Here is a 144,179-nt window from a genome sequence, read left to right on the forward strand (position 1 = left end):
TTTTTTCCTTACAGAAAATGTGTCAGATTTTGACTTTCCTATCTATAAAAAGTTTCCAGTGATGCTCTGTCATGCCGGCGCGTCTCTTTACACACTTCTCAGAAGACTAATCATCAACTTCTTGATACCGTCACTTTTTGTCCCGTGGTTATGTGTCATTCTCACAGCATCTTTGGTCGTTGGAGCGTGAGCGCTGCAGGGCTGACAGGGCCTCATTTGTTCCCAGAGAGATGGGGCGTTCCTGGGCCGCTGCAGGTCTGTCACCTTTCTTCAGGCCTTTTCATAAACGTCATTTCCTTCTTCTTCTTCTGGTGTTCTGTTTTTATTCTGGTAACTCTTCACAGAAGCTTTTCTTTTCTTGGGTTAACTGTGTACATATTTGCTTTTTAAAGACAGGGCATGAGGCTCTTTTAGCAACAAGGAGATCATTATCCTCTGAAATACTGAGTCTTTCTAGAAGGAAAAAACCCACTGAAATTCTACGTATGGGATTTGGTTAACATTTCAGCTGTAGTGTAAATTTTATGAACTCTCCCCAAAATATACTCTGTGTTTTAAAGGTTTGATCTCTTGTTTTGATGGTTCAGGGTAATGAGCTCGGGCTTGGCTTTTGGTTTCTATGTTTAAAAAAAGAGAGAGAGAGAGGGAGCAAGAAAAACAAGAAAAAAAGTGAGCAGGTGTTCTGTTTTGTTGAAATCGCCCGTGTGTTTTCCGTGATCCTCTTGTAGCTTGTTTTTGCCGTCCTTCACGTTATGACGTTCGCTTAATTTGCCGTCTTTGACAGCCACGTACCTTCTCTGTTACCTTCGAGTTATGAAGTCTACACTACATGCAGATAACCACTGCATTTTTAGTCAAGCTGAAGAACAACACTGGCTCATGAGTAAGATCGATTGTCAGGTCAGACAGACTGGCACTTGCTGAGTGGATATTGGAGGTCAGTCGTCAGACAGGAAGTTTGGTGGGTGAGATACAAATTCTCACACTGTAAAGAAGATTAAATGTCACGAGACCTCACACTCATCTGAAAGCAAGAACATCACTTAAAAGGGTATTTTATTGTTTTTGATGAATTCTGTACTTTGTTTTTTAGCCAAATACTTTTCCAGTGCTTTATAAACAGCAAGGATTGTAAATCTGAATAACTCATAGCAGGGGAGGCTCATGCAGAGCTCGTTTAACAGCCCAGCTCGTTGGTTCTCTGGAGATCTAACAAGACTCGGACTGTTGCCTTCCCAAATGTAAAAATTACAGGAAGCTGCTCCATTTAAAAACAAGAAGAGAAAAAAATAAAACAGAACGAGCGCTTTGAATCCACGTGCGGGAAAAATAACGCTGTGTTTGTTCTTTCAGTCTTTGATGATGCTCTTTTTTTTCATCTTGGTGTTTTTGGTGAGCAAAAATGTAAAAAAGAAAAAAACTTACAACACAGAATACCTCAGAAAAGAAATCCATGTAACCTTGACGACCTCCTTATATTGTCAGACCCTGTCCATCAACACTCATCTCTGGACACTTTCATCTCCATTTTTGTCATTTTTCTTTGTTCCTCCTGCCAAATGTAGTGCGTCGTAGCCGGTAAAGGTTCCACAAGTTTGCTTTGTCTATTTTTTTTAAACACTAATTTAGCTTCACATTCCCACATGTTCTATTTTCTAATTTGTCGACATTCTTGGTCTTAATCCTTTCACAGCCCACACTGCATTGAGCTGTTGTTTTCAAGACGACTTTAAACACTGCTATTTCCCAGTGGTTCAGAAAGATTCACAGAAGGCATTCTTTGAATCCCCGTAAAAGATGGAATTTTTAAAAAAACAGACTCTCCAGTCTTTTGTTTCTCCAAGTGGGTTTGCTGATAGAATGAAGGCCAATGCTGTATGTGAAACACTTGAAACCACACATTCCCCACCTTGTTCCCTTTGCATACCTCTTTATCAACTTTTTATTGTTGTTAAAAACTGAATGTAAGAAAAAAAAACGCAAACACAACAAACCTCTTAATTTAACTATACATATTTAAGAATAAAAGAATACTCTATATGTGCACATAGATATACCTATACAAGCCCCACACAGACATAAACACAAATGCATATGTATATAAAAATCTCTAATGTCATATACTTTTATCTTGAAAAGGAAGAGGATGAGCCTTTTCCATTGATGATTCAGGGAAACAATACAGAAGTCCAGTGCAGTATGTTAGGTGAAATCGCTCCCACTCTGTCGCTTTTGGTGTTTGTTTTCTTACTCTGTTCTTGCTTGCTATTTTCCCATGATGTAGCATAGGGCAAAGGGGCAGGGCGGCTCGAGGTTGTTTTTGGTTTTTTTGTTAACAGACGATGTAGTGAAACTAGGATCTTGTGTAGTTGTAGTCTTTTTAGGCCTGATTCTGTGAAATGGGGGGGATGGGTGGGTAAGCGGGTGGGTCTCTTTTTTCTTTTTTTCCTGAAGCGGACACTGTAAAGACAGTATATGTATGAAGATGACTTAGATATGAAGTCACACTGGGTGGGTTGAAGGGCTGCAGGGAGGGTGATGGCTTATCTTCAGGATGGTCGTGTATATAGATCGGCTTTACCCATCAGTCCTCGCCTGGTTTTTCACAGGTGGGTTGGAATTGTATACTGAAGGCACTGAGAATGAACGGTTTTGCGTGTTTTTATGTCTAGAAAAGAAAAGACTGTTTTAAATGAAGGAAGTGGAGGGGTGATGAACCCTGTTCAGGTCTCCACAGAAGCCAACAGACAGCGAAGTTGTTAGAAAAAGCGGCTCCCTCGAAACACCGCTTTGCTGGGAGTGACGGATGATTTCGTGGACGTTGACGCTCTTGATATTTTTGCATGCTGGTGTACATACCCCTCAGTCCTTTTGTTTGAAGAGGCTGGTTAATCCAAAAGCTCTCCCTTTCTTTTGGATGTTGTCCGCAGGACAGATTCGGATGTTTTGAATATAAAATATAGCCCCCCGAGGAAAAAAAAAATCCCCTTTCCTAAGAAGGTGCACCTAAGGTGTTTGTTTGTCACTGCAACAGCTTTCGTAGTAGTTTTTGGCTAAAGCTCTTTTGCAATCATTCTGTTTTCCTTGTGTAAAGTAATTTTTTTCAAGTGTATGAGTGTGAATGTGTGTGCCTATGTAAGAAACGATGTGCAAAGCTTGCTTCTTTCGATTTCTTTTTTCCCCCCTCAGTTCAACCATGTTTTTGCCTCAGAGTTGTTTTTAAGGAACATTAATATTTTTGTGCTCTTATGGAAACTCAATGAAACAGTGTGCAAGTTTGAAGAACTGCATCTCTGTCTGTAAAAGATGCTTCCCTCTGGGCACCTTACAGACCTAAATTGCATTACCCAGACACCCTCAGGGACCCTTGACAACACTGCTCTCACTCTTATTCAGGTACTTAATCTATACCAAGGCCTAGCAGTGATCAACTTTAACTATAGTTTATTTCATTAGCCTGTTCCTATGAAAACGAATTACAGCCAAAATTTGATCCGAAACAGTCTGTCTTGCCCTCTACTCATGGAATTACATCTCGTTTTCTATCCTTACATGTCTCTTTTTGTAACCTCTGGATAGATTTAGTATGTTCTGAATGTTAGCTGTCTTCTCAGTTCATAACCACTGAGTCTTTGTAAGCACTCTGTTCTCTCTCTGACTTGCGTTAAGTGCCATGGCTTTTGCTCTGTGCAGTAATCAGGAATCGATTATTGTGTTGCTACAAAGCACCAACCTAACAGTGACTTACACCAAGCTAACCTCTTAAAATAAACACGTCAGACAAGTGCACACAACAGTGGTTTGACTTTAAAATTGTCTTTAAAGCCGTCCACGGTCCTTTGCAAATGCTGGTTTAAAAACCAGAGAAGATACAGTAAGCCATCTTCAGGTATCCCTCTGGTTTAAGTGCTAACTTTGTTTTTTTTCTCCACCACCTGTGAAGCCACACACAACAGAGAAATGTGATGGATCTGCCTTCAGTTCTTCTAAAGCTTCAGGGAAAACCTAGTAACCCTCTCTACAAAGCTAAGCTGACTCTTATGTCACCAAACCTGCGGCTGTGTTCAGGAACGAGGCGAGTCTAACTTGGGTAGAAATATCTGCTGGGCAGTTTTCAGTGATGTTGTGCACATTTGTTCTGTGATTTTGTTTTTTAATTTCTGGGTTTTTTTAAGACAGCCACTCATCTCTGCTGTGATTGGTTGATGCCTCTGCTGGATGTTAAGTGTTTGTGTTGCTTCGCACAGCTTGGCAGATTCCAATGTCTGTTTTATGCTAAGAACTAGTCATGCAAAGCAGTTATTTATTGGCCTGGTCTTGATGACAGGAGTGTAGTATACATATTGCCTAAATTTTGTACCTCTTACAACAATCACATCACTGATGTTTGGTGAGAACTATGTAAAGCTGTATTTCATGTTAGAGCTCTTGCAATTACTTTCTACATTCCTAATGTTGGTTTTGGTAGTAACCTGATTTTGTTGTGATAGAAATAAATCTGATTGGTTTGGAATAAGGCTTGTAATATTTGGTAGATGCAAGAAGTGTTGTCCAGGGGTTTAGACTTTAGTTTGGATAGAACAACAAACCTCTTTTCTTGTTCTTGGTTTTTGTCCTGCTGAGGTTTCTAAGATTTCGCAATCTCACCTCGCCTCTTAACGGGTGGCTGGACGCCCCAAGACGGGGTCTGCTGGGCTTCTTTTTTTGTTTTCCTCTTTTCCACTGAGATTTTGTTTTTGGGTTTGACGATATACCTCATTCCTTCAGTCCAGCGGGCCCTCGGGGGGGGGCGCTGTGCCGATGCTCAGGACGCTCAAGCCCCCTTTCACGGTTTGGTCCCACCTGGACTGTACCTCTCATAAACACACATACACACATGCATGCACACTTACATACAGGTTCTCCAAATACCCCGATGGACCTCATTTTTCAATATCTACTGTTTACAGTTTGACTAAAAAACTAATTTAAAATATTTTCTCATATTGTAGTTTAATTTATGTACAATGTACAATTTGTTTTTCGTTTGTTTTCATTCTATTTTGTACGTTGTGAGTTGGACTTTTATTCTTCTAGACTTCTGTTATTAATGTCCATGTAAATGAGCACTTAACAAGGATCACAATAATCGGTTTTAGTTTGACTGACAATTTTATTTCCCCCCTTTCTTCCTGTTTTGAATTCAAAATCTGATTTTTTGTTTGGGCTAATGAATAAAAAATCATCTCATAATGTCTGTGATTTTTTTTATATAAAAAGATTAAAGATGATGATTTGAGTTCCTTTGTTTTTTGTTTTTTTTACTTTATTTTGCATTGAATATCAGGCGACGCTGATTATATCTGTCTTTGTGCATGTGTAAAATATTTTACTGGTTATGTTATATTCAATTTGGTAAAAAAGGAAGAAAAAAAAGAAAAAAGAAAATTGCCATTTTTGCCACACATTTCAGCTGTAATGTTGTGTAAGGTAGTATTCACTGGATGCTAGAACCTTCTTTTCAAAACCACTATTCTTCTAATAAATTTTGTTGTGAAAATACCTCGAGTCTTGTCTGAGTTTGTGTTTTGTTTCATAGGAACACCATAACCTGCCCGTATGCAATGTACTGATTCGATGCAACAAGTGCCAAGGCTGAGCTTTCATCAATGGACTGTCATTAAAAATTGCATCACTCTTTTTACAGTTTCAGTATCACAAGTCAGCATCTTCCATGCAAATACTGGGAACCACCGTAACCTGCTAGTAACAAAATCCAACACAAGGTTTTCAATGTAACATCTCATTTCTTTGAAATCCAGTTTCACGACTGTCAACAATTTCCAGCGACCACTCACCAACTGGTAGCAGAACGCACACTTTTCCCTAGTGATGAGTGATTGCCAGGGGCCCACTGACCAGTCTCTAGCTCTGCATGAATGGGGCTTTAGCATTCGAGAGCAACCGTTCACCAACCAGTCAGGAAAACAGTTTTCCCTCATGACCGGTGTTTACCACAGGTAACTGAAAGGTTTGTAGGCCAGATACTCGAAATGAGCAACTGGGAACATAAATACATCAGGAAACTCGAATAAAGACAAAACAATTTTCTCATAGGCTTTTGTACAACCTGGATTACTTTTGCAACCCCAGGGAGGAGAGTCTGACCCCTCATCCCTTCCCTGGGTTTCAAAGATATTAAAGGTCAAGCACTGCCCCAATGAGAGGAACATTGAGGCACTTGAACATTGGGGTGTAGATATTACTATACACCATTCATCAGGATGTAATATCAGGATGTATGGCAATAAAATAAATAAGAATAACAAAGTCATGGAGCCATGCAGAATTGTAAGTTTGTCCAATGAAACAAACGTAGGATTTTCAGATGCAAAATTATATAATGGGGACTCATCTGGGGCATAATTTGGTCCCGTAGGCAATTCATTTCAATTTGTATTTATACAGTGCCAAATCACAACAACAGTCGCCTCAAGGCGCTTTATATTGTAAGGTAGACCCTACAATCATATGACCCCCTATGAGCAAACACTTTGGCAGCAGTGGGAAGGAAAAACTCCCTTTTAACAGGAAGAAATCTCCAGCAGAACCAGGCTTGATGTAATGTACACAGGCAATGTGTCTGTAAGTTATCAAATGTCAACTTTAAACACATCTTACCAAACAAACAAAAAAACATAGCCTGCATGATATCAAGTAAAACTCCAGCATACTATTAGACATATTTTCTGATTACTGTCACACTTGGTATATCTACTTGAGGGTTTTACATCAGTGTTATTTTGTTGTATTAGCCAGCAGCCCTGAAGTAGTGAGATGTTAATTCAACCAATAAGATTACTTGTATGAATGGGCTCTCTAGCTGCCTCCAGCAGCTGAACAATTACCTCCTCTCTGCTTCACATCTTAATCTGCTCTCTAATTCTTTGGCCATGCCCACCTCTTTCTCCTTTTCTACTTTCATTTCAAATGTGACTATCTCCGTCTTTATCTCTGGCCTTCTCTGCTGCAGGGCCTAAGAATAGAGGCCTTAGAGGTGGTGGGAGGCAGGAAAAGACAAATAACTTTTCAGGGCACATGAAGTAGGTCACTCTCCTATCAAATATTTATTTCTTACACTATGCCTAAGGCTCCAAAAAGACTCCCTCTTTAAATACTTTATCTGTGTGTGCAAGTGTGTTTTCCTATTTCACTCATGAACACATATATGCCAGCTCTTTATCTGTGGCTCACTGAATCAATATTGTGAAAATTTGGAGGTTCCACTCATTTTAGGAGGTCTGACCGCGTTTTGTTTTGTTCCAGCCTTTATTAAATAGATATTGAAAAATCTTTTCACCACAGCACCATGCATCGATCAATTTTGGTGTATTTTGCAGTGCACAGGAACTAGGTGTTCAAAATAGGAATAATGAAATAGAAAATAGGGGTAAAATTTTAATAAAACCCCTAACCTCAAGACCGAGTTTATAGACCTCTATGGATTATTATCCAGATCTTCCAATGAAAGCATTTTGTGTGACCTTCAATCATGAAAATATATAACACATACTTTCAGCTCAAATTACCGCATGCATTACCATAAGCCTCCATCAATAAGTCAAGCTGAAATTTACACCCATGGTTTTCAAACAGCAGTGACTTTACAGGTGGGTGCCAAAGATTCATGTCACCAAATCATATGTTCACTTCTTTTCATTGAGCAATGCTGCTGTGTAACGGACAGAAATGTGTTTTTGTAGAACATCGTGATGTCACAGTTAGTTTATTTTTGATATACTGGCGATGTGGTACTGTGCAAAAGTCTTGTGCGAGCACCCAGACTTTCTTGTGATTGTAAAAAAGTGAAAATCTTTCAGAAGGTCTTTTTCTGTAAGATTGGATCCCTTTTCACTCATATTCAGTCCAGTCCTTGTAGCTGACCATTTTTGGTTATTACATTACGTAACACCAAACATTCAGGCAAAAAAAGACAATCAAGGAATGAACTAGTTAGGGCTGGACCAGGTGACCCTGAATCCTCCCTTAGTTATGCTGCAATAGACGTAGGCTGCCGGGGGATTCCCATGATGCATTGAGTTTTTCCTTTCCAGTCACCTTTCTCACTCACTATGTATTAATAGACCTCTCTGCATTGAATCATATCTGTTATTAACCTCTGTCTCTCTTCCACAGCATGTCTTTTATCCTGTCTTCCTTCTCTCACCCCAACCGGTCGCAGCAGATGGCCGCCCCTCCCTGAGCCTGGTTCTGCCGGAGGTTTCTTCCTGTTAAAAGGGAGTTTTTCCTTCCCACTGTCGCCAAAGTGCTTGCTCATAGGGGGTCATATGATTGTTGGGTTTTTCTCTGTATCTATGAAGCGCCTTGAGGCGACTTTTGTTGTGATTTGGCGCTATATAAATAAAATTGAATTGAATTGAATTGAATTGAATTGAACTAGTGTGGTGTCTGCACAAACCAGACAACGTAGAAGAGAAGACACTTTTCTATGCATATGTAACAGTGACAGTTGTGTGGTGTCTCTTTAAGAGAACCTAAGTTAATATTTAGTGATGTCACAAGTATGCGCCACTCAGGCCTCATATCTTTACCTCCTTAATTCAAGGTAACGTTATGGGTTGTATGAACACTGCCTGCTTCATGTATAATAAGACAGCAGCCGTTCAAATGAGCCTGGTAAGGTATTCAAGATATTCAAGAAATATTCCATTAATGAAAATGGGACAGACCGACGGCCAACCTGACAACATCTGCTGCAGGGAAATATAAAGATCAGCTTGAAGATGTTTTTCCCCTTATAGTAGGCACTGTCATTTAATATGTGTGTGTGTGTATATATAGTAGAGAGAGAGAGAGAGAGAGAGAGAGAGAGAGGATTTATAGAATGATAGCTTTTTGCTTACAGTTGATTAATTTGTGGGAAAGCAGCCTCAGTTTGAAAACTTGTAGCATGAACTGACTGACTAACTCTATTTTACCTATTTTCCTTCATTCAAACCTCAGCAAATTCCCAGACTAAGCTGTTAGCAAATGAAGAAGATTAATACAAAGATTTCAGACATTAAAAATGTTCTTATTCAGATTAACACAAACGTCTGTCTAGAAGAAAAGGTCAGAAAGTTTTCAACCCAAACTAGTGCCCAATTTGCACAGTTCAGTCTAAAGATATCTATATATCTTAGACACCTCTTAGAATGTGTATGCAAAGGGCAAGGTTTTGGGTACTAGAAACTTCCAGATTTCTGATTAGCATCTACGTTGGCACTACATGGGTTAGGGTACTACTGACTGATCACAATAAAGGAGGTTTTACCATCATTAATTAAAAAACCCAACTACACGCAGCTAAAGAGTCCATGAGAGGGATGAAATTTGATGACGTCATTGAGAAGCTTGAAGCCATCATGATGCTTTTTGAATTTATCTGCAGTTGACAACAATGGCCTGCAAATAGACATGGAAGTCTTGACCAGGTTATCTGCCAGCTACACTATAAGGCTTGAAAATAACTGAACAGTTCACTCATTTTATCCCTACATTGTTAGTATTAAGGTTGTCCAAGAGTCCCAAGTTTACATGTAGTTCACTGCAAAACATTATAAAGTAGGGATTAAAAGAAAAAAATGTTGATAAAAATAAATGTTTCGGTTCCTTTGCACAGCTTGGATGATACTAATGTCTTTTTTGACATGAAGAACTAGTCATGCAAAGCAGTTATTTATTATTATGTACTTCTTACACCAATCTAACCAACCAGATGTTTGGTGAAAACTATGTAAATATATATTTTGTGCCATACAAGTTCTTCAAATTACTTTCTACATTCCGGTTGTTGGTTTTGTTGTGATAAAAATAGATGTGATTGGTTTTCTGCCTCTGGTTAGCATTGTCACATGCTTGGAGTTTACGTGTTCTCCGCGTACCTGCATGATTTCTCGGCCAGTACTACAGTTTCCTTCCACTGTTCAAAGACATGTTTGGTCATTCTAAACTGGCCGTAGCTGTGAGTGTGAGTGGTTGTTCCCCTCTATTGGTTAGTTCACGATAGACTGGTGACCTGGGTGCACCCTTCACCAGTGACAAACTGGGACAGGCTATGGCCAGGCTTGGGAAAAAGTGATGTTTTTGTTTTGTTTTTTTGCTTGTTTTCTTGTTTTTAAATTATTGTGTTCTTATAGACTAAAAATAAATAAATCAAGATTTATTTAACTGATTGGATCCTGATGAAATGACAATGTTCCTTGAATGTATTTAGGAAATTGCAAACATTTAGAAATAAAATCACTGATATATCTGTTGATTTATTTATTTTTAATTTAAGACAGTTAAAAATGTTAAGTTCCCCAGCCAGAGTTCTTTGCTTACATGTCTTGAATTTTTCTGGTTTCTCACTGACTCTAAGTTTGAAATGCCAACTATTTCATTTAGACTGATATGGCAAAGCAAATTCTGCAAATGATTACACTTGAGAAGCAAAAACTAAGAAAGCTTCTTTTCCAGCAACAAATTACTCGATTGTTAAGCTTGTCTGTTGATATACATACATGAAAAGAAGCACATATTTTATTTCGTGCATTTAAACCAGCTGAACTGCCTGCTGTTGCTGGTCTTCCTATTATGAGATGATGGAGCAAAAGTGCAGCAGCAGCAACCTTGTAATAAAAAGCTTTAATGGTTCGTATTGTGAAGGACACAATACGAATACCTCAGAGCATGGCAGAAATGTTCGCTAAAGAAATGTACAAGTAGAAACATTTGATATAAAATATTCTCCTCATTCCGACCTTTACTCCTGAGATATGAACACATTTCCCTCCTCTCGGTCTGTTTTTCATATACACACTGACTGCTGTGAAAATGTCAGAGCCCCCATCAGAAGCCCCTCCTGCTGTGGTGTGTGGTGGCTGTGCCCAGCAAGGCTCCCCATTACTGATTAATGGAACCACATCAGCACCGTTCAATTAAGACTCAGCACCAGCCCCATGCGGTCGTCTCCCCAGGCCTGTCTGAGCCGTGTTTAGCTGTGACACACCAAGGATGGCGGCTCCTAACAAGCTCCATACAGAAACTGATGTGCAGCGGAGGGTGAAGAGCCATAACTTACATTACTGTTAACCTACTTTTTAAAATGTTGTTTTATGCCTGGTGTGCAGTTCCTTGGCTTGCCTTTGTGTATGAAAGATGATATACAAATAAACTTGCCAGGTTTCCCACAAACCATACAGGCATGAATTATCGATATAAATTTCGGCTAGTCGTTACAAAAACATCTGATCATGTGATCAAATAATTCATGTGACGGAAAATGTTTGTTGGCACCAGATGTAAGAAACTCGTCCTTTTCTGAGTCTTTAATGATAATTTGAATATGTTTTGCTTATAGTGATTATTAGATACAATAGATTTAAACAATCATTATGACATCACCACTGGTTCAGGGCGACAGTGAGACAATGGCAATTTTGACTACAGTGACTGAGGGTTGATGCACTTAACTGGGGATAACATTTATTGGATAACCTCAGATCTAATTAATGCAACTGTCACAGCTTTATTCAAAAATTAAAATCTGTGCTGGATTATTTTGTGTTTCACAGACAAAGCTTTTAGGTTTTGTTGATCTGCTGCAGCAATGTTTTCTTTGGCCTGCCACTTATGTTTTTGCTCAGTTCCTCAAACCTTTTAAAGACACAATGCACACCTGAGATATGCCAAGTTTTTGTCTAATAGCTCTTTGGGAATCACATTATTGGTGCAGAAATATAATTTGATATCTGTCAAACTGTGGTCTTTTCCTAGATTCAACTAAAGAAATGGAAACAAATTATGTTTTTTTTTTTTTTAACAAAGTGCTTAAAGGCACAATTTAACATTGTTTTTTTTTGCTAAACTGTCTGTTACGTGCTCCTCAGCTGTCTGTAAAAAAGAGGCCAGCCACCCTTTAGCAAAAGCTCATTTTCGCCTCTTGTATCCACGATCTCGTGTTTTTGGTCACTACCCAAAGCTTGTGGCTATAGGTGAGGGTAGAGAGGGTAGAAGTAGAGCTTGCTTTTATGCTCAGCTCTCTCTTCACTATGATGGACCAGTACAGCATCTGCATGACTGCAGCCACTGCTAACCCTAACCATAGAGATAGTGTGAGGAGTTCAGTTATCTGAGAGAGGTGCAGAGCAGGGCCACTACTAGTTTTAGCATCTGACCAGGATGCCTCCTGGATATCTCCTGGGTGTTCTGGGCATGTCTTACTGGAAAGACCCAGGACCAAGGTCTTTCCTCATCCAGCTCATCTGGAGTTGGCTGGGGAGAGAGAGTCCTGAGCTATTCTGCTCTGGACCCGGAGCATGGATAAGGGCAGAAAATGGATGAATGGATGGTCTGTTATGTGTAGACAAAACACTGGTACATCCCTTGATATAGGCAGATGTTTTATGCTTGAGTGATTCATAGTTGGTTAGCACTGTTGCCTCATAGCAAGAAGGTTCTGGATTTGAATCCTCCATCTGGCCATGGCCTTTCTGTCTGGACTTTGCATGTTCACTCAGTGTCGATGTGGGTTCTCCCCACCTGTTGCCCTATGGCAGCTGGGATAGACTCCAGCCATCCTGAGACTCTAAATTGGATAAGTAGAAGAAAATGATAGGATGTGCGATTGATAAGGCAGTTTTAAACGGTTTAACAAACAAACATAAAAAGCCTAGAGAACCATTTGTTCTCCAAGACCACTTCAAAAAATATAAGAAATTCTGGCTTCCTGGAAGCAGATGGATATAAAGATATGAAGGCTCAGACACTGTCGGATAAAAGCTATTTTAACTTAAGTTATTTTAGACTGAAGCCTGTGCTTGTGGCTTTCTTTATACATATGCGGCTGTAAACAGTCTAATACTACATGAAAAAAGCAAAGCATCATAGATCAACTTTAATTAAGAGAAAAACACCAAACATCTTTCTATAAGTCACACAAAGACCAGACATACAGGGAGTGCAGAATTATTAGGCAAGTTGTATTTTTGAGGAATAATTTTATTATTGAACAACAACCATGTTCTCAATGAACCCAAAAAACTCATTAATATCAAAGCTGAATGTTTTTGGAAGTAGTTTTTAGTTTGTTTTTAGTTTTAGCTATTTTAGGGGGATATCTGTGTGTGCAGGTGACTATTACTGTGCATAATTATTAGGCAACTTAACAAAAAACAAATATATACCCATTTCAATTATTTATTTTTACCAGTGAAACCAATATAACATCTCCACATTCACAAATATACATTTCTGACATTCAAAAACAAAACAAAACAAATCAGCGACCAATATAGCCACCTTTCTTTGCAAGGACACTCAAAAGCCTGCCATCCATGGATTCTGTCAGTGTTTTGATCTGTTCACCATCAACATTGCGTGCAGCAGCAACCACAGCCTCCCAGACACTGTTCAGAGAGGTGTACTGTTTTCCCTCCTTGTAAATCTCACATTTGATGATGGACCACAGGTTCTCAATGGGGTTCAGATCAGGTGAACAAGGTGGCCATGTCATTAGTTTTTCTTCTTTTATACCCTTTCTTGCCAGCCACGCTGTGGAGTACTTGGACGCGTGTGATGGAGCATTGTCCTGCATGAAAATCATGTTTTTCTTGAAGGATGCAGACTTCTTCCTGTACCACTGCTTGAAGAAGGTGTCTTCCAGAAACTGGCAGTAGAACTGGGAGTTGAGCTTGACTCCATTCTCAACCCGAAAAGGCCCCACAAGCTCATCTTTGATGATACCAGCCCAAACCAGTACTCCACCTCCACCTTGCTGGCGTCTGAGTCGGACTGGAGCTCTCTGCCCTTTACCAATCCAGCCACGGGCCCATCCATCTGGCCCATCAAGACTCACTCTCATTTCATCAGTCCATAAAACCTTAGAAAAACCAGTCTTGAGATATTTCTTGGCCCAGTCTTGACGTTTCAGCTTGTGTGTCTTGTTCAGTGGTGGTCGTCTTTCAGCCTTTCTTACCTTGGCCATGTCTCTGAGTATTGCACACCTTGTGCTTTTGGGCACTCCAGTGATGTTGCAGCTCTGAAATATGGCCAAACTGGTGGCAAGTGGCATCTTGGCAACTGCACGCTTGACTTTTCTCAGTTCATGGGCAGTTATTTTGCGCCTTGGTTTTTCCACACGCTTCTTGCGACCCTGTTGACTATTTTGAATGAAACGCTTGATTGTTCGATGATCACGCTTCAGAAGCTTTGCAATTTTGAGACTGCTGCATCCCTCTGCAAGATATCTCACTATTTTTGACTTTTCTGTGCCTGTCAAGTCCTTCTTTTGACCCATTTTGCCAAAGGAAAGGAAGTTGCCTAATAATTATGCACACCTGATATAGGGTGTTGATGTCATTAGACCACACCCCTTCTCATTACAGAGATGCACATCACCTAATATGCTTAATTGGTAGTAGGCTTTCGAGCCTATACAGCTTGGAGTAAGACAACATGCATGAAGAGGATGAAGTGGACAAAATACTCATTTGCCTAATAATTCTGCACTCCCTGTAGAGGTTACTGCTTTCACGTGTGCTAGACACTTATTCATATTCACCCAGAAAGTGCATCATTGTTTGCATGGTGTCTTTCAGCAGATTTCATTGTCTTCCATAATCAACCTTTTTATGCAATTTGCCCATTGCATTTACAGTATAAGAGCACTTCAGCAACATGCAGGATAAGCTCACAAAGCTAACAACAGATAACAAAGCTCCCACAAGTCACACAGGGACTATAATTATAGTTGGTTTGTTTCTTTATTTATTTATTAATCAGCACAGCATAAGGATCATCTCCAACTGCAGTGAACCGAAGTACTACTGCTCTATATTAATAAAAAATATGCTGATAAAAAAAGTCTGCTGTCCACCTCCTCTCAACATCGCGACAGTCTCTGTCAGCATAAAGATACAAAAAGAAGAAGCTCCCCGCCACAACAGAGGAGACCAGCCTTTACTGCTATTACGGTATCATACACTGTATAACCCATCAGACACAACAGCACAACACTTTGGCCTTGTAGATGGTTGCAATGGCTGTTGGCATATAAGTCTCAATACAGGATTTAATCAACCCAGTGAACACAGTGAAGTACAATTTAATGCTTCTTTGTACAGAAGGACAGATTTAAAACACACTGCAAAAGCAGCCCATGTGGTTTTAAAGGTAAAGGTATTCTGCAGTGGTTGAGATTTCAATCTGACATTTAATTGCTGAAAACCACAAAAGAAAAAAAAAATCGTGGGTAAAAAAACCTTCAAATGATTATTGAACAAGTATTTCAAAAGAAATTTCTGCATTTTCTGTATGATTATGTTCTTTCTCCAATCATATTCAAGCCCCTGAAAACAGGAGTTAGCTCTGTGTTAAGAAATGCACTCATTCCTTTAAAAGGGAGCAGGATTTAGTTTTTATGTCACAGTAAAAACGTGTTTATTTTGCTGCTGCTGACCATGTTTTAGTCATGTTTTCACTGTTTTATTCTGTGTTCATTAATGTAAGAATCAGTTCAAAATTATCAGGAAAGAAGAAGAAAATTGATCCTCACCCCCACCCTAAACCCACACCTACATTCACACAGACAGTTTGCATCAAAGTCATGCAAACAATAAAGTCCCCCCCAACTCTAGCTAATTTCACATGCAGTGTTAGACTTTTTTTTTACTCAAAGTGCTTTCTTTCAAATGAACTATAATGTATTTTAGTAAAAGTCTATTAATAGAAACAACATGAAAACACTTTAGGAATGTGAAAGCGATCACTCCACTGATCACTGCTTGGCTTTACACACTTTTCTAATGAATTTCAGCTCATTGTTTAACTGTTTGGCCAAAACTTTTTTTTCACCATTTCTTGACTTTTTATCAATAACAGTTTAAATTTAATTTAGTTAAAAATGATAATTAGATGCTACTTGCTTCTGTCTCCAAATAACCAAATAAAGCAGATATAGCTTTTGTCAGAGTTGCTCTTCTGTGAAATTTTATTCATTTTAGCATGCTAAAAAAAACATTTCCAAATCAGAAGTCATAAAATGTCTCACAGCCAAAGACAAAAAAAATGACCAGACACAGAATGTAGGAAAAGAATGCAGAGTGTGTTTCTTTGAGTTCTTTGAGTTCTTTGAGCGTGAACTTCTTGCTTCAGTATTGGAAGGCCACAGCTGAACCGAAGACAACGTAGCCGTCGTCTGCAGCTTTCGTGGATCTTTATATGTTGACAGAAAGACTGAAACACATGCAGAAACCCTTCACAACCTCCATTTGATTGGATTTACTACAGCTCCTCAACAATTTGGCCATGACACAAAAAAAAAAAAATCTTTTCACTTTCAGAGAAAGAAATGAAAACATCTCAATCACAACTTAATTTGACACAGAAGAAAGAGCAAATGCTCAGCAAGGTCAAACCTAATTGAAAGTGATTGAAACACTTTTCTATAGGGGACTGATAGCAACCTTTGCAGTTATTTCACTTTTCTTTCTCTTTCTGTTACAGGAGCTCCTCCCAGGTCACCTTGATAGTTTAGAAACCTTCTTTTAGCAGCTGCCTGAAATATTGGGATTGCCTCTGGCGCTCTCAACCCCCACTATATCCCTCTTTTATCTTCCCCTCAACCCCCCAACCTGCTTTAATTTCTCGTTTCCTCCCACTTTCTCTTTTTTGCACATTTTTATTTTATTTTATATATATTTTTTGCTTTATCCTCAGTTTCCATTTCCTACTTAGTCATCTTCTCTCTTTCCTCTCTTTACTATGATTCCACTCGCAGCATCTTAAAGATGCCATAGCCACAGGGTGCTTGTGTGTCCGTGTGTGTGTGTGTGTGTGTGTGTGTGTGTGTGTGTGTGTGTGTGTTTTAAGCTACTGGCTTCATGAGGTTATACAGCAGATCCAATGGGCACCTTGAGACCACTAACCATGATCATATCAATAAAAGGGCATCTGCTCTATGGCAAAAAGGCGAGTGAAAGAGAAGAGAAGGAAAAACAGAATGTGTGTGTGTGAGTGTGTGTGTGTGTGTGTGTGTGTGTGGATGGGGGAGGAAAAACACAAGGAGAAGAAGGGAGGAGGGGAGTGAACAAAGAAGAAGAGAGCATATGTAGAGAACAGAGAAAGGAAAGGAGATGATGGGGGAGAAAGATGAACAAAAGGCAGCAGGACACAAGTGAAAAAAGAGTGATCATCAGAGTGTGTGTTGAGAAAAAGACGAGAGAAAGAGAGCACAGATGAAAACATAGAAGGATAAGGAAGAGGACAGAGAAAGTAAGAGGTGGACATACATGGTAGAAGCACTGAAGTGAATAGAACTGAAAACAAAAGTGTGAATAGTAAATAAATAAATACAGGAGGACTCGGGAGAAGACAAATAGAAACTAAAAAACAGAAAACACAACATGTTGTGGTGAAAATAAGAGAAAAATAGAGAAATATAAAAAAATAACTTGAAAATATCTGGAGGAGTAATGATTAAGAAAACAACAAATGGGAGGATATAAATGAAAAAGAACGGACCAAAAATCAAAATGATATAAGTAAAGGGAAGAGTGGAAAGCAAAGAGAAACTAAAAGTGGGAGAAGATGAGACCAAGAAGAGGGATGAAGCGGAGACAAATAAAGAAGTTCATTCAATGGTAGTCAGAATGAGTGAGGAGGGGGAGAGAGAGGATGTAGTGATGTGAAAGATGAGGAGGAGAAATAAGAGAAGAGAGGAGCAAAAGTGCAAGGACATCAGAGAGGAGATAGAAAACAAAAACAAGGAGAAGTGGATGAAGAGTGGAGAGAAAAATGAAATGTACGTGTAAGAAGAGCTGAGAGGATGAATCAATAAGATGAGAGGAAACAAGAGACGGGAGGAGAAGAGAAGAAAAAAGGAGAGGATCCAAGGAGTGATGAAGGGAGGAGGCGAAATGAGGAGAGGAAATGAGAGAACAAGAGGCAAAATGAGATGACACGAGAAGAGAGGAGACAACAGCTGACAGAAAGAGAAAAGGAGATGAGGGCCCACAAGCGAAGAGGAGAGGAGAGGAAACAAGGACACATCAGAGGAAAAGAAAGCAGAAAAGAGCAAAGCCAAACAAGAAAGAAGGAAGGGAGGTGAGAGATGAAGGAAGCGAGAACCAGAGGAGGTAAAACATATGGGCTGAAAACAAGGGGAAAACAGGAAAAACAAGAGGAAAGGAAATCAGGACACACAGGGGCAAAGGAAACACCAGGGCAGAATTAAGGGCAGAAGAGGGGAAGTAAGCAAGGAAGAACAGGAAATGAGAAAAAAATGAGAGGAGGGAAAGGAGGAGGGAAAAGCAGATAAGAGGAGACAAGAGGGTCCATCCGGAGAGTGTGTTACACACAGGTAGTCCTGTGCAGGTGAGAACAACTTACTGCCCCCTGCTGCTGTCGGGCAGCATTAAACAGGTTTCTTTGATTGCTTAAAGAGTCGATATTAACTTTCAAAATAAGTCAATGTACTCATTTAAAAAGCCAGTGAATTTTAAAGCATGAAGGTTAAGATAAGCTAACACATGACAATAAGTACTTTAATGAATACATTAATCCATTTTTGTCTTGTTCTGTTGTGTTTTCCTTTGTTGACTGCTAAAATTTCATAAACTGCTACATTCATAGTATAAAAAAATAAAGATTCATGTATTTTGCATGTATTACAAAAAGGCAAAACACTGAAACAACATGTTAGTAAAATTCCCCAACACCCACTTCAGTTTGATTTCTGATTGAACTTGCACTTTTGCACAAATTTGCATTTCTTTCTAAAATGTCTAAGTATTTGAATAAAAGCAGAAAATGTCTATAAAAAAGTAAATGCAGAGAAAGATGTTTCATGCTTCAATGTCAAAAAGGTTGAAGAGAATACTAGCAGCTCATTCAGTTCTCAGACTTTGTCCTAGAATAATATTAACGATTTAAAAAGAAGCACAGTTACATTTTCAGTTAATTCAGAGTGCTCACAAAACAAAACAGGGATCAAACAAAAGAACGTTTCCTAAAGATGAAAAATGACAAAAGTTATATATGATTAAAAAAAAATACTGCTCTATATTGGCTCTTTTTAAGTCCAATCATAGTTTGGACGTCTGTCAAAAGCTTACAAAAGGACCTTGAGTCTTTTTTTTAAAGTACTGTGAACAGGAAAGAACAGAAATGAACTTTCACACTCAACATAAAAGCAATAATTTTGCGATCACACATTCGCATAATAAAAAATTTGCAGCCAAGAAGCAACAGACAGGATTTAAATAAGTTATGCCAATGCCAAATGTCAGCTATTCTTTGAGAAGTAACCTGATACTGTGTATCTGAGAACACAGCCCTGAATGGCACAAACTGGACCACCGCCTACAGAGCTGATCAATATTTCAATCTATGTGTTCAGTCTTAATTCATTATTGAAACCCTCACACCAGGGCTGTGTTTACTCTCATTTCACAGCCCTTCACTTTTTGACTATATTAATTTGTTTAATTTCTGCATGCATAGAGATGCACTAAAGAAATTTCAGCTTAAAGGTAAAATTGAGGTTTATATTAAGACAGCATGAATCAAATGTTAATAAGGACAATTTAAGGTTTTTAGTAAAACACTTTGGGTACCTTGCTTTTGCTTTCTTGAAAAGCTGGCTATGGAAGAATTTATTCACTCGTTCTTTAAAATATGCAATGTGCAGTGTGCCTGTTTTCCAGAGGACCAGCACTACCGCCTTCTTTGTTTGTGCAAACTGCTTCCTTGATTTAATTTCCTTGAGAGATTTAATTAATTTTCATTTTTCCTTTGTGTTTTACCAACATGAATTCCTCTCTCTGGGAAAAGATGCAGGCGCTGTGCATTACTTTGCACAAAGATCCTCATACACGGTGTAGTTTTGCTAATGCAACACCACCTCAGTTCTTCTTGATGCGATCAGCTGTATCTGACAATCATCCTACCGTCTGTTCGTTGCACCGCACGTGTCATTTTTGGCTCTTTGTGTGCAGCAGATTGGTGGTGTGAGAAGATGTGGAGGCTTTATTGGAATTGGGGGGTTGGGAAGGTGCTGCTGCAGTGACTCAATCCTCCTATAAAGACCCAAAGAGCCAGAGGAGAATAGAGGAGTCAGTGGAGAGAAGAGGAGAGGGGGAAGGGTTAAAAATGGCAGTGACGAAAGGTTGAGAAGAGGGGGGCAGCTGGATGGTTTGCAGAGGTGGAGGTAGGGGCAACGGAGATATGCAGCAGGTTTCAGAGTGTGTGTATTTCTGCATGTGTGCGCTGGGGGAGGAGAGGCTCTGTCAAAGCCGATGGGGGTATATATTATGTTTTATGGCTACGAAGGGATGCATAAATCACAGTTTCATTAAACGGCTTTGGTCTCCGAATGCTAACTCCTCCCCCAACTCCCACCCAAAGGGATATCCCTCTTCTGCGTCTATCCGTCATTCCTCAAAAGCAGCCACCCATCCTCCCTCGTCATTCCAGCTACCTTTCTTCTTCTTTTCCAACCCCTTTCGCTCTCAGTCTTTCCACCACTCTCTCATCCTCTCTTCCCCTGTCTCCATGAGCAGCCATCAACCATCCACTCAGTCTGAATGGAGGATAGCCATGGCACAGTGAGGTCAAAGGTCAAAACAAGAAGAAGAAAAAGAAATGTGATAGCCAGTGTCAAGTTTAACGAGAATGGAAAAGAAGGAAGGAGAAACAACTCTTTATTTAAATAAATAGGAAAGAGACGCATTACTCGTTGTCTCTGTTTAGGCGAGACAACAGAAACCATAACATCAAAATTCCCATGAATCACGTGAGGTTGGTTTTCTTAAATGCAAACATTTTTCTACAGGCTACAAATGATACAGACACAACATCCTCTCCAACATATAAAAATACTATGACAAAAACGAATGCATTATAAGATTATTATAATATATATTACAATCTGTTAGGTTGTTACTGTATGTAGATGTGCTACAGTTATAACAATAATGATAACAATAAAAGCTACATTAGTTCAATTCTGGACCTTTATGAACATTTTGAATCAAAGGCTAAAATTCAAACCATGTTAAAACTAATATAAGTTTTAGTTTCACATCCATATAAATAACATGACATCATATATAAAAGCTACATTGTCTGTGTGGCATTCCTATGGTACGTTCACTGGTTCGGGACAAATTGGAGAGGGAGTGTTTGATTCCAAAAAGCAGGCTGCATCGCTGGATAATGACGTTCATTACAACAGGACGACTTCTTCTTGTTGGAAGCATCTTCCAATGACAAACACACACACACACAGGTTTTTGTACTTCTACACATGTAAGGATCCTCCTTCACAGAATAACACCTTCTGTAAGCCCTTAACCTTAACTCTCCACACGCCAAACGTTTCCAGTCAACATGATATCAGGACAGATTCCACATGTCACGTATTTAACTTTTCGGGTGTCATTTTGCTTCACTAAATGACACGAGGAAGCGCCAGGGTTAAGGTCAGGGTGTGGTTGTCAATCATGGTGTGAACTGATGTGCGAAAAGCAAAAAATGCATAGTGATAACACATTAAATTATCATGGTATTCCATGACACCAGGCTGTTCCAGCTGGCTGGGTATCATTTTAAATTTTTAAATACTTTTGCCAGTATAGGAGTATTCCACCTAAACAAAGACAATTTCTGAAAACAAATGTAATTGCTAATGTTTCTGTCCATGTATTAAAAATTATACACAACCAACCAAGTATTCATTTCCTTTTTTTGTTCAGTACAACATGTTGCTAAAGAATTTGGTTTTAATTGTCCAATTTGTTACAGTGAAGATCAAATCTAAAAATTACGTTATTGCTGCAAGGAAAAGTAGAGGAAATTTCAGCAAAAATTGGAAATATTTTGTTGAGGAATTGATATGTTTCTTTGTCGAGCTATTATGACATTAGAAAGCAACACTTTGGGCTGTGGTGAATTCTGAAAGCCTTACTAAGCTGAGAAATTTAGGCAAATGATAATTCATCATTATTATTATTATTAAAAATAATTATTATAGTAGCAGGTGCAATGCATCTTAGCCTTAGACTGGTCTAACTGCTTTAGCAGAAAAATAATCAACAATTACTTTCAAATTTCACTGTCATGGATTATGTGATGGAAACAAATTATCAAAAATTTCAAAGGATTTTCATGTATTTTGTAAATTAATAGCCTAGGAATAGGAAGTTTGCTCAAATTAAGCATAAATTTAAGAGCAAAGTATTCTTTAATGCAGAGTTTCACAACTCTGAGATTTAATCCCCAGCTCTAACCTCAACCCTGCCTAACCCTAAAAAATGTCCTCACTTTAAAGAGATTTCAAGAGGTCCTCACAAATGAGAAGAACAAGAACACACACACACACGCATACTGCTGGTCTAAACTGTGAAAATGTGAGTCTGGTAAGCAGCAAAGTGAGTACATCACACACTAACTAATGCCTCTGTCACCTTTAACCTCTAGTCTGTATTCATGTCAAGAAATGGAACAAGATGACCTTCGACATCATTGTGGATTTAAGATTGAAGACGACAGTTTCTTACAGGACTGCTTTCAAACAGTAGGTGGGAACTTCGGATTATTTTATTTACCACTTTAAACAACAATGAGTTTGCTGCCATCTTTGCCATCTGCATTACCAACGGGACATGTGTATCAACAGAAATGTTTGTTACTTTTTGGCGTGTTTGTGCGTGTGAACACACTATATAAATATAAATATATATATATATATATATATATATATATATATATATTTATATATATATAGTGTGTTTGTTTTTTGTTCTTGAATTCAACATAGAAATGTGTTGTGATTAATCTTAATTTTTTGTGAAATGTAATTTTGTGAAATGAGAATGTTAGTATTGTGCAGTATTTCAAAAAATTTCCTTGACAAGATAAATCTGAAGACCAATATATGATTGGTTTATTATAACAGAAAGAGAAGCACTATAGAGTTATATATCCAAAGCACAAATAAAAGTCTGTTTTATTAGCATTAGTGTTATTTAGTATTTTTTTAAAAAAGCTTTTACTATAAAGTGTCTAGTGATCCTGTCAATCAATTGTTATAGGTGATATTATTCAGATCATTGAAGTTTGATAGTTTTATAAATTTAGATGCCAGACTGAAGTGGAAATTTGCACAGCTCTTACATATAAATTAAATAACTGCACTTGACCATAAAAAGGTCAAATTTGTGCTTATTTTCCTAAATTGAGACTACTTTGAAAGGAAACAGATTGATATGACAGAAGACTGAGCTTTAGTGAAGAAGTAACTGAGCATTTTTCTGAGTTTATGCTTGATGGCAGGTTGAGAATTTCAGTAGCAGATCATCGTATAAAGTTCTGTAACAACACTGTTGAACGTGATATTGTAAGATAATTAAATCTGGTTTGATAGATGTTTTGCATTGCTGAAAAAATGGAGTAATTCTCTCATCAATTTTGAATGTCAAAGCTTCTTTATTGTAAATGAGTCCTGAAATAATTAGCGCCTTTACTTCCTCCAACAAATCACTGTTTGCTGTTGCGATTTTTGGGGGAACAAAGAGAAGGCATACAGAGGCTTCTCACCACACAAGTATGACTAATGAGCTGGAGTTTGGTAGTTAGAGAAGGTTCTCCTACAGCAGGTGAAGAAAAGGAAGTTGATGATGATGAGGTCGACTCGTTGATTTCATGTCTCGAAAGGGAAGAAGTGTCTTATGTTACAAAACTGCGTCTGAGCACAAAACACCAAAAAATGTCTGTTTTTCAGTGAGACAAATCCTACAGTGTGTGTACCTGTTTAGCTTGGTGTGTGTCTGCTGTGATTGAAACTATGTGTCTGGATGTGTGCGTGTGTGCACCACTGGTACTACACACACTCCTTGCAGCCACATTCCACAGGCTTCTCCACGTCCTGCGTAAACGAGGTGCCGTCGTCGCATTCGAAGGTGAGCCGCCGGCGTCGCACCCTCAGAGGAGCGCAGCAGGAGGCGGCACTGATGTCCGGCTTCGCTGTCGTTTGGCAGCGACCTTGACATTCAACCCAGGAAAAAGGTTTTGACGTCTGGCAGAGGATGGTGCCACGCTGCAGCCGGTGGTAATCCCTGACTGGCTCGCCTCGACATGGGGACTCTGTGGGAGGTAGCACAGGCAGATGGATAAAAGAGGGTCCAACTGTGTTTCCATAAGGTAAAGATGAAAAATATTTGACCTTTTGCGTGATCAAACTTTTAAATTTTAACTTTTTCTTAAAGTGTGAGACACAAATAAAAAATTAAAAATGCAAAAAACTGAAAAGTGGCCAAACTAACTATTAACAGAAATCATTTAAATCATAAAAAAAATCAGCTTTGCTTATAGTATAATATTCTCTGCCATATAAAAATTATTCAGCTTTTTGATACCCTGGATTATTGATAATAAGATGCATTTTGCATTCAGATTTTTTGCGGAATAATAGACTGAATTTCAAAAATGCATAGTAGTGAAGCCAAGCGCTTCAATAAAAATGATGTTTTTAGTGTTTCATAGTGTTTAACTCATCTGTCTTTGATTAAAAAAAGTCTGACTGCACAGAAACTACCATCTGAGACCATAAACACAGTTTATGGTAGTTTGACGTGTGAGCGATTACACTATGTTATTCATTTAGTAAATTATGATTCACAGAATGAGTCAAGAGAAACAGTGGTAGAGAAATAGGTTGTGCTTTGAACTGGGTCCACCCTGCAAAGGACAAGTTGCCACCTGTAAGCGTGCAGCATCCCTCAGTTTTTTCTCACCCAACTCTCTTGTCAGGTCCAGTTTCTAATGACCACAGACTCTGTGGTTCTTTCTTAAAATAAGCTCTATAACAAATGTGTTCTATAAATATCTTGCAGATTTTTGAGACGTTTAATTTTGAAGCTGTGAAATTTTATTTGTGAATCAGTATAATTGTCTTTAATTCTCATTTGAATCCTTTATTACGGTAAGACTTTCTAATTTGTGTTGTGACATCTAAAATCTTTTTAACTATTTATTTGTAACAGAGCAGCTGAGCAGACAGGCGAGCAAAGTGAGAGAGCAGGGGAAACAACATGCAGCAAAAACCTGGGATACTTCAGCATATGGTCGCATGCTCAGCCCGGTGAGCTATTCTGGCCTTTTTATTTTAGAAGCACTTTGAGACTATGGCTGTCACATGAAATATATATAATGATAAGTAAAAACTTAACTTTTAAAATATCAAGTAGAGTATGATTTAATACCCATGAAATCATGATACATGTTCTAAAGGCTGGCATTATTTTCATAAATACATAAACCTCTCAGCACCCTGTAACAATTTCAAATACCGACTGCTCATCCTGACTCACCTATATCGCAGCTCTCTCCAGTGTACCCCTGCTCACAGATGCACCTTTCTCCATCCTCTGTTGTCTGACACTGGCCATGCAGACACTTCAGACCCCGGCATGAGCCCGTGGGCTCCTTCTGGAGGTTACACAGTGCACCGTAATATCCCTCCTCGCAGTCGCAGCGGTATGTTTCTGCATCCAGCACCACGCACACACCCTTCACACACCTGGAATTAAAAGAAGCAGATGAGGCAAAGAATCAGTATTAAAAAAGGATTTTATAAATGTTACAAAAACCATTTTGAGTAATGAGTGAAGACATTTGGAAGCACACGTCCTGTACTAAGCACGTAACATGCCACGATAAGTGCTGCTCACTTGCTGCCTTCACAGGGGTTGGCACCAGCTGCTAGAGTGACAACATCCACTCTAGTAAGACCTCCTGTTACTGGCTGGTCACAGTGTTGTCCTGTCCAACCTTGCTGGCAGTGGCACTGAGGGCCCTGTGAGAAAGAAGACATCTGTGCTTTACTCGTTTTCTACGAAACTCCAGTTCTTTAATATACTATGTTCAGTTCGATACAATTTTATTCATACAGAATCACATCAGAACCACAGTTGCCTCAAGGCCTTTTATATTGTAAGGTAGAGACCTTACAATAACACAGAGAAAACTCCAATGATTAAACAACCTCCTACAAACAAGGACTTGGCAACCGTGGGAAGGAAAACCTCCCTTCACAGTTCAGGGAGGGGCAGCCATCTGCAGCAACTCGTTGGGGATAATGGGAGGAAGACAGGACAAATAAAAAACTGTGTGTATAACCTAATTTATATTAGCTCAGTAATAGCTTGAATACACCCAGAAGCACTGAGCTAGCATTCATTCATTCAGGAAAACAGGAAATTTAAAAGTGATCTGGAAACTAGAGCTAAATTAAATCATAATCACACTGTGACACTTTGACAACATTCTTTATAAATTACATGTTTGTCTCCTAATTTATGTAAAAAATATGCTTTAATTTAACATCTATGCCATTATTATGTTTGCAAGAGGTTTCACTGCTGACAGTGTGTTGCTACCTGTGGACCGTTGGGTTGGCAGATGCCGTGCAGGCAGTAGAGTTTGCGACAGGCTTTGCAGCCCGGCACCACCCCCAGCTTCATGTGGCTGCGAGTGAAGTCCTGCAGCTCATGGTTGATATAAAGGTTCCTGATGCAGCCGTGGAAGCTTGATGTGTTGAGGGTCTGAGAAGAGAGACCCAGAGAGGCTGGCATCACTTCCTCAGGCATACCTGGACAGACAGAAAATCAATTGGTTATGTCAGAATATTCCACAAAACTGTGGAGCATGAATACAAAGGTTCATGTCTGAACTGAGGTGTGAAGCCCTGGTCCTACCTCCCACATACAGACGGGCCTCCCCTGTTGCTGGACGACTTCCTCCCTGACTGTCCAGTGTTGTTGGCTCTCCTCCATCCACTGACAGGTTCACCATCCGATTAAAGGTCACCAGCTCTAGCGTGTGGAAATGCCCATCGTTGACAGTCTCTGTGCTATTATGGAGGAGGCAACAACATTGCATTATGTTTTAGGCACTATGTAAAAATGTAACTGAGCGGAAGGACAGTGGAGCAGCTACGTCTTTTTGTCAGTGACTGTTTCCACTTTGATTTTTGCTGGTATTATTCAAATGAATAACAACTTGTCTTTCTTTCTCTTTTAGATACTAATGATCAGTCTAACCTTTAATGCAGGAAGCTGGTGAACTAATGTACAGTGCCCTAAACTAAACATTTGCCTCGTGGAAGTGGGGCCTGTCCCTGCATTCACTGGGCGAGTAACTTCAAGACTTTTCCATTTGGATGTTCAAAAAGAGGAAAAGAGTTGTGTAATAATTTGTGCATATTAACCAAATCCAAAATCCACCTGGTGACCTGGTGACTGTTAAGAGCTTTAAACTCAGAGATGATTACTAGCGCAACTAAAAAAATGTCAACAACAACTCTGGGCATATTCCCTGTACATTGATGATGACTAACATGCCAGTCAGTTTATAATGGCCATGAAAGGTTGCTATCATGCAGGCAGAGAAGAGGCCTGTCTTATCTCTAAAGGCAGATCATTCCACAGTTTTGGAGCTGCTACAGCAAAAGCACGATCTCCTCTAAGTTTCCACTCAGTCCTGGGTACATTCAGGAACAGCCGATCAGCTGACCTGAGAGAGCGGGTGGGTGTATAAATCTGTAGCAGCTCAGAAAGATAAGATGGGGCTAGGCCATGGAGGGCTTTAAAAGCAAATAAAAGAATTTTAAAATGAATCCTTAAAGAAATGGGCAGCCAGTGAAGTGAAGCTAAAATAGGGGAGATGTGCGCAAACTTTCCAGTGCCAGTTAAAAGACGAGCTGCAGCATTTTGCACCCTCTGTAGATGAGTAATGTATGAAGCACTGATCCCTATATAAAGTGCATTACAGTAATCCAGCCGACTGCTAACAAAGGCGTGGATTAATAAGGTAAACTTAACTCAAACCAGAACACGAATAGAAAACAAAATACAATGAAACTCAAACACTGAGTCACACGACCCAGTGTTAGACACTAACACTATCCCTATATCATTTTCTTTATCTCTAATTTTAGTCACTTGTTACATTTTTTTCCGGTTTTCTCATCGCTCTTTTCTTCTCAAGTCTTTATCTGTTCATTTCTTTTTTTTACATCTTGGTCCCAAAGCCCTCTCGTCTGCAGCTGCACATCACACAGATATCCCCAAAGCACGTGTGTGCGGGAGGCTGCCAGCTGGCCGTGCCTCCTCCTTCTTAACACTGAACCATGCAAACATTTAAGCACTTGATACCTGATCAAGTGGACTCTCAACTATAAAGTGTCCTCTGGCTGAATCTGTGATTAAATCAGAAAACCCACAGCGCTGATGTCATGTGTCCACATTCCCAAATAAAGCAGGACTGTCTCTGAGCAACGACACAGACCTAACGAGCGCTGAGCGTGGTTGCTGAGCTACAGTGAGCTGAGAGGCTGATGAGGGCCTAACAGGAGTCCAGTGGATTATTCAGCTCAACAAACTCTCAGCTTTTTGAACTTCTGATGATCAGAACACACTAATCAACATGCAGCAGTTGGAGTGAATCAGAGGGTTGAGTATAATGTTAAACATGTTGAGCTGGTCAAAATCATGACCCTCACACGGTACAACTTCAATGCTTACTCTAAATGTAGTGCACATTTACTTCCTGTCTTTAGGAGAAATGGAGCATTTGATTGTTTATTTTACTGCATTAAAACAACTGAAACCCACATTTTTTGACCTTTAAATTTAACAAATGTCTGGTTCCATTCTTCCTGCTAACATATGAGATTAGTAAACTAGTGAATAAAGTTTAAGCATTCTTACTGGGGATGCAATATGAAATATGAACGACTCCTTCTTACCAAGAGGGAGTCATTTATATTTTTCATAACTATACCATGGTTATTCTTAGGTGTGCTTGATTGAATGCTTGGTTTTCAGTAAAGTGTTATATCCTTAGTGTAGGTTATAGTGTACCTTCACCACAGCATGAACCCAAGCTTGCACATTCCCAGAAAATCAGCCTGATAATGTCTTCTTTGTCAAAATACACCATAGAAACAGGGTATTTATTTCAGATTTGCACTGCCTCATTGTTGGTCTCTCTGTGTCACCAGATTTAATAAAACGCAGCTTTTAGCCTGGTGGATCAACTGGATGTCTTCAAGGAAACATTATTTGTAGTATAAAATTCTCTCTTTATTATTCATTTGAAAGTGTTTCTGTGGTTCAGCTACAAATGAGAGACTGTAATACAAAAGGGGGATTTAGATAAAATAGATGGATGCTTTAGAACACTGAATCAAACTGTTCAACACAGTGTGGAGAATTCATAGTCATGATATGAAAAACCTTTAAGTAATGCGTTGCCAAGTTAACCAGCGTGCACCAGCCTGTGCAGTCACCTAATATCACTTTATACCTCAAGATGTGGCAGTGAGTCACTGTAAATTCCAGTCTTCACTTAGTCCAATTTGAGAGGAAGTAGCTGTGCTTAGTAAACTTACTTTTCTATAGACAGTCTATGATTCTGACCACTTCTCACTCATGCTGAAGGAGTCAGTGAATTAAACTGCGACAACAAACAAAAGACCAGCTGAAGGTTTTGGCAGGCCACTGTTGAAGAACAGGATGGAGATGAAAGCCTGCCAGTAAAGCACCTCTTTTCCCCATGCCCACCCCCTAGCCAGCTGCGTCAGGCAACACCAAGGCCTGCAGGCACAGTCTGTCCAACAAGCTGAAATCAAGTAGCATTGAAAAGATCATTATTCAGGTTGTTCATTGGATGATTTATATGCTGTAGCAAAGTTCAGCAATGGTAAATGCAAACACTGGTTACTCTATTGTCCGTGCACCCATAGAAATGACAGACAGCCAAGTTAAAAAAACAAAAATGGCATTGCTTAAGATCCAGAACTGCTACTGAGCACTAAATGAGGGATGCTGCATACTGCAGCTTTAGAGTACTGTGAAACTGTCTTTCAGTATGCCAGTTATACAGACATTTAATCTAATTTCAAGTTATACCCCCTGATTACTACGGATATACTACTGATACTGTGCTTAGAATATATTAGAATATATTTATTACCCTTAAATGTTTCCCAAATATGTCTATTTAAGCATATTCATGAGAATCAGAAGGACCACCCATCAGCCATGGGTGACGGGTGGTCCTTCTGACCACTGTGTGTGTGTGTGTGTGTGTGTTTACCTGTAGATAGCAGTGGCAGGTTGGTTCCCTGGGTCATATGTGACCCTGACATGACCCTGATGGAGCTCCACAGCGATTGGCTCATTGTCCCCGTTATAGAGCAAGATACCATTTTCCTCTGCTGTTGACACCTAACGCATAGACACGCACCAATAAAGGTCTGTGTGTGTGTGTGCCTGAACTTGCTGCTGCTGAAATTGATTTCTGACACTCTTCCGTGTCTGTCGCCTAACACGTGCTCTCGCTAGGTGTGGACTTGTGAGCATGTTCTCACCTGTAGCGTGATGTTCGTTTGAGGCCAGTTTTTGACATCTTGGAGCTGAACATAAGAATCCCTGTCAACAAAGTTGACGCTGACCAACTTCTCACAGTTCTGACCCTCAAAGCCTGGCAGGCACTGACACACTGCAGTCCCCAGCTTTTCCTCACAGAGGGCACCGTTCTGACACTGAGCAAGCTGGCAAGGCAGCGGGGCAGGAAGGGCCACCTCACAAAACTCACCACTGAGGAGGAAAAAGAGGTCATAATAAAGGATATCAGACATGACATACAAAGAAATACAATGATCCCACTTCCTACCATGATAATCAAACCAGCACTATGGTCTTATGATGATAAAGGAAACTCACAGTACCCAGTTTCTTAGATTTGTATCTGCACAGTTCATAGTTTTTTAAGGTTGCCAGCACCTGTATCCCTGCGGACAAACACAACTGTAGCCGTCCAGATGGTCAACACACTGGGCTCCATTCTGACATCGATGATCCACACACTCATTATAATCAATACCGCAGTCTGGCCCCACCCACCCTGGGATGCATACACACCTAGAACACAAACACACACAAATATGCATAAATACTAATTAACAAATGGTGTAGGATTTGGGGAAGTCAATTGAAACATTAGAAAAAATTCACTTTGTATATGTTTATCTGCATGTGTCCGTAATTTCTCTCTCATCTGGGATCCCAAACTTAGCCAAGTCTGAAGTAATTGTGTGTGTGTGTGTGTGTGTGTGTGTGTGTGTGTGTGTGTGTGTGTGTGTGTGTGTGTGTGTGTGCATTTTCACCTGGGGCCATTTGGAGTGCTGACGCAGGTGGATTGATGCTGACAGGGGTTTCTACCTGGAGAGCAAACGCCTTCCTCTTCTTCACACAGCAGACCTAAAACAAGTGTTACAGGAATCCTCGATATGTTACTGTGATGGATCAGCTATGCAGCATTTTTCTAGGTGAACAGTTTGTAAAATGTAATAAATATTCAGATGCTGCTTTTGTACCCGTGTAGTTTGGAGGGCACAAGCAGGTGTAGTTGCCAACTCCGTCCACACAGGTGGCGCCACTCTCACAACCATGGTCCTCACAATCGTCCACGTTCACCTCGCAAAAAGTGCCATGGAAACCAAAAGCACATGCACAGCTTAAAAAAGAACAAAAGAAGAAACTTGACTATGAAGACGAAACATTTAGACAAATTCAAATATTTCCATGTGCTAAATGTATTAACACGCTAATATCAAACGTTTATTAGCATGGTATATATTTTAGCATACTAATGTTTGAATCTTAGCAGGTGGGCTTCATTCTGCAACATGATGCCACATCCATCCACTAGACCAAATCTGTTGGTGGGGTTGGTAAAGAGGTTTTTTCTGCTACTTTCACCAAATTTTTGTTACCTGAATCCTCTAGTCTGCTCATCACTCAGGCAGGTTCCTCCGTTGGTGCAGGGATTGCTGACGCAGGCATCGACTGGAGTCTCACAGTGTTTGCCCTAAACACCACATGCATGCAAACTGAATTGACAGCATATTTTTGATAAACATAGACAAACAGATCAGGCCAAGCTGAGTAACCGGATGGGATTGTCAGAGACAGATGTGATCTCAAAACAATCACAGACTACACACGAACACATAAAATATTGGATCAGTGGCTTTAAACATCAGATCTAGCTCTGTAAATATATTACTGTGGGACTGCCAGAGCTCATATTTTGATGATAAAGCTTAAGAAAACAATACAACCTCAAACTCAAACTGCAACAAGCAACACACACACACATAGTTGCATACCGTGAAGCCAGACTTGCAGACACAGGTGTACTGTTGTGTGTGGTGGACTTTGCAGATGCCCTGGTTCTGGCAGGGGGAAGACACACACGGACTACATTTGGCCTGAACAGATGACTCCACCGGACCTGATTTTACACAAACATACACAGCTGTAAAATCTATACAAGTCATTTTAACACACATGTGAGGCACACATGACAAATACACAAATGTATCAATCACAGGCAAGACGCAATGACCAATCCTAAATTTAGAAACAAAACATTTATGGTTTTATTTTTCTTTAATTTCCAGATATAATTCTTTCTGGTGCACAGTCCAGTGCACAGTAAACAGATACATTTATTTATAATGAATTATTTTGCTGTTAGATGAATCAATCAGAATGAAACACATGTATTTCTTTTTAAAGAAAAACATATATTATGTTGTGTCTGTTTTTTTTGTTTTTTGTTTTATTTAAACTGCTCTGCTTTGGCAAAAGCCTGAGGAACATTTGTATTCTGGTGTGTTGGTTGACATGACTCTGGTTTGAGCACACAGGCCAGAGTATCTGCATCTGATTTATACATATGTGAGATACAGGGTTGGGTTGGACTGACTACGTGATCGTTCTGCAACGCTGCAAAAGTTCAGAAAAACTTGAGGTGCAGAACAGCTTTGTGTTATGTGAACCCTGTTGGGATTATGAGGCTGTGACACAGTGACTAATTGGGTTCAAAATAGATCCACTAACAGCTGTGACAGACGCATTAATAACCACTGTTTATTAATATAATACAAAAAAAAAAGCTATATCTACTTTATTATTTTGGATACTCCTACTGTTGTGTGCCAGCATGACAAGTGACAAATTATTAAACGGTTGCTTGTTTGCACTCTTTACGGAAGTGACATTTCCTACTATGTGCAAGACTCGTAAGAAGTGAAATGAAAAATGGTTCCTGTGCAATGACAAGAGAAGCTCCACCCTGTTTGCAAAAGGCTTCACAGAAGGTGTGAGAAATAATTAATTAGAGTGAACCGCCACAATAAATTTTACAGTGCAATAGTATTTTAGAAATACATCATTTAAAGTGTTAATGCACACAAAGTCTGATAGGAAGCCACTGAAGGAAAATTCACACTATGTTCACACCAGAAAGAGAGTGCGATTAAACCTCTGGGCTTGATGATGTTGGGGCCTCTTTTCTTTTCGCCGGTGCCATGTTTAAATTAAACTTTAACTCTTGCACTCTTGTTTACAGCAGTTGCTGTTCCTCTTAGTAACTTTGTTGCCTTTTATTTCACAACTTTAAGTCAGCAGTTTTGCTTTGTATTTTTTTGATAAGCAGAAAAGGGCTAGAGAAAAACATAGGAGAAATCTGAATCCCTAACCTCCATCCACTGCTTTACAAGTCATTGTAAGTCAATGACTTGTAAGTCAAATGTTGATTAACAAATAAAGCCATCTGAGTGATATTACCAGCTGATGATAATTAAACGCACCTTCTTAACAAATTCTTGTTTTAATATTTGTATTAGTATGTTTCTGCTCTAAAAGATAAACAACAAACAGTGAAGGCAAGACACATGCAAACAAATTAGATACTCCAAGAAAGGAGATTAAATTAAAAACAAAGAGAGTATAAAATGGCAAAGAGAGATAGGCAAAACCTCTAGAAACAGATTAAATAGACATTAAAAGGGCAACGAAGGCATAGAAGGGATTTAAAAATGACGTATGCTGTCAAATTTCAGTGAGACGATTATTTCACCAGGGGCGACTTCAAGATTTTTTGATGTGAACAGGTTAGGGATGCCCCGTGGGAAATCAAACAATTCTATCACAAGTACACTAAGCAATGAGAATTGGCTTAACATTTTTTCAGACTCTTGTGTATTCCCCTTTGCCCTAATACTGATGGTATTATAGCTGAATAAAGGCGGGAAGATGGTTTTACATTCTCTACTTATATAAAAGTAACAACACCACAGTGTAAAAATCCTTATGGCCACCCGGTGACACATCCCTGTTTTTCAAACTCTATTCTAAAACCCAGTAATCTTTTCGGACCCTTTGCCTACGCACTGATGATTATTTAGAATTGTAAATAATCATCAGTGCCTAGGTAAAGCTTATTAAGCCTGCACTTGAGGTTTGCTCCAAAAGTGATTCAATCACCATGGACCACTATGTAAAAATACCAAGCTTCAGTATGGACCAGTTACAGCTTCTACCAAAACAGTTTGCTCGTACGGTTAATTGTTTTATGACAATAATATACTCTTAAAATAACATGTGATTTATCATTGTTATGTCTTATAGTTCAGGGCATGTCCTCTTTAAAGGACTGGCAGGCTAACACAGCCAAAACACACTCAGATTTACAGGCTAATACACTCTTAATACACTAAAACATGTGTGGATCATCAATGTCAAACATTGACAACAATGACGAGCATGTGTTTAGCAGTCTTTGGAGGAAGGTTTGAAAAGATGCACAAATATAAACAAGTTTCAATATTATACAAACAACTCTTATAAAAAGGCCAATGGATGGGACAGAGTGTAATATGTATATGGTTGTACTATACATTAAATATGGATAAGCACATACATGACATATGAAAGCAATACTTTTGGATAGGTGTTGGTAAATAATTATAGAGAACTGTATAAAGACTCTGTTTTAGAATATTTTACAGTGTATATATTATTATAGAATTATCAGATTGTCTAATCAAAGGAGATAAACGTATGTATGATGAGCTAAACATAGATTTGCTTACTCCTACTCCTTTTTTGAATGTTAAATGGTCAATATTTTTTTCATCTGAATATGATTTTTTGATGTCATGTGCTTTTTTTTTTTTTTTTTTTTTTTACTTTTTATTAACATTTGTTAATAAAATTGATATTGATTATGGATATTTTTAACTTAACTATTTGTCAACTTTTTAATTTGTATGCATTTTTATACCTTTATAAACTGATCTGATTGTATATGTTTGATTCCTTATGGTTTTAGTTGTAGTCTCCCTGTTTCTTTGTTAGGGTCTCTCTTGTTATATTTACCATTTTATTTTGGCAGTCTCATGTCCCTTGAGCCTTGCATTTGATTTTACTTTACCGGTTTCATTATCATTAATTAGTTTCACCTGTTGTTACCCAGCTGTTTCCACTCCCCTTGTTATCCCCCAGTGTGTTCTGTGTGTATTTATACCTGTTGTTTTCTCCTGTGGTTGCTGTTGATAATGGATTTAGTTTGGTGATTCTGAGTTTCTGGACTTTGACTTAAAGCTAAATAAAACTTTGCGTTTTGTTATGCATATATATGGATACAAAACATTTATTTTTTACTACATTTAGTAAAAACGATAATTATTCTTTTTTTTAAAAAAAATCTACAATAATTAAAACTGTAATTGTGATTTTACTAATTTAATTTGACTCTAATTTAATTTTGAATTATTATTGCTCATTGTGGAATATTTGGTGTTTGTGAAGGCTGTGAGTCTAAAACAAACAGCTTGCCAGCAAAATTTAGCACATTTTTATTAAAGCAATTTTCTGCATACTTAAACTTCACAGTCAAAGACACGATCCACTATAGTGTCTTTAGCTGTTAGTGTGTGGGAGTAACAGCAGTCAACACCCTCTGAAGGTCAAACAGAAAAGAAAACCTTTCATTAAATATCATCTATTACGAAGCAACAGTATGTGGGCGTTGCTCATTATACAAATTCAATGGCAAAAATCATATATGATGGAAATAGCCAATTAACTCTGTATTCTTTACAATTCACCCTACAGACAACAAATTATATTAGTGTTTCATGTGAACAGTTTTAGATTGAATGCTAAGCCAGTTTGGTGAAAGAGCAATTTTATAAACCAAGTAAAATATTTTATTCAGCTACAAAGTCTTACGAGATGCTCATAAGACATAAAACTAAAGCTGCTGTAAGGTGCACATGTTTTTCACTGCCAGCTTACCTACACACTGGAACTTGTCGGCAGGCGTGGTGAGCAGCAGCTTGCCCTCCATGCCGCGGGGGCCAGCACAGCGGGCGATACCAGGCTCCTTATAGCCGCTCTTCACCCACTCTGACAGCCATAGCAGACGGCAGTCGCAGTACAGCGGGTTGGCTCCAATTGCTCTGAAGAAATAAGCAGATGAAGAGTCAGCTCACTGATGGAGATAGTGAGACAGAAAACAGGTTTTGGAGGAAGGATGGGAGAATAGAAGCGAGTACACTGAAGGCACGAAAAGAGGAAATGAGGCGAGAAAGAAACTACAAAAGTTGGATTGAGTGGTAAGGTTTGAAGAGAAAAAAGGAGAGTGATGTTTAGAACGATGAGGTTTTAGAGTTACACGCCTTTTCTAACAGTTGGAACGCTATACTAATGCTGGATTTAACCAGTTAACCACTGCATTGCATCACCTCTTCTGTTGATACCTCTGTTAAAGTGCTTGGTAGGTGAGGAGTCCAGTTCCTACATGAAAGTGAAACGTTATCCTCACTCTTGCTGGATGTGGGAGTTTAGCTGCTCCACAGTTTGTTTGTTTTTTGTTGTTTTCTAATGCTCTGAATGTCAAAATGGGTGACAGATCTTGAGTGCAGGCACTGATACTTTTTAAAAAAAGTATTTATTTATTTATTTAACATAGTTTTAATGGAGCAATGTTGCTGGAATGCATACAGAATACACTTTGGCACCTCCCTGACATTAACCTCATGTCCACATGTGATAACCAAGGTGATCCAGGACTATAACCTTCGATTACAGCTTGTATTATTCCTAACTGCACATTTATCATTTAGCATTAATGATACCTTTGCAAAAACAGAAAAGAAAAAACACAATAGACGACACTTCCTGTGGCAGCTGACAGAGTTCAATCTGCCAAAGACACTGATGTTACACTTCTACACCTCCATCCTCACCTCCTCCATCACCATCTGGTACTCTGAAGCCACTGCCAAGGACAAAGGCAGACTGCAATCTGCCATTTCTCCAGGACCTGTGCACCTTCAGGATCCTGAGGCATGCAGATGGACTTGTGGCAAACCCATGGGAGGAGTATATTAACATTTTTCCCCAGACTCTTCTCCCTACTTAAAGCGTATTTTCTTAATACTTAATATTGTGGACATTTACACTCTCCACAGCTAGAACAATTTGATCTGCCTTAATGTATTTGACAGTGCTTTCACATTCTAGTTGTTTCTGCTCATATTTACATTTATCCATCGTAGCTTGTTGTAACAGTCTCTCCCCATGTTAGGCTGCCCATGTGTGTGTAAACTAATACAGACTGATTCACATTCTGCAGACTTGTGTCTGTTTTTAATGCAGGGCTGCCCAAGGGCCTGAAGATCACGACCACTCAAAATTGGTTTCCGCCTTGTCTCTAGTGTGGCGGGATTTCTCTGGATTTTCTGAATCTTTTAATGATATTATGATCTGTAGGGAATGAAATCTCTAAATTCTTTGTAGTTTTACAGTGAGACTCGCTGCTGAACTATTGACCCAGGCACTCTTTACTGGTGAAGACTTTTTCAAATGGAGGTAACTCTACCTGTCTGGGATGCTTTTATACTCCCGCTTCTTACTGATCTGTTACTAACCAGCTGTGTCATGTTTCACCAGGTGTTTTGGTTTTTTGTCAGCATTACACAGCTGTTTCACTTGTTTGTTAATGATGAGAACTAACAATAAACCTTTTAAGGTTTCAAAAAATGATGTCATATGTTTGAAATCCTTTTAATAATTCACTCTCACTTCAACACTATGCACTCCATATTGTACATATGTGCCATTTTTTTGCACAATATTCAAACTCCTAACCTCTGTATATTTTGCATAGATGTATATACACACACACACACACACACACATGTATATATGTGTGTGTGTGTGCGTATATATATATTTATATATTTGGCATACATATTATTAATGTGCATACATCCTTATAATTGTACATACGTTTATTCTTATAATTCTCACATTCCTGCTCTTATATCTGGCTTGTTTCTTATGTTTCTTGTATTTTTGCACACCACTGTTGCTTGTGACACTTGCACACAAGGATCTCACTCACATGTGCTGTACCAGTGTGCCTGTAATGTGACGTGACAATAAAAGTGATTTGATTTGATTTAATAAAACCATGAACCCTGCTTTTGTATAGATTTAAATTTTAGAAATAAGGCTAAAGCCATTTCATAGCTCACAGTAAGATCTGGAGTGATTTTGCTTTTAGACATTCCAGAAAGGAAATGAACCTGGCGTGATAACTTCCTGTGATAATGACAGCTTACTTGGGATAGAAATCTGAGACCTAGATTTTTGTCTGTTGACTGTGTGTATGCATGTGAAGAAAAGAAAACAGCCATTGTTATTTCATGTGACTGCAAGCGCTCTCAATGAATAACTTTAGAAAAAGTAGGATTATGAAGTGGGGAATGAAAGTATCAGGAGAATATAGCAGAAGAGAAGATGTAGAAAGAGGGGATTAAAATGAGTGAAAACAGGGACGAATGAGCTGATATCAGAGAGGAAGGAGGGTTGACCTTTAATAAAATGTGCTGCAATATTTTTCAAAGCCACAGGGTGGAGCTCTCAGACCTCAGTACTCACACAGAGACAGTGTCACATACTGACATGCTCCTGAAATTCTAAAAATGTATTCATATATGAGCGGTCCACTTGATGAAATAATTGGAGACAAATGTGGGATCAAATACTACTCAATGGAAAAATGTCCCCACAATGACACAGAATACGGTCAGAGCATTTCAAGTCATGTGAGAGAAAAGTCAATTCTTATCAGTCGATTAACCTCCTAAGCTCTGGGCTTTTTTTTTTTTTTTTTTAATTTTCATCAGAAAAAAAAAGACTTCAGGTTTAGCAGCAGCTTTGCAATTGTAAAGCCACAGTGAGCCTGAAATCCCTTGGACTCTATGGCTCAGAAACACTTAAAAAACAATGAAGACAATGTGTTACCAGCCCATAGTGAGATTTAAACACCCTTACAGCAGTGAACTGTAGCACTCATGTAGTTGAAAATGTAAGAAAAAATCTGCAATTCAACCAAATTCAATGAAATGGAAATGAAAAATAAATCTGCTTCCATTTTGGTTTTGGTTTTTGAAATAGGAAGCCTCTTCACTCAAACTCACTAACTTGTGACTTGTGCTTGAATACTAGATAAAGCCTGGCCCCATTATGGGGATCTTTAGGGTGACGGGGGTTCTTCATGCTGTTTGTTAAGACTGCATTGTTCTAGTACCAAATCAGTAGAGTAAAGTACTAGAACCAATAGACAATAGAGGCGTTCTCGAAGGCCAAATTAAAGTTTATTACTTAAAATTTAGCATCGTGAATAACATTTATTTATCATTTATGGAGCCTTGGTGCAGACCCACAGTTCATCCTTTGTCTGAAACTAGCATTTAAAGCTCTCCTCACCCTCCCTCTGCAACTACTGTCTCCTTATTGGCCATAACTTGCAAACAGAGGGTTTGAACAGCAGGTGAGTGAGACCTCTGCTCAGCCAGAGCTGTGTGCTTGAGACGATAGCTGCCTGCTCTCAGTGACATCGTAGAATCAATTTATGCATCTATCATTACACCATATATGGTGATATAGTGGTAATACACCGTATCACCACCACCTTATCCATGACAATGAGAAAAATGAGAAAAATCTGAATTGGTGCAATTCAAAATTTTCTGTAGACCTTACTGGGTTTTTTTTTTAATGCAAAATGTTAGCTATTATGTTTCAGGTAGCGCACTGCTGCAAATTCACAAAGGATTCAAATGCAGGCTCTACCTCAAGAAATTAAGAAATCATCACAGAGCAAAGCTAAAGTCGGTTTCTGCAGCGGAATAAGTGACGAGAGATCGCTTTACAGCCCAATTTGTTCTGTTTACACACTGGGAGTCAGCAAGGTCCTATTGCAGAGATGATGCCATGCTTCAGAAGTCAAAATACCCCCCCCCCCCACATTTTACATCCTTTTTGCTCACATTTAATCATCCTTCTCTTTCCTTCCTTCTCCTTCTTTATCTTTATCTTGCCCTTCTCGAGCCATCTCCATTTTGCCTCTCTTCATTCTATACACCATCTCTGCAGATCATCACGTGTCATACTTGCATGAAGATGATTATGCTGTATATGCACTCTCTCTCTCTCTCTCTCTCTGTCTCTCTCTCTCTCTCTCTCACACACACACACACACACACACACACAGGCCTCAGATCAATAGAGCTATGGGAAGCAATGGATCTCTTGAGCTAATTAAATCCAGCAGCAAACCACTTCACTTGAAACCACTCATTCTCTGGGAACTGGACTTTATCTGAGTGGAACCATAAAAGCAGGGAAATGAACATGCATCTCTCTCTCACACAACACACACATGGACACACACACACATACACACAGACCTCATTCTGTCAGTAAGGACAGACCCCACTATCCTACTGTTGCAGCCAGTTGGTGCTGTCATTGTGTATGTACTGTAAGCCTGTGTGTGATGTGTGACTGCATTTATAAAGACTTACAGGTGAGACAAGGAGACCACATCACTGAAGATACCCTCCTGCAGCTCAGAGATGTCGTTGCCATGGAGAGAGCTGGAAGACAGATACACTTACGGGTCAGAAAAGGTTATAAATAGTTAAACTGAAAACTCAGTGACCGCAGTGACTCTGACAGCAACTCTCATTCACCTCAACAACAGAGGGACATTTAAAGTCCTAAAACAGATGATGGCTTATTATAAAGCAAAGAAGTGACAGTGATGTGGTTTGGCATGTCGCAAGTATGATACTGTGTGTGTGTGCGTGAGCGCGTGTGCATGTGTGTGTGTGTGTGCGCATGTGCATGTGCGTGTGTGTGTGTGTGTGTGTGTGTGTGTGAGCGCGTGTGCATGTGTGTGTGTGTGCATGTGTGTGTGTGCTCACAGCAGTCTAAGCGAGCGCAAGCCACCCAGTGCCAGAGGAGGGATACAGCGCAGTTCATTGTAACTGAGGATCCTGGAAGAGAAGAAAAGATCAAATTAAATGCAGCAGAACCAAAGATGATGTGTGTTTTACTCCACAATGCAACCCACACAGCGGCAGTTGGTAAAGTCTGACTGCTCTTGCAGTGGAAGAGGCTCCAGCCCCCTGTGACCTTGAACTGGATAAGCGGTTAAGAAATTGCATGAATGGATGGATATAAATTGCTGCAGCACTGGAAGTTGAACGAGAGTGAAATTGAAGATTCACAGACAGATCAGACAGACCTACATTCCTATCCTCACCTATGGCCATGATCTGTGGGTAGTGGACTAAGAAATAATAAAATTGCAGACACAAGTAGAAGAAATTAGCTTCCTCCACAGGGTGTCTAAAGCCACTGCTCCTGCAAATCAACATGTTTAAGTAGTTTACGTAGTTCTGGCGTGTGACTAGGATGCTGGAGCTCCTCAGTAGCCTGTCGGTAAAGCCCTGGGGCAGGCCAAGGACGTGGTAAAGAGATCTCGTCTCTCTGCTAGTTTGTGAACGTAGTGGTTTCATTCTGAAAGAGCTGAGGGCAGTGGCTGTAGAGAAGGAGGTCTGGGCATCTCTGCTTAGACTGCTGCCCTGTGACCCAAATAAGTAGTAGAAAATGGATGGATGAATGGATGGACAGTGACAGTTTGGCTGAAGATTTGGAGTCTGAACGCTCTAGCCTCAACCAGAGAAGAAGAGTGGAAAACAGAGGTCTGGGAAGATTGCTTGTTTTGAACTCCTTTTAACTTTTCAAACTTGAAGTTTTCACATCCACCCAATGTTGACTCCTGTGAGTCTACTCGAGGTGCTTTATGAGATGTAACACATTTCTATCTACCTTTATTCTGCTTGGGACCTTTAAACAGACTTTAAGGCCCAAAACAAAAATCATTTCATTGAACTTCTGGCCACATCCTTGAAACATGCTGTGGAAATTCAGTGACTAAATCTTTTTATGATGGCCTCCAAGACTCTTTCTCTGGCCACAATTGTCTCTTAGGGTAAGATTTCCACTTTGTACACAAGCAGAGTAAAAATGTGCTGACAACTGCCATGTCTGGTTTTTACAACCCAATGACCTTTCCTCAGGGGTGAAATAAATATTTTTAGCCCCATTAGTTGGTCGACTTTAGGTTTTTCATGATTTGGGAAGAAATGAACATTTGAAAACAAGCATTTTCATTTTAACACGAGAAGCACTACAAACAATATCATTACATTTCATGTGTTGCAAATCAGAAGAACGTTTTGTTTTTAAAGTTCAAAATATTACTCTTGTTTTGCTTTGTGTGAAGCAAAGGCTCCAGTGTTGTGGCAGCCTGGGGCATTCTAGCTTTTAAAAATCTGTCTCTCCAAACGCACCACATTTTAAAGGGGTTACATCTTAAAAATAAATAAAATAAAAGCAACATGGTAATCTCATGAACCCACTTTTCTTTCATAATTGAGCACAGAAATCCTATCAAAGGTTTAAAATGAGAAAATGTACCATTTTAAGAAAATATCAGCTCATTTAGAATTTGATGTCCACAAAAACATTTCAGAAAAGATGGTGGCAACATAAGATTGGAAACACAAGTGGTACTAAAAAGAGAAACAGATGGATTTTCCAACTAACTGGATTAATTGGTAACATGACTGGATATCTCTATCAAAGTATTTCAAATTATCAGAAATTTCTTTTTCTGACAATTTCACAATAATGTTCTTCAATGTAAATTTGCAAAGACTTTGAATATCACATCGCCTTCAGTACATAATAATTTCAAAAGATTTGGAAAATCTGGAGAAATCTTTGTGTGCATGTGACAAGGCTGAAAAATGAATTAATTGGATGCTTGGGACACTACACTAGAAACAGGCTTAATTCTGTCACCACTGCTGGGCTTGGTCAGTGAACACAGTTTTCTTTGCATGAAGGATAAAGGTCTATAATGTCAAGGAGAAGATGTGATGTGGTAGAGATGTGGTATGATCCACAATCACCACTTTGTTCTCTGGACCAAAGATCATTTAAAATGAACTAAGGAAAAAACTGTTCCGTGGTCAGAAAAATCAAAATTTTGAATTCTTCTAAAATAAATTTGGGTGCTGTGACTAAAGAGAAGGACTGCGTCTCTGACAGTATACGGGTGCATTAGTACCTATCGAATTGGCTGCTTGGACATGAGGAAAGGCACCATCAATACAGAAAGATACTTTGCCTCAGTTTTTTGAGTTTGTTTTTTATTCCAGTGAACTATCAGCATTAAAGTTGGATTCTGGGTTTAAATTCAGACTCCTGAGTGCATTTAGGTCCACTCCCTGCTTCCCACACAGCTGACCTTTGACAACCATGGCTTCATAGTAGAAATGCCTGAGTGCTGAACTGGCAGTCCACATGTTTAACAAAGAGAAAAGACATTTGGAGCATCATGAAACCCAATATCACAGTGATCACAGCCACAAAAATGGCAACTTTCCCAGAAGTCCAGCAGCTGCTCTCCTCAGTTTCCACATGTTTATAGACAGACCGGACGCTGAACAGTAGTAAACAGATTTATTGCTGCCATCAAATTTAAAATAAGCTAATATTTTTCTCAAAGTGATTCATTTTTTCAGCATTTTGTTTTGTAACAGCAGTGATTTAGTGAACTGACATCTTTCTGATGCCCACTGTGTATGTGCTGATTTGTCTTGTAACACTTGACCAAGAACAGTTGTGTGTATGAACTCACAGTGTGGTGAGCTGGCTCATGTTGGAGAAGGAATCATCAGACAGGGAGTTGATTTTATTGTTGCTCAGATCACTGGAAAGGCAAAGGTCAGTTTCAGTCAGTATACACACAGAGTACTGCAGAGGTCCCACTGCACAACACATACAGGCGCAAACACACTAGCACACGTACTGTAACATAGTAACACACAAAACTAAAATGCTGCTCATTATTAAAGTGAACTGATCACATCATCCTCAGCTATGTGCGTTTTACTGAATTCACTACACAGCCTACAGCGCCCCCTGCTGGATGACTATACAAATAGAAGATGCTGAGCACTGAGTTTGTCTGCAGCTTTTTTTGTAACAACTGTACAAGTGTTCAAACATACAAAATGTGCAACCTTATTCTCAAATTTACTTTGAAGGTATTGATATTAGTGTCACATGTTCTTCATAAAACTTTTAAAAAATTTGTAAAAACAATTTAATTCATATTTGGTTCGGCTCTGCAACCAGTGTTACTTTTGCTTCTTCTTTTTGGCTTCTGATTTCAGCTGCATTTCTAGCAGTGTGTGACTGTCAGGATCATTTAGTTACCTGGTCTAAAATGTGCCTCAGTATGTGTGTTGAGAATCTTTGACCGTCCTTTGTTTTTAAAAATTAGTGACCAGTGAACAGTCTTCGGCTGTTCACTGGTCACTATCTAAACCTCAGTGCTTCGCCTAGAATGTAATGTTTCACAGCAAAGAGAGCCTGTAAGCATGTGTGGTAGCAGATGTAGCTGTAGGTAAACTGAGTGTGAGGAGGCACGTGAGGGTGAATGAAGGATTCAGTCAAGTGTTTCTTACACAAGCTGCAGGTATTTAAAAGCAGGTAACTCTTTGGGAACGCTGGTGAACTGGTTACCATCCAGATACCTGAGGGGACAAAACACAAAGATCTGTTGTGCATTTCTACAGAACAATAATAATGCACAGAGCTTATTAAACAAATTCTAAGATAAGGTTCTAAGTTAAGGATGTCAAACTCACAGGCCACACTTCGATCTTCAGTGAGCCAGACCAAAGAAGCTCGCTTAACTATGCATTAACGACCCTTTGTAAAAAACAGACATTTCTATTCTAGACTGAGAAAACAGGATGTTTTCTAATGGTTTATTTATTGATTACTTAATTAATTTGGTGTAGTATGTATTGGCATGTGTGAGGTTTTTATCAGTAGGAACAGCTGTAAAACAGGTTTTGAAAATTCCAAAGTTTACGTCCTCCTTCACAGTTTCCAATGTCATCCAGTGGACTGGAGTCTTTGCCGGGCCACTTCTGGCCTCTGAGCCTTGTGTTTGACGACCTTCTTTTGGTTGGTAGATGTAAACAGTAAAAGGGAATAAGGTAAAATAAAGTCAAGGATAAATAATACTTTTGTTTAGGAGCCCTCACATACTTCAACATCTGCAAAAAAGCCTGTTTGGTAAATAACATCCATGCAAATACATGAGTAATTCTGACATAATTACAAAGTCACAAGGTTCCTGATTTTTTTCTGGATCAATGAATTCAGTTAATTTCAGGGAGACACTTAATAATAAGAAAACCACAATTGCTATAAAAAGCCTGGTTACTACAGAAAAACAGTAATACCACAGATAATTCACATAAATGTTTTGTATATGCCTGTTTTACACTATAAATCTGTGACTCTATTAAGTAGAATCAATTACATCTCCAATTTATCTGCACTGAAAAAATGAAGCTCATTTCCTTTGTTTAAACTTGAACGAGTCAGTTTAGGGCCAACACAGAAGCTGGCAAGACTGCATTATTTACTATGGCTGTTTTTAATTATTCTATATTTCATTTAATATAGAATTGTGATGCCTGCCAATTTTAGTGAGTTTTGCAGTTTAAATGTTCAAAGCAAATTAAGAAATAACATTTTTTGTCTTGGCCACGCAGCCAGACTCACAGTTCAGTGACGTTGCGGGGCAGTCCTCTAGGCAGAGCCTGCAGATGTTTGTTGCTGCAGCGCACAACTGTGTCCATACAGGTGCACTGGCTGGGACACTGAGGCCCCGGACCACAGCTGCTGTCCTCGAGCACAGCGCCTGAACAGACGGGGGGCAAATTTCACTTAGCAAACAACAACCTTTCAGTGGCAGTGCTTCTCAGAAAAAAATTGCAAGGCATGACAACTTTGCTGTCATGCATTTTTAGGCGATGCTTGTTACACTTATTAGATTTCTGCTTATAGATAAAATGCCAATCATACCATCCTCACAACGGAAATCAGGCACAGCTACATCCTGCAGTGGGATTTCTCGAAGAAAAGCAGGCCCCTGACAGCGAGGATTCCCTGTCACGATTCGCCGACTTCTAAGCCACGCCCCAAACCAGGACAGACGGCAGTCACATTTAAAAGGATTGGCCAGAAGGTTTCTGATGGACAAGCCGACATGGTAGGTAGGTAAGATAAATGGAAACAAACAGAGAGTGTGTCTGCACGTATTTGTGGGTGTGTCACTAACAGTGTAGACAGGTTGGGCAGTGTGTCAAAGGCTCCAGGGAGGATGGTGCTCAGCTGGTTATCATACAGGGAGAGCAGCCTGACGTTGGTCAGCCCGGTGAAGCTCCCGTTATGGATACAGCTAATCTTATTATTCCTGAGCATCCTACACAGCAAGAGAGACATTTTAGGACAGACATGTTTTATGCAAAGTTCCCTCAAATATGATTCTTCATATTCATAAGATAAATAAAATGAGCTTTGGCTTTCATCCTTTAGTTTTATCTTCAGCAAGGTAAATGCAGCTCCTTTGGGTTAAGATCAACTCAGCCACTTCTTCTTGCTTTTTATGTTTCTGTTCTTAACTTTTTTCCCCCTTCAGTGCACCAAGCTGTTGATTTGGCCACTCATAAACTTCTTCTGTCCCTCTGATGTTTCTGGCTTGTTTTTAAAGCCTGAAGATGGCCCATTTCACTGCGACTGAAATCACTGTTGAGCTCAGATTGTGAGTTCACAGCAACAGCGATTGCCAGACTTTGAATTTCATGCTCAATTCATGGAGAAATAACAAAAGCTAAAGACTACACCTGTCTGTGAAACAGTCTTTTCTTTAATTGTCCAGCTATGTTTGAGCCCCTGAAAATAGGACTGCACAGTAGAGTTGTTGTTATTCTCAAAGGTGATGCAACTTTCTGAACCGTTGAACCCCTAAAAATAAAGCTGAGAGCTTAGTATACACAGTGACCTAATTCTATGTATGTATCAAACTCACAGCATGCGCATGCCCTCCATGCCTTTGAACATGCTCCCTCTCACAGATTCCAGGTGGTTGGCTGTCAGGTGAAGCTCCACCACCGAGGAAGCGCCCTCAAATGCGCCGTCCTCAATCTCTGAAATCTTGTTGTTGCTCAGGTTACTGAAGTGAGAAGGATAACACACAACATAACAGCTGCTTCCTGACAGCTCTTTCAGATTCACAGCATTGCCAGAAACCCAACTGAGCATGATCATTCAGCCTTAAAAGTTTCACACAACTTTTAATACCTTTACTACTTTGAAAATGTGTCCAGTGTTTTTACTCTACATGAAGCTGTGCATTTTCTCTAATAATATCCAGTCATGCAAAGTCACTACATACAGTTTTCTCTGAACCCCTTTTCCCACTAAGGTCTTCCAAAATGCCAGAAGATAAGATCTCTTGAAAGTTTCTTTTGAAGATGGAGCAGCCATTCGTCACAGTATTTGTCATTTTTCATGGTGACCTACATTTTCTTAAGCTGTGACAGGCCCTTGAAGGCTCCTGTGGCCTCCAGCACGGAGAGGTCATTGTTGTTGAGACGCCTGCGACAATCATAGAGAGAGATCACAGAGAAGAGGATGGAGGAAAACAACATCACAAGGGGAAGAGTGACTTTGGTATGTGTGCATGTTTCGTGCTGAGTGCTCATCCGTGCAGCAGGAATCCACATACACATGTCAACACGGATATCCAAGACATAGTTTGGCACAGTGTGTGTTTTTATGTTCAGTACAGGGTATGGGCATGTATTTGAATTTGTGTGGGTGTGACTATATGAGGGTAAATAGAGAACAATGAATCCTAAATGATCCCAAACTAAAATGCATGCACTTTAAATATAAGCTTATTCCAGATAAATTATGTGACAGCTGACTAATACACCGGAAAGACAAATTTCATCATCATCATCATCAACGTAATGCTCAAAGGGACGGTTGACCCCAAAATCAAAAACCACATGTATTTTTCCTTGGGAACAAAGTGCTATTTGTCCATCTGGAGTGTTTGAGTTTCCCAGTTATAAAGATCGTCTGTAGTGATATCCACGTCTTTTAAATAGAATGTGACTAGATGACCTTATGGTACAAAAGAAGACATTTGAAAAAAACAACAGCAGCAGCAATATTCATTCATTGAAAAATCATTAAACCATGTTGTATAAAAGCAGGTTCACATAGCAAGTACTTTATTTAAAAAATAACCACGCCCACCAACTATTACTGTATAGGCTTGTTACTGTGGAGATGGCAGCATTCGCCTGTCAGTGGCAGTAGGCTGGTGCACTAACAGGCACTCCCGTCCACACCGTTAACGACAGGGTGTGAACTATAAGGTGAATTAGCTGTGTGCTTCTTTTGGTTGGTGGATGTAAAGAGTAAAAGGGAATAAGGTCAAAAATAAGGTCAAAGGTAAATAATACTTTTGTTTTTAAAAGCCCTCATACACTGGAACATTTGCAGCAAAGTCTGTTTGGCATATACAATCCAGGACTGCATGGAATATTATTAACGTGGGTTGTGTGTTTGTGGGCATGGGTCTCACAGCTCTTCAGTGGAGGACGGCAGGTGCTCCGGGAACTTAGTGAGGCGGAGGTTGGAGCAGTCTACCACATTGGCTTCACAGCGACATTTAGCGGGACACACTGGCTTACTGTTACACTCGTAGTTTAGACGTCTGTCTTCAGTGCCTGGACCCAAATGTGGAGAGGATAGACAGACAAGTTCTTACTGATACATAGAGGCAATCAGAGACTGATGTATCTAACTACACACATACACAGAATATATATGAATATACAAACACAAAATCACCTGGGATGTGGTACTGCTCCTTGGCTGTCATGAAAAGTAAGCAAACAAAACTGTGTCAGTTGAAATGTGTTAACGCTTCAACAGAGCAATAGCCACACACACACACACACACCCACACACACACACATACACACGTCACATAATTGACTTGGCTGTAGGTGGCAGCAGGACACTTACAGCAGAAAGGAGGACTGAAACAATGCAAAGCTGTGCTTAGCTTTCCAGGCCTGGCAATCTTAAACTATCAGATGCAGCAAGTATATCCAGACTTTTCACTCCTCGTCTCAGTTCACACTCGTGGTGTCTTCCATCTTTGTCATCCAGTCACACACCCACACACGCATGCACACACACAGAGGGCACTGACTGACCAGAGCATCTGAACTTGTTGCTCTTGATCTGTGCGATGCGTTTGTTGGCAAGGCGGCGAGGACTGGCACAGCGTGCACCGCTGGTCTCTATGGGGTTTGAACGCAGGAAGTCGGCCAGCCACTTCACATTACAGTCACACACAAAGGGATTCTGGGCCAAGTGTCTGGTGAGAAATTACAAAAGGGAACAACATCAGTCAGATCAGACTGAATAGAGTGTAACAGAACTTAAAATAGCACGCATGTATTTTCTCACAGTGTCTGGATGCTGCGCAGTGAGCTGAAGGTGCCTTTGGCCAAACTCTGGATCTTGTTGTCGTACAGCGACAGAAGAGCCAGGTTCTCCAGATCTTTGAACACGTTGGCTCGGATGCAGTGGATTTTATTTGCATTCAGCAACCTTAAGCAATACAGTAGACACACTTAATTATCATAACAAAATACTCTGAATAAATCATCTAACATGCAGTACTGTGCAAGTCTTGAGCCACCCTTTTTCTATGTTTTGCCTGATAGTGAACCTTTTTTCTTGTTACTATTAAGGACATGACTTTCACAAACTCTTCATTTGCTGGAGATAGTTTTTCAGGCCAACCACTTCTTCTTTTGTCCTCCACTTGTTCAGTTTCTTCAAGGTTTCAAACAACAAGCTGCACATTATGTTAATATCTGCCAAGTTAACAGCTAATAGCTATCTAGGAATCACCTTGTTAGGCCTGCAAAAGATGCCTGTAACAGGCTGCTTGTGGTTGGCTGAGGCTCAGGAGAAAGAGCAGGTCGACTAAAAATTGAAAAGTTGCTGCTCCAGTTTGCTTGCCAAAGTATCCTTGGGCAAGATAGACAACCCCCAGTTGTTCCTGATTAGCTCGATGGAGTGTGAATGTTAGATAGCACTTAGAGCTAGAAAAAAAAGTGATTGTTGAATGTGTGTGAACAGGTGATGGAGTTGTATAAGGTGTTTTGAGTGCCTGGGTACAAAAGCCCTATAAATAAATCTATCAATTTACACTTTAGTAACAAAGTGTCTAAAGATACAATTTTAAAACAGGTTACTTTCTAAGTTGTGGTATGTGTAGATGCAACACTGGTTCATCCCTGGAATTAGGTACCTGTTTATGCTTCTATGACTCATAGGTGAGTTTGGGGCTTAGTGGCTTAACAAGACTTTTCTATAGTAGTGTACATAATCATGATGAGCTGATTCATCACCAGCATCTGAATATCTCTTATTATTAAAAACATTTTAAAAACAAAACTGCTGCAATGCTATTTTGTGTTCTATGCCCAGAATTGGAGGCAGCACGGTGGCACGGTGGTTAGTACCATTGCCGCACGGCAAGAAGGTCCTGAGTTCAATTCCAACATCAGGCCGGGGTCTTTCTGTGTGGAGTTTGCATGTTCTCCCCGTGTTTGCGTGGGTTCCCTCCGGGTACTCCGGCTTCCTCCCACTGTCCAAAGACATGCAGCTTGTGGGGATAGGTTAATTGGAAAATCCAAATTGTCACTAGGTGTGAATGAATGTGAGTGCGAATGGTTGTCTGTTCCTTGTGTGTTGGCCCTGTGACAGACTGGCGACCTGTCCAGGGTGTACCCCGCCTCTCGCCCTATGACAGCTGGGATAGGCTCCAGTGCCCCCCGCGACCCTGAAAAAGGATAAGCGGAAGTGGATGGATTCCCAGAATTGGAGCCCTGATTTTTCCAAAATAAGAAACCAAACAAGGAGGGAGGTATTTTAAATTACACCAGGAGCCTGATGTAAAACTTCTTTGTTGTTCTTGTGAGTGTCATGGATAAAAATGCACATTTGTACAATTACAAAATGACTGAGATTTTTAAAATAGGATTTTGTGCAGATGTGTGGACACACACAGTATTTTTTTTCCACAAACCTACATTGAAGCCTATGCATATGTCTCCAGGATGAGGATTAGTCTGTCCCTAACTTTCAGATTCCTCTCCATTTCCTTTTTGTCACTGGTTCCAGCAGTTTAGAGTTAAACATTACCACAAGGAATCTTCAAATACTTACTAAATTTAAAAAAATGAAATAATGTTCAGGAAAGACGACAACTGCCAGATTATTCAGTCATCATACTGAGCTCCACCTCTCAACTATTATCAAATGATTCCCTTAATTACCTCATTCGTGGTACCTTATCTACTTCATCATAGGTACAGCAGTGTTTTACCAAAGGGGGCATTCAAGTCAGTTATGAGAAGCAGATTTACATAATTAACTTGGCAAAAACTAGTTTCCGCATTAGTTTCCATGCAGCTCCTTCTAAAATATTTGCCACCTGAAATGGATTTGTTTAAAACACGGTCAGTTCAGACAAATATATGCATGTTGTGGTTTGGACTTACAGCAGCTCCAGAGACCCCAGACCATCGAACACTCCGCTGGGCAGCTCAGTGATCTTATTGCCATACAGAACTCTGCACACAAACAAAAAAAGTCTTTAACTGTGTTCTGCAATCAAAAGTGCTTCATCAGTCTGTTAACAGTTACTAAGACGCATCTGTTCAAAATTTAATAATAATAATAATAATTCGTCTTGTAACCGGAAGGTTACAAGACGAACTGCCAACTCTGAGCCACGATCGCTGCAAAATTTGCATCGCCAAAACAAAAGTAAGTCTTATTCAGTCCACACAAGCACACGTTCACAGTCCATAAACAGAAGAGAAGACATTTACATCATACTGCTGTCGTGTATAGTATATGCACGCAAACTTATTCACACATACACACACTCAGCAATGATGCTGGCTGACCGCCTGCTGTGATTGTTTGCATGTCCTGATGTTTCATGAGAATTCTCTGTACAGTGAGCAGGCGCCACTTTTAAATTATTCATACCAACAGATGCTTAAACACATGGAAGCAGTGGGCACATATGGAGATATAGCCAATAAAGTGGACAGACACATGTAAACACGTGTTGGTAAAGACACTCTCAACACACCCAACAGTTTACACAATCAGATGCAGAGTGCTTACTCACAGTGAATTGAGAGCTCGGAGGCCGTGGAAAGCATCAGGAGCGATCTCAGATATCTGGTTGTTGCTCAGGTCTCTGGGAATGAAAGACAATGAATGCCCAACACTTTTAAATACTTAGTGATTCGATTTATTTTGGGGAGAAAATGAAAAAACTCATGTATACAGATTTAGCCAAAAGCATCATATGTACATAGCAAATAATTTGTGTTATTTTTTAAAGGATTAAAGGCAAAAAAGTGATGCAGCACTTTAACAGTTCTCTTTTCTGATCTCTAAATGAAAGCAGGTTATATAAAAATCACCTATAAAAATAAGAAACCTCACTTTCTGAATTGACTGAAGAGAACTTCACTTTTTTCATGTCAGAACAGAGGAGCTATTTTTCTGGCCAAGTTGAAGTTTTTTTTTATCTTTGATTCGGTCTGGCATGCCAGACCATAATATGTTAGATTATAAAATCCTTGTTCTGCTGCCACACGTCAGTCGTTCAGTTGTCATGATAAATTTTCAGACAAACCACTTAAACCAGCCTGGTAATGTAATCAAACCCCCCTCCCTCCCTCCTGGTGCTTGGGATGGTCTCACAGTGATGATGGAAGAGGGCAAAGGAGGGGAAAGAGGATAAGATTAAGAGGAAAAGGAAAACCACAGAGAGAAAAAGATGGAGAGAGACAGAATGCCTGAGGAGGGAAATGGGCAAAGGAAGAAGAGGAAGAAGAGAAAAACAGCAACAGTGGAAGTAACAAAAACCGCAAAGACAGAAGACAAAAATAAAAGTGAAACAGGATAGAAGGTCAAGAAGCCAGGAACATTATTATTGTGGTCAGATTAGCATTTTTTAAACATATACATCACATCACATGGATATGCACTTGATTTATCATGTAAGGGCCCTAAAAAAGCCTCTAATGAGGACTCTGTGTCTTTGCAGGCTGATATAAATCAAATGCTCCTCGATGCTGAAACTCCACTGGGGCTGTATGTTCTGTTGAGCAGGAAACCCACAGCTCAGCGAGCAGTGGAGACAGAAGAAAAGAGAGATCCACTTGGCAAATCAGACTCTAGAACATTAAAATTTTCCCTGAAGCATTGTCCCTCTGGAGGCAGAAAAAATATAATGGCTTTGGCTGATTTGGAGCTCAGGGGCAGGAGCTTCTGTAGCCTGCTGCAGTTGGCATAGCTGACTTTAAAAGTACTCTGCACAAAGAAAGGTGGAGCAAAAAAACGTGAAGTTAAATGAAGTGGACTAAAATGGGTCACGTGTGTGCAGGTATGGTTTAGGAGGGGGCCACTGGCTGATCAGCAGTGGGACGTAACAAAGTACAAATACTTTATTACTGTACTGTAAGTCAAATTTTCAGGTATCTGTACTTTCTACTCCTTACATTTTGAAAACAGACTCATTACTTTCAGTTTGACATATTTGAGGGGAGTCATTACTTCTTGTCACTGCGAGTCTTAAAACATCAAACCTATTTGAGCCTAAACAGTAACACAGGATCTCAGTCTCATTTGTGTATTAATCACCAGGGAAAGTGGCATAAAAAAACATCAAAGAGGCAACACCGTGTGCCATAGTCAGGGGTTAAAGTGGGCCGGTGTTTTTATTTTGTATTTTTTTTGGAACAACACTGGAATGACTGCAAGTGTTACAGTTATCATACTTCAGCATCTAGCTGTCCATACAGAACAGGAGTTAACAAACATAAAAGGAACATAAATGGAAGTTGTTCTTTTTTAACTCCAATTGCTTATTTGTACTTTTCTTTCATTTCAGAGTGCAATGAGACATTAAACTGTATAATTTTCAATAAAAAACAGGAAAAATTGGGGTGTTCTAAAACTTTTGACTGGTAGTGTGTACATGTGTTAGAAAAATCAAGGCAACAGAACAAAGCACTAAATGCCTGTTTGAGTGGGTGAATGTGATTTGTATTTTAAAAAGTGCTCTTAGTGCCCAGTGAGCGTATTAAACCTTATTACCAGAACCAGTCCATTATTGACATTTTACCACATTAAAACCAGTATGAGGCCAGTAGAGCTGGTTTGATTTGCCTCATATTAAAGTCCTCAAGGCCAAGAACACTGCAAAAAGTACATAGTCGACAGTGTGTTTCTTCAATGAATTTCCATCCATTTATCACCTTTTCGATGGCAGTCGGCATCCCAGGACAGATTTAAAATATATAGAAAAAGCTTCTTTTGATTGCTCCCTTATTGATCCCCTCTGTGATCTTAGTCCTTTATTGATTTGTTGTAATAAACATTTAAAATTCAATAGAAAGCATTGCTAGTGTTATTTCAATTTGAACTGACACTTGGAAGTGTTTAACTGCAAGTATGATGATATAAAGCTTTGTAGGAGCACTCACATTCGCCTGAGCTTCTTGTAGGATGTGAAGGCGCCTGGGGGAACCGACTTGATGCCATTCTGCTCCAGACGTCTGGGTAGAAAAGCAAAGAGGCTACTTTGAAACACTGCACACGAGTCAAGCAGTCAACATCAGTTTTCTTCTTGCTGGGATAAAAAAATCAACTCTAACTAGAAACAAAAACATGGTCCTGTTGTTAATTGTGAAATAGGGACGATATATGATTTATTTTTCATTTACGTGAGAACAACATGCTCTTTTTCTGTAATTGCAAGCCATGACATTTTCTTAAATTTAAGCAATGAATGAAAACCAAAATTAAGGGTACAAATTATGAGAAAGGTAGCATAAAAAAAAGATTCCATATGAAATTATTAAAAAATGTATGCAGAACTCGAGCTGGTTACTAAAGCTGCATTCACACAGGAAGCAATTTGTTCATTGAGGATCGCTTTGTTGCTGATGGTTCGTGGCCAGTAGATGATTAAGGGTGTGGATGCCAAGGTAACCTGCTTTTATATTTACTACCAGGTCATATGTCATACAGTGCTATTGTGTGTTCTGAATCACCCACTTGAAAGTAAAAAAAAAAAAAAGAATCTTGGTATCCACCCACTTTGCATTGCCAATGCTTTTTTTTTTTTGCCAATGTATAATGTCATTGACGTTCTGTGTTCTTTGGTGGTCACATCATGCAAATAGCTTCCTGTGCAGACACAGCTTCAGGGCCAGTGTTGCAGTATTTGTTACAACAGTTCATATCAAACTGCTTTGCTGACGTTTGTCATGCATGTCTGCGTGACAAATGGACACGAACATTGACAATTTCACGCTGCCTTGAGATGTACTGTTCTTTAGAAAGATTGCAAAGTACTAGAATTGAATCATTGCAGTGAGCCTTTGAAAACTGGGTGCCTAAATAATAACATAAATATGGAATGGAGCTAATTGTTTAACCATGACTGCACAGAATTCTGTAGTTTTTTCTGTAGATGTCTGTATTCAGGCCTGGTGTGAATTTGTGTAAGCTTTTCAAACTTTTTGCAGAGTAGAATGCAACTCAAAATGATTCCACTTTATAACGGTTTCCTTCTCTTCCAGAAAACACGAGTTTATATCTCTTTGCTGCAGTGAGGACAATCACATCCTTTAATGGTGGATTGCACATCAGAACATTTGATGTATTGGCAGAGACGTAAAGTACATGTAATGGCCTGTAAAATCCATCTATAATATTTGTCCAAGTTATCGCCAACTGTGCCTGTCACGCTACTGCATTCTAGCTACTGGCAGAGGAGCAGCAGAATTGAGAGAGAGTGTGGTTAAGCATCCGAAAAACCACTTTTCCATGTTGGATATATGAAAAGTGACCGGAAAGAATGTGATGAAGCAGCAAAATGACATAAGTAACATTTCTTCCTTTACATGGCATAGAGTAAGTATATGTACTGTAGTATTTCTTTCCATCTAATAAACCTGTGGGGACTTTCACTCTCTTTTGGGACCCCTCTGGAGCAGCTTTACATGGTTCACGATTTTGCTTGTAAGAAACCCACTTTATGCTGGTAGGTTTTATCTGAGTTCTGAAAGCAAACTATAAAGATACAAAATAACAGAATTTGTCATTCATATATCATTATATATAATTCTTGTGGGATACTCACATCTCAGTCATACCCTCAGGGAGGTGGGCAGGGATTGCAGTTAGGCCCCTCCCACGGCAGTCCACAATGTTGTTGCTGCAGGAGCACATTGGAGGACAGGACCCAGATGCTAAACTACATGGCTGAACGAAGGCACTGCCACTGTGACCTAAAAACAAGGAAGAAAAAAATTTCTCACACATTGCATCATCATCTGCATTTGGATCAAAGCCTCATGTATCGCCGGGCTCTTGTACCTGAGCAGGCAAAGTCACTTTTACGCAGCTCGGCCAGGTTGAGGCCCCTCAGTGTGGGAGGAGAGCTACACTGAGTGTAGAGGCCCAAAGCTGGCCGCTGCCGTAGCCATGGAGACAACCAAGCCAGGTGACAGTCACAGCGCAGAGAGTTAGAGTGGAGACGACTGAGGGAAGGAAAATACATTTGAGAAGTAGTGGAGGGGTGGGTAAAACATAAGGTGACAGATACACAGACAGAGATAAAATCAGACTTAACAATGTGGCATTCTGGGTAAAAAAGTTGAAAAAGGTGAGGCACTTACAAGGTGCGGAGCTTTGGCATGTGATTGAAACTGGAGACTGGAATACTGCTGATGTTGTTGTTGTTCAGTGTGCTAGAAGAAAAAATAGGAGAGAAATTAGCAATGACGAGAAGAAGAGGCAACACTAAATATAACAGCAAGGACAGAAAGGAAGGGTGTGAGAACAAAGAGATGGAACAATAAAAAGCAAGAGAGAGTTGATAGGCACGGAAGCCAGTGGAAAAATGATGGCAGTAGAAAAGATGAAGAGAGCAGAAGAAAACAAAGGAGTTTTTTTTAATGAGAGATTAAGTTGTTTTGAGAAGAGCATCAAAGAAATAATTTTTCTTAGATTACTCACAGGACTTCTAGAGATCGCAAAGCTCTGAACGCCCCCTCTTCAATACAGCTGATATGGTTTTTATCCAGCTGACTGATAATAAAAAGAACACAAAGCCAATATGATGTAGATTTAGTTAATGGCTCGGTCCAGCCAACCACTCAATCTTCTAATTACGGACGTGATATTTCTTGACAGTAGCAAATTGCACCATTATCACCACTGCACCCATTCCTTTAACACTTTATCTTCACTTACAGGTTTTTAAGGTCTGTTGCGCCTCTGAAAGCTCTCCTCGGAATGGCTTGGATGGCATTTTCACTTAGATCTCTGAAAAACAAAGAAAAGAGGAGGGAAATTCATTCTGCTAAGAGATGCAATGATACAACTTGTTGACTCCACATCCAGGAGTTTGCTATAGCACATGGCAGTTCTTGCAGAGGCTCTATATGGTTACATTTGACCATACCAGTCGAGCTGAGCTTTGGATGCTTGCTGTCTGCCTTCACATACAATGGGCTTAAGTGACATCCCACTCTTCATTCATAGAGTTTAATATGTTGTCAGCCCACCCTTTGCAGCTAGAAAAGCTTTAACGCTTCTGGGGAGGATTTCCACAAGGTTTAGGAGTCTGTTTATGGGAATTTTTGATCATTCTTCCAAAACCACATTTGAGGTCAGACACTGATTGACGGGAAGGCCTGTCTCACAGCCGCCACTCTAACTCCTCCCAAAGGTGTTCTGTCAGGTTGGCGCAGGCCAGTCAAGTTTTTCCACACCAAACTCATCCATGTCTTTGTGCACATGTATCCAGGCATGTTGGAACAGTACTGGGCCATCCCCAAACTGTTCTAACAAAGCTGGGAGCGTGAAATTGTCAAAAACGTGAATTTGTTTGAATTCTGAAATTTTTCAAACTATGTGCCTCATCTTCCACTGACCCTGCTCTCTGATCTTCCATGACCTATCACTTTGTGGCTCATTTACTCTCGTTCTCACTCACTTCCACTTTTTTATAATATCACTAACACTTGGCTGTGGAATATTTACTAGAAAGGAAATTCCACAACTGGACTTGTTTCACAGGCGGCATCCTATCACAGTACCACGCTGGAATTAACTGATCTCCTGAGAGCAAACCCAGAAACGTCTCCATGCCTGGCTGCTTGATTTTGTACACCTGTGGACATGGAAGTGACTGGAACACCTGAATTCAATGATTTGGTGTGATGAGTGAATACTTTTGGCAACACAGTGTATGTTTACATGCATTTAATACAACATATGGTCTTTTCCTATTTGATAAACTAAGGAAACACCAGTCCTCTTTATCTTAATATAGTTCCTCCAGAAAAGGTGTCTGAGAGGCAGCAGGCAGACTGCTTACAGACCAAGGTCACGTGACTTACTGACTAGCTTTGGTGATAAAAAAATATGAAGTAGAAATGCAATGCCACGATTAGACATAGAAACAGACAGGTGAGCCACAGCAACCGAGACCAATAAATAAAAGCAAAACTCTGGGGTTAAAATTGTGTGTGCGCCTGTGTGTGTGTGTGTGTGTGTGTGTGTGTGTGTGCGCCTGTGTGTGTTAGACAAACCACAGAAGAGGATGTACATCATCTCTGGCTGCCCTGCAGGTCCTCAGACACAGTCCATTAATGTCAGGGTCAAACCAGAGGCTGACAGAGGAGGAAACTAGACAGCCAGTATAGTGCCTTTAAGCAAGAAAGTATCTCTTTTAAATCAGATTGAACACAGGAGGAGAGTCAAGTAATTGACAAACCAGCTAACCAAATTAATCTTATACTAATATACTGTACTTTTAGAACTTCTGTTACTGCATTCACGAACACTGTGCCACACAATACTGTAACCAGCTTGATGCACAGCTATGGCCTAGCTAGACCAGCTCTTTGTAGACATACGTAGAGCAGTACATTAGAAAAGTGAAAAACTGATTCTGACACCCCTGAGGCCAGTTGAAAAAGCAGACTTTTTATTGAAGTATAAAGTTCAACAGTGTCTGACACATGAAACCAGCAGTGAAGAAGGTGATGGGGGATATACAGAGTAAATGAACAGACTGAAGCAGAAAAGGATGATGGATGGACATGTTAAAAGGGGATGGGTGGTGCAGGACACAAGAGTGATTATGGAGAGAAACAAGAACAGAAGTTATAGGCTAAATTTGAGGTAGTTCAGTATGTGATATGACAAACTGAAAGTTTGGCAGATATGAAGAGAAACAGAAATGGGTTAAAAGAAAAAAAGATAGACATGTGAGTCATATAAGTCAGAGGCAGAGAGAGAGAGAGCACCAATAACAATGGACTGTTATGGTGATGTAGACAGAGATATCCAGACTTGACAGAGAGAGACAGAGGAGGGGAAAGATGAAGTCCAGTTGTTCATACAGGTTTTCTGCTTCATTTCAGAAAGTGCTCAAGGCCAACATGCCACACAGACCCATTATTCCTCTCTGTCGTCGGTTCATATCCAGTAAGCTTTACATCCACTCTTGAATACAAGCTGCAGAAAAAACAATATTTTAAGACTTTCAGCTTGTTTTTGAAGATTTTCCAGATTGAATTGATTCAAACGGATGAAGTTCAACTTATAAAGAACATCTGCAATAATTAATGGAGGTAAATATTTTTTAAGAGAAGACTTTTTGAAAAGAAGATGCCATCAACTGCACAAGTATGACATGCATGCCTCCAACTGGACTTGGAAAGCAGTGGAACAAAGAAAAATAAATGAAAAATAAAATGCTTTTCTAAATACATGATACAAACACAAACATATGGAAAGTGATCACAGAAAGCACCCTCGTGTTGTGGCTCACACACGCTGGTACTCACACTCAATAACACAGATGCTTCCCCATCAGGTCATCGAGATTCTGTTGCCAGGACACAAAGAGGCTGAATATGATGTTTACTGGAGGGAAACACAGACTGGTCACAGCTGGGTGTGTGTGTGTGTGTGTGTGTGTGTGTGTGTGTGTGTGTGTGTGTGTGTGTGTGTGTGTGTGTGTGTGTGTGTGTGTGTGGACAGTAGGCAGTCTCTTAATATTTGCTCTCCGTCTCCTGCTACCTCCTCTATTCATTTTCTGATCCTTTCTCTCATCCGTTGTGTCTCTGGATCTGTCTCTCCTCGCTCCTCCTCATCCTCTTATTGTTCTCTGGTGTCTCCTGTCGTTTCAATATCCTCCTCATCCCTCCATCCCTCCCTTCCTGCTCACAGTGGAGGGTGAGAAAGGTAAACTTTCCCACTCGTTTCCTGCTCGTTGACAACACATCACCTCTCCGTCTATCTGTCTCCTTCAAACATGGGTTAGTTTAAGTCTCGCTTGTTGCTACCTTCTTATTCCTCATAGAGTCATTCCATCTATGGAGGTATTTCCTTTTATACATCTGTATGGGATGTACACTTACTTTCATGTTTCTTGGTCTTTTTATTTTGCTGTGATTTCCCGAAAGACGTCATGCAGCAAAAGAAAGAATTATCCAGTGACAGCTCCAAGTGTCCCTGTTGCAGTTTGATAGTACAAGTCATCAAAACCATCCAGCTATATGTTAAATGAATGAATAACTATGCTTTTCTAGTCCTTCCAAGGGTGCTATGATTTCAGTTTTGTGCTTGGGTCCAAGCAAGACAAGCTGTAACTGTGTCAGCAAGCAGTATGTAGAAGAAACACTAAGAGTACAGCAAAACTATCCAGCAGTTTTTGACTACAATACGAAGCACAAAATAATTAATTTTAAAAAAGGGGGGAAATGGGGGGTGGCTTAAGACTTTTGCAATTTTCTTGGTTTGCAGCAGTTTGTGACAAAACCACAAACTGTGTTGAAGTGATTCATAAACACCACTTTAATACATTTATTTCTATCCAGCCACTTCTAAGCACTTGCAGGAAAGCTGGAGCGCACCCCAGCTGTCAGTAGGCAAGAGCAGGTTACACCCTGGACTTGTTGCTGGTCCATTACATGGCAAACAGACAGTCATTAATCCTCACATTCACAATTACAGAGAATTTAGAATCCAAAGATAACCTAACACACATGTCTTTGGACTGTGGGAGGAAGTGGGAGTGGCCAAAGGAAAACCATAAAGGTACAAGGAGAACTGCAAATTCCACACAGAAAGCACCAACCGGCTTGAAAACAGAACCTCACATGTAAAAGAATGATTCATCTTTAGCTCAAAGTGAGGAGCATACAATATCAGAAGAAAGTCAAATCCTGGGTATCTGTTCACTAGAAAAAGTTGGATTTGTGCCACTGTCCCTAGCAGCGAGTTAATCTTGCTAACTGGAACACTAGTATGATATATGAGTGAAACTGTAAATGCAGAAAGAGTCCAACATTTAACTTCCCCTGAAAAACAAAACTTCATAATGTACTAATATAGCTCTATTAAATTTGGTCTGAATGTTTTCACTGCATGACAGAAATATCAGGCAATCCCATTTAAAATCACAGAGTTAACAAACTCTGAAGATACCCTGTTATCTGTAACGAGTAACTGCTTTTTTGACTCATGCACACCTTTTTTGTTTTTTTCTTTGTTTTGTTAAACTCTGTCCAGACAGGTCAGCAGACAGAGTCAGAGCATCAACATGGTTAATATTTTATTTCTGTAGTCTGGTCCACTCCTCAACCTGACACACACAGACACTCACAGGACAAACAACCTCAATAAGTAACTTAATAAATAAGTTAAGAGAAGTGTTTACTGGAAGAATCCACGAAAAAAGAATGACGTTGAAGAGGAGAACCAGTGGATTAAGAATAGAAAAGAAAGTTCAACCAGATGTGCAGGACAAAAATAAATAAGTGGTCTAATGTAGCATCACTACAGGCTAATGTGGTCAACCAGAAGAATGGATATGGAATGGATAACCCTAAAATGACCTGCATACCTACACACATTAAATAACACTGGGAATCTCCCACTCTGTGTTAAATGCACATTCAACCACACATGCACACAAGCTAACACTGAAGAATGAACCAACATGTCTGAAAATGTCACACCAGTGGAAGCTGATCCAAAGATCACACACATAGTTTGACATATTCCTCCACACCCAACCACCCACTCACATACCCTGTGAATAAACCCTCTTAATTGTGATACATATCCATCCCAAGGGATTTGCAGAGGAAGATGAAGGATAAGAGACAAAGAGAAATTTATCCGAGAAGAAGAAGAAGAAATCAAAAATAAATAATGTTCACAGAACAACTGTACAAGACAAGATTTTTTGAGTATTGGTTACCAAACCACTGTAACAAGTCAGTTTGTGAAGTTTCTTCCCTCCTGGTTCCCCAGTTAACTGTAGGTGGTGTTATTTCAAAGTGGAAGCATTTATTAACCACAGCAGCATTAAGAGGTAAAGTTGCAAATATGCCGAGTGCATACACATTGCTAACTTACGTGTAATATATAGTAGCAATAGTATTTAATGCAACAACATTTACATCTATTCATTCATTAAACTGATTAATGGAAAATATTGGTGGAGATCTTTGTAATGATTTAGTATCTAATCAGATTTATAAGCTTATGGAGGTCTTTGATATTTGCCAGTGTGGCCTGCGGTTGGCAGGTGGTTGGCCTGCTGCTTCTGAACCGGCTGAGAGTCTGACTTCTGTTTAATGAATAAACATGGCTCCAGACATGCAGTTTTTTTTATTGTGTTTGGGGTTGAGAAGTTAGACTAACAAAACCCTTACAGGATGCCGTCATGCATTTTTTTTTTTAATGAGTTTAATGTTTGCACTTGATGGCGATGCCTGCTCTGTTAGCACATTGTGGCTTTAATAAGCCAGTGGACAAACTGGTGCCCCTCTGAAGTCACATTGTTCAGCTGAAGTTCAGGGTTGTTAAAATGAGGACTCTGGACCAAAAGTTGCCTTTGGTCAACTTTTGCATGGACTGCTGTTTATTTTCTTGATACACTTTAAGTCACTTTATTTCCACCTAATGCAAACCAATATGAAACACCAACATACTGTAAGCCACCACTATGAAGTGACACAATTACAAATTAGGTGTTTAAGTGAGCAGTTTTCTTTTTTGCACCTTAGTCATATGTTAGCTTAGCTGGTATTCAATTCAAATTAGTTCAGGTTTATTTATACAGCACCAAATCACAACAACAGTCGCCTTAATGCACTTTATATTGTAAGGTTAAGACCCTACAATAATACAAAGAAAACAGGCTAAATGATGATCTTCTAAATTTGTGAGATGCTATTTCCTCTCCAGTTTACGAGTTATCTGCTTTAAGGTGCACATTTGAGAGTTACACCAGGGAGTGGAGTACTTCTGATTTAAGGTTTTCCTTTTCAAAGGAGCTACAGTATATAGACAGGGGTGCACATAAGTGGTCCGCAGGTGTGGATGCGCTGTCAAAATAAAAAGCGCACCAGATAAGAAGTTGCAACGCGCGTTTGCGTACATAAGATTTTCTGGAGGGATTTTCACGGCACATTCTGCACCACATCTTTGTGCGTTTATCATTTGTTTGAAGCCAGCTCACCTCCTGCAACCACTTTTCCGAGAATACGCGCTTCTTTTGCGGTTCGGACTCCTTCTGACATTTCTTTGGAGGTGGAGGAACACCAAAGTAATTGCTTAAAGGAGCTTGCTTCTTCGACATCTTTAAGAGTTCTAAACAAATGTCTGTCCTCCTCCAGAAAATCTTATGTACACAAACGCGCGTTGCAACTTCTTTTTTGGAGTGCGTTTTTTATTTTGACAGTGCATGCGCACCTGTGGACCGCTTATGTGCACCCCTGTATATAGACTTGTACGCATTGAAGAAGTAAAAAATATTGACAAGATAACCGACGTCTGTGGGAGTGCTGCTCAGGTAGCTGCTCTGCACTGTGTTAGCATAAGGCATTGAGGAGCTAACAGTGGATGAATTATATCCTTAAACTTAGAAAGTTCATCACTGTTGTGAATTAGAAAAGATAAAAGTTAATATGTTTGATTCGCATGACTCATATTATACTATAGACTATACTTCCTATTTGGCATTTGCATGTTTGCTTTTTCTATTTGCTGGTGTTTAAGTTTTACTGGATTTGACCACCGTACTCATCAGACCAGGCAATATGGTCATTTTTCATGACATGAGTATAAAGAATTATTTCATCATGATATTTTCACCACTTGTAAAACAGTTATTCAATACGACATAATACCCAGGCTCTTATGCAGTGCTCCCTTAAATGTATACCATCTGTCTCATGGTACAGGCCCTCACATGAGCTTAAAAAGGTATTCAACGTTTCTACACCATTTTTTTTATTAAAAATTCTCATTTAATGTGTCATTTTTAGGGAAATATGCAACAAAAAAAACCCAAAAGCCAAAAACATAAACAATACAAAATCAGAACCATCAGTATATTCAATGTTTTTACTTGGAGGCCACATCACTCGTAATATAAGGAGACATGTTTGAAGACAAAAAGAACATATTTTCTTGTTTTACTTCAAAGCCGTGTCAATCACGGAGCTTCAGCAGGCGCACGAACACAGACAAAACACAGTATTACGGGCTAACAACAAAATCCATACACAAACGCACACACACATGCTAAATATTACCCTCACACAACATCCAGTGGACACATGGCTGCCCCTTAGCACACAGGGCCTATGTGTGAGAAACACAGTCGCGTTAGTGTTTGACCAACACTCACTGAACTCTGGAAAAGTTCATGACCTGATGGCATGTAAAGGTGTGACCATGGCAACAGCACAAACTCAAGCATAGCAGGCAATACTGAAAATGTCTCCTTATCTCTGGTCATCTGGCATCTTTAAGGTCCAGCCCTACTTTACTCCCATGCATTACACCTTCAGTGTTTATAGTACTGTATCTTTTTTACATTTGTATACTCCATTATTATTTTTTTCCAGAACTTTTTAAAAATCCTTCTCTTCACTTTCTCTTTGATTTAATATCTTTTCCCATTTTTCTTTCCATCATGCCATCTTTATTTCTTTGCCTGCTGATCTTCATCCACAGTTTTTTGACCTCCCTTCCTCTGCCTTTGTGTCTTTCCTTCATTCCTTTTATCCTTCATTTCTCTTCCTTCCCTCCACCCACAGGGGAGAAGAGCGCTTAATTGAAGAACCCCAAAAGACACATGAGGGGAAGGTGAAATATGAAAATGAAAAAACAAGGGGGAGCAGACAATAGAGCGCAGTGAGGAATGGTGGGTGGATGAAACAGAGGACGAAGAATGTGAGAATTGAATGTGACCGTCAGATGTCTCGCAGTAATTCTCACCCTAGTCTGCATCTTAGGTTAGCGATTGGCTCTTTGAACAGTTGCATGTTTTAGTTCCCACAATGCTTTTCCACTGCTCTCAGTGTGCCAGCTTTACTTTGGATGGACATGACAGGAGAAGTCAGTGTCTGTGAACTGACCTCCCACAAACGCACGCACTCGCAGACATACAATCTGAGCAGAAAAATAACAGCTGAGCAGGTTTTTGTAAAGGGAGTAGTGGTGTCTGTCCGCACCACTGATCTTATTATCCAGGATGAAGCTGTTACCACACACAGCAGGAAGAGCCCCACAGTCCCAGCTTTAAGAAAACTAAAATTCTGGGAAAATCCTTCTTTTGTGTGTTCTGCAGTGACAGATTTGAATCCTGCAGATAATGTAAATATAGATTTGCGTGCATGTGCAAATATATTTGAACACATGCAGAAACATCTACTGTGGCCCCTTGCTGAAGAGACATATGTTAGGTTTTAGCATGGCTTAAGGCTCGAGTTAAATAGTATCATGGTTTTGATATCACATGGCTTCGTGTAAAGTCCTTTTTAAAAAAAAAAATTTTAATATACTTTTACATTTTGGGGGGCAAAAGCATTTTTTTTGAGCTCATTACAAGCTGTTAAGGTTTGCTGTCAAGATAAATGTCCTCCTCGACTCATGCTACATATTTATCATATTCCATATACATACATTATGGAATATGATGTATTACTGTAGAAAAAGTACTTAAAAAGAGGTCAGCATTTACCACCTGCAGCACTAATATTTTTTCATATACGTTTTCTGCAGATTAAGTACATAATACTTCTTTTGACACCTCAAGTAAGGCCTCAGTCATACTGGGCAGCAATTGGCAACCACCAGTTAGTAGGAAAAAGTGAGCATTTTCCTGGTAGGTGCAAAGTGTTTGCTGGTAGTTACCACCAGTAGTGAAAAGTTACTACTAACATCCCAGTGCTGCTCGCTTGGAGCCCATTCAGTGACCCCCTGGTAATCAGCAGTTTTGATTTAACATGCTTACTTAGCTTAATGCTAGGGACAAATATCTGTTCCCCAGCTGGTTGGGGTCCATTAGCAAGTGTTGGCAAACAAGTTGGCATCTTTCATGCAAACTAGAGGTGACCACAGTTATCTGTGAAAAGAGATTCATGGTGTAGAACCCATTTCAAGATCAGGTTTACAAGTTCATCAACACCTGTCACCTAACAGTCGCTCAGGGAATACAGATTATTCCTGAGCAAACACAGCAATGAACTTATAATTAATACGTAATTTCATTCTGTTATATAGCTGCTTTCATCAAAGCAGTTCTGAAGAAGTTGCAATTAAAAAAACTAGTCATTTTCAGCTAATGGTGGATATTTTTAATAACAAACCTTGACGTAATAACACAAGTTACATTTCTTCAGCAAGGAAGGACTGAATGAAGAAGTAGGACATTTACAATATGCATAAATATGTACACGACAAATAAATAAATACATAAGGATACAGTATGTTTTTTATGTTTTAATGTGATCCAGTTTATCTCATCAGCACTTGGTTGGTTTCATTTGAATCCCACACTACCACACTTGTAAGAAACTTGCCACTAAAAACTGCATATTTGTAAGAAACCGAGCTAATGTTTCTGTTCTCAACAATAAGCAGATAATTGAAGACACTTTGTGTTTTAATCATCAGCCTGCAAGATAGATGTATACAATATCTTGCAGGCTGATAGATGTATACGATATCTTGCAGGCTGAATCAGTGAACTTTCACTTGTTAAATGACAGGCAGTGACACTTTGCATATTACAAGTAGCAGCCAACTTTGCATTAATTACAACCTAATTACACATGCCAGCTGTCTTGTTAAAAGAAAGAAAAGATCTGTATTTTTGTTACTGTCAGCAATCTGACCCCACTTCTCACTTCCTCAGATCTAAGACTTTACAAACAGCTCACAAAATTCAAGACACCTTCTTGATTGACTGCATGATGAATGAATTGCTGGCTGTCGAATGCAGTGCTCGTTTACCCTGCTGTAAAGATAAAGGTCATCATAATCTGTATCTACTGCTGCTTTCAAAACTATTATAAACTTTTCAACGGCAATGAGATTATCATGCAAAATTATTTCAGGCACAGACTTTCTTGCTGTTTTATCCCAGAGAAACAGCAATAAACTATGATCACACACTCAGTCATAAGTGTAGCTAACATCCTTTTTGGTATCGATGCTAATCAGTGTAATTAGCACATGATTATATGCAAGGAATCTCCCAAAACAAACAAATGCAAATAAAGGTAATTATCACACACATACAGGCTTATTACCCCAGTGTGCTCTTCCTGCCTCTAAATGTCGAGGTCACACTCCGGTTAGCCTCTAAAGTGCAACCAGGCAGCTGCCATCACCACCTCTGTCAGCTTCACACCGTTAATTAGCTGCACTCAGATGCCAATCATCTGCTCTAATGAGGACAGCTCTACCACTCTGCCTAATGAGAAAAAACTCATGAAGTGTCTGAGGGGAAAGTTAACTGCAAGGACACACACGAAATGACACATTAAAGCAGACGGCCACACATTTTTAATTCCCATGTATGTGTTTTGTTTGTTTTTTTCATTTTGCACACACATTTTGTTTCCCAATGCTCATATTTCATTCATGCTTATTTGTGCACTTGATCTCCATTGTGGTAACAACTGAGTCCACATGTACATGCAGAATTTATTTAAAAAAGAAAAAGAAAAAAGTTGCTAAAACTCTTATTCAGAGGAAGTCTGTGAGAACATGCTATGCTTTTACAGTAATGCAAAGATTGCACTGTAAAAAAAGAAGAAGAAGAAGAAATGAAACAGTGGTTCATTAATATTGACATCAATAGAATTATAGCCAATCTGCATTATTTCTCTTCACACCCATTTATATATCAGCACAGTTCCAGATGGCAGGACAGGCCATCAGGGAAAGAAAAAGACAACATGGTTTGGGTACTAAAGCTAGCAGCTACAGTTGATGACCATTGTCCTCTAGCTAACACTTGCTATTCTGTGTTGTTCTTCAATTTTAAATGGGCCTAAAGATCACTGAACAACTCCTGCATCATCTATGTCTCATTCTCAGAATTTCCTTACTTTACCTCTTTTAAACCTTTGAGCATATTTGAAAGTTATGCAGTGGCTGGAGCCAGGCTCTTAGGCGAGGGTTACACTTTGAGACCATCCATATCAATCTTTAGAAATAATCTATGTGCATATTCCAGATAAAGGTGTATTTCATATGACAAATTATAATAACATTAGAAATGAGGGACAAAATGTTCACATTTAGTGTTTTTTCCCCGACCCCTGCACACTTTTTTTTTTACAGTGCTAGTGGTCACTGCTCCGGTTGATGCCATTTCCTCTGTGGTCTTACATGTATCTTGTATAAAATAATAGCAAGATGCTAATGATGCCATAAAGAGATATTTGTGAACAGGAATTTCTCTCCTATCTCAAATGGGATCAAGTTCAGATAAGCATTTGCCTGTGCACTGTCCAGCTCAAAATCATTGGGTTACATTTTACTGAGTACTGTTTCAAGTACCCAATAAAACCTGCAGGAGCCCAGTATCGACTGGCTAACCACACAGTTCATTTTCAGGTCAAGGTGAATTTGCGTGCGTGGGTGAGAGAGACACCTAGTTACACCCATAATTCTTTAGCTCCCCTGGGCTAAAGGGAGGTGCTGGAAGGGGGCACCCTGGTGCACGAACATACACATTCAGTCACCCTCCAGGTATCATCAAAACACACAAAGGACTATTACTGGGTGTGGAGCGATCCCATCCACACAGAGCCAACAAAAGACTGAGGGGAGACAGAAAGAATGAAAAATGAAAGTCGCCAAAATTGAGAAAAGAAAGAGGATGAAACAATAATACAGAGGCATGGACAGAGGAGAGGAAAACCGAGCAGCATCTTCAACTGACATTAAAATCTCTCTTTAGTTGTTCAAAACACTTCACACAAACATAACCAGCCTGTGATGTTTGGGGTTATTGCCTTTGTTTGAATACGTCTGTTAAAGTGGAGGAAAACTGTAAATGTTAAGACTCTTGAGCTGAGTTCAACCGGATGATGAAGAGTCAATTTCTTTTAATCAGAGGTTTTACCATCTGGTTCCAAGCTGGATCAGGTAACAGATGCATAGACTTTAAATAAACTTTGCTAGCATGAATTTGCTTGAGTTTTTCTGGACTGAAGTCCATTTGGATACTATTTCTTCAAGGGTCCATTCAGACCTGGGTTGAATTCAGGTGAGGGCTTTAGCAGGGAATAAAATAACCAGTCTTTGGTTGTTTTTACCGTTCTAATTTTCCCACCCCTTTTAGTTTTTGCCTCCCACAACCAGTCAGAGAAGTTCATGTGAATTTCTGTTTGATGTGAATGTAGCTGGCAACAGATTTGTGATTTTGGCCATTAAAGTACAGTTAATTTCTGTATTTTCATATTCAGATTGCATGTAATTGTCACTATGCCCCCATTCAATTATAAACTGACTCTACCTACTTGCAGTTTTCTTACTGTTTTGATGCACAAAAGTCGCTTTGAAGCCAGCAGCAAACCTTGACTGGTCGCAGACCTCATCCCTGTGTTTGAAGTGACTATTTCATAGGCAACAGCACATACACTGATTTGCATGTCGTTGAGTAAAATAAGTATTTCATCCCCAAGCAAAACATGACGTAGTAATTGATGGAAGAAACCCTTGGTGGAAAACCTTTGTAAGACCTTTTTTATAGATGGTCACCAAGTTTGCACAAGGGAGGTACTCTGCTCAAAATCCTCTTCACACAAACTCTGTAAATACATCTGATTTTCTTGGTTGCCGCTTGGCTTCAACTCCCTTCACAGATTTTCTATAGGACTAAGGTCCGGAGACTGGCTAGGCCTTTTGGGGTCATTTTCATGCCAGAAGACCCAGCTAAGACCAATCTTCAGTCTTCTGGTTGAGGGAAGGAGGTTCTCATCCAAGATTTTACAGTACATGCATCTGTACATTGTGCGCTTGATTAGGTGTAGACTCCTCGTACATATAGCAGAAAAATAGCCCCAAAACATATGTTTTCAGCTTTATGTCTGATTGTGGGGAGGGTGATTTTTGGATCATGCTCAAGATTCTTCTTTCCCCAAACACAGTTGGTCCAGTTGACACTAAAGAGCACAATCTTGGTTTTAGTTGACCAGAAAACTTTCTTCCAAGCTTTACTGAATCATGTAGGTGTTCACTAGCAAACTTATAACAGGCCTGGTCGTGTGCCTTATTGAGCAGGGGTCCGTGTGGGTTCTTCAAGATTTCAGTCTGTTACAGCATGGTGTATTACCAATGTGACTGTGGTCCCAACTACCTGCTGGCCATTAACAAGCTCCCCCCATGTATTTTTGGGCTGATCCTCCACCTTTTTCATGATCATTCTCACCCCATGTGGCAAAATCTTGTATGGACCTCCAGACTGGATTGATGGTCATTTTATATTTCTTCTCTTTCTGAATAATCACATCAACAGTTTTCACCTTCTCACCAAGCTTGTTACTACAGTCTTGTCCTTTGCATCCTTTGACAGCTCTTTGGTCTTGTCCATGGTGGTGGACAGTCTAGAATAGTTGGGATCAAATACTTATTTCACTCAATGACGTGCAAATTAATTAAATGAAAAGATTTTATGTATTTATGTATTAGTCTTTACACACTGTTCAGTTCTTTGCAAATGAATAAACCTATATATTTAGCCAGTAAAAGCTCAGTTTAAAAAGAAGACAGTATATCACAATCTACAAGAAGAGGACAGACTGATACATGGAGAGGGGAATATACAGTAGAGGAAATAGGCTAAAGTATGGAAGGCAATTTTGTTGAAGAGACAAAAAGCCATGAGTGTGTGTTTCCCAGGGACATCAGGCTTTATACAGTCCATCATCACAGCAGGAGGAAAAGAAATCACTCCTGCTAGAGGAAGTGCTAATGGCTCTGTGCTATGAGTGTGTCACTGTGTGTGCGTGCGTGTGTGTGTTTGCTGATTGATCGAACATGCCAAGTCCATCTCGGCAGGTCCTAATGGGAGCTAGAGTGTGAAATTGCCAAAACAGAAAGCAGCAAATAATCAGAACAGACACACGGATTGAAACAAACACACACTGTCTTTTACCATCTACTCGTCTTATACTTTCTCTTTATTCCTCCCTCTTATACACACACGCACACACACACACACACACACACATTGTTTGTCTCCACTTTTTTCTGTAATTACTGGTATTTTTCATGGCTGCTACCCCCTTCAGTCCACTTCCTTCTTTACTCGGGGGAAAAGTAAATCTCTTTGTATCAGCACATTTTCTGTTAAGCACTAAATCACCGCACTCAAACATGCAGACACAGGTACCAAAGCACATCACTGTCACGAACAGATCAATCATTAGGAAAAACTTAATTAGAGAGCGCTTATATTTGCTTTTTCCTCTTTCTCTGCAGTAATGTTTGTGTATGTGTTTCCAGGCATCTCCAGGCAGTAGCAGATACCTTCCCCATCTCACACTACAACCACGCATTTATAACAAAAGCGTCTGAGGTGTGTGTGTATGTGTGTGTGTGTGTGAGAGAGTCACATTTATCCACACAGTAACCAACTGTGTTCAAGCTTTCAGTTATTAAAATAAGCCCTTTATGTGTGTGTTCAAATGTTGAATTAAAGCTAGACAGTTCCTACAGCTCCTGTGGGAGCCTGTAAGTTATTTGCAGTGCCTCTGCTGTCTAGAGGGAGGTTATTTGCAGTGTTTTCTGGGTGAGGAAAAATAGGTCAATTGTTTTTATCAGAAAAGTCAGTGACTAAACAGCTTGGAGTAGCAGAAATTTTCAATGTTAGACTATTGTAGTTGATCACTATAATCCAAAAATATATCCAGATTCAAGACATCTGTGTATTAGCTAATGTACAGACAAATTTAAGACAACAGCTTGGAGGGACGAAGGCTGGATACATTCTTTTTAACTGGGTTGACGTAACAAGACCTGCAGACATAACCCATTATCCACAAATGATGGGGAAAATATTTATTATTTTTAGCTCCAGATTTTTATTCTTGGATTACGATAGAGTAACTTTGCATGATTCACAGTTCATAATAATCTTATACTGATTATTTTTTACTGATGATGAGCTGATTTCACCCAGTTCACCCTCTCTCTGATTTAACTTGCCTCGTTTTAGGAAAACTTTTTCCTCATTGATGGCTTCAATGCAAACAAAAGAACAGAAGAGAAGGTTTGTGGGGCTACAGAGATGACCTATCTTTGATATCAAACAGAGCCAAGAATCAGTGGATTTATTGCAGTCTGAACTCTGACCTTTGATTCACATGTGCTGACCTCATTTTCTGAAATTTGGGCATCCACTACATAACAGTATATTTGTGAAAGAAAATATGGACAATCACAACAGATCACCTTTAAACATACACTCGCTCAAATCCAATCATACATACACATATCACAAAAGCAACCAGGACCATCAAAGCAAAAGAAGAAGAATGAAAAATAAAATAATGAAAACAAACAAGCAGAGCGATTAGAGCTCAATGAACCACACTTTTAACAGATGCAAATTAAGTGTGTATCTGAAAGAAATCCAGACTATTTCAGCTTAATAGGTTCTGAATGCACATGATGGTGCTGAAAAATACCCCAATGACCTGCTTGTTTTAAAAATCCTAAATGTTTAAGACCTATTATGACCTTTCCTGTTGATAAGAAGAGCTGCCAGTTCAGGAAACTGCAATTTGTAAGTGTCAGATATTCTCCAAGTAAGACCGACAGAACTACTTAGATGGATATAGACACTGGATGCTGCTATAGGGTGGTAGACAAGTATGAGCCAGTACTTATGGACCATGTACATGTGGGAACATGGCGGACATACCTGATGGCCAAGATAAACACATTCTAATCAGTTGAATATGGGACTGTGCAAAAACCCCTAAAGTGCATTGTGTAGGACAGAGACATTGAGCTAAGGAGAGCAAAGTCCTGAGATTTCAAATAGAGGGTGCAGGGTATGGAGAGAAAATACGCAGAGCTCTGGAGTTTGTACTCACAGTCGAGACAGGGCTTCATTCTTCTGAAAGAGCAGCTCTGGAAGCTGGCTGAGACGGTTTTTGTTCAGGCGACTGTGTGGACAAAAAAAAAAAAAAGACAAAGGAAAAAAAGCTATCATTTCCTGTGAAAGAAAACACTTGAATGAAAAATTAATTTGGTTTATACTTGTAAATGTCTTTGTAATGTGTTCTCACAGTCTTTCCAGCTCCTTCAGCTCATCAAACACTCCCTTCTCAATGTTACTGATCTGGTTTTCCATCAGATGACTGCAAGGAAACGCTCACATTAAGATTCACTGTTTAAGCACATACTTTAAAAACAAATCAAGAGATATTAAATAACACAGTTAGTTTTCTATCCATCCATCCATCCATCCGCTTCCGCTTATCCTTTTCAGGGTCGCGGGGGGTGCTGGAGCCTATCCCAGCTGTCATAGGGCGAGAGGCGGGGTCCACCCTGGACAGGTCGCCAGTCTGTCGCAGTTAGTTTTCTATTTGATAAATTGGTAACACGCTTTAATCTTTCCTTGTGAAACATGAGTCTTGTTTGGTCGATCTCAGTCTGAGTATTGTGAAAATACAGTAGTTTTTCTACAAGGATATGTTCTGCCTTTGTGTAACTTAATCTTTAATTATGAGTGTGTTGATGAATTTGGGTAAAAATAACATGTACATGAAAATAGAGTTTTATTTGTCAGCAGCTGAATATGTGGATGAGGCTTTGGTTTCAGAAACTGGTTTTGAATCTGTCTGCACTTGAATCTGTATATTTGAGAAACATACTGCTGTCTTCCACCTCATATACCACTGCTGTATAGGGATGGGAACCGGTATCCGGTATCCGGTATGACATAAACGGTAGTGACCAGACCACATTTCGGTGCTTTATTTTGGTGCTTTTTCCCTGAGATGTCATACACTTTGGATTCTAGCCCATCATTTTACCTTTGTAAGCGTAGTAGGCGGGCCCAGGTACGTACGCTCTTTTAGAGCAGAGCTACAGATTAAAAACACCCAAGGCGAAGCGGTCAAAAGTCTGGCTGTACTTCACAGCAAAAGATGCAAACTCAGCAGGCTGCAACAAGTGCTTTAAGCTGATACTGTGCAAAGGAGGTAACACCTCGAATCTGATGAAACACCTGGCGACGTATACCATTTTGTTAAAAGCCGAGAAATGCACCGTATTTGATAGCTTGCTGCGAGACCTCACACCGAGCACATCTGCTGCGGGTGTGGTGCCTGTTATCGGACCAGGAGTTAGCAACGTCCCCCAAAAACCCGAAGAGGAGAGTCCTGGCCCCTAGCCCTGCCAGTGTAGCAGAAATGATGACGGATGATGATGGCAGCAGCAGCAGCCATTCTTCTCTGCGTGAGTAGCTTAATGTTGTTCGTGTGTAAGCTAACACACAAAGAAACAGCTGAACATGAGAGGTTTTTGGACCAATTTTGTGTTCTCCATTCTTTAAGCACCGGTTCGAGCACCGTTTAAGCACCGGTTTGGTACTGATATCGGATAAAACCTAAACGATACCCATCCCTACTGCTGTAGCACTTTACCCTCCTGACAGCAGTACGCCCAGGGCTCCCAGTGGGCTGCTAATCTGTTCTGATCAGGTCTCCAGAGATATAATCAGTCCGGGACATGTCATCATGTCCATCACTGACACTCATTGCAGTTCTAGTCCTCAAGTTAACACAGGAAATTACTGCTCATGCAGTTTCTCCCCAAGGGCACAGTGCATCCACGTCAAAAGGTCATAGATAAACCCTCCTTGTAGTAAAACTGACACCAGACAAGCACCTTATGTCAGCTTTACGTGGCACCACAGCTATGCTTCCCACATTCCTATCAGACCTCAAACAAGGACAGAAATGTGGGAAAGAATCTCGTAACAAATACAAGCTGTTGCCGTGTCAACAATGAGCCTGAAGGCAATGAAAGTAGAGAAGGAAATGGTGTGAAAGCCACTCTGGATGGGATGAGTGCTTTAATTGTAACCCATAAAACATATCTATAAGAGTAAAGGCAGATATAACTCACAGGACTCGGAGGTGTTTGAGACCCGAGAAGTCTGTCTTGGTGATGACTGTCAGGTTGTTTCCATTCAGGTCTCTGGAAAACAAAAGAGAAAACAGCAGATAAAGGAACTGCTGACATAAAGAAGTCAAACCTTTAAAAACATCAAAGAACATCTTAGGAACAGTGTGTAACTTATCAATTTCATTAACAAACTAATTATTTTGTTTGGAAGATCGATGCATGCAACGATCCATTTTCTTCTGTTTAGCCAATTCACAGGGCCACGGGGGGCTGGAGGCTTCGGTTCCAGTCATCACAAATACGTATGAAACTGAAAAGGACATCTTGAGTGAAATATGTAAACTAGCTGGTTTGAAGGAATTTGAATTTGTTCTCCTGGCTGAAGTGTGCAGACTCACACACAGAGGCAGGAACTAGAGACGGGCTAAGGTCCAGTTATGTTCTTAAAAACTTCTTCTGTGTGACAAAGTGCCTATTCCAGGAAGGCACAAATTAGTCACACAACTATCAAATCTGTTAAACACAACAGTTCTGTGCTGTACGCATTTTTACACCCAGGTTTTCAGTCTTTCCAAGAAGCCTTTCACACACATCTACTCAGTTCTATTCATGACAAATGACAAGAAACTATTATATAGAAATTAAATATGATAGAAACGATTACTAAGTTCAGTCCAGTGGAGGTTGTAGATAACAAAGATAAATAAACAAACAAACAAATAAATAAATAACTCGCCTGCTTGTTATGAAGTTTATATGCCACTGCACTGAGCGTTACAAGCTGTGTTATCTACATTACAAAGAACACCTGCTGACTATGTGTAGGATTTGGCTGTTCAGCTGTCATAACTATTAGTTTGTACTAGATGTTCACACATGTACTGACTTTGACTAGAATATAAATAGTGATGCTATAGTTCTATATTGTGTTTGAGCCGCTTAACAGTTGGATCCGACAGGCAACCAGGCAGTAATTAAATTCAACTTTGCTATAAGATATCGAGACTTTTCAGCCTTTTTGTGTTCTCTCGGTTGGTGATTATTTTGGCCAACTCAGTCTTACAAAATTGATGGAACTTGTTTCCTGTTCATATACTATTACTGTTATTTTTAACAAGTGTGGCTCTTGTCCAAGTCCAAAGAACTAGATCTTTTTTATTCACTCTATCAATATCCTAATACTGTGCAGCACTTTGTTGCTGCTCTTTGAAGTTATTTTCATCCACTTTAGTGTCAACAAAGTCTCCTCACTGGGAGTTCACTTTGAGGACAACCTTTTATTAAATTGTAAAAGGTTGTCCCTTGGAAGAAAATTACTTTCTTCCAGATATTTGTTCAAATGCAACAGCTACTGTTTGACAAGCGAGTCCTCAGCTCACACGAGCATAGCCTTGAGCTGCTTCGCTCTACTGTTGCATCTGTTCCAAGTCACCCAAGGAGGTTTAGGTATGAACTGTCGCTGCTGTGTGTTACCTGATACTGAACTCATTTCAGGCACTCGTTTCAACACACTTGTAGAGGCTCTCTTAAATGGGAGGGGTTTAACCCTGTGACCTCATTATCTACTTTGATTGACAGCTGTGAAGAAAGAAAGGGATGATGTCACTCTTCCCACGAGGCTTTGTGAAAGGACAAGTAAAATGAGCTGTGTGTGTGTACCTGTGTATGTGTGTGCGTGCGTGTAGAGTGTCATGTTCCTGTGCTACTGTAATGGGTGGAGCAGAGCCTGACCTTGTCCTGTGCCTTATAAAAGAGAAAGAAAAACCGAGAGACAGTGGATGCTGTGGTTTGGGTGTGTGAACTGGAGCTACAGGCCACTCACAGAACTTTAACAAAAAGACCTGATGGAGTAGCAACGACAAAACTGCCCAAATGTCCATTAGTCAACCGATGTTGGTCTCAGACTGAGCTTTAAATAGTTGTTTTTTAATCCTCACAGTGCATTTTTTTAGTTGAAGGTTCACATTAATGCAAATCTATACTGAAAAAATACTCAAAGTTTGCTTACTATCATAATTTCTTGTGTCCTTAATGACTATGAAAGGATCTGTGATGTGTTTACACATAAATCTGCTGTCTTCTTTCGGCACCCAAACAGTTGAAAACATGTAGCAGCATGCTGTAGCGGTCTAAATCAGTCTACGGGCAAGCAATGTAGCAAATGCTATGGCATTTTCCTGAGATTGACTAATTTCGTATTGAGGTGGCATAACTCCAAAAATGCCAATGTGGAAATCAAGCACTGAATTTTCCCCAGTAATTGTCCAGGTTAGGACAAGACCACATCACGTGACCCTCATTTGCTGGATTATGTCCACACCTGGGACAGGCAGGATCGTCTTCTGGGAAAAATTTTGAAAGCCTCTCTCCTGTATAATGAAGACGATGAAGAATGTTAAACTGAGTTAAACCATGGCGAATGCAAAGGGAGGTCGATGTATACGATTCAAGCAAGATCTCCACTCATCATCAGATCAATCCACCGCAATGTCTTTTTCCCAATTATTTTTTCCCAAGTAACAGGCCTTAAGCTCTGTATCAGTTTGTATATGACGGAGATTCTCCTTTTGCCAAAAGGATCTATTTCCAAAATATTATCCACTTGATTTTTAGGAGGTAGGTAGGGGAATGAAGTGTGAGGTTGGTATATTGTAATCTCTCATCAGAGCGTCAAAGGTGTTAAAAGTTTCTCCTGAAAATAAATTGTAAAAAAACGTCAAACCATTATTATGCCAAATTTGGAATGCTTTATCTGAAATGGATGGCAAAAAAAGGTTAAAAGCAACAGGCAAAAAATTACTAACCTGTTGCAAACAGAAGTGCCTTCTGAATTGAAGCCATATTCGAATAGATGTTCTTACAACTGGATTTGTTATTTTCTGTTTTTGATTTAGAGCTAAGGATGAGGTTAGGAGGGGAAGTGGATTAGACATCAGTTTGATTTTTACCCAAGCCTCACCCTCGCTATTCTCATAAACATATTTCCAGTGCAATAATTTGGTGATATTAGCCACCCAGTGTTAAAAGATAAAATTTGGCAACCCTAGCCCACCAGCCTCTTTTGGTACTTCCAAATATGTTTTTTCCATTCTGGGATTTGAATTTTTCCAAATAAATGTTGCTATTAATCTGTCTAAATCTGTCTTAATCATTTGGAAAACATAGAGAAATTTTGGTAAGACTGCCATTTTAACTATATTTATTCTGCCTGCTAATGAGATTGGAAGTGTTGCCCATTTTTTAAAATCTTGTGATGTTTGTTCTAACAACGTGTCAAAATTATGAATCCGCAACTCCATCATTGTGCGGGTTACATTTATTCCCAAATATTTAAATGTTTCTTTTTCTAAAGAAACTTCAATTTCTAAAGAAACTTCATTTTTAAAATGAAATGTTGAACATAATCTATTCTTGAGTTATGTGTTTATCATAAATTACCATGAATTTAGCCGAGTAAAAAGAGAGCCACTTTCATGACACAGAAAACCCAGAAGGCCATTTATGTTGTTTTTAAAGTACACCTTAATGAAGGGTCTCTCTGTTAGAATTAAACTGTGGTAGAGCCGCATGTATGATATTTTTAATTAATAGTCGTTTTCTAAATAATTTCATACTTAACTGATTCGTTTGTCAATAAATAAACAAATTTGGAATAATTCCCCTTTAAATATTCACACACTTTACTGTAACCTTCAGTGTAATGCTTCACTGATGTAAGCAAATGTTTTCAAAGACTGGTCCACTTGAACATTGTTTAAACCAAGCAAAACACCGTCTATGGTAACAGCGCGTCCTTCAGCACAAACAAACTTCATTCCATAGGGCCCACCCTGCAACTCAAAACACAACAGGGCACCTAAATAGTTCCCATACCAGTGACAGTTTGGAGTTGCCTTGGTACCAATGGGAAAACCTAAACCATATTAGTTCTGGGTAGTCAATTTACTAGTGATTCTCAATAGAATTGCCACAAAACTGGGCGCTGGTTTAGCTCAGTGCGTTGAGCAACCACATGCCATACGACTGAGAGGGGCCAGTTCGAGTGCGTCCTGCAGCCCCTTGCTGCATGTCTTCCCCCTTCTCTCTCTGCCCCTACTCTCCCATCCTTTCTTCACTGAGTCTATCAAATAAAGCTGAAAATTTGTCATGAAATTCTGTTTTCTCGTAATTTCATTCAAAAAGGTAAACTTTAACATATTTTATATTCATTGCATGCAAAGTGAAATATTTCAAGCCTTTTTGTTTTAATATGGCTCATTATGGCTTATAGTTACATACGGTATCATTAAATACAAAATCTCAAGTATTAGAATATATGATTTCAGCTTCTCAAAAAATATATTAATTCATACTCTCAATGCTTGGTTTGGATTTTTTTTACCCCCAATAAAAAACACCTTCATTTAGTAAATACATTTTGTGTTTACTTGTGTTATCTATCTATCTATCTATCTATCTATCTATCTATCTATCTATCTATCTATCTATCTATCTATCTATCTCTCTCTCTCTCTCTCCCTATATATATATATATATATATATATAGGGAGCATAGCCTCCTCAAAGATATAATTTTTGTGGATGAAGGAGGTCATTTGAAGAGAAAGAGAGGGAAGCAAAAGCAGGGGATTGGCTATAAGAGAGGGAGGGAGGGGTGGATGGCAACAGGTCGAGGCAGGGGGTCCAGAATAATTCCCTGGATGTGTGTGAAATTACACTGACAGTTAAACGGCACAGACGAACCAAGCATCAGGAAGCAGAGTGGCATATACAGTACAATGATGATGATGATACCATTTTCACATGTATGGATGCTCAGAAAAACACCAAGGTAGAAATGATAAGGTGCTAAATGTGAAAATGCTCATAATTTGTTTTTGTCTTTTTGTATAAGAAGAAGGAAAGGGACACGAGGGGAGAGACGAGCACAAATACAGCCTCAGTGATGCGTGGTTAATTGAGTTTTGTGCAGCATGTCGGGGTCAGGGGTCAGTTAAGCGACAGACTCCCCTCGAGTGGCGACTCTGCCAAACAATATCTCATTAAAGCAGAACGCGTCTCACACACACACACCATCACCGCCCTAGTGGGCAATGAGGCAGTTGATCCGCTCAGCTCTGCTTTCCACTGTTACATCTGACATGGTAGGAGAGCAGTAATTGGGGCGACTTAATAAGACAATGAGATGGGGTATGTTTGGTGGATGGCGCGAACAATGTAAAGATATAAGATATAGTAGAGTTTACTTTATGCCATTGAATAGAAAGACTGGCAAACTGTGAGAATGCCAGGAGTCAAAAAGAAACATCTTAAGATTCATTTGAGCACACATCAGCTACTATAATACTCTTCACATTCTCCTCCTTCTGGCGCTCTACTTGAATTTTTACACAGAGATTTCCTACTTTAAAAAAGTAACGTCTCCAACCACTAAAAAGTGGCTAAAAACTAAAAATTAATTTCAAGAGAAAAAAATATGACAAATAAGTCATTAAGAAGAATGGTAATACATACCAGTAAGCTTTGGTATAAAGCAGAATACAATTAAAGAAATAAAACACACACACAAGCACTTACACGTGCGCCCAAGCACAGGACCGTTAGATACATCTGAGCAGGCACTCGGCCAGTCGATGCAAATGGGTCATTTTAATCTGCTAGTCAACTGAGCATCCGTACAAGACGGAAGGGCCAGTGAAGTATCAAGCTACACACACCGAGCACAAACACAATCTTCCTCCTCACAAAATCACACACAGTCATTAGAAAGAGAGAGAGAGAGTAACAGCATACAGTCTAAACAAACTGGAATAAACAACAAGGAAATCTAAGACTTTTTTTGCTCCATCACCTGTTTACTAAACAACACTGCGATGCAGTCCCATCCTAAACCTCCATCTCATCGGGTTTCTTTGTGGTGCAAAACTGTATTTAACTGAAACTGCATTTGTTTTGTTGACATCCACCTAGCCACGTCTCAGCCAAGGACCGACTTGTTTAATGGACGGAGTCCAGAAGCGGAAAACAAATCAATCTCCAGTCAAGTTTCACCCCAAATAATGGATTTGTCTAAATCTCTAAAGACTGCAGTTTACATTAAGTTTGTTTTGTTATTTCTGGTAAGTTTAAAACCACTGTCAACAAAGTGTCAGCATCAATCTCCGTTTACCATGACACACAGCAAAAGCAAGTTAACAGCTCCTAAATGTTGTATGTATTTTAACGAATGATTGATGGGGGGCGTCGAGAGGGTGTGGGTGTCATTTTAGTTTGAAAAATCCTGAAAACCTCAAATTTATGAAACTGTGTTTATTTGAAAGAAAGAAAGAAAGGAAGAAGGAAAGGAAGGAAAATAAGTTGCAAACCAGTATGAAAACAGAAACTCTGTGCTTGTGTTTTTGTTATTTCTGCATCATCATAAAAGTGTTGGTACAGGATCACAATTGCAAGTGACTCCTAAAAGGTTGACTCTGTTCATCTGGATGTAGCATTTTCAGTGGGAGAAACGTTTCGTCACTATTCCAAGTGACTTCTTCAGTCTCAGCTGACTGCAGGTTTCCCCAATCTTATAAACAGTACATTTGCACAATGACTGAAACCAGCACCACTGGGCTGGGAGGTCAGTTCCTTGATCATTAATATGCAAATTATCATAACCACTGATCAAAGACCACTGATCAATGGCCATGAGTGCCATTCACAGAGAGTTGGGGAATGGCTGCAATCACAACATTGTAAGATGGTGACAGATGTACCCTTAGGCCCCCTCCTTGATTCAAACATGGTGTTTCCCTTTTCACATATATGGCCTCCTTGACTCTGCGCTCCTTCCTGTCCAGGATGTGTACCTCCTCATCATTGAAAGAGTGTCCACTGGCCTGTAGGTGTAAATAGACTGCGGTTGGGGAAACCTGCAGTCAGCTGAGACTGAAGAAGTCATGTGGATCAGCGATGAAATGTTTCTCCCACTGAAAATGTCCAGATGAACTGAATCAGCCTTTTGGAATTGACTTACCTGGATGATTGAGCATGCATCAAGATATTGCAATTGACTAGTCATGTCTGAGTATTCAGTTAGCATTAGCCAATAAAGTCAGGAAATGGTATTATAAACTATCGCTAGCAAACCAATATGAGTAACCTGAATTTGGCTAACAGGAAATCTGATAATATATTTATTATATTATATATAAAATAATAAAGAAAACATTAGGAATACCAACCATTTGTTCTAGACGAGAGTTGTCGTGTGGCAAAGGCTTTCTCTCCCCTCCAAATTCCAAAGCTATGACATCACAACGTAATTGGTCAGATGTTGATCCTCTAACATTATTTTAATGACACAGGAACAACACTATCAGCAGGATATCAGATACACCATGAAAACAGCACTGAAATAAAACAATGCAAAAGCCTGCATTGTAACCAAATAACTGCTGCACCTAGAAATGCACTTAAGTTCTTTAAATGCAGCTATGAATTGTTTTGCCTACTTTGACTAGGTAACAGGCATATATTAGCTAAAAAGTCAAATATGTTTTTGTTGCTTTGTCTTTCTAAATGTAAAATAAAAATCTCAGGACTAGCAAGCCTCCATTTTTGTAGTCCACTAACAGAAACTGTGTTTCCAGGTGGATGGAGCATGATAGCTAATAGCCCTTTTCCACTAGTACCTACTTGGCTCGATGTGACTCGACTCGACTCTACTTGGTTTCGATCGTTTTGCGTTACAATTATAGCAACACGGCCAAAAGTCCTGTAATGTTGTCGAGTTTAAAAAATATCGGGTTTCGTGAAGGAGATGCTCTCGTGACTCATCGAGTGACCCCACTTACTAGCCAATCGGTGGCATCTAGTCTATTGACATCACATTTTCTGATTGCTTGGAACCCTAGCCACCCAACAGAAAAGCCTGTCGAGCCGATCTGAGTAGGTACTGGTGGAAAAGGCAAATTTAGAGCCAATGACGCTTAATTTTGAAGACGCCATCCAAGAAGTATTCTCTTTTTTTTCGGTAGTTGAATTTCATTTTTATTTGATTTTTTAAAATACGTGAGCACTAATTTACTAGAATTTGTGCCTTTGCAGTGCATTTAAGGGGGCACCGTTTTAATTTACCCAGCAGAAACTAATGGTCCACTGGAGGATTTTCAGTGGTACAAGCCTTACATTATGCTGTTAGACTTTTATTGTCGTTGAACCCAAGAAAACTTGGCCACTAAATTCATCTTTTCAGTGCAGCTGTTATGAGTTGGAATTCAGAACCCAACACATGCGGTTGCTTCTGTGTACTGCCAGGTAGCCCCCCTTTCAGACTTGATCATAAATGTTGTCGACACAGACGCGGACAACTGGAGACACATCAGCCCACTGGCCAATCCTGTTATACATCTTTGAAGTCCGGCGCCTTCAATGCGCGGATGGTGGACTGTAAGTAAGTAAGTAAGTAAAATTTTATTTATATAGCACATTTCTAGATAGAAATCACAAAGTGCTTTACAAAATATAACAGATTATAAAAAGAAAAAAAAACAAACAAGATACAAACAAAGTTAGAAAAAAGCAATTTTAAAAAGATGTGTTTTTAGCTGTTTTTTAAAAGTAATCAATGAATCAGCGGATCGTAAGTCCTGAGGAAGCGAATTCCACAGTCTGGCAGCCACAGTAGCAAAAGCTCTATCACCCCTAGTTTTCAGTCTCGTATACTGAGTGACAAGTAGGCCCTGACTACTCGACCTCAGAGACCTACTAGGGGCATAGGGCTGTAAAAGTTCAATAATATATGGTGGTGCTTCTTGTTGAAGAGCCTTAAAAGTTAAAACCAAAATCTTAAAATGGACTCTAAATTCGACAGGAAGCCAATGTAACTGCATAAGCAACGGTGTTATATTGTGAAAATTTAGAAGCTTTCGTCAAAAGTCTTGCTGCAGCATTCTGAACGATCTGCAGATCGTTCAGAATGTAATGTCTTCATGTAATGTAATGTCTTCATGGACAAGCCCATGCAGTCAGAAAAAAAAGAGGTGTAGTGGCATCTGCACAGACCCTCAAGTCCAGTGTCTGATTATGACATTTATATCACTCTGACACAAAAAGACTTGTGGCTGCAGACTTATAGTTGGGGTTGTTGTTTTTTGTTGTTTGCTTTTTATTAATATACTGCTGCTTTGCTGTCCTCAGTTACTGCTCTTGTACATTTTGGTCCTGGTTTAAACTCGTCTGTTGATTTTGTTTTAGGTTAGCTGTGATTGAATTCCAGACCTTATTAGAGATAAACATCACATTAAAGGAGCTAATTAAGCCAGGTGCGTTTCCAAGGATGTTGTGCCATCTCAATCATAAAAAGTATAAAAGATAAATGTTGTTCTCGTGGTGTATGAAGTCCCATTCTGAACCTCTGAAATAACTGTTTTCCTTAATGCCAAAACACGTTTTTTCAAATGGATGCGATAAAGAAGAGTGGGGCTGACTGTGAAAATGCTTGCAAATAACTTATCAATCACAAGTCGTTAGCCAATGAGCATACCACAGATGATCCTTCTAAAGCATCATATGAGCAGAATTTACAAAAGAGATGAATGAAGGACTTAAACCCAGTCGAAAAGTGTTTACAGGGGTCAATCGGTCAGAGGTCAGGCGCTACTTACATCAAACACCCAAGGTCAAGTCATACACCTCACACATCATTTGTAGTATATATCTTGGTTAGGATTAAACATAGACATAAGCAACAACTTGGGTAAAAATACAACTGCTATTATGTCTTTTAAAGCTTTGATTTCTTGGTTGCTGATAAGGCCACCTGGTTTCTCTGGACAAAATGTGTGCTTCTGACGTGAAGTACAGATCCGTAACTTTGAGATATGGATTGACTCTAAGGCAGGGGTAGGGAACTTCAGGCCTCGAGAGCCGGTGTGCTGCAGGTTTTAGATCTCACCCTGGGTCAACACACCTGACTCAAATGATTAGCTCATTACCAGGCCTCTGGAGAACTTGAAAACATGTTGGGGAGGTAATTTAGCCATTTAAATCAGCTGTGTTGGATCAAAGACACATCTAAAACCTGCAGGACACCGGCCCTGGAGGCCTGGAGTTCCCCACCCTTGCTCTAAGGCCTGGGTCGGTCAGGCTGGGGTGCCAAGCTGAAACAATTACTTATAAATTTGTGAACACTAGGCTATAAAATGTGATTGCTCTGTACATGAATGCAGAAAAACTTATTGCTTTTTCATGACTGTTTCATGTTTTGTTGTGAGACTAGGCTGGTGCCAATGGTGTGTTACAGACCAGGATCATATTCAGCTGGCCATGTACAAACCACAGTTCTATTAGAAATGGAGAGATACATCATGCTAAGTTTGAATTGTCAGGCTCTTGATGTTGATAAGTCTAAACACACATCAAACTGGCTTAATTGTCATCAAGAGAAGCTGAAGAAAAACTGAGGTAGAAGTAGAAAATCAACTGAAACTCCAAGCATGTCCCCTCCTGCCTTTCTCACTGCAACCCAGGGTGGGCTCTTTCTTTTGTTGGTGAAATGAAAACAGAACAATCTGTACAAGATGCTACGGAGCAGGAGGTTTCACGGGTTGTTTCCAGCCAGCCCTCAAGTGCTTCATTTGGCCCAAGATCTGATCATGACCAATATTCCACCCAGAGACTCACGGATACATGAAATAAAGAGTGGCAGCAAAAAATTCTGCTGTTCGGAACAAAGTCATTTCCTGACATGAAAAGAAAACCAGGCAGCTTTTATTGATAAATTACAATCTGCCTAAAACCAACTTTGTGAAAGATTACCGAGTCAACACTAAACTGTACTGCAGATGTAAAAGGCGATTTCAGTTTTCTCTCCTCCCCTCTTCTATTATCACTCTTATGCCTTTCATCATCTCCCATCCTTACCAATTGTTCTCCTTCACATTTTCTCTTCTTTTCCTGTCAACTTTTAAAAAACTCTTTCTTTCTCATCCTGCTTTCCTTCTCACTTCTTTTGCTCCTTTCTCCTGTTAACTCTCTTTCTCCTCAGTCACACAAAGGTGAATGAGACTAATATTAAGAGTCAAGCATACATGCACAGGTCTAATGGCACTTCATTAGGGGCACCTTTTCCACTGAGAGGCCGCAGGAAGAATGGTTAGATGAGAGATGTGGAGAGAGAGAGAACGAGAGAGAAAGAGGGGCAGTGGGAAAAGCTGAGGTGGCCGTCAGTGTAAATGAAAAAGAAAGGAAAATATGAAATTGACAGTAAAACAGAACAAATACTGAAGGGGAAAATATTCACAATTAAGCTCTTCACTTCTTTGTAACTAAAGTAAGTAGCTATCCAGGTTAGGTTAGGGTCATTCGAGCTAAATCTGTATCTCTATCTGGATTTATGGTGAGAGGTAAATCTTCATTGAATTAATGTTAGAGTTCCTCATTAGTGGCAAAACCAGTTGCCACACGTGTGTGCGTGTGTGTGTGTGTGTGTGCGCGCGCATGCACGAAACATCTCGGTTTCCTGCTCTTTGTTCACTGCGTCGGGCGCTAACAGTAATCCTGCGCACACTCAATTAGCAGTCTTGCTGGCAGCTACCCGTAATGACACACACATACTTATGAAAGCAGACATTCTGATTAACATTTTCATCAGTGATTTATGCCCAATTTATATAATGATGCCATCCAGGAAAAGAAATAAACAGACCAGGAGTGTGCTTTTTAAATCTGCAGTGCATGACTGGCTGCCGTGCGTGGCAGGAGACTGGCTCGTTCAGTTGTTTACGTTTGACTTGTGAGCGCGCGCACACACACACGCACATTTATTTTTCTCTCTCCTTTAGACACAAAGACCATCAACTTGAGAGTCTGACACAGACCTTAACCTGCACTTTCTCACACTCTCTCCCACATACAAGCACACTGAGTTTAGGTTTGTTCTAAGATTTCGTGTTTCTAATTGTGTTTTGGATTCATTCGCAGTGACACAAGGAGACACTTTAAAGAGTGTAGACCATTTTTGTTTGGCTGATTAAAACAGCAGAAATGTGCATTATCTCTAATTAAGAAATGCCAGTCCTGGAACAAACGCTTTTCAGTGTTACAGACAAACTAGACACAAACTCAGTGAGGTCACACCTTGAATATAATGTGTTTAATATTACGATACATTTTCTGTCATGACTCATGAAAATAGTAAGTTCAGTCACATGAACATCAGTTTCACGCCAACTACTAAAAGGTGGAGTGATGTCCACACTGTAAATATCCACAAGGAACATAACGAGAAATACTCAAGGTATCTGGTGTGGTGGCTTATTAGTTTACTGGACCGTCGATTTTCCTAAACTCGCCACATTCTGTCCAGTCAAACAAGTTAGCCGTCCTTTAAATTTAGTGTTTGTTTACTGATCATTTGATCGACACATTATTTAATATTGCATCATGTATTAAGGTATAAGGGGACATTTTAAGTGCATTAATTGCTACATTTAAGTTAATTTCCTAATAGGGAGCGACAGTTTTGACTTTTCAGTGCCATGAAGTATTTAATGGACCATCCTGACCTTTATAAGTAATCATTGCTTTTTCTCAATTTCTGTTTTTACTTCACAGTTGTGTTCTCCACAAAATCACACACAATTCCTTTAAAGACTTCACAGAGACACTTTTTACAGTGAAATTAGTAAAGAAAGAATTTTTAGACACCTTTAAAAATGAGCAGCAATACAAATAAATTATCTTCCTAGTGAGAATTGTTAATTAGAGTTGAACTCAAGCACAACAGAAATTTTTTCATATCAGAAGAAACAGGAAAACACAAATGTTTTAACTCGTGTGGTAGCTTATTGGCTTTAATGTACATGCACTGATTCTGCTTATATGTAGCCCCCAGAGATCAGTTTTGAGCCAGGAATCACGCTGACTAACTGTACCTAACTGACTGTTTATTTATTTTTGTCAGACAGTTAGGTTATTTTTATCATGCTGCCCTTCTTATAAGTTGATCCACTTCACTCTAAGCCCTGGTTATGAAAGCAAGAGCAGGAAAAACACAATTTTTTTATGATTTATGACGATAATTTAATCTGGATTAAACACAAACTAAATGGATCAGCACCAGAAAACTCCAAAAACAATCTGTAAGTGTTCAGTAAAGTCCTTCACAAAAACCTCATAAGTGCAGTGTTTTGTCCAGTCCCAGCGCACACGTTCCTGTACTCATCGGCATTTCTTCACAGATTTTCCTCTCTATGGCTTTCACACACACTTTCCTCTTCTCAAATAACCATGCTCATCAGGGCCCAAAGGGGCATCCATTTTTCAGTGTTGCCATGACAATCCCAGCGAGGAGGGGTGTTTAGTTTGACTGGTGCAGTCACGTTGATAAATGACCCTCTTATTGCTGGCTGTCGCCCAGGGATTACTGTATACACTCTCTCTCCCTCTTTTGCTCCCTCACACACACACAATCACGCCGACTCTCTTTCCCCCAGTGGCTAGCTGTCCAGCTGATACACACACTCAGATCACTTTACATGCTAATTGGCCGACAAGACCTTTAACAAATAGCTGTCTAATGAGTCGTTCCTCTCCACTGCAGGGCAGGGTCTTCCTGAGTCTACATAACCACGTGATGGGAAGAATGTGGAATAAAGATGCAACTCAGGGGTCAAAAGGTCACATTGGCTATGTATAGAAAGCCTGATTGATTGAAATAAGAGCATGATACCCATTTCAGACAGCGGCACAGGTTAAACCAACATCCATATTGATCAGATTGCATTAGTGAAGCGGAGTCAGAAGCTGTCCAGGTTATCCCACCTCCAGTAGGAGAGAAAACAATTGGGTGCCTTCCAAAGAAAATAGATGTAAAACGTTGAGTCTGGAAGTCAAAGACTGAAAAACTAAACATCAAAGTGTCTTTGTTTTACTCTGGTTATAGATCCCACCATGAGTATCTATCAGAGTTTCTGTCCAACACAAAATCTCTATGGAAAGTATCCAGAGCACCAATGTCATTTACACATTTATGTATATAAGTATATAAATCACAACAACAGTTGCCTCAACATGCTTTACATTTGAAGATAAAAACTCTACAGCTGCATTCATTTCCACATTACCAAGCTGGAGGCAGAATTTATATTATTACCCATTTCTGCTCATCTAAATGAACCCGGCATTGATGGCAATAAAATTTTGTGAAATTTTTCAGTTTCACCACTGTGTCAGTTACTCTCACCCTGCAGAGCACCATCTAATATCTCACCATCTCACATAAATAGAAAAATGGGCAAGTGTGTCTACAGGCTCACAGTTTTTTCCAGGCCATTTCTCTTTGACCGAGAGCCCAAGCCCCCATTCCCGATCATAAAGCTATTAGCCTTAGAGGGGAAAACATCCTCCACGCTACAGTAAACCAGAGAGGACCAAGGATAATGTATCTCTCTGCTGGCACCCCTGAAAGTCATCAATTATTCATACACAGGCACTCAACAACCTGAAATAAACACATACACTCACCATATACAAACACATACATGTTCACCAGGCACTGAGACAACCAGTCAATTCATACCTTCAGAGGCGGAGAGAAACAGATTAAGTACCTCCTAATTTATTTGTCCTCACTGCGGCGGAGTTTGTGTTTGCTGATACTGGAGCACTGCTTTGCATCCATGGGTCCACTGCTGAGGTGCATTGTGCTTATTTGCACGAATAATTGCCAAAAAAGGCAGACCACAAACCTGATGACAGAAATTAATATTTGACTGCACCATAGAGTCATAGCAGAGGCAGTCCATCAAAGTCAAAAACAGAGGGCTCATTGGTAAAGGTGATAATTTGCGCCAACATGTAGCATTCACACACCGAGACACCGAGCACAAGACGGCATTGGCAAAGATATGCAGCAAGATTTTACCAGCAGTCATCATCTACTGCATTAGAAGATAAACCCTACCATGGTGTTTCACAGGTTGTTGTAAAACTAGACATTTTTATAAACCTAAGAAACCAACAACTAAACCACAATCACTTGAGGAAGGTTTGTACAGCATGTAAGTATGTAAGGGCCGTTATAAATTGGTTTCATCAAAATCAGATCAGTAGGTCAGCCCTGACATTCTATTAAAGCTAAAAATACATACTTTTAATTACAGAGGCCTAAATGATAGATTTGGTCTGAAAATACAGTGCAGATTATGACTTGCAAGCGAGGAACATAGATTCAGATTTATCAAATTTCTTCCTGTGCTTATTTTTCAGGTGCCTCGATATTGAGCAAATCTGTAAATTTTAATGTGATGTGGGCCAGCACATCATTACCACTGCCTACCATTTGTGCACTGACTGCGTTAGACTGAGGTATGTGTGCAGCGCTCAGGAGAACTCTTTATCACTGCTTTCCTTCCACAGTGCATTTGCCCTACTGAAAGAAAACCCACTAAAAAATTAAGACATGATATTATAGTAAATAAAAAGAGAAACAGAAGAAAATGGATTAAAAACAAGTCCCGGGGAAGAGAAGAAGTTTTCTGAAGTTTTACGATACATCCTTTTTGAAAAGATGTATCGTATCGTTTGTATCGTTTTTTTTTTTTTAAAGTTAAACATATAACTGGAAAAACGAGATGTGGAGAAATGATGCTGCTGAGCAGCAACTGAATCCTGAAACTCAAGTGGATCAATCATGTGTGCATGTTCTCTGAGGTTAAACAGGCAACAGATGAAGAGAGACACCACAACAGAATATACACTGACACAAACAAGAAATAATATGCAACGCGTACTGTGAAATGCCTCAAAAGAGTGGGCTATACTGATAATTAAATCATCCACTGTAGACCCTGTTCACTCTGAAACTCCATCCTTGTTTTCTCATTTTTGCCCTTTAACAATTATACACGTGAGATTATATTCCTGCAGATACTGATATCTTGACCTATAAAGCAAACCTTTACCCAAACTCATAATTAACATAGATTTAAATAGCTCCTTGTTTATTTAAGTGAAGAGCAGCTATATGCCGTCACTTTGAAGGATTCCCCTCATCCTACTATGTGTCTATACACATTTGGTCCTCGGAGGTGCAGTAAAATATAAATGCATATGTACTCACAGCCTCTCAGTGCCCCTGGGGATGTTTTTGGGCACAGTGTGGATCCCCAGGCCATGGCAGTCCACCGTGTTGCTCAGGCAGCTGCAGGGAGTGGGGCACGCCTCTGCACCTCCGTGACCTGCCAACAGCACCGTAACACTCCACGCCAACACCACCTGCATCCAAGATTGAGGAGCCCGGCCTGTGTCCACTGCAATCATCCCGCAGCCTCCTGACCCAGCAACATCCCCTCTTTTTCCAGCAGGCATTCTGCTCTCCTGCGGAGCTCCCCAACACTGCAGAAACCAGCCAACAGATCCTACCCTCTTCCTTCTGCCCGGGATGACTGACCAGTACTACCTCTTTACAGAAGTGAGAAACAGCAGGAGAGTGTTTAAAGGGGCTGAGACAGCAGCATAGCCAAGTGAAGTTCAGCTCAAACTGAACGACTGCCACTTGATCCTGGAGTGGCCTTTCAGGGAAATAAAGGAGGAGGGAAAAAATACGAGTATGTCCTCTTCTTCTACTTGTCACCAGCTTTAGAGCTCCCTCCAATTGGCTTCTCTTCTCCTACTCTCTCTCTCTCTCTCTCTCTCTCTCTCATGCAGCTGTACAGTGTGCTCGCCTCTCCCCTCTACTTTTCATTGAGTCATTGTGCACTGAACAGTGAGCCACTAGGAAAAAAAAGAAAAAGAAAGGGGGTGTGGAGGGGGGGACTCCCTCACTCCCTCTATCTCACACACACAGAGTAATCATCCATCAAAAGCTTTTACAAATAACAGCAGCAAGACTCCTCCTATGCCCCCCCCCCAAACTCCACACATACACGCATACGCACACACCAGTACCCAGAGTGAACTCACATCTATTCAGTGGCAGCAGTAGCGGGAGCCGCCACCATCACTGAAGGTGACAGCAGCCTTTCTCTCTCTCTTGCCCTCTCCTTCTTTTTGTCTATCTCGCTCGCCCACATGCGGTCTCCTCCCTTGGGGAAAAAAAAGAGCCCGAGGCTGCATGAACATGATGAGAAAGGAGAGAGGGAGAGAGGGAAGAGTAAATTGTGATCACCACGAAGCACGAAAAAATATAACCGAAAAGGAGAAACTATTTGTGGAGAGGAAGAACAATAGATGTGACATAAAAGGAGAGGTTGGAAGTTGTACTGCGGATTAATTGGGATATTTTATTTTATTTATTTTGGCCACGGCTCAGTGCCAAGACTGCACACTGAGCTGCAGGAACTTGGGTTGGTTGGGGAAAGTGGGGGGGGTGAGACTGGCATAACTGGAATGCCATAAGCTGCCAGAGCTTACTCAGAAGTCTATTATGAATTCACTGGCAAGGCTTTGAAATTCAAATGGAGCCTGGCAGAGTTTTTTTCCCCAGTCTCCACAGAAACCCTGGCTTCAGCTTTTTGTGATCACCATACTACCAAGGAAAAAAGGAGCAGGGGAAAAAAAAATCAGGGATACCGTGAAGAAAAACCACTTACAGCTGCAAATCTACAGTAAAACCAGTGACAAGGTGTTAAATCCACAAGGAAACAGTGTTTGCTCATTTATTGATTTGTTCTTCTAAGTTATGAATTATTTAGGTCTTCAGTTTAACAGTAAAATAAACCCCAGATTTCTACAGCAAAAAATAAATAAAAAATGTTAAAAAGGAGAAGAAGAAGTTGTTGTTAAATGTAATGTTCTGCCAATCAGCTGTATTATAAGTAAAGCACAGCATTATTGGTGCATTATAAGAAGAAAAATGTCAACAAAAAAAATCAGTTCTTTGGCTTGTATCCCTTCTTAAATGTATTCCTGATTCACACTGTTTTATACAACAGTTTTGTGGAGTGTAGTCAGAGCTTCTCTCAGAGATAGATCTGGTTTGTTATTACTTTTCAGTGTGACTGCTAACACCCGGAGGGCACAGTTTACCCAGCTTTTTATTTACCACTATACATGAGTGATTATTGCTCGTGGCCTCACTTTGTCTTCTCCTGGCAGACTCGGAGTGACGGGTTAATTTAACCCGCCGCACTTCAGAAGTGATGGAAAACAAATTGGCCACAGGCAGAGCCCGGCTGCTTCCTCTGTGCAACTGAATTGAATGACTCATTTGGCCATATTCGGTAACAAAGAGAGGGAGACAAGATGTTGACATCTCCAGGGGGTGGTCCCCCTTATTTCTAGGGTCATAATAGATGTCTGAGGCAGGGGTGGGTGTCGAGGCAGGGAGGGAGCTTTTACTGCAGACACGTCTGAATTGATTTCTGGAAGTAAAGAGCAGATGCTTTTGTCTCAAAGGCATCAATTCCCAAAAGCTCTAGTGTTTTTCCCTACATGTAATGCAATTTGTCAATAAAAGTTTTAATCCTGAAAACAAGGGAAGACTTAAATGTTGATGAAATTAGTTTGGCCATTAAATTATTTGGTAAATCTGATAAATTAGAGAACACATACTGCACAAACATTGGAAATCTAAATCAATGTATGAATATGTGGTGGTATAAACGATGCAGTCCCCAAAACATTCACATAAAACTCACAGGTGAAGCAACATCAGTTATTTCATTACAACGTGATGTTCAGGTGGGTCAACAAAACCGCTCAGAAATGACAGGACAACAAAGGCAAATTTCCCCGAATCTATGTCTTGATGCATGCTCAGTCATCCAGCTAAGTAAATCCCAAAAGGTTGATTCTGCTCATCTGGACGTAACGTTTTCAGTGGGGGAAACATTTCATCACTCATCCAAGTGACTTCTTCAGTCTCACGTAAATGGTTGGGAAAACCATTTACGTGAAAAGGGAAAGACCATCTCTGAAGCGAGGAAGTGGCCTAAGGGTTCATCTTTCGCCATCTTACAATGCTGTGATTGCAGCCATTCCCCAACTCTCTGTGAATGGTACTCATGGCCATGGAGCAATGGTCTTTGATCAGTGGTTGTTGATCAATGGTCATGACAATTTGCATATTAATGATCAAGGAACTGACCTCACAGCCCATTGTTCATTTAGTGGTCTAGCTTCAGTCATTTTGCAAATGTACTGTTTATAAGGTTGGGGAAACCCGCAGTCAGCTGAGACTGAAGAAGTCACTTGGATGAGTGATGAAACGTTTCTCCCACTGAAACCGTCCAGATGAGCAGAATCTAGTTCGACTGAGCCAAAAGATACACTGCCAAAGTCCTGGTGTCAGGAAACAGGACAGCACCCCCAGCAGTCCCATGTCCAAACTGTTTGGACTGCACATCAGGGACATGAACAACATAGGCAGGCGGTCGTAATATTCTGACTCATCTGTGTGCAGGACTAAAGGAGCACACTGCACAGTTAACGATATATATGCAAACAGGAAATCCTTCTACTATAAAACTGCATTAAAACAAAATCTTTTGAAAATGGCACTGAGAATTTTGTATTTCAATTTGTCATAATCTTCAATCACAAATCTGTATGTGTAATTAATAGAATAATTACTGCAGGGATAAGCTCGGTTAGTTTTCCATACTAAAATTTTGTTTAGTTCATCTTATGTTAAAGGGCAATTTCATGGGAAATATGGGCTTACGTTTACTTATTGATAACAACTGATCACCGAATATGCTGAGGGCGGGAAGTGAAATATACTAGGTGATACTGCCATGAAAAAACTCTGTTCATGGCAACAGTGAACAATATGTAACAAGCTAAAGTGTATTTGTATGTAGAAAAAAACTTAACTGGCTCATGAGTGCTTCCAAGACACAAGAAGCTATTATAATATCATTAATCTGAAAACACAATTGGAGACAGACATCTGCATTATTCAACAGCACCCTTCAGTGGGCAAATACTGTCACTGCATTTAAGGGTACTGTGTGTTTGCTGCTGGGCAACGAAGGCTTCAATTTCAAAATCATTCCAGCCTGAAACTGAAACACTAATTGAAACATTAACTCAAACAAGTTTTCTGTAGAAAACAGAGGTTTTAATGCAAAGTGGATAATCCACCAAGGAAACCACTGTACACGCTTAGCTTATTTTACACTAAAATACAAAAACAATCAGGTTACCACAGTTTACACCACATGATACAACAATAGTCATGGATTAGTTAGCGCTTAGACAACTGAGAAAACTTAACCCAATAATGAATTCAGTAGGAAAAGGTAACCTGTTACCATGTGTGTGTGTTTGCCCCCACCCCATTACAAAGGAATAAGGTGCACACGAACTTCTGGAGTAAAAACTAAAGCTCCGCCCACTTTAGTAAAACCTGGATTTATCAGTGTTCCAGCTTTCTCACAGCACACAAAGAACTCATCAGTGACCATGCACCGCAAGCAAGCAGTCAACTAAATGTTTCACATGTATTATCTAACAGACACGCAACACTGAGACTTAAAACATCTATTGTGTTGTGTTTCACATATAAAACAGTTTCACATCATAAAGACGGTCTTCCAACACAGAGGCATATCTTAATTCAAAACAAGCAAAAATTAAAAAATTCAATGGAGTTCTCCCCTTAAACTGTAGAAAAGTGAAAAGGAAATCCCAATTTAGTCTCTAAAGACTGTTAATTCTATAAAGCAAAGAGAAGGCAAGGTTTCAGTGTCCATCAGTGATGTTCAACAGTTCATACACTTTCATCAAACCCATTGTAACAACATCCACGGTACTTTCAAAACAAGATGCAGCAGAAACAGCTTTCCAACACCATTTTTTTAAAGAAATCGTGGATTTGGAGAATTGTGCAGTTAGGAAATTCAACTGCACATTTCTCTAAATTTTAAACCAGCACTTGTAATTAAAAAAATCTAGTAATGTAATCTGAAAATCTGGAACTGTTGTGCTCGTACTCACAATATAATGAACTGAGCAGTTAAGCTGATCTGCTTTTGTCTCGACAGATCAGAGAATAAACAATAAAAGGAACATAACAACTTATGCACTCAAATAAAAGGCAAAGCAAATAACATTACTTATTGCCTGTGTATGTCCGATCTTTGAACACTGACCAACCCTTTTTAAGAGTTTATAGGAAGATAGATTGCTTAAATTTTACTTTTAACTTTTGTGTGAGTTACAGTTTTATTAAGTCATGTGTGTTATGACATCACAAACAGATTTTTTAAAATATTCTGAAGACAAACATGTTTACAGACTCGTTGGTGCTAAAATAAATAAATCATCTGTAAATCACACTTATGTGCTGGCACGTGACTGCAAGAAGTCTTATGTTTTAGCATTTTGTGATATTAAAATGGTAAAGAAATGAACTGTAGCTGCTTTCTTACTGTAATAAGAGTCATAGTGGAGTAAGTACTTTCCCAAGAGTAGGCCAAAGACACTAAACCCATTACAATAAGAACCTGACTGTAAAAGACTACTACTCATCTTAATCAGAATAACCTTAAAAAATAATAAAAACAAACAAACAAAGCCAAAACCTCCATCCTTTCAACTTTCCTTAAACCAACAAATCTTTGACCACCTTTATTAAAAGGCGCTGTGCAAATATTTTATTTTGAAAGTTTAGTGACCGCTCAGCAGTTCCCATGTTTCCCTCCCTGCAAACTGTGGATTTGGAGTCTGTCTGCAGCAGGAGACCACCACACTGACAAGTGTAGGAAAACACAAGATGAAGCAAGCAGCATCTGGACTTTCAAGTTAATAGAATTAGTACAGCACCTTTAAGAAAAAGAACCTGCCACAATATATATGAAGAATAAAAATATATATATTTTAGCTCCCATAAAGCATTCAGAGAATGCAGCATTTCATATTTGACCAGTGAGAAGTATCCCAGTCACTGGTTGCATATATTGGGGGGAAAAATAAGGTGACCAGCTCACTGATTCTGGATCAGCAGCACAGCACAGAAAAAAAAAAAATCAATGACCCAGTTACTGTAACCCAAGAGTTAAAATACGACGTACCAAACATGTTAATGACGTTTATAAAAACAAAGTCTAAAAACATATAAAAACAACAACATACTGTACAACATGTATACATATTCTATACAACAGACTGTAAACACAGCTATCCAGTGGTCATGTATTTTGATACAGTAGCTAGAATGTTAAGTGATGACTGCCACAAGCAGGTCCAACAGCAAAGCCAAACCAAAGCCAGGATCCTGTTATTGATTGATACCATTCACATTCAGGGAGAGCTGGGTGATAACCCCAGAGGTTAGTGGCAAGCGACACTGTTCGAATGGTTTAAAACTTTTATGTGCAAATTTAATTATTCAGCAGATCAAACTGGATGGAGTAGACTTTTTTTCCTGTTCAAATTGTAACACATTGCAACTGGTTATCAAGTCTGCTCATATTGCACTTGATAACCAAAATAAACAGCTAATCTGAGGTCTTTTTTTTCACCTGAATTAGTTGAAATCAATTCAAACAAATAAACTGAAGGACCAACAGTTTTCACTGATGGAAGCTAAAAAAGAAAAAAAACTATCATGCATGTTTGTAATAGTTTGTAAACAGTGCAGTAGACAAAGAAACTTTCTGACATTGGTTTGGCCGTACTGACTAATTTTTTCACTGCTATGCATCAATAATGCTCTGAAAACAAACCAACAAAAAAAGCAACAATAAAGTTAATACTGCCAAAGTCCTGTCTGAGATGAGGCGGTGTGGGGCTTTACACGGAGATCTCCTGAGAAGGAGAGCAACACAGCCTGGAATCTGAGGGCGAGTCCTTCTGAGAGATGGATGGAAGAAAAAGAGGTGGAAATGTTAATGCTGGCATTCAATCATAATACTATGATTAATAATACTATTTCACCCATACAACCACCAATAATACAGAGGAATCATGAAAACCGCAAAAGCAGAATGAAACGTTACAAAAACAAAATGCGTGCCTTTATAAATTAATAAGTATTTTCTAATAACGCAAGTACCTACAAAATTATAACCATCAGTGTTTAAAATGGATGTGATTATGATTATTCATTATCTGCTTCTTGCATTATCTCTGCAAGAAGCAGAGATAGTGCAGGTAGATGATGTGTCTAACTGGTGTCACCCATCCACAGCAATGGACAGTGGACAGAGGTGAAGATCAGAGAGCAGGTAGGGTGGAGTGGGTGAACACATACGTCAAGGATGACAGAAGGAGAGCAGCAAGAGTTTACAAGACCTGGTTTGGAGACAGTAGCACTAACAAAAAACACAGGAGGCTGAACAGGAAGTAGCAGATTTTTATTGGGAGAGATCAGAATGGATTAGTAGTGAGTGTATGAGAGGGACATTTCCAGCTGAGTGGTTTGACAAAGAGAGGCGAGCTTGAAATGGTTTAGACATGTGCAAAGGACGAATAGTGCATGTATAGCGCAAAAGATGTTAAAGATAGAGCTGTCAGGAAGGAGGAAAACCACAGAGAAGAGTCAAGTATGTAGTGACAGAGAACATGCAGAGGGCTGGGATAGGGTGAGATGGAGGAAGACGATCTGCTGTAGCAACCCCTAAAGGGAGCAACCAAAAGAAGAAGAGACACGTCCTCTTTATCGTCACTAAAAGCCAAATTCATAAATGAAATTAAAATGTGATTAATTCCACAGCCCAATTTAGTAATGGAGCCCAATATGCTTTGTTTACACTGATGGTTCCGAATTAAAAAGCTCAGTCTTTTAGGTTGGAGAAGAGTAGATGAACTAGACAAGCAGATGAAATTCCCATTTAGACGTGACAGACTCTAATGCACGTAATAAATCTTCATACATAGTATTAAAGATAGGAAATGAAAACACATCTAAAGTTAATCCTGTGCAACTTCCTACAAAGACAAACAAACAAAAAAAAAAAAAAAGTAAATATGGAAAATGACAGTCCTAACACACAAAATGGAATTATTTGCAATAAACAGTTTTTCATTAGTGCCTGGAAGAAAAATAATTAATTAAAATTTGAACATTGACTTTTAAATATATATTAAGCAAAGACGGGTGGATGATGAAATACCTTGGAAAACTTCAGAGCTTTGTCTTTGTGAAAAGCAAAATCTGGGTTTTTTACTACCAGTCCTGCTTTTCCCAACACAGGACCGCTCAAAGGACTGTTCACCTACACACACACACACACGAAACAAAAGTATCACGGTTTGACATGACAGAGTCCTGGCTTTAAATACCATTTATTAGGGCTGCACGATTTTGCATAAAATGAGAATCACGATTTTTGGCTTAGAATTGAGATCACGATTCTCTCACGATTTTCTTTTCCAGTATAAATATTTATTGCACTTATTAACTGCACATCAACTTCGTAACAGTTGAGACTGAACATAAAAACAATAAATAAACATAAAAACAACAAATGTCTCACATTTTGTCGTTGCCGCAAAATGTTGTACAGCTTGAAATTCCGTCTCCACCGTTGCTCGACGGTGCGTGTATAGAGCAGGTAGTGCAACAACAGAAAAATAGTTGCGGGACGACACTGTGTAGCGTTTGTCTAGGGTGTTGATCATTTTCCATATCTTTGGTCAGGTGACAAGTAATAGCCTCCGTAATTTCTTTGTGCCTGCGGGAGTTCGACGTGTATAGGGAAGCGCTGTATAAGGTTCCCGTTATTGATGTTTGGGTGGTTGACCGGGACGGATTTTCTCCAGTCACTTTCTCGTCATCCCCGACGTGCTCTCCGTTGTTTTTTCCCTGCCAATTTTAGCAGCCAGCTTCTGTATCATGTGGCATAAGGCTCCGCCCTTGTCATTTGTTGAGCAGGAAGAGTGAGCGCTTGTTTTCATGCAGATTACGTCCCGGATCAAAATGCGGTACAATCGTCGTCGTCTTTTTTTTTTCTCTTTTTTTTTTAAATCGTTGTCATTTGGAAATGAGATCGCACATAAGTATGAATTGAGATCGCGATTTTCTAACGATTAATCGTGCAGCCCTACCATTTAGCACATGATGTTATCATATTTACAAGGAAAAGTGAAATTTTGTGCTCCACAGTTTTGTGGGTAATACAAAAATGTCAGTGTTAGAAAAACAAAAACAGACTTACTGCTTGTAAGATGTCGTTCTCTTTATCAGATTTTCTTACAGTTCTGGTGAGAGCATCAGGAGAGATGTGTCTGACTCGTCTCTCTGCTGTCAGCTGCTCCCCTCGAGCTTTGCGCTGTTACCAGAGGAGCACGGGGCAACAGTAAGAGACAGGAAAAGTTACATACGGATATGTACAACTTCATTATTAGCACTACAAATCAACCTGTAGGCTCTTTGATTTTTCCATTAATGCCTTTTTTAATATTTATATAATATTTGGTGATCACAGGTTTTCTGAACTGTCTTCCTTCTTTATGTTAATGCATATAAATTTTCATAAAAATCAAGTTTAATTCTTAAACTTCATTTCTCAAGACTTCCCAGAATTATTTATTACCTTGATGAAGCCACCAAAGGAGCGGGAACGCGGGTGTTTCTTGCTGGGAGCTGGAGGGACCTGGCTGCCCTCATTGGTACGTGTCCCAGAGTTTGTCTGTTTGACTAACTGCACACAAAAACATCACATTACATTTTATTTCAAAAGAAACTGAGCTGTCAGATTTTAGTATAGTAAGAAGACCCTTAAGCGAACCTGTCTAACAAGTTTCTTCTTCTTGGCAGAGTCTGGCATGTTGTGGTGGACGTGTCTGAAGAGCTCCTTCAAAGCCTCCTCTGTATATTGGTTAGCTGGTGACTGACACTGCTCCTGAGAGCCGGGGCCCAGAGCAGCTGCCCTCTTCAGAGGTAGTACTGTCCGCTGCGCAGGAGAGGTGCTGGTCGCCAGAAGCTCCAGATCATCCTGACAGAGCACAGGACAAGTCAGACTGTACACTTGAGGGCACACTGTTTGTATTAGAGCCATTACTGCACATTAATGCAGCCATTTATTCTAAATGCTTTTTAAGGTTTCACACATAATCACACTTGGATGTATCAGGTACAATTTGGGGCCTCAATTTGACATCAAACCTGCCCTGCTAAAACCAAACCTGAGCATAACCATCTCCATACTTTTCACTGACTGTAAAAAGTAAGAGGAAGTGAAGAAAACAACTTAAAAGTTGTCTTTTAATTTTTATTGTCTTTTCAATTAATTTATTGTTCCAAAATTCAAAAGCAGGAGAAATGCAACATAATGTGAACTTGGTTCACTAACCTTGGTCTGCAGAGCCTTGGTCCCAATGAAATGCATTCTAGCGTATTCCCGCAGGTAGACTGGGGCCTGAACAACATACAGCAGAAAGATGTGCCTCACTAAACCAGTAACATGACATTTTTAAAACCCTGATTCATTTTCAAAATGTTCAGCTGTTAAGTCACACGTTTGTCTATAATCACCCTGAAGAGTTTCTGTGAGTGTTTGATGAGAAAAGCCATGCTGCTGTTTAGTTTCTTCAGATTGTCTTTAAGGTCACCAGCTGTCATCTAGAGCAGGAGAACAGAATGAAGAAAATATTTAGCAAATCTTACCAGTGTAAAAATGCAGGTCTTTTAACCTTCATAGGTTATTGTCATGAAAATGTAGACAAATGTAGAACAAAATGTATTTAACAAGCTTTTCAAATCTCTGTAATATAAGATCTGATTACATGTTACATTTTTCTAGGTTTGAATCAGCCTCAATGTATTAATTTATTATTTTCACTGATGCTGCTTTTTTAAATTGCCCAAGTTCTAACAACATATAACCCCCTCCAATAAAGACAAAATGTGGGGTTTTTTAGTCTGTGTTACAAAACATGTGCATTCCCTTAAAATCCATCAGCATATCCCAAACATTTGATTCTATTCATGTGAACGTAATGTTTTCAGTGGGATCCATCAGGATACTCGCCATCCTCCACTCCATGAATGACTGATGTAAAAACTATTTAGCTTCCAAAATGAGCAAGACACTCTTGATCTATAATTTGCAAAGTTTTTATTTCTTTTTCTGAGAATCTTTAATATGGAGTAAATTATGACCCTTACATGTCTAGGCCAGAGGACGTGTGGAGCAAACATGAGGGCCAGGTTGAAGGAGGACATCTTGTTCTTGTCCTGCTGCTTGGCGGTGTGGTAAAGCAGGTCCAGCAGCAGTTTGAGCAGTGAGCGGTTGGCCTGAGGTAGGAGCAGGAAAAGAAGCTGCAGGGCTTCAATCTGACGCTCCTTGTTGGGCATCGTGGTCTTGTTGCCTTGTTCATCAAACAGAGTCATGTCTAGAAAAAAGTTATTTAAAACAGACAAAATAGATTAGAGTGGCCATGAATTAAAAACACAAATGTTTCACCAAAAACATGACAGAATTATTAAATGAGAAACTCTTAGAAAAATTGTACCTCTGTTCTAAAGTGAGAAAATAAAGGTATAACCAAATGTGTGTTTGTTTATATTCCTACCAGCTATTTTGAGGTGAGCATGAAAGTGTCTGTGTGTCAGCAGGGGCTCCGGCAGCTCTCCCAGGAAAGTCTTCAGCAGCGTGGCCGCATCGTTGGGATGAAAGTCCCCAGACTCCAGGTTGAAATCAGCCCCACTGTTGAGGAGCTCCTTCAGGGCCTGCTGTCGAACACTGTTTCCAGGCACCCGAAACAGTCCCTCAACGTGCAGATCTAAGTGTGCAAGACCAGAATAATCGAATGTCATCATTCTGGATCAGTTTAAGGATTCACCATTCCTGGATGGCATCAAAACAAGTAACACAAGTAAATAAAACAAGTAAATAAAAGTCAGATCCACTACATAAAAACTGAATTCAAATGTCTGGCACCGCAGAAGGAAAAATTATTGTCCCTCAAAACAGATCATTTTCCGAATTGTACAGAAATATTTTGGATTTAGGGCAAGTGATGTTAACCAAGAACAACTAGCTTGCAACAATGAAGTGAAATCCCCAATGCAATTGCATTCCACGTGGCCAAAGATGTGTGTCCACTACTCACACGGAGACACAAAGGCTTCAATAAAATGGTCAATTTACTCAGACAAAACAGACGTTATCCTGTTCTGTAATTATTTTTCCAAAAATGGAAATACTTCTACTCTATGCAAAATGATCATGGTAATCGTTTTGCACATAATTGTGCAACCCTATTTAATATGGCTGATTGGGACAGTTAATGCATATGGTGCATACACGTATTCAATTTGAAAATATGCTGACTGTTAAAGTCTTTTAATAATCACCACATTTAGCAGGATATTTCAAGCTTTAAAAATAAGTCAGTTTTTTCTTTGCGCTTGCACTCAGTGTGTTTTGTCAATGTATCTGAACAGTATGAAGAAGTTGTGGCAAACGTGTAGTAAGAGTTAACATATAGTACATATTAAATAAAATTTGCAGTGCTAAACTTTCAAAACTGATTATCTTGTTATTCTGCTCTGAATCCAAGAATGTACTGCATGATTGTGACCTCAGGAGAGTTTGTCTAAAAGAGTGCACAAACTGAGGAAGCCTCTTCACAAATGAAACACGGCCAATGTTGCAGCCAGTGTAGTCGCTTTCTACATGAGCGAAGAGGACATGGATGTATTAACAACTGATTAAGGAATCTGCAAATATCATTTAAATCACTCACTTTTACTCAGGTAATCAATAAGCTTGTACATCTGGGCCATGCAGCTTTCTGTCAGACAGGTTCCAAACACAAGGCCCTTATCTGTGAAAGCATGAAAAAGGAGATACTAAAGATTAAAGCCCTCTCAATAAACTTGCATATTCTGCATGTGCTTTCAGTTTTCACCACAGTCGTAACCTAGCTGAGTGTCTGACCTTTGCGTTTAAGGAAGTTGAAAGAACGGAAAAATCCTCCATTTCCGCCTGTTGGGGTCTTGGGGCTGTCCTCTCCCAGAAGCTGTGCAAACTCTGACCCAGGAAGATCAATTAGTCTAGTAATGTTACTGAGCACCAGCTCCAGGAAAACATCTGGGTTCTCATGGCGGAGTTTCTCGACAAAAAAGTCTGGGTTGAAGATGACTGGTGGTCGGCCAGCACGAGAAGCCCCAGGAGATTCCTCATGGTTGATCACCATACTGTACACTGTATTGCTGAGGAGGAGATGCATAAGGTTAACACATGCTTGCATGTGTGAGGAGGACACTTTACATTTAGATTTAGCACTTTTATCCAAAGGGCTCTGGAATTGGTGTCTCATTCAACTATTTGCTGATACACCCATAACAGTGAGTCACCATCCAAGGTGGCCTTAACAATTTGGGATTCACAGTTTCACCCAAGGAAATGTTAACATAAACAGCAATAAGGTGTACACAAACTGTCTTATACATCTGATCTTCAAAATTCAACATCTCAAGCAAAGTTTGATAAGAACTTTAAGACAGTAAGCTACGGCAAACAAGACTACTTTGTTATTTAGCTCGTTTTACCCTCTGAAGAAGGTGAATGCACACACAGACACGCGGGACAGTGATAACGTGTATATTATAGATGTTAACCTAGATCCATTTTAGCTGATGTGAATTAGATCAGCCCAAATACATTATGTACATTCAAGCCACTCAGCTAACATTGCTAGTGCTTGATGTTCCCACTAGTATCCGATAATATTTTTAGACGTAGCTATACATTTAAATTGCTCCAAAACTGTAACTAATATAATGTGTGGGTGTTTTAAACTGCATTAAGACGACGACAAGCAGATGACACGCTGCTGTGCCGCTACACTAAAATGACCGAGCTTGTAGAGTGGCAGTTTATCACTCTCATTAACATAACGCGTTCTTAGCAGTTTAAAAACTCCATAGTTCAGCAATAAGCGTAAGAAATGCTAACTCCTCGTCTGTGTTAATACCAACAAAATATAAAAAACCTATTTCGTTTTTACCTTCTTTTTTCTGTGTTTTCATCTGCAGCTTTACTTGTAGCCATGTTCAGTTTGAATCCTCGGCTGTTGTCTTCTGGGCACCGCCTACGTCGTCAACCATTGGTGGTTGTCGAACTCGGGGCGTGACACGATGGCCATGATTTGCATGTCTCTTACTATGATTGGTCAGTTTGAATTTAGGTGTTAATAGAGAGGAAAACGATATCAGTAAACAAACAGAGCTGAATGAACTAAATATTCAGCTCATTCAGCTAAATACATCCGCAAATTTTACATAAAATAACAGCCAGGCGTCAATTCTTTTTTTTTTTAAATTACAGTTACTTTTGTCAAGTATGACCTTATTGTAATAATAATAATTATTATTAATAGTAGTAGTAGTGATAGTATTAGTAGTAGTATATATATATATGATTTAAAATTGCCCATAGGTGTGAATGGATCTCTGCCACGACAGACTGGCAACCTGGTGTACCCAGCCTCTTGTCCTATTGCAGCTGGCATAGGCTCCAGCCTACAGATTGTGGAATTGGGTTCTCATTTTTTTCTAGATGATTGGGCACCGTGGAGAAGAAGAGAAATTTAGTTTGTTGTGAAGAAGTTATGTGGAGCAGTTACAAAAGTTGAAAAGTGATCATATAAATGGGGGTTTAAATTTTCAACTGATAAGACTAAAATATTGTTTTTTACGAGGAAAAGAGCTGGTAATAGTATCAACCTCAAATTAAGGGAACAAGAGTTGGAAAGAGAACAACCTAAATTTATTGTATTTTGGTTTAATGAAAGGGTGACATGAGCTGTAAATATTAAAAAAAAATAATACACACGTGCATATTAAACATAATGAGGAAGTGACAGAAATTCTTTGAAAACCATTTACATTGGATTATTCAGGGCAGTATTATATCAGTGCTCCATATAATTCAGCAGCAGGTACAGGTCTTCATAAATTCAACAATATCCATTATCAGTCTCTAAGACGCTCCATAAGTGCATTTAAACAACCCCGACAGCAACATTACAGGAAGTGATGAAAAGAAAGAAAAGACACGCCACTTCCATGGCTACAGGTGTATCAAATAAAGCACCTAGGCAGACTGCTTCTACAAACATTTGTGAAAGACTGGGTTGTTCTCAGGAGATCAGAGAATTTGAGCGTGGCATCGTGATATGTTGCTAGCTGTGCAACAAGTTCAGTCATGAAATTTCCTCGCTACTAAACATTCAACTGTTAGTGGCCAAAGGGATCACCAACTTTCTGCAGCGTCAATCACTACAGACCGCCAAACTTCATGTGGCTTTCAGATTAGCTCAAGAACAGCACGTAGAGAGCTTCACAGAATGGGTTTCCAAGGCCAAGCAGCATCCAAGCCTTAAATGCAATGCAAAGCACCGAATGTAGTCCCTTCTATGTCTAGGGTGTTCTGTATAATGTTTGATCATGATTATACATTTTTATTTATTTTTTAATATTTTTTCTACAGTAAAAAAGTAACCTTGTATTTCATATATTTCTTACACAGAACATGCAAATAAAGATTTGAAAATATTTTGTAGCTGTTGTTGAAGAGCTGCATCAGAGGTTGCTCTGCTGTGACAGAGCTGCTGCTGAACAACAAACTAGTTGTTAAGTTATGAAGTTAATTTCCTTCTCATAAACAGTCTTTATGACACAGCAACATGACTGTTTAGTTTTGTTGCATTAGTGCTTTGTGCACTTTGCAATGCAATTACTTCTCTGCTTTTCTGTGCTTCGAGACATCACTTCTGATGAGTGTGTGTTTAATGTCCACAGTGTGACAAAGTGGATCTGTAGTCAAATCCATTCATTGTTAAGTTGTTGTTTTTTTTATCCCTACCTATTAAAGTAACTCTCTCAAATTACACCAGCCAGGAGCGCAAGATCGGAACAAATGAAAATTAAAAGAATCAATTCATTCAATTCAACACACTTTTATTAAAATTTACATAGGTAAAGACCATGTGAGACATTTGCAGAGTGCAGTAATCACTGTCACAATGCGCATTAGGCAAACTGTTGAAAGAGTAACACTATTGTGGTGGTTGGATGGCATGTCTTTCTGGTGACAAATTCCACACTAAATTCAAACATCGTCTGTGGATCACGTTGTCATAAAATATATACAATTTTCAAGGTAACTGTGTGCCACAGATTTTTTAATTCCTATTTGGAATTACTTTACTTTAATTTAAATATAATTTAAATATTCTTCTCCTGAAAGTGAAACTCTGACAAATACACATGCCATAAGGCCAGTGGCAAAAAATACTTTTGGTAACAACTGACAGGGTCACAAAACTGACACTGTGCCTCTTCAGCCTACATGTTCCTTACATTTTTACATGCTGTTGCCATTTAAATAACCTGCATAAAACAACAGGATTCCTGGAGCATTTAAAACTAGGTCACTGGTTGGCCCAATATTAAAGGAGAGGATGCTAAAACATTAAAAGCATATGGAGTCTTCCTTCAGGAATGTTGCAATGCTATGGAGGAATTGTAGTACTTGGAAGAGTTAAGCATGCTAGCTAACATGAAAATTCAGATTCAGAAGTTTCCATTCAAACTGAGAGAAAAATGGAGAATAAACACAAACAAGATTCTTGAGAGGACTGACCAAAGAGCATGTCTTCTAGATATTGGTAACTTTATTGAACATCAGATTAGGATTATACCAGACCCAGTTTTTGGAGATATACAGGATTTACAGCTGCAAAGGGAATCATAAAACCTATTAAATCTCAAATAAAATCACAGTTTAAAAGAAACAGCTTTGTCACTCATGTTTCTCTTAAGGATGACTGTAAAATTGCTTCTTTCCAACATGAAAAGTCTCCTGTCAAATCAAGCTTTTTCCTGTCTGTATTGTGTACAGGATGGTCATATGTTGAAACAATGTCGACAGCTAGGAAAAAGGTCACATGGGGAAAAATGAGACTTTATAAAGTCTTTATCCTGTCTTCCTTCTCTCACCCCAACCGGTCGCAGCAGATGGCCGCCCCTCCCTGAGCCTGGTTCTGCCGGAGGTTTCTTCCTGTTAAAAGGGAGTTTTTCCTTCCCACTGTCGCCAAAGTGCTTGCTCATAGGGGGTCATATGATTGTTGGGTTTTTCTCTGTATCTATGAAGCGCCTTGAGGCGACTTTTGTTGTGATTTGGCGCTATATAAATAAAATTGAATTGAATTGAATTGAATTAAAGTATAACTGACTGTTTGACTGCACAATACAAAGTCCTGCCTATTGAGTGTAGTACCAGCAAATGTGACAGAAGAGACTTCCCGTTAAAAGGTTTCTTGAAACATCTTCAAAAAACTAAAGAAGTCGATTCACTTTTCTCTTTAAGCTCCTTCGATCAGGTTGAATAGAATGTTATCATTTAGAATGGAATATCATGAAGAATCGTATTTTATCATGCAGAATGTAACATTATCGTCTAAAATAGAATGTCAAAATATGCAAGAAAATTTCATCTTGTCCAATGAAACATACTCAAGTATGGAATGTCACAGTGCCAAATTAAATGTCATCATATACAATGGAATGTCATTGTATAAAATGGCATTTTATCATGCAGAATGGAATTTCATTGTCTAGCATGGTAAATAATCATGTGGAATGGAACATCATCATGTAGAACACAATGTCATAGTGAACAATTGAACCAAATGGAAAAACAAACAAAACAAACAAACCCACCAACTTTACACTCTGAACCACTGAACAAGTGAAACGTATAAATGAAATTGATGATTTACTTTAGTGAAGAACAAGGTAAATGGAGCTGTGATAACTGGGATATGTATTGAGAACACCTGATTGGAGGCAGGCGTATGTCTGTGATATGAAAAGGCGATAACCCTAACTTATTGCTCCTGCAACTACTTTTTCAGTAGTTGCAGGAGCAATAAGTTGCGTATATCCTCTTGACTAACATTTCATAGATGCTTTTTTCCCTCTTCTCATAAGTCTCCACAAACAGTGACTGGTTGGTGATTCGTCATGTTCAATGAGTCCAACAGGTTTTGCATTTGTGGTAAAAACCTGTTGTGGCTGTAATTTGGTGGTCTGTATACAGTTGCAATCAAAGCTCTGACTGGTGATTCAACTTTGAGGACAACAAATTCAAGGTCAGTCACATTTTGCAGGTATTTTCAGGCCTCAGCTCTAAGAGTTTTCTTATAGTACAGTGCAAATCCACCACCATTTACCTTTGCCAAGTCTGTATGGTTTGTGTAAGAGACGTGTCTGCTGTATTGTTCCAGCTGGAGGGAGAATGAGAGGATCCAGACAAGTGTGTTTCTCAGAAGCAAGTTTAGCATTGGGTATTTTGGTCAGACATCTTACATGTTATATACTTGTCAATAAATTTGTACACATGGTCTTTGAGGTCGCTTCCTAATTCAGGTGCATCTTTGACCTAAACCAGTAAATGGATATGAGGGCTACCTCTAGCCTGAAACTCCATTCTATAGAAGTCACCTTCTACTTCACCAATGGGCTGTGCAGGGGACAGGATCAGATTTGCCATTAGGGTATCGATTTTCTTTTCAAACATGCGCATGACAGTGACAGGTTTGTATCAGAGAATTTCACACTTTGAATTCCAGTCAAGCTCTGAAAACTCCACTTGTTCACTTTGTTGAGTTTTTATGACCTCAACAACCTCAGGCCATTTTATTTCAGCAGTCCAAAATGTCAGGAACAAAAGTTGGCTATCCTAGCTGTCTGACCATAGCATGGATATCTTTCATTGACCTTCTCCCAATAGGCTGGAGCAGCGGTCCCCAACCTTTTTTGCGCCACGGACCGGTTTATGCCCGACAATATTTTCACGGACCGACCTTTAAGTTGTCGCGGATAAATACAACAAAATAAAACTAGTACCGGTACCGAAAAAAAGAAGATTTATTCATAACACACGTGAAAAGACCTAGGAAAACCGATAAAAAAAACCCCCTGAAAACCATACATTTCACACCTGAGCCTCAACTCTCGCGGCCTGGTACCAAACGACTCACGGACCGGTACCGGTCCGGTCCGAGGCCCGGGGGTTGGGGACCGCTGGGCTGGAGTACCTCTCAGAGGTTTGATGAAGCGTGTTCCTCTTTGTTATCTATCAATTTCACCACTTCATCTTTATTCTGAAGCATTCTGTTAGAGTTTTAGATTCATCTTTGGTGATTGCCTTACTTTTGTGCAATTGGACTGACATGCTGTTTGTAGCCATGTGTGTTTCTGTCACAAACTGTGAAAAGAATAAGTTGCAAAGCGTGTATCTGCAGAGAACAGCCGTGAATTAAAGTACATGCTTGGGGACAGTTTAATTTGTCTGGCTTTATCTAATGTGTTCTGTCCAGTTGCAAACTGCACAAGAAAGGTTATGGCTTCAAGTTTAGGAACGGAGAAAAAGCCAACAGGTTTATTTCCTTGGGCAGGTGCAAAGGTAAAAATTCCTTTGCCATATCTGGTGGTTGCATACAGGTATCCAGAGCAAGACCAGGTCGAAGTTCCTCCTTTTCCTTCTCCATATCTTTTAATGGCTCTTCATTTGAATTTGACTGTTCAAGCTCTATTTGTTCATTTACGTTGTTAGATGGCTCAAGCAGTTCAGCTGCTGTATCCTCAGTGGTTCTCCTTTCTGGCACAATTTGGTGTTCTGAGTTTCTGGGCTGTGCACCCTGTATATCTGCATCAGGAGTGCAATGTTCTGTCTCTATTACCTGATTATCTGTGGGATTTTCAAAAGTAGCTTCCTCATCAATTGACACATCTTTGTATTCTGAATGTATTTCTTTTAGTTTTGATAGTCCTGCTAACACATTCTTCGTGTTCAGTGTAGAAGTGCTGGTATCCTTTGTACCTGATGTGCCTTTTCAGTTTTACCTGCAGTAGCTGGCCTTCATTGCTGGGTTTTTGGAGCAAGTTTACTGTGGTTTCTACATCTAATGGTACACATCAGTTGTAGTGTACTATCATGTACTGCTCTTTGCTGTCCTTTGGGCAATGCAATGATTTTGGCAAATGGAAGAATTTTAGCTAGTGCTAAATTGTTTGCAACTGCTAAGGATGACATCCTCTCTCTTTTTAGGTGGCTGTCACAGCTGTAGCAGATCCAATCCTGCATTTTTTGTTTTTGGAAAGGTACAAGGAGTTGCACATTCCCTGTCACAAACATGGACAAATTTCCCTGTCAAGCACGTAGCAACAATGTGACTATTTCTAACATATTTTGATCTGTTGCAGTGTTTAATTTGATCAGGAAACAGAGTTCTGTGCCACACTGTACAGACATGGGTGGGCCCTAATCAAATTCTTTCACGGAAAGCTAATATGGCAGCTTGCATCACAGTGTTCACTACACTCTGGGGCTGTGCTTCAGACTGTGGAGTTTGCTGGCATTGTGTTGTCAGCCGTCTGTATTTTATCTTCATTCTCAGTGCATCTTTATTCTCAGTGCACAGTGCAACTTTTTATGTATGGAGAAAAATCCAACTGTTGTCAGTGAAGCAGTGTTTTGATTTGTTTTATTATTTTTTATTAATCTTTGGTTTCACCTTGGTTGGTTACCAGTGTTTTTGGTTTCTGTTTTTGTATTTTGAGCTCCATCTGCTCTTATTATAATAAATCACATATTGATAAATAGCTGAATGAGAAGAACAAGAGGAGCGTGTGCGAAAAGGGTGTAGCTATATACAGCGTGTTAGATGGAGGAGTTGTACAGAGAGATGGCCACAGGCAGGAATGATTTCCTGTGTAGTTCAGTGGTGCTTTTTGGTAATCAAAGTCTCTCACTGAACGTGCTCTCTCTGTGTTTGCCGTGTGCTTCCTGTTTTACTTTGAAGTTCCATGTCTCATGTCAGTGTTTCTAGTTTTGCTTCCCTTGGTCGCATCAGGTTTGATTGTTCCCAGCTGTGCTCTCCTCCTGTGTCTCATTCCCTCGTTTCCCCTCAGTGTATTAAAGCCCTGTGTTTCTCTCTGTCTGTGTTTTGGTGTACCATCTCAGTGGGGTTTTTGGTAGCTTTAAGGTCTCTGCCTGCGGTTTGGTTTTCTAGTTAGCTCTTTGAGTTTCTAGTTTTGTTTCCCTGTACTCATGTCCAAGTGTCCCAGTAATAAAGCTGCTGCTCTGAGTTTAACTTTTGCCATCTGAGAGTCGTGCATTTGGGTCCTACCCTGCCTGCCACACAGCACAACATAACAGAACGATGTAACCACTACATGGACCCAGCAGGCGTATTCTGGGAGATCGACCAGGCCTGATGATGCAAATTTCCCACACCTCGGATTCCAAGGCAAGGGTGGTAGGGATAAATGCCATCGAGGCAATTCGAGGGGAATGCCCTGCACAGCTCCAGCCAGCTTCATCCCTGCCAGAAGTTTCTGCACCTGTTGGCCGTGTGTCTGTCTCCGCTGGAGGGTCTGAGGAGCCGCATAAGCCGTGTTCTGTTCCTTCCGAAGGCACAGAAGAGTCCATCCAACCATCAGCGCCACCAGATCCCTCACCTGAAGCAGCCATGTCGATGGCCGTTCAGCTGCTAGGTCCTGCTCCGCCATCGTTTGGTCCAGCACGGCCTGCCTGCCCACGTCCACCACCACACTGTCGCCAGCCACTTTCCAGGACTTCTGGCTGAGGATGCTTGCCGCTGTGGACGGCCCCCTGAACGGTGTTGCCATTTTTTTACATGTAGTTGGCATTCGGTTGGCATTGCTTCGCCTGAACTGCCACTGTTTTCCACATGGTCGGCCTCCTGAACTGTTTCCACGCCATCGCTAATTTCCGCGTGGACAGACTCCAGATCTGTTTCTTCCTTTCTTCCACTGCCGCTTTTCACGCAGCCGACCTCCAAAACTGTTTCATCGCCGCCGCTGGCTCCATGATTGGCCTCCAGAACTGTGTGATGGACTCTTGTGCTCAGTTTTTTTTTTTTTTTTTTTTCTTTCCTGGACTCCTGGTGCTCCTGTTGTGTTGTATCCTCAGTGGTTCTCCTTTCTGGCACAATTTGGTGTTCGGAGTTTGCTGGCATTGTGTTGTGAGCCAGCTGTATTTTATCTTCATTCTCAGTGCACAGTACAACTTATTATGTATGGAGAAAAATCCAGTTGTGGTCATTTTGTGTCTCTGGTACAGGACACTGTATATGGTGCAGTCTGAATTGTGGGTCATTGTGATACCTGACATAAATAGTTTTTGTTTGTGCCTGTAGTTTGGATCAGATGCGTACCTTCTTATGTATGCTCTCTTCCTTTCTCTGACACCCTCTGTATTTCTGGTCCATGTATTTTTCTTTTCTGTCTGCTTTGAAAATCAGGATCTGTGGTAGATCTTCTGATGATAGTCTCTTTTTGTTTTGAAAATGAGGATCAGTTTGGTACCTCTTCACCTTTATACGCTTTTATTTTTCCTTGAATATGAGGATTTGCAAAATAATAATTTTCTGTTTGTGGTAATGACAGTTTTCAGCCTAATGAGTTTTCATAGCCATCTCATCTGAAATTCAGGACAGCTGGCACATCGTTGTTTTCATGTCCCTTTTTTTTTTTTTTTTTTTTTTTTGTCTTTGCCTCTTCATCAGATGAAGATTTGTCTTTAGGTTGTACATGCTGCCTCTGACTTGTTTTGGCTTGGCATATCGCTTACTTATGTCGTTTATTTAGTTTGCACACATTTTCTGCTGTTTTGGGGGTTTTATCTGTGACTTTGTGTCTTTCATTATTTCATTACTCTTGAGCGATCGTGGCTCAAGAGTTGGGAGTTCGCCTTGTAATCGGAAGGTTGCCGGTTCGAGCCCCGGCTCCGACAGTCTCGGTCGTTGTGTCCTTGGGCAAGACACTTCACCCGTTGCCTACTGGTGGTGGTCAGAGGGCCCGTTGGCGCCAGTGTCTGGCAGCCTCGCCTCTGTCAGTGCGCCCCAGGGTGGCTGTGGCTACAATGTAGCTGCCATCACCAGTGTGTGAATGGGTGGATGACTGGTTGTGTAAAGCGCTTTGGGGTCCTTAGGGACTAGTAAAGCGCTATACAAATACAGGCCATTTACCATTTCATTATTTAGTTCAAGATGTTGTTCTTGTTCTTTCCTGATGCTGCCTGTTGGTTCGACAGATGTTTCAAGTTGGTCTTCACAGATTTGTTTTGTAGCCCCTTTGTCTTGTGATGAGTCTAAAGTACTGTGTAACATTGTCATGTAGGTTTGGCCTGATTCTGGTTGAGGCACTTGTAGCAGTAGCTCTTTGTTACCTGAGTTGACTGTCCAGGATGTTCACTGTGAGTGCTGATACTTTTGAACTGGTGCAAACTCATATCTTTCATAACTGCCACGAATTTAAAGGTCATACAGGGAGTTGATCAGGTCATTCATATGAGTGAAAGTGAACCTGCTTCACTTTAGTGTAAGTCAAAGAATCCATACCTCCTTGATCTGTCATGGAAAACTGCAACGCACTCAGGTGAGACTAAAGCATGGTTCACATCTGTTGACAGACACTTGAGGCAACCACCTCTTTTGTTTTTGAGGACTTTTTTTCTGCTGCTTTCAGGTATCCATACCGCATCTTCCATGTTCACACTGTAGACATTTGTGTCTGTATGAGCTTGATCGGGTAGTTCCTCTATTGTCAGATTGTGCATATAATGATCCTCCTGCAGAAGACTTGCTTTAACCCAACCATAGAGTACATCTCCCTGTTTGAGCACCTTATCAAGTTGGGCTGTGTTAAATTGGCATTCCTTATTGTGGTAGGCCAGGAATGTGAGGGAATTACATGTGCGTTGATAATTTCTAGAGAATTCTCGATTTAAACCTTTCATCACTTTGACAATGAGTTGCACTAACAAACCAAAAGTCCTGAACTTTGTTGCTCTGTAGCTCCTCCGTCAGTAGGTCTTCATTTGTGTCGTGGAGAGGCTGATCAAGGAATGATAGAGGGGACACATGTTGTTCTTAAGCATTTAAAAATGTGTTTCAAGGTTAAGCAATAAAATGTATTTTCTCTTGGTACAACGAAGATTCAAATGTCTTACATCTTCAAAGCAGACTCATTACTTTTGGTATATTGGCAATCGTGTGTGTGTGTGTGTGTGTGTGTGTGTGTGTGTGTGTGTGTGTGTGATCAGATATTGGGTCTACACATATGACATGTTTCATATTGTGAACAAACTGAGGCACACTAACTGTGATATTTAAAAGTTGCATGAAAATACTGTGTAGTTTTGTGCAGGAAAAACGGGTTAGATTACACGTGGGGAGGAGGTGGTGCTCATAAAGAAGACCAGTGCGACGTCGGTCATATCGACCTGGTTTGGGTTTAAGCAGTCGGATGTTAAGCAGAAAAATATCATCTGCGAATTATGCCGGGCGACAGTAATAGGGAAGAGAGGGAATACAAGTAATTTGTTTTATCACCTCAAAACAAAGCTTGTTTTGGAATATGATGAAAGTCAAAAACTGCGCCCTCCACAGACGCCCAGTCAGTCAAGTGGAAAGAAAAAAGGTAGTCCTACCTAGCCTTACACACCATTAGACCGATATTTCCCAAGCCACATTTTGCACTTTTAAAAAAAACAACAACAAAAAAACAAAAAACAATTTAGAATTGTTTTACTGATATTTTACTTGTGTGTTGGTTTTTTTGTTTTGTTTTGTTTTTGTTTGTTTGTTTGGAAAAAGATCTGTTACATCTTAAAAATTATTTGAATAATTTTGTAATTTAAATGAAAAGTTTTGCACAATAAATGTTCTTAAAATGACATTCTGTACTGTTTAGTCATTTTTGACAGCAGAAAAGAATATATCGCAATATATTGTGAGTCATCTCTTTCCTTATTTTCCTGTTTAGAGGCAAAGTCACCCTCTACAATGGAGGCAAAAGAACATAGATGTATTTTCCTTCTTTTTTCTGTTCATGTTCTACTTTACTGATTCAAGCTGGGAACCTTTATTAGAATTAAAATTTAGACTGAAATAAAGTGTGTATTCTATCTACTAATATATTTTATCATTACATGAATGTAGCCTAAGGTTCAGTTAGCTTTGCATAAAATGGTTTGTAGAAATGTTAGAAATTCAAGGAGCTACTTTTCTTTAAGTACATTTCAGGAGTATTTTTAACACGAGTATCTGTACTTGCACTAAAGTACAGAGTGTCTGTAATTTGCCACCTCTGAGAGCGACACAGAGAGAAGCAGATGGAGACAGTCAGATATTCAGAAATACCTTTCCAGAAAGAAAATGGGTGCAGGATGGTGCTTCATCCACTTTCCAGATGTGTTACAATAGTAGAGGTGTCCTGGCCATCTGTTAACACATGAGATTTTCTTATACTGGGTTTCAACATTTCAAATCAGAAGTTAAATGGAATTATCATCAGCTAGATGTGTAAACGTCTCGCTACTTGTGCAAAGTGGGGCTATTACTGGAAAGAAAAGAAGTTTTTGTGAAAAGTGAAATTAAACTACGGTTATAAAACAGAAAATGAGGGGGAATACCTTTTTAGCTGGAAAATTTGAAGGCCTGTGGAAAGCATCAGTTGCCTAGAACGGTTTTGCTGGTGGAGGTGTGTCTGAAATCTGATAACATGTGATGTTAATTAAAATGATAAAATCTAGTAACACATTTGAAACAGTGAAACATGGATACTTTAAAGAAAACAAGTAACAGTAGTGGTTACTGAACTTACAAAAGAATCCCCGCTGTTTGCACAATGGTAAAATGCCAGCAGCAAGCAACTCCAGATGTTCACAGCTCACACTTAACACCTCAAATTGATCAAAATCTCACAAACCTATAATATTGCATTATGAGTCGATATGGGGCCTTTGAATGAAGAGTGAAAATGAAAAAGAGCCAGTTAAGCATTAGGAAGGGGCCCAGGACTATGATCAAATACTTAGCTTAACTCCTATTGGTTACTCAGTTTCTGTATAGAACAGGGGCGATTTTAGCCCATTTTTGGGGGTGCTTCAGCCCAAAATTAATCAAAGCACCCCCAAAGATTTCTTACTTTTTTGACAATATTTGCTGTTTTTGTGACACACTACTAAAAATATAAAAAGCATACAGTACTTGGTTGAGACGTAACACTTTAACAACAAAAGTATAGATAATAACTATACTAGGGTATGTTTTTTTCTTTTTTTATTCCAATCCATTCTTCTTTGGCAGCATTTAAATAAACTTTATCAGATTTGATGGTTTTGTTACAGACTTTTCAAAATGTGGGGATTAAATTGTGTTAAAATGTACAGTGACAAAAACAGTGATGTCATGTTTTGTGACGAGGATCCAGGCACAGAGAGACTTGATGAATTTAAGAATCTTATGATTTAATAAAGAAATTTGCAGACTTGCACAGAGATGGTAAAATTATGATGACTGATAATGGAGACGAAGACAACAGATGACGAGGACAGGGAGGAACAGGGGTTTAAATGCACCAAGGAGACAGTCAGAGAGAACTTGGGACAATTGGAGATATTTAAGGATGCAGGGACTGACAGAGACAGGGAAGAAGTCTCATCGTGATGTGTAAAGTTTATTTTGCCTGGCTGGGCAGCTCTCTGGGTGCTCAGCACCCCCAAAGCTCTGATCCTAGAATCGCCCCTGGTATAGAATAAGACTGCAGATAGAATAAATAGTGCATTTAATAATAATAGTGCATTTCTATCACACAGATTTGTTTAGAAATTAACTAAACTTGTAAACATGTTGTACCATTACTACTCACAAGCAACAAGTCTGCAAAGCAGCAACGCAGCCAGCTTCCTGTTTCCTCCACCAACAGAAACATAAAAAAATCTCCACCAAAATATTAGCTTGTGAGTAGTCCCACTATGACCAGCAGAGGGTGCTGAAGAGAACAAAGCTATGCATGTCATATTTCCCTGATATGCCAAGAACAAACTAGCACTGTATCTTTCCCTGTCAGGTTTTCCAAAGACACGTTATGCAGGTATACTCTGTAACGATGACCTTCCCTCATTTGACGCTGACTGATTGACTTCTATCTTTCAGCAGAATGACATATCCTAGTATCTTCCGGGACAGTCTTTTACTTTTATTTAAAGGTTTTAAATGTAAAATTTACTTATTTATTATTTTTGTATTAAATCTGGATTTATGATCTTAGTGAACTCATGGAGACTATGGAGGTGAGAATGAGAGTGAGTGAGCCATGATCTTGGTATTTACTTGCATCGTACAATACTAAACTTAACTCTATCGTCTTCCTTTGTGTAGTACATTGTGACAAGGACCACACAGGCAGCCATTCAGGACGAGAGTACGTTTATTCACCTACACAGCAATAACAATACTAACGATGTGATGTTACAGTCCGGAGCTGGGACCTACCTCCTCCGATCCCAGTGGCCCACTAAAGAGAGAGGGCATGATTGGGACATTTCTCTTCTGCTCATTCACATGAAAGGGATGGTGCTAGCCAAATCCAACCAATTTAAACTGGGTGTTTCATGGATCATACTTTTCTTCTACAGATAATGACTCCTATCATGACAAAACTGTTATCAAATGATGATTAATACAGAAAACAGCCTGGAGTTCAGTTTTCTGGATAAGAAACTAAACAGGATAAGATATGACTGATAGTCATTAATCTGGTGATTTGGCACACAGAGTGGTAGAGAGAAAATCTCAGTGGCCCCACCTGTGAAACCATTCTTCTTTTGTGGCTTGTCTCATTGTTGCCCATTTAGTGCAGCTGTTGTTAATTTCATGAACATCAAAGCAGCTGAAACTGACTAACAGCCTCCTCTGCTACTTAACTGACTAGATCAATATCCCAAGTTTAATTGACTGGATGCTATACTCTGATTAAAAGTGTTTCATTTGCGTCTCACCGCTGCAGAAGGCAATAATGTGCAAGAAGTTTCAAATTCCATATGAAAATAAAATGTTTTATTTGTTATTATTTCTTTTGATAATTTTGAAATAAAACCTAGAAAGCTGAAATCTAACCTTCATATTTTAAGAAGCCAAAGAGGTGGCTGCTGAGGCTGCAGCTGATGATGAAGCAGACAGCTCTAGTAAAATTGAGCTCAGTTGCAGCAATTTAGAGACGTCTGAATATGTTCTGAAGCTCTGAAGATATTCAGGGGAAATTTCAGTCAAAGTTGATCCACTTAGTTTCCACAAGAGAGCACGTAAGCACTGTGACAGGACGATGAATGCAGGAGTGGTTGCTGGTAAAGGCAAAGCTGGAATTAAAAAAAGAAAAAGATGAATTCATAGATAAAACAAATGCCACCAGATTACCTCAGCCACAATTTTATCCCCAAAGAGAGCTGTCATCCCAAAGTCAAGGTATCCAAAACATCACAAAATAGATTTTGCAGAAGAAAATTTTAATGTAGTTACATTGCAATTTGTTGACAGTCCAGAGAATTATTATTCATGGAATTTTCAAAATGCAACAAATGCTTATACTTTCAGATAAAGAAGGAGAGATGGATTTGACGATAAAGTGATTCGGAGTGGAGTCTGCAGAGCATGCAAGGCAGATTTGTACTGCAACTCTGTTCAGCATTACAGCTGCAGTCAAGGTCGTCTGGCAAGAACTAAGACTGTTATGGCTCACCAGAACTGGTTGAAGACACCTTATTTTTTGTTTTTTTGGAAAAATTCATAGTATAAGCTATCTGTCTGGCTTTGAAGATGGAAACTCATTTTTTTTAACACACACATTTTAGTTCCACATCCCTGCTGCAGAGGGCGACAGCGTCCAACACGTTTTTAATTTTCAGCTTGAAATAAACTGTTGGAATTAATAAACCTATCATATGTCCTTCATTAGTTGGAGGATGATACTTAACAATGTAATACTTCATTACACTAACTCTGCCAAGCTTCAGCAGCTGAATAGATCTCCAAACACAAGACCTGACATGGCAAGCTGCCTGTGAGCTGCACTACAGTCAGCGGTTGGACATGCAGAAGTAAAATGATAAAACAAATCATTAGCTTGATCTTATAATGATATTTACCAGCATTAAACAGTATAAACCTGATTATAGTCTTCCCTTACGTAGTACACATTTGCAGCATTTGCAGCTGTCCTGGAATGAAACTGTTAAAATGCCAACAGTGAGTTGAAAATGAAGAAATACCTTAAGATCACATCCTCTTTACAACATTTATTACAGTTATAGTCTCACTTTCAAAATTAAGTAACTGTCTGAGTTGAGGATTCTGTTTTGTATATTGTACAGTTTCACCCATCCAAACTTTGAAATCACAACATTTAGGAGGTTAGATGAGTGTATTTATTAAGTCCAGCTATCAGCTAAGTTCTAAAAAAACAAAATGCAGTTTACCAAAATTTTACATATGATGACTTTAAGATAACATGAACTCTTGCTTTTTATTCTGTGAACATCCATAAGTTCATCATTCATCACATATGAAACTCTTAAGTCATTGAATGTGTGTCAGTGATCAAGCTGTGAAATGTTAGCTGATTATACAAAAGTTTGAATTTTGCCTCCCCATCATTTGACTTAGGTGTAGATTTAAAATGTAACTTTGGTTCTATGCGTTTTGTATGACTCATGTTGTGTTAATGGTCCAGGTTCAAATTGAATACAGACAAGCACAATTTGAAAAAATTAAAATCATAGACACACGTTATTAAAATATACTTATAAAATAAGCTATACTATGGGCAAATGGTTATACATGAAAATATAGAGATTTTTTTTTAATGTACATAAAGTGCAGTGAGAGTGATAATGTATACACATGTATATTTTCAAATGTATATTTTAATCGGAAGCTTCCCCATCAGTCTCTCAGTCGCTGCTGCTGCTCTGGTCGTCACACTACTCTTTCTCTTGCTCTGAAGTAGGTGGGATGTTGTTTATTTGATTTCTCACCCAGAGTCAGTAAAGTCCACTGACGCTTAGTTGGCAGTATCATTCACAAGTTTAAAAATCCTAGTACATATCGTGAAACTGATAAATTAGGACAGATTATAAGAACATGATCAGTGCACTTGCTACAAAAACATATTAGCCAAAAGTTTGTTAAAGACTCTAGCCTAAAACATAGGATTGACCATATCAGTGCATTGATTTAACTCCTTTTGAAAATCTTTAGCACAATGTAAGAAAAACACCATCAGCAAGGAAACTACAGAATATTTGTGAGCAAAAAGCTTTTACATGAGAAGCTGGCCAGAATTGTAAGATTCTGCGAGAGCTGCATACAGATGAAACATGGCCTCATATCTAATGTTGACTTCTTTTGAATCTTTATCCTGACCTTATCTGGTATATTTACGTTACAGTTTATCTATGGGGTCAAATTGTGGTCATAAATATTTTGTACTTGTAAATCAGGATTTGTGTACGTAAAAAAGATTTGTGTGTGTAAAAAGAATTTGTGTGTGTGTAAAAAAGATTTGTGTGTGGACTTAGCCAAAAAATACGTGAGAAAGTCTGCACTCAAGTTTCAAGTTACAAGTACGAATTTTGACCCTATTTTTCTTCCTTTGATCTGATTGGCCAATGTCATGTCAATCACAAATTTAACTATCCAATCAGAGAACAGATGGGTTTGGCTGTCGGAGGGGCGCTTTTTTGAACTGCAGGTCCTTGAAGGGAATAAATGCCCTTTTACATGCCACACACACTTTTGTCCACACACAAATCTTTTTTACGCACACACAAATCCTTTTTACACATACAAATCCTGATTTACAAGTACAAAATATTTATGACCACAATTTGAGCCCATATTTATCCTCACAACTTCACTTTTTTGTACATAAGGTAGGTTTAACCCCTTAAGCCCCAACGCCCCCTGATACGGGGGCAAAAGGCAGGAGATCAGGTAGGCTTGGGGCTTAAGAGGTTAATAATTTAAACTGCAACAATAATGTTGTATAAAGTTTCTGTTAGCTTTAACCATTCCTCTTCTTCGTACTGTCCAGTCTTATGTCATTGGACATTCGCATGCTTAAAACATGAATCTATCCTGTTTTTTGTTTAACATGTATTTTATTATCTACTCAGAAGGTCACTGAAACAACAATCAGAGGCTGCAGAGAGGCAAGACAACAGAGCACAGGTGAGTCACGCTGTGTCACCCATCGGCTCAAACCCATCACACAGGCTGATTACAACAACTGTATCTATGGACACTTTGTTCACCCATATTATTCACCTCCACTTAATTAACAATGCTACTCACTGGAGATTTCAAGTGTCGACAAGACCCATGTGTCCATCAGACGGATGAGATTCATTACGCTGCTGTACAATTCGCTTCAACCCAGCCAGACTCTGTTAACTCCAACTTTAACCGAAGTCAGCGTGAGAGAGACCAGGATGAAAGTGTTGTATATTCCACCACTAATGTCAGCAGTACTAGAAGGTGAACAGCTCTTTACACAGGAGAACTGTTCTTAAAGTCAGACTATACTGTACCTCAAGTTTAACCTTTTAATATTTGTTCTGCAGTAGTTGTGTCACTTTATTACTTCACAGATCAAAACATCACGCCTCTGTGGAGGAGGCCTCTGCACTGCACAATAAACAAACATCTCAGAGTGTGAACACAGCCTGGATCTGCTGTGTGTTTCTTCGGGAGTTCCCGACCTGCGATGAATGTAACTCATCACCATGAGCATAAAACTCATTTTAGAAAATTTTTCAATCTAATTTGAACAAGCTTCTCATTTTATGTTTGTGTATTTTTATTGCTTTGTCATCACAGCTCATTAATAACTGACTGCTTTGCTGTAAGTACTGATCTACTTTGAAAGTTGTCTTTATACTTCCAGTGTGAATTTCTATTCCTTTATGTCACGAGCGGTCAGTAGGACTGTCATTGAAATATCTTCTTTAAAGTTGTGTTTTTATTGCTGTGATACAGAATTCAAAGAATGAACAAATTGTAGAATGGCCAGTTGAAAGAGGAGATTCAGGTTAGTGAGCTCTGGCGCCACCTTCAGCCCAAAACGCGTTGTCTCAGTGTAATGAAGGTCTTCTCCATTAGTTTATTAGTTTACAAGCTTACAACTCAGACTGTCACAGGAAGTGATGAACACACACTGACAGTATTTTCAGAAACATGTTAGGAATTTTATGACGCAGGTGGATCTAGAGTTCAAACTTCTGCTTATACAGACTGCTTTTATCCTGGAGACATCATCTCCTTTGCTTTCACAGGATATGAGGATTACCGCTCTCCATCTGTGTGTGAGTTCACTTCACTGTGTCTCCAACAACACGTCAACAATGTGTGTTTGCAATGTTGAGAGGTTCATGCTTTAAAGGCAGCCATTAATGCAGCAGCTAATTACACTTTGTACAAATGAAAGAGGAATCTTGACCTGCAAAGACACTACCTCTCTGTGTCTGTGTTCATAGAAGTTCAGTGTAAGTAAACAGTACATCAGTAAACAGCAGATCAGTTACCAGTTGGTTTTAAAAGTATATCATGAATTTTTTCACTATTGGTGGAGTTTAAACTGACAGACAAAATATCAAGTTGTTAAAGTTGAGCCAAATTATTATTAGAGCACATTTAAAATGATCAGGCTAGAGGCTACAATATAACTGATCGTGCTTCAATTATATCATGAATCTAAACATGTTTGCTCTAAATTCTCTGAAACCTCCTTTTTTGCTGGTGAGTCCCTGCGAGGAGGCAGCAGAAGTAGCAGTGATGCAAACCCAGCTCTAAGCAGTGTAACTAAGGGAGGGTCACCTGATCGAGCCCTAACTGGCTGCAGGAGAACGGTCTGTCTCCTGAATCCAAACTGGGAGCTGGTTCCACAGAAGAGGGGCCTGAACTGAAGGCTCTGCAGTTTGTTGCTTCATTCTCTGGTCAGTGTGTAACTCTTGGCTTTTGGCACAAGATGTCGTCCCCCTTTTACTCACTCAACTAAACTTTAGTGAAGAACATCCAATTACTCTGACACCTGTTCAGTAGAGTCTCTTCATCTGCTGGCCTCATCCAACTCATCCTGACATCCTCTATAATCTATAGATGACGTCAGAATAATGTCTAATCAAATTAAAAGGATTTTGAAATGCATTTTCATAATTTTTACAAGTATTTGCAACAACAATCTTCTGTTTTACAGGTAAAGGAAGACAAAACAGAGATTATTTCAGCAAATTCCAAGGTTTCAAAGCACCAGATTCACTTCTCGTTAATGCTACTGACACTAAAACTGCTTGAGCACCTGAAACTTGGGTGTGATTTTAGATACTGGGCTTGACTTCGAAAAGCATATGTTCTTCAGGGCCGCCTTTTATCATTATTTCTAAAGTGTGCTGGTTCCAGTCTCAGACTTTTCAAACAAAACGCATTCATTGTCAATGTCCAGGGTCATTTGACCCAGTGCTTTGAGTTCTTGTGTTTTGATGTCATTTTTTATTATAGTTTACGTTCATTTTGTTAGTCACGAGTTTATTCAATATTTTTAATTGTCTCCCCATTTAGTTCTTGTCTATTAGGTTCCCCTTGTGTCTTTGTCCTCTGTGTCCCTCTCGGTGTGTTCAGTGTTTATGGGTCTGTCCTTGTGTCTTCTTTCCCTGCTCTGCTGCCATGTTCCTCTCTTTGCGTTTCATTCCCTGTTCGCTTCTTCTATCACGTTTTTCCATGTTTCCCCAGCACCTTATGTGTGTCTCGTTCTGTCTCTGTCTGCCTGCTTGCTCATTTAGTTTGTGTGTATTCCCAGTTTAGTTAGTTTGTATTTTTGGTGTTCAGCAATAAAGGTGTTTTTTGAGTTCAGTCTGTCTCCGTGAGTCTGCCTTTGGGGTCCAGTTCATGACATGCATACATATTTTAGATTCTCTGTCATTCTCAATCTTGTTTTAAGCGCATCCGTTCATGTTGTGGAAATATCCCATTTAAATGGATTAATTTGTTGCAAGCTATTACCCAACTTTGTGCCAAATCCTGAGGGGATGAGCATTAGCACCCAGATTTCCAGAGAGCAAATCACAACACCTGCCTGTAAAATCTCCCAAGCTGTTTGTGCCTCTGTGCTGGGGAATTTAGGCCAGGTCAGGTCAGGTCAGGTCAGGCTACCTGTTAAACTTCTGGTCAGCATGCTGCCGAGTGGTGTAAATGAAATAAAAAGAAGGCAATAAACTAGTCGAATAAACATCTAGGTAACATATGCTAAAAATTTACTTTTATTTTACCTAATGATTAAAAACGTTGACAATAAACTTTTAATAGAATTGTATTAATTTGAGCTTTTTAGTCTTCTGGTTACATGCTACAATTTTCTAATAAAGTATATTTTTTCTTTAATTTTCTTTCCTGTAGTTCCCACATTTCTGATCACTGGATTAATTATTTTTATGAACTATAGCTGTATGTTTACACATATGTGTGCACGCATATATTTAACATTTACAATAGTAAACTTTGACTGACTGTCAGTTTAAGAGTTTAGGTTAAAAGTGGGTTAAAACTCCTGAAAATGAAAGTAAAAAATGCATATTGTGTGTGTGCTGAGCAGTCTGTGTGTGTAAAGTGCTGTAAATGTTTTTCTTACTTACAGTTTGCACATGAGATTTTGCTAAACCAATGAAAGTGTACCAATCTGCTTTTCCTGCTTCTTGAGGTGTGAGAGAGGCGCGCCTTCATGTGAAGAGAAACAGGCTCCATAAGCTGGTCTAATCCAGTCCAGGTGGTCCTGTCTGCTTCTATTAGAGGAGGCTGCCAGTGGGGGAGACTCCACCAGGCTCACAATGAATCCACAGGCTGGCTTACCAGCTTACTAGGAGTTGCTCTCTGACTGCCTGCTTTCAAAACCAACTTCTAAAGATAGAGATACTTTTTTATCCATGTAGGTTCACCTTGTCAAGTCGGGTTTTGTAGAGTTTGTAGAGTTGCTTAGGTGGACCAAAGTGCTAGGTACGCAATCAGCAACAGTTAATTCAATCAACAATTAATGCTCTAATTTGATATTGAGCTTTCTGTTGAAAGATAAAAATCATTCAAGTTTTGTCCTACGATTTCTAGTCCTTTATAAGTGACCTTTCTTTTGTTCTGTTGTTAAAAGAAACGATCTTGCACAGGTGTAATAAACTTTTATTCAAGGCTTCTGAGCATATTTCATGATCAGGAATGGCATTCAAATCAATAAATATAAACACACAATAAATAATCTACAACTAACAAAGAGTATATAATGTTTGGGTGTAAAAGTGACAAACAAAACAAATACTTCATTTTTTTTACCCTTTAGATGAGTGAGGCTAATGAAATCAGGACTAAAATATGAACCCACAATCACAAATCTACATGTACCCTCAGATTCTGCTCATTTCTCAGTTCACAAGTCAGGAAAAATGATTTAGAGTACAAATGATTCTTACATGCATCATTCGTTCATTGTTTACAAAGTGCATTTCATATTAACTGTTCATTACTTTCATTATTTTATTAAATATCTTCGAGGCCTAGTTGTGTTTTAGGAACTTTTTGCGCACTGAATGATCTGCTGAATATTTCTCCTTGCAACCACCTTCTTTTGTTGATGGCAATTATATAGTTGATGGTTTAGTAACAGGATTCCAGTGCAGTGCTCCTGCAATGCAGTGCTGCACTTCAATAAATTGTCAAAAATCAACGCAGCACAAAAACATCTTTCCATAGCTGAATGATTGAACATGCATCAAGACATCTCCAGGTACTACATTTCTACTACATAATGCAGTTTACTAAAATCTGTCTTTATACTCTAGATACCTCATAAATGACAAAGACTCTTTACACTGGCTGTGCAGCTCATTTTCTATGTACTCTAACATGCACTTATTCAATTGTTGGGGATCTATTAACATTTTTCTAGCAGAATTTTCCTGTCAGTTTGAGAGTTTTTAACTGCTATTTGAATTATTTCAGGAACTTGTTGTGTTGCTCTTTGCGTTGATAATGCCTACTCTACTGGCATTATCTGTCACCTGGTCAGCTCTGTAAAAGACAACATCACTCAGGTTTGTAATCAAACTGTGTTCATTTGAATTCACAGCTCTGCTCTTCCATCAGGCAGTTGATTTTCCTCCACCAGGTCTCTGAAAGGCTCTTGATCTTATCAGGGGTCTTCTTCCTGAGCGTTAGCCTCTTCTGCTGCTGGACGTTGTTGCTCTCTGTGTACTGGATGCTAGCTAAGATAGCTGAATCAAAAGTGTCCTTCAGGTTTTTCTGAGTCAGTGCTGAGCACTCTGCAAAACTCACTGCCCCAAGCTCCTGGGCAAGCCGCTGGCCCTCCTCTGTGGACACTGGCTGCTGCTGGTTCTGTGCCAGGTGGATCAGTACTTGAACATCTTCTCTCAGGTCCAGCTGGGTGCCTACCAGGACCACGGGCATGCTGGGACAGTGCTGACGGATCTCAGGAAGCCATTTGGTAGAGAGGTTACGGAAAGAGCAGGGACGGACGACGCTGTAGCAGAGGAGGAAGACATCAGCATTTTTGTAGCACAAGGGCCGGAGGCTCTCCAACTTCCCCTGCGTGAATATGAAGACAAACCAGATTATAATCAAGCAGATTTGTTTTACAGACAGACAGGTGGCTTCATTCAGCATTTGTGTCAGTTATTCCCACAAAAATCAACATCAGCAGTGTATCTGTCTCGCCTCATTTGTGGCTCTCAGATCCAAGCCTGCTGACTCCACTGAGGAGATATTCCTTATGGAATAATTATTCTTCTATAATATTGTAAGTGCCCTAACCCTGTTACAGAAATATTGTGATTGCTGGTTTTCACTCATAAAAGAAACACAGATAAAGTATAATATATAGAAATAAATAATATAGTTTATTTATTTACACTGATCAGAACTGAGCACAAGTACTGCTGCAAGCATGGCTAATTCCCAATTTGATTCTTTAATGTGTGTTTTCAGCAGCTTCTGTTATGCTGATGTTACTGCTATTGGTCTTCCTCATACAAGATTACATTTATGGGGCCACTGATCTGTACATCATTTACGGTGATAAGGACACTGCGTGAGTTTTGTTATAAGTTGGATAGCCCAACCCTATTATTTATTTTATAAAGAACAAAACAACCTGGGTGTAAATCTTTGTCCAATCTATCACTGATTAATCTATTAGAGAAAGGGTGAAGATAAGAGAATCCTCAAAAAGGCGATAGAGCACAAGGACCAAAAAAAACAAAAAACAACTGAAATACAAACTCACTTATTCCTGCAGGGGGCGACATAAACTGGGGGCTTACAGGGACATACTTGGGATTGGTGGGCAACTCAAACTGAAGGGATGATAAAGGATTTAAGTCCAGGACTTGGTTTTACCTCTGGACTTAAATCCTTGTGTACTCTGCAGGGGGCAGCCAGCACAAACAATCACTGCTAATTTTGGATCCAATGACTGACAACTACTCATAGATCACTGATGACTTACATTAATCGATCCATCAACCAGCCCCCATTTCTATCATGGCAACGCATTATAAGGAAGAGAGGAGTAAACTTAATTTACACTGCATACATATTTTAACTCCAGCTCTCCAATTCATCATATCGATTGCTAGCTTTTTAAAATAAGAAACTAAAAAGAAAAGCCGATGCTCACCTGTCCAGCCATGTCACAGAGCTGCAGCCTCACCGGCTTTCCGTCAACCACAACCATCGCTAAGAAGATCAAAAGACAGCTTACAGTGTGTTTTGAGCTATGATCCTTTACAGCTTCAGTACGCTTTGCAGCAATAAACGCTTCTTGTGACCGAAAATGTGGATAAACGACTAACTAAGGCGTGTGTGTGTGTGTGTGTGTGTGTGTGTGTGTGTGTGTGTGTGTGTGTGTGTGTGTGTGTGTGTGTGTGTGTGTGTGTGTGTGTGTCTCGCTGGATCAGCTACACTAACGATCAAGATTTACCGGTAAAGTTGTCAAACGCTGTGGGGACATATTCTGTTGGGTATCCATTGGTGGTGTAGCTCACGATGAGGCTGGTTTTGCCCACCCCTCCGTCTCCAACCAGGACGCAGTGCACCTTGCGCTCAGGCGCGGAGCCGGAACGAAGGCGCTTCATGCTCAGGGGAAAGTCCCGGTTCTTCAGGCGCAGAGGCGGGACCGGGGGACAGTCCCCTCCGCACACTGGGTCCGACACAAGGCGAGGCTTCTGCTTCCCAATATCCTGAGGGAGCATGGCTCTGCCTTTGCACAGAAGAGGATCCGAAGTTTTATGGCGGTTCAGATTTGTTGGAGGCTTCCCGTTTGCTCCATTTTCCTGAACACTGTTTCTTCTGACTGGGCTTCTCTACTGCAAATCTAAAACGCTAAATGGTACTTCGGAGATTTGTGTTAACCATGTCAGATATTTGGAGCAGGCAGTGGCACAGCCGTCGGGTTTCTCTGCTCAGCAGGAGCTCCTGATTGGCATTCTCCCTGCATCTGCTGTGGTCGTGTCTCCTATAAGAGGCTTACAGAGCTGAGCGCCATCTGAAGCTGCAGAGCTCTCCAAGTGAAATCAGCTAAGCTTACTGGAAACGTTTATCCCGCAGAGGAAAATTTGATTTCATTCCTATATACAAAAAAGAAAAAAAGAAATCATCTTCGCAGATGGAGCGCCATGAAACTCCTCTGCTGAATAAATGTTAATGTTGACGAAATAGCCGACATAATAACATACATAGCAACAAAAGATAAGTACAAATGCTGACTCACTGTTACTGTGACATCAGTTCATTTCTGCCAACCTGCTGCTTAGTGAAAATGAGAAAGAAGCGTTGCTATGCCCTCTGGTGGTTAAATCATTTCAGCTGTGGAGACTGAAGGAGCAGTAGAAGCAAATCATTACTCATACAAGCTGTGGACTGCAGGTCTAATGCTTCAGCAGAGAAAGAGAGGGAAGGCTGAAAACATCAGAACTGGAGAGAGGAGGCTGCATATCGTGGCGGGGGAAAGCTGTTATAACACCCTCAGTAAAAATCACAGTGACCATAAATATCATAAATAGTTCATAGTTATCTAATTCAGCATTTATTTAAAAAGGGAAATTGTCTCTGATGTATGTGATCAAAGTAACATGAACGTTTTGTGTTTTAAGGTCAAACCCTTGAGATTAGTTTCCAAATTAATTTGGATAAAAGTATGAAGCACTGGACCAGTAATAATAGTCTAAAAACAAATACTTTTTTCTCCTTTATGGAGTCAAACAGGGAACTTTAATTCTTGCAGATTATGATTGATTTTAAATATTATACCAGGATTACAGCTGCCCAATGAAATAAACTAACCTTGATTTATTCTGTCATCACAGACGAGGTGAGAAACTGCTTCACTAAGCCCAGCCGGCACCTTTGTGTGAAGTGTGTGATTTCTGCACAGCAGTCTCCTGGAGAAATGTGTGGGAGGCAGAATGTGGGAGGCAGAATGTGTTGCCATGCATTTAACAGCAACAGCACCCCACAGAGTGAGAACAAGAATATATTTCTTAGGGACACATTGCATGAAGTGTTCTCGTTTCTTTAATGGCAATTGGCATTGTTGAATTATTTGTCCAGAGGACGTCCTTTTACAATCTCTCTCCCAGCACAGAAATATCAGGTGTTTCTGTCTTTCTCTATATGCTAAGAAAACACTTTGTTTCCTATTTTTTCTCAAAGAAGCTGTGTTTTTATCTACAAATACAAAAAGAAGAGCAAACTCCAAAAACTTAATACCTCAGGATAAGAAGAGATTTCCAACCACTCCATGCATGAGCTGAGGAAGTGGAACCAGAAGGATGGTATTTATTAGAGACTATCAAGATGACGTCCTCCAGTTGTTCTTATTTCTGTTTGATATAAAGTTGTGAAGATGTGACACAAAATGTAAAATGCTTCAGAGCCATATTGACAGGCGGACTCCAAAAGGTAAACACTTATAAAAACAATCAAGCCACATGTTTATTTACAATTCAATCCAAAAAGGCCCATTTTCATCAATTTACTTTTATTTAATCTATTTTTTTACTTATTTTAATTTGTCTGTGTGTTTGATAATCTGCATAAAAATATGAATAATTGTAGGCAACAAAAGTGTGGAAGCAAAAGTTTTCATTTTCTACCCTTACAGAGGATTTCTGAACATAATGCAGTCTACAAACTGTGATCAAGTCATTACACCAAACCAGTTTTTTTTTTAAATTTGTCATCTGCAAAAGATATTAATGCTTTTAAAAAAGTTTGTCTTCAAAGTCAGACAATTCGTTGTCCTGAAGGCAGACGAAACATTGCTAAGAAATCATCTTAAACCAGCGAAGGGCACTGTTGCCTAAAAGGATTAACAAAGAGGAACGCACCAGAGATCTACCAGCTCGGTGAATGGAGACATGGGGCAGCGTCTGAAGCTGGCAACACACACACAAACACATAAATCTCATCAACACAGAGACACAATCACACACACACCTAACATACAAAGATGCTATTCTACTCATGTACAAACAGTCTCCCCTACACCCTCCCTACCCTCCAACATCTGATAAACTAGACACCTAATCAGAATCTTTGGGGACCCCAGGCCTCCTTTTGGAGTATGCAGACCAAGCAAATACATTAACTCAATTTAGAGTTTGGGATTAAGGACCCACCCCTCCCCCTTTATGAACACACACACACACATACACACACACACACACGCAACATCCCTCCTCTTTCCCCTTACTCTGCCTTTCCTCGATCCCTCATCTCTCTTTTTGATGGGATCAGCTGAGCGCTACATTCTCTTCTTCTTCTTCTTCTTCTCTAGCAACCTCTCTCTCTCTCGCTCTCTCTTTCTATCTCTATCTGTCACACTCTCTCGCTCTCTCCCTCAGGGGACCGGGGTGCATGGACTCTATAGTTATGGGCCAGGGCCATCTGTCAGCGTGCACATTCACGCAGCCACCAGAAGGCCGCAACATGTGCAGATTTAAATGGAGAACCCAACTTTCCCAGGACACACAGTCCTGACCCCGGCAGCCGCTGCAGCTCCCCCTCCTCTTCATCCTCCCTCCCATCACCCCGTGCCTCCCTCCTCCTGTTCTTTCCTCCATCCCACGTCCGTGACCACTATCCAGCATCCCTAAAATACAGACCCCACCCACCTGCCACACCCTCCTCCACCAACACCACCAAGAAATACTGTCTGCATTTGAATCAGTGAATTAAAGTCCCCCACCCAAAACCTCCTGGACCAATCAGGCCCCAACCCAACACACCCCAAATAAGTGTTTGCATGCATGTGTGTTTGTGTGTATGCATTGTAATGGCTGAGCAGCATGCACAAGCACCTTCTTTACACATAATGATGGATTTCCACCTTACATAGCAGCTGATGGAGAAAGAGGGGAGGTTAAGGAGGAGGTGGGTGGAGGGTGGGGAGGGGAGAGAAGGGAAGGAAGGCAACACTGGTGGGTGTGTGAGAAAGGGAGCGATCAGCTGATTGGTAAAACTGATCATGAAGGAGAGGGAGAAAGGATGGAGGGGAGTGTTAGGCAGCAGTGTGTGTTGTTGGATGTGGGCGTGGGGGGCATGGGGTGGGAGGGTAACAGGATTGGTCTTGTCTGTGGGACCCATGGGGAGGACAATAGGAGCGGCGGGGGTAGGGCGAGTGTCACACGCTTTTGCTTTGTGGCACGGTCAACAGGCGTGTGCCACGGGTGTCGTCTCGCCTCCCCTTCGCCTGCTGTCCAACTCCTGGGGAAGCACCGGCAGCCATGAGAACCAGGGCCCCAGGGCCTTTAATGAGGGGCGTGCTGTTTCTTATCAAAGATGGACAAGCCATCATTACAATCATCATTAGAAGCTGCACAATGGAGCATACCTCCCTTAGCTATGGATGGGAAAATCCTCCAGCAGAGCAGAGGAACTGATGGCAGCAGTGGGGGGATGACATTTCTTTTTTTAAGGGTACAAAAAGTGAGTGCGAATGTGTCATTTTAATGAATTTTCAACAGTTTCTCCTGGTGAGGCAGCACAGCTCATTTTGCGTATCTCCATCATTTTTTTTTCAAGATAAATCGTTTCAAATAGATCATACATGAGCGAGAAAGCCATCATCTGCCTTGTGCATAAAAATTATTTTGACTGAGAAACCCCTTAATGTATTCATTTTCACTTTTCAAAATGTTTGCTAATCATAAAACTAACTAATAAAATTAAGCAGAGTAAGAAGAAAGAATACATTGAACAATATCTCTGCTGGGGCTCTTATGATGTTGAATTTACATTTCACATTTACGATGATCAAAAAAATCCAGTGACCATGTTTATATTTAACTCAAAATGCAAGTGCATGCAGATGTTGAGATACTCTTTTATACTCTTTTTCATAGCAGTAAAAAAAGAAACTTACAAAAAGAACAATTACACAGTTGCTTGCAATGATATTATATGTGCATTACTGCAAATTATAGAAATTTCTCTGTTGATCCAACATTTTGTGGAAGCTGCAGCAGTTATTGTGTCAGGGTTTTTTGGATACATCTTTACCACAGGTCAGTCAAACAAGGCCAATAGGGTGAAATTGCTAAAATTCAGTTATATACATGAATTTCAGCCATTTAGACAACTCTTCCTGTTTTTCAAGCTTTATCTCGCTGGGTATGAAAAATCTGTCAAAGACCATCTTCAGCTGTGTCCTGGGCATTGGCTGGGCCACTCAAAAACAGTTAGGTACTCACTGTGACTGGAAAGTCTGTGGCATTTCCTGTGCTGCATGCTTTAGCTGATGGACAGGTGAAGTGTTGACATGGTCAACTTCCATTCAAGAGCTCATGTTACTCAAGGTTGGACTTAACATGTTAGGAAGATGTCTTGCTGACCATCTGCTATCAATCAGCACAGTTGCAGCATGAAAACCAAGAGGGTAGTACAAAGGTAATGCTCTGAGTTTTCAAGCAACATGTTGATTTTTGTGTCAAGGTTGGCTGTGTAACAGGCAGTATGACACATACCCAACTGGTAAACAACCTCTTGTTACCTAAATACACAGATAACCTTAAAGTAACCATAGCACCATAACAGAAAGCCCAAATGTCAACAATAATGTTGACACTGGAACCAAGAATAATCAAAAATATAAAACCAGAGAAACCTGGACCAACGACCCAGGGACAACGACATCAACAATTTGTTTCAGGTATATAATATCTGTTGTTGAATTGTTATCTGAAATATTGCTAATAAATATGTTTTCTAATTTTTGTAGTTCATTTTCTTTCCTGGCCAAAAAGGTTTTGCAGCGTTGTAGGATTTTACAGAAAAAACAACTTTGAATTGACCATTTGGGCTCTCATCACATCCCTGATTAAGGACCTGCTTAATAATTAATTGGCTGTGATAACCAACTCTCTGAAGAATCATAATATTTTTAAATTTCCCTCATTTTCCATATTTTAAAAGTTCTGCTTTAAGCTTTAAAGATGGTTTTTATATAGTTTTATAAAGTTATTTTTATCCACAACTTACCACATTTTTATCATGGGTGCACAGAGTTCATCAGAATTATGCCCTGACACAGAGTGTGTATTGTGGAATCTTCAAATCATTTCAGTTCAATTCAATTGAATCAATATAGTGCTAAATCATAGCAACAGTTCCCTTAAACTGCTTTATATTGTAAGGTAAAGACCCTACAATAATGCAGAGAAAGCCTCACCAATCAGATAAACCCCTATGAATAAGCACTTGGTGACAGTGGAAAGGAAAAACTCCCTTTTGACAGGAAGAAACCGCCAGCAGAACCAGGCTCAGGGAGGGCCAGGTAGCTGTCACAGGGAGACACCAATCCCCGTGCTACAGATGAATCCTAGTCACAGATTACTGAAGTAACCTGTGAGCAAAAGCAAAATAAGAAATTCCAGTTTACCCTATAAAATGACACTTACATTTGGGTCATGTGATTACATATATGGTCACAGGATTCTGGGAGTTTGTGTTTTGATACTTTAAAGACTGTGAATGGTCAATAACCAAATACCCACTCAATTCTGGTTTACTTTGCATTTTCAAGTGCTAAGGTGCACATGCCTGAGCTTTCAGAGAAACTGAAAGTCAAAATTGTAATAACAACTAGATTACATAACACTAAGATACAAGGTGCAGTTCGTTATTTTGATAATACCGTATCATACAGTTAACTAGCAGCCATATAGCTGAACTTCATCTAAATGGTAGTTTAACCCTTTAAAGCCTGAATCATGAGATTATTTTTTAAAATAAAGTGTTTGTTGATAATTTGATCTGATAATTGTTAAAACATTTTAAAAAATAGATATTAATTTGCATACATGAGCTTTAATTTGTACCATATTTGATACATCTATCATTGTTTAGTTTTTTGTATTATGTATTGTGCAAGCTATTTTCAATGGAAAAAAATCACACTGATGATGTAGAAGTCTCAAAAACCGTATCTAGAGACTGTAGCTCTGAACTGACGGGGGTGGGCGTCAAATACGTAAAGAGACTAAGTCTTAGTTGATAAGATAAGTGTAATTACCTGACAAACAACTGATAAACTCTGCTGATTTTATGATTCCCGTCCAAAGGTTTAAATAAGGATCTGATTTTATACAATATGATACTCAAAGTGTCTCTTTCAGAGTGAAAAAAGTCCAGGCTGGGACTGTACCTTTAAAGTAAACAAAAAAGGAGCACGCTGAAGACTCAGAGGGAGCTTCGATCCCTGCATCATCTGCAGTAAGTTAAAAACGATCACACTAAATCTTTCGGTGTTTCTTTTCTTGGTTTCAGTCTCTCTGGGGGGCTGGCAGTCAGATTTGTCCAGGTTACCGTGTCATGCACTGTAGCCCACTTTTGAATTTGTCATCATTAATGTTTGTCCAAAAAATGTGTCGCTCCACTGTGGCCTTTCTCAAGTGTCTCCTTCAAATTCTTTTTAATGCTCTTCACTGGCCTCTGGCCACGACTGCAGGGAGCATTGTCATGTTGCTAAAGGTGGAGGCGATGTAGGGAGGAGGTGTGTGTGTGTGTGTGTGTGTGTGTGTGTGTGTGTGTGTGTGTGTGTGTGTGTGTGTGTGTGTGTGTGTGTGTGTGCACGCGGAGGGTGAGGGGGGCATGACGCTGCAGCAGTGGCAGCTGGCGGCCCAGCTTGCAGGGGCCATCCCTTCACAATGGAGAGCCTTCCCTCGGGGGCCAGTGATTTAGGACAGGGCTCTCTGGACAGGCCCCTGAAGAGGGGAAGAGAGGACACTGGCTTTGGAGAAACACACTCGCCCTCTCTCTTTCTTTCCACCTCTACCTCCCCTCCTTTTTTGTGCCTTGTCCTCTAAAGCTTCCCTGCTGGTTCCTGTACAACCCCCCCACCACCACCACCACCACCACCACCCCACACACACACACATACACTCTTGACACAATCCCATCATCCCACCATGGCTAAGCTCTCTCCTGGGACGAACAGGCAGGCCTCTGGACAGGGAGCATTCCTGAGGTGTAGCACACTAATGTTCACTGGACACAATAGGGGACGACAACAGGTGCGTGTGGATCCTCTGTCGTCCAGCGGCAGCTGAGAGATAGGAACACGGGGCTATTATGGCACCATTATCCACTGCTGCTCTACCGGTGGGCTGTCGGAGCTCTTTTCTCCAACAAAAACAAGGCTTTTTATGTGTAACCTGGTCTTGTACCCACCCAGCTCCAACAAGCCTCTCTTTCATCCTACTACCCCAGCTAGCACCTGCCACCCTGACACTCTCCAAAAAAGCCTAACAGCCACTTAACCATATTCAGTTCACTCGAACCCCAGCTGCAAGAAGACCTAAGCTCACTTGTTTAAAACATCTACCACTTCACTCTGGAGCTGCAAAAATTGTCCAGACAGCCATCTCTGTACACCACCCAACTCCCCCTCTCTCTGCTCCCTCCCTCCTACATCCCTCTGAATTATGTTATGTCTCAAATGAGCAGTCATATAGCAGATTGTTTGGTGCACCCACTTGATATAACTGGTGACAATGCCTCTAACAAAACGAGTGTCCTGAGGGGATAGGCAGTATTTGGTTACTGCATCCCTGATCTCTGCCCCATTGTGGTGGGCTCTGGGTCCCATAGAAGGTTGAAAGGGGGTTTGAGGAGGGGGACATGTGCGCATATGTGAGCCCACAATGCAGGTGCCTACATCTGTTCATTTCTGGGCAGATGCTCGTGGTTGTAGAGATAGAGAGGGAGAGAGTTAGAGAGGGAGGGGAGATGGACTTCCTCCATTTACTCTCTCATCATTCACACTGGTGATTAAGCTTAAATGGAACAAAATAAGAGTAGACCTAAGAATGAAAAATGATGTGTTGCACCCCTTCTGGGGGAAAAAGAGAACTTTCAATGTTTGAATTTCATATACAACGCTGCTCAGATTGTTCTGGGTCTGTCTTTATGTTTTGACCCAGGCACCAGTTCAGGGAATACTCAGTGCTGTAGCATAAAACAGTATTTGATCATGCTTTTAGGTTTCTGGCAGCCATTTTTTGCTTTAAAATAGCAATTCCACCAGCAACAGTTGCCTCCTAATCCCATCAGAAAGGTGAAAAATGAAAGGAAGACAAGGCCACGGCCATGCAATAAATTCTGTGAGGCTGGTCTTTCTTAGTATAAAATGCTACCAACAAAGCTAGCATGTATTTGAACAGGTAATATATACAAAGTTCACAAATAGCATCATGTGATCGCTAACTAGCACTGAACACCAAGTACAGCTCTTGATTGATTTTGCAGATATTTGGTAAAAAAAAAAAAAGTCTGACAAATGAAACTGATCATGTGATCTTAAATCTCGGTGAAATTTAAGGGCATGTAGTATTTTACACTTTAATATTAATAACCATTGTTAATAAAGGGAAAAATAATTAGTTACTGTCAGCAAAGAATACATGTGTTCATCTTTACTAATATGTTAATAATTGGCTTGTAAACTTTCTAAACCCTTCACCTGGCATCACTGTAAAGCGGCAACTGATGTAAAAAAAATAATAATAATAATTTAAATGGTCTATAAGTGTCATTTGATTTAATATTATAAAGTTGCAAATGATGTTTGCAATAGCAGATTATCAGTCATTCAAATGATAGGTTCGCCCCTGCTGTTAAGTGTTTAATGACTGCTCTATCAAACAGTAAATAGTTCTCTTTCCAAACATGAACAAAACAGTCCATGTCGACTTGTTCCACTGCATCACAAATAAAAGCAGGTGGAATGAGGCAAAGGTTCAATTAATGGCATTAACATTTGGCAATCATTAACAAACACGTGATGTAGTATATAAAATGCTAGGCGTGCAACAATAGTTGTAGGACAACAGACGACTGGAGAAATCTTTCCTGGTCTAATGAGACTTGACTTCTGCTGTGACATTCAAATGGTATGGTCAGAATTTGGCATAAACAACATGAAAGCATAGCTCCATCCTGCTTTGTATCAATGATTCGGGCTGCTGGGAGCAGTGGTGTCTATCATGTGGTGGATATTTCCTTACCAAACTGCCAGACCATGTCCATCCCTTTATGACTACAGTGTACACGTCTTCTGACGGCTGCAAACGTTGCCAGTCGACCATGTCACCAGGTCACAAAGCTCAAATCATCTTAAAGTGGTTTCTTGAACGTGAAAATGAGTCGACAGTATTCAAACAGGCTCTGCAGTCACCAGGTCTCAATCCAACAGATCAACACTGGGATTTGGGCGGAACGGGAGATTTACATGACAGATGTGCAGCTGACGAATCTGCAGCAACTGTGTGATGTTATCATGTCAGCATGGACCAAATTCTCTGAGGAATATTTCAAGCAGCTTGTTGACTTTAGGCCTCAAAGAGTTTAGGCAGTTGTGGAGGCCAAAGGGGTGCAGCCCAGCAGCAGCAGGGTCTAGCTGATGAAGTGGCCACTAAGTACACTGTCTATCTCCCTTCTTTTATGATACTCTGAAAGTGCGTATTGTTTCATAACACTTACAGTATAATTTGCATTTTCCAGTTGTTACTCACTCTAAATTCAGAAGAATTAGGTGGGAAATTGCACTATATAAGTCACAAAGTCACATGAAGCCACTTAAATATAATTCACCCTATTTTCTTATTCACTACACTCCCATGTCAAACCACATTAAACCAAAAGCAGAGTTATAATCTATTTAAAAAGGTCTTACTTGCTTTTACCCATTAAGTGCCTTTAATTTTATTTTTTAACCCTACATCCATGTATGTATCCTCTTGACTGTGTATATCTTGTCTGTTTGTTATTTATTCCTGCTGTCCTGGTGGTATTTATATTTTATTCCTGCACGGTTGGTGTGGAGCACCCATAATTTTGTTGTACATGTACAATAACAACAAAGGCCAATTTTACTCTATTCTACTATTCTGGTTGCTGTTGCACAAAAAATGTTATAAAAACAGGCTAAACTTAAATTCACTTTTCTATGTAAATTGTATCATTTTATCATTAACTTTTGACAACTATAAGTTTATATTTATTAAAGGTTTGTGATTGTTTAATCCTTCCCCTACTCGTCATTACTTTAGGACCGTGGGTGTGTGCATTAACATGAGTATATGTTTTGGGTAAACGTGTGGCACACGGTATCAGTTGTGGATTTATCGATTTTATTCTTAGGGACCCGCGTGTGTTGTGGTGCGTCACCCCAGGGTGCGCAGCAGATGTGTTTTTATAAACACTGGCACGCGACTGGCCACGTACAGCTCGCTCTTTACCTCCCCCTTAGGTCCCCGATGCCTACACACACACACTTGCAGGCGCGTCTCCGGGCCTCCCACGTAATTACTGCCGCACTCTTCCCATAAACGTAAACTCAGCACGTCTCCACCAACAGCAAAGTATGCAAATGAGACAGCAGGCCGTACAGGGAGCCTCGAAGAGCCGTGGGAAGCCGTGCGGAGCCTCGCGGAACCCCGACAGGCCCTGGGGAAACGCGGGTCTGGCCTGTGGCCCCCTTTTCGAGCAGCTGGCCACAGTAATCTGATCTGGACACAAAGGAGCCTGTTGATCTCTGCGTCTGAGCAGGTAGAACAAGCGGACCTGAGAGAAGGCAGTCCAAGTCTCCTCTGAAATCCCAAGTCTCCAAAGAGCCCTAAAATGGTCCGAACCTAATAACTGTTTAGCAAAACTAAATTCTGATGGGATGGTCTTCCAAACTGATTATAAAACACTGGTAAAGTCACACAAAGGAATTGTATTTCTCCATATTGTTGCTAAGGTGTTTTTCCCCGTAAGCTATTACGCCTGGAGGAGGAATGCGTAATAGCATCTCTCACGAACGTGCCCATTCAAAACCTGCCATTTCCTTTAGGCTTTCAGCGCTTACACGGGTGGCCTCTTTCCCCTCATCCTCCTCCTTCTCCTCCTTAGCGCCCCCCTCCCCTCCCCTCCCCTCTCAGCTGCATCCAGCAAGAGAACATTGATTCTGCACCTTTTCCTTTTCATTCGGAGGATTGAACCACCAACCATAGCAGCATCATGTGTGCATCTTTGACTCCAGGTGAAGTCTGCAGTCATATTTTCTGCACTGATGAGATATTACTGTAAATAATCAGTTGATCATCACACAGCATCACCCTCCCTTCTCCCCTTCCCCGATCACCGCCTCTTATGATCGATATCGTGTGATGCTCGCTGTGTTTACGTTCCCACGAGTGACCATGTGGTGTCTCCTCTTCTGGGACCAAGAAAGGAAAAAAACTCTCCTGCTTCCCCCTCGCCATATGGCCCCGGAGGGCCCATACCGTTACAGGTCCTTATACATGCTTCCAGTTGAGTGTAGATGGAGCCCAGTGGACAGAGGCACATAGAGATGTGCGCTTCAGGCCGGAGGAGGGAGGGAGGGAAGCAGGGAAATAAACGTCGTTTTCTGGATATGCAGGGGAGGGGGAAGTTAGTGGCAGATGGCTTGTAAGGGTCTGTCCGCGTCTGAAGGCGTGTCGTGGTCCTTCACTGAAGACCCCCTTCCTCCTTCCCCCCTGCATTCACAATCAATGGAAATTAAAGCGCAGAGAATGGATGAATAGTCAGACCCCGAGTCACCCTTTTTTGTTTGACGCAGCTACTGGTGGGCAGGAGTTAAACTACAGCAGCCCCCTACAGTAGCACTTTGGTTAAACAGCCAGAGCCCAGTCAGCACCATCTTTTCGATGGACAGTGTCCTAATTGTGTTCTCTGTTTTTTCTGTTTTATTTTTGGTTGTTGGGGGGGGGGTCTACTTTTCTGGTTTTGAGTGTAGAGTGTAGAAACTCAACACTTCACTCCAGGTGAAGTGCAGCACAGCAGCCAAGGTATTAACAGTAAATGGCCAATATAGCCTAAAAACGTGTCTGTGTAATTTTACCATGTCAGTACCAAAAGTTCAGTATTGCACCCAGATGCAGCCTCCAATCCCCTCCTTCAAGGACTGATGAAGTCTCCCCTATCCCTGAGTGTAATTGATTTTCTTGTCTCAACCGGCTTAATTGTGATGGTCATGGCTCAGCCGGAGTTTACTTTGAGAAAGAGTTGAGAGTTGAGGTTTATCAATAGAGGAGGACTTTTTGTTTGATTGTTGCCAATGAAATAATACGTAACACTGTTATGTGACGTATGAAGTGAAGGTAATTGTGGGGGAACGTAACACTTTTTCATGGGGGAGGGCTCCTCTGACAGCCGGTGTGTAGGACAGACCGTGGCAGCAGGTAACGAAGTCGGAGAGAGGCGCCAGAAAACAATAGTCGTGACGTACATATCTCAACACAGTGACGCAATGTACGTGCATGGTGCGCTAGTCCGCGCGTGCAGTTCCAGTAGACCCCATTATACAGCAGAAAAATCACACATCTAATGAACAACCTAATTAAGCAACACCCCTCACCACACCCCCCGTCCTCCCACTCCTTATTCATATGCGCACCACATAAGATTTTGGACGAAGAACAGCTTTCCCTTCTCATACACAGAACACACACACACACACACACACATATATATATATATATATATATATATATATATACTTAATGACAACTGAAGTCTGTGTGTGAGCGTGTGTACGCGCCCAGGGAGAGTATTGTGTGTTAGATGTGTGCGCGCACGCTCAGCCAAGTGAGGCGTACACGCGCTGTTATTGAGGAGAAGAGAGCAGGTGCTGGTCGAATTACCATACAGCTGAGGGGGGGAGAGAGAGAGAGCAAACTTATTCCTCCACCACACACAACAACAAAAGTTCCCCCTTATGTTGGCCACGCGAGCGACTACGGTGCGCGCGCGCGCCTCTGTGCACGCACACACACTGCCACCTATAAGCACGCAAACACGGTCTCTTTTTTTTCATCCTAGTGCGAAGAAAGAGAAGAAGGCGAGAGCAAAATAGAAAAGCAGGAGTCCAGCCCCTCATGTCGTTTACCTCATTGCGCAGCTCTGCCAAGGAATGTTTTCTTCAGTCTTTTCAGTCAATTCAAAGCATCAAATTCTTCCCACAGATACAAATACCAAAATTTAGAGCGTGTGTGTATGCTGAGAAAGAAGGGGAGAAGGAAGAGAAAAGGGGGGGAGGTGGGCTGAAAAACAATTAACTGAGTCAGAGTTTGACCAGGAAACGCTTTTTCTTTCTTTTTGGGGGAGATTTTTGAATCAGCTTCACACTGTTAATTGGCACTGCATCCAAAACATCTTAGGACGCCCACAACAAAGGAGCTGGTGCAGTGATGCAACAGCTGGATGGATCAATTCAGCCGCATGCCGTCCACAGCCCAGGGGGAAATCTGGCAGCTGTACGATGCTGAAAACTCTTAAAAGGTGTATAGAACATATCCATATTACCACTTTAACACCTTTAGTTTGTTTTTCATATATAGGAGAGGGTCTGTGATGTCAAAAGACCAACAACCAAAAGTCAGCCCAATTCTTTTTCTTCTTCTTATGTCTTCTTAACCGCTTGAATGTTACGTTTTCCTGTTTAGTGTTAGCAGAAAACATGTATTAATTAATCTTGTCTCCCGTCTTGTCCTGTGTAGGAGTCTTACAGAAGTTTTCACTTCTTAAATACTTCCACACAACCTTATTTGAGCTCGGGTATTAACACTGTATGAGGGGTTACAGGAGGAATAGGGAGGATGGTGGTGGGGTACTTGTATGGGATCCCATTGTAGAGAGCCAAGCCAGATTGGGAGGTGTAGTCGGGCAGCAGGAGGAGGGGGTCCATTTGCATGCTATTACCATAGCATGTGTCAGGCCGTATATAACAGGCTGCAGGCGGCCTTGGCTGTAGACAGACGCACAGTTCACAGTGAGGAAAGACATCAGGCAGTAGAAAGAAGCATGTTGGACCAGTGACAAATCTGTCCTTGGGTTAGACCAAGACCTTCACACACAAAACAAAAAAAGCTTCGCCCTAACATTCTTGCTGTAACAAACAAGGAACACTTCGCTTTTTCCTCTTTACGCACTGGA

General features: G+C 40.0%; 5 protein-coding genes across 6 annotated transcripts in view; 2 read left to right on the plus strand and 3 right to left on the minus strand.

The window, feature by feature from the left end:
• lcor (ligand dependent nuclear receptor corepressor) overlaps positions 1 to 5,541 on the plus strand; it is a 93,170-nt gene extending 87,629 nt beyond the window's left edge. The window contains exon 7 of the mRNA XM_084932182.1: positions 1 to 5,541. This exon is cut by the window's left edge and continues 8,665 nt beyond it. The gene's annotated coding sequence lies outside the window, so the exon portion shown is untranslated.
• A 15,165-nt stretch (positions 5,542 to 20,706) lies between these two features.
• On the minus strand, positions 20,707 to 92,462 carry slit1b (slit homolog 1b (Drosophila)). Its single transcript, XM_084932184.1, has 38 exons — positions 91,960 to 92,462; positions 75,855 to 75,926; positions 74,009 to 74,080; positions 73,814 to 73,885; positions 57,630 to 57,701; positions 57,393 to 57,464; positions 57,053 to 57,124; positions 56,751 to 56,914; positions 56,515 to 56,662; positions 54,851 to 54,922; positions 52,480 to 52,551; positions 51,839 to 51,910; positions 49,731 to 49,874; positions 49,475 to 49,638; positions 49,104 to 49,127; positions 48,835 to 48,979; positions 47,760 to 47,834; positions 47,266 to 47,409; positions 46,516 to 46,659; positions 46,260 to 46,426; positions 45,957 to 46,095; positions 44,843 to 44,911; positions 44,011 to 44,082; positions 41,222 to 41,293; positions 40,820 to 40,891; positions 36,237 to 36,400; positions 32,258 to 32,382; positions 31,862 to 31,956; positions 31,463 to 31,602; positions 31,253 to 31,346; positions 30,870 to 31,007; positions 30,455 to 30,683; positions 30,181 to 30,311; positions 26,778 to 26,932; positions 26,460 to 26,671; positions 25,752 to 25,876; positions 25,392 to 25,600; positions 20,707 to 24,165 (listed from the first exon to the last, which is right to left on the minus strand). The coding sequence occupies exons 1-38, from the start codon at positions 92,205 to 92,207 to the stop codon at positions 23,903 to 23,905; spliced, it is 4,719 nt and encodes a 1,572-aa protein (XP_084788310.1). The 5' UTR covers positions 92,208 to 92,462; the 3' UTR covers positions 20,707 to 23,902.
• A 3,417-nt stretch (positions 92,463 to 95,879) lies between these two features.
• arhgap19 (Rho GTPase activating protein 19) lies at positions 95,880 to 105,843 on the minus strand. 2 transcript variants are annotated; one of them, XM_084932186.1, is made up of 12 exons: positions 105,744 to 105,843; positions 104,672 to 104,946; positions 104,478 to 104,558; positions 103,302 to 103,511; positions 102,895 to 103,121; positions 102,262 to 102,348; positions 102,080 to 102,145; positions 101,516 to 101,722; positions 101,321 to 101,428; positions 100,943 to 101,056; positions 99,899 to 100,000; positions 95,880 to 98,633 (listed from the first exon to the last, which is right to left on the minus strand). In XM_084932186.1, exons 1-12 carry the CDS (start codon positions 105,785 to 105,787, stop codon positions 98,577 to 98,579), a joined length of 1,578 nt encoding a protein of 525 aa, XP_084788312.1. In that variant the 5' UTR covers positions 105,788 to 105,843; the 3' UTR covers positions 95,880 to 98,576. The 2 variants fall into 2 exon arrangements, with proteins under 2 accessions (XP_084788312.1, XP_084788311.1); XM_084932185.1 differs by having other exon boundaries at positions 95,882 to 98,636.
• A 20,970-nt stretch (positions 105,844 to 126,813) lies between these two features.
• LOC146386139 (rho-related GTP-binding protein RhoU-like) lies at positions 126,814 to 131,068 on the minus strand. The gene is made up of 3 exons (XM_084932200.1): positions 129,643 to 131,068; positions 129,340 to 129,398; positions 126,814 to 128,249 (listed from the first exon to the last, which is right to left on the minus strand). Exons 1-3 carry the CDS (start codon positions 129,911 to 129,913, stop codon positions 127,758 to 127,760), a joined length of 822 nt encoding a protein of 273 aa, XP_084788326.1. The 5' UTR covers positions 129,914 to 131,068; the 3' UTR covers positions 126,814 to 127,757.
• Positions 131,069 to 143,988: 12,920 nt separating this feature from the next.
• dla (deltaA) overlaps positions 143,989 to 144,179 on the plus strand; it is a 6,310-nt gene continuing 6,119 nt past the window's right edge. The window contains exon 1 of the mRNA XM_084932187.1: positions 143,989 to 144,179. This exon is cut by the window's right edge and continues 358 nt beyond it. The gene's annotated coding sequence lies outside the window, so the exon portion shown is untranslated.

This window comes from Perissodus microlepis, chromosome 6 (genome assembly GCF_051167445.1).
Source record: "Perissodus microlepis isolate ML-2025 ecotype Zambia chromosome 6, ASM5116744v1, whole genome shotgun sequence".
Taxonomy (NCBI): Eukaryota; Metazoa; Chordata; class Actinopteri; order Cichliformes; family Cichlidae; genus Perissodus; species Perissodus microlepis.

Coding starts and splice junctions, on each gene's coding strand:
- slit1b (XM_084932184.1), bottom strand. CDS start 92,207: ATGCCTGCTGGAAAAAGAGGGGATGTTGCTGGGTCAGGAGGCTGCGGG. Junction 74,081..75,854: donor CTCAAACACCTCCGAGTCCT/GTGAGTTATATC, acceptor GTTTCCTTGCAG/TCATCTGATGGAAAACCAGA. Junction 31,008..31,252: donor AGCACTCCAAATGGCCCCAG/GTGAAAATGCAC, acceptor TTTGTGTTCTAG/GTGTGTATGCATCCCAGGGT.
- arhgap19 (XM_084932185.1), bottom strand. CDS start 105,787: ATGGCTACAAGTAAAGCTGCAGATGAAAACACAGAAAAAAGAAG. Junction 102,146..102,261: donor ACTCACAGAAACTCTTCAGG/GTGATTATAGAC, acceptor TATGTTGTTCAG/GCCCCAGTCTACCTGCGGGA. Junction 101,723..102,079: donor CCAAGGCTCTGCAGACCAAG/GTTAGTGAACCA, acceptor GTGCTCTGTCAG/GATGATCTGGAGCTTCTGGC.
- LOC146386139 (XM_084932200.1), bottom strand. CDS start 129,913: ATGCTCCCTCAGGATATTGGGAAGCAGAAGCCTCGCCTTGTGTCGGAC. Junction 129,399..129,642: donor AGCGTTTGACAACTTTACCG/GTAAATCTTGAT, acceptor TGATCTTCTTAG/CGATGGTTGTGGTTGACGGA. Junction 128,250..129,339: donor TCTGTGACATGGCTGGACAG/GTGAGCATCGGC, acceptor ATATTCACGCAG/GGGAAGTTGGAGAGCCTCCG.